Raw genomic sequence first — 144179 nt, forward strand, 5'->3', positions numbered from 1 at the left:
GCTAGGTAGAGAAACTCATTATGGAGCTGTCAACATTTGTACCACATAAGAGCACCCACATTTATACACACCCACTCGAACACCGCAGTTAGAAGACCAAGTATTTTGCCAAGGTGTGTCCATGATAAGACTTGTATGGGTGCAGTTTGATGGAATAACCATCACACACCTAAGCAAAATTACACAGGTATCTCAGCTGATTGGCAGCTCAGATTTGTTCTTTATCTTTTTTTAAAAAAGCTGGCCAATACTTTTCAGAGAGAAAACCTTAGTTTTAAAATAAAAAATGACAAGAGTTTATGTATTTTTCAGGATTTTACTGCAAACCAATGGGTTTGGTCACAAAAAAATATGATACATATAACCATGTTAATTATATTACATTACAATGATGGTATACATTACAAGTAAGTCTGTAAGTTTAAATATACATCTAGAGTTACAACTGAATGTACAGATCTTTTTTACAATACATACAATCAGGAATGAAAAAAACCCAAACCCCAAACCCATAAATAATGCCCATTTTACAGATGACATTTTTTAAACTAAAAAAGAAAAAAAAAGAAAAAAGAAAAAAAAAAGAAACCAACAGCTTTGACCGACTGCAGCTGGGGCATTTTGGTCCATAAAAACCCTTTCTAAAAATAGAAATCTTTTTTCATAGCAGCAATGCTTTCTTCAAGCATTTGGATACAAGTAATTGTGAGCCCATTTCAATAATTTTAGTTGACTGTATAGATTTACAAAAGAAATTTCAAAATTACACTTAATTTATCTTCCAAATATGGAAGAAACAAACAATGCCCCACATTGTGGTATCCTGCAAGTGTCACACTGATGCTTTAAACTAAGTCCATCTGTAGTACGCAGACCACACGCATACCATTTGTTCACATAGTAAACCCACATAAATGAACTGAGAAACACACTCTGCAACAGGGAAAGCTTTGGAGCTCACAAGATCTCATCAGAAAAAGGCACATTTCATAAAATCCTTATCACGTTCAGATAGATCTTCAGGCAAGGCTTTTCGAAGCACGATTTCAAAACAGCTTGTTCTTACTCCTACGATCTGCTGCAGGAGTCTATGGCAGCAGTCACTCTTGTTTTTCTTTCCCAAGGAGACAGCACCACTTTGGGGGAAGAACGAATGGAAATGAAAAGCCTGTAAAGCTCATTTAGAGAGTGATGTGCTCTTCAAAAAAACTTCCAGCAAACAGTGTAGTTGAAATTAAGGCTGCAAAGCTGCCATGGTGGAAATGTGCAAATTCTCTTTCAAGATGACTGGTCGACTGGCAGTTCCACCAGAAGGCCAAACAAAAAATAAAAATAATAGTTATTATTATTAAAAAAGAAAGAAAGAAAAATGTTCACAAGAAAGAGTCCACGGGTGGGGCATATGAGAAGCCCAAAAAAGCCTCAGCGGCTTCTTTGACGCTGGCAGTGATGAGGATGCTGTCTGGGGACTGGCCGATGGAGTTGGGGACTGGCTCATCTGTAAACTCCGGATCGAAGTGTCGCAGGTCACTGGGGCCACTCTGCGGAAAGGGCAAGACACAACATTTAGACCCAAATGCTTTGTGAGTGCACAGTTCAATTCAAAATGGCGACGAGCACCCTTGTGCGAAAACTCAGTGTTACCACCTCAGGCCCACTATTTAACAGCCTTCGTCAGTTTTAGTTTGACCTTTTTTTGTACCCTGCTGCAGATTGTCTCAATAAAAACAAGGTGATTCAATTTAATGCACTACCCTCCAACTAAGCTTGTGCAACAGAAGCCAAATGCAAACACGCCACTCTGCCATGCAGCAGTTTGCAGGACAGGACTTTGATCTCAGGGCTAGTTATTAAATTTAGTTTATAAAATGCTCAGAAAGTGAAAGAGAACAACGTCCACAACCATATCCCTCTCCTTAGATGTTACTATTTGACAAGCTAAATGTAACTCTGCCCTTGGGAAGCTACTTGCTTTCTACATCTTACCTTCCCCTTTGGTAAAACGGGGATGCTGGGGATTATTTTTAAATAACCATGCAAATGAAGCATGTGAGAGGCCAAAAACCCAAGCTAAATTTAGATTGTCCATCACCAAATAGTCACCTACAGCTTATTTTTAACCTTGCCTGGATAGCCAGAGGGGAACGAAACGCTGTGTTCCCCAAACACAGCCATCTGGCCAGTTCCTCCCCGCTCCTGGGCACCCCACAAAGACAAGGGGCGAAAACACACTCTCCATACATTCTATAATTAGAAGTGATACATACCACATTTGGGTTAAAAGGAGGTGTAATCTTCTTATTAATGAGATCATCCCAGTTAATTGGGGAGAAGAAGATGTGATTCTTAACCTCCATCTGTTACAGAGAGAAAAACAGATTAATTCAGACCCAAGCTAATGCAAGCAGCATGGCCTAGTCACTCCCCCTCGTGCTGCCTACAGGCACTGGCCCATTTGCACTTACAAAGTCCTCCTTGGCACCAAGCCTCTTTGTCCTATCCTTCTGCAAGAGGCCTTCCAGGAGATGTCTAGCTGAGTTGGTAATATTTGGCTTCAGCTGCAAAGGTTTGTTCAAGATGTTGTCGTACATTTCTGCTGTGTTCCTGCTGTAGAAGGGCGGCTGTGGGAAAGGAGAGACCCAGGTTAACGAGGCTCACAGGTGGGCACGGGGTTGCTTGTGGGGAAGGGACGAGGAAGCTCGTTTCATTTGTCACAAAGGATTCGTTGCTTACCAGGCCATAAAGCATCTCATACAGGACTGCTCCAAGGCACCACCAGTCCACAGTCCGGTCATAGGGCTGCTTATGAAGCACTTCAGGAGCGAGATACTGTGTAAGAGAAGGAAAAGAGCCATGTTTAGCCAAAGGGATCTTTATAATTAGGAAGGCCTCTCCATTCTTGAATGAAAGCAGCTTACTGAATCCCAGCAACATCTAAGCTACCAGAAAGCCACAAGCTCTTTATAAACAGGGAGATGGCTCGAGAGCTGTTCTCTCCTGCTCAACAAGCTCTGTGTGTCCTACATGTCCTCACTGGCAGCCTGATATTACAAGACTCGTAATACCCCCTGCTTGTCTAACCAGCCATAAATATACAGGGGAGACGTCAGCTTGCACCGACGAGGACAGCCCTTGCTGCCGCTCTGTGAGTGGCAGGCTGAGGGTTGGCCCTACCTCTGGTGTGCCACAGAAGGTGGAGGTCGTGCCATTGTGCTCTATGTTTTCTTTGCAGAGTCCAAAGTCAGTCAAGACGATGTGTCCCTGCGAATCGAGCAGGATATTCTCCGGCTTCAAGTCACTGTAGGAAGAGATGAAGGAAGACAAGTGTTCGTTAGACGAGATACAGTGAGAATATTTTAGGTGCAATTGTTTACAGAACTTCACTAAGTCACAAAAAAAATATTAAAAGCAATTCTGAGCTCATATTGAGATCAACTTTTCAATGCTTATTCAAGAAAGCATGTGGTTTTTTCATCTCACAAACTGGACAAGGTTGCTTACCGATAAACAATGTTCAGGGAGTGCAGGTAGCCCAGTGCACTGGCAATTTCAGCAGCATAAAATCGGGCTCTTGGCTCCAGGAAGCAACGCTCCCTCTGGAGATGGTAGAACAACTACAGGAGACAGAGAGAACAAAGTTGTGTGAACGGCGCCAAAGCCTGTTAACAATGCACTTAATTAGACTCAACATATATAGAGAGGGAGAACAATAGCAGGAAATGGCCTAACGATCCTTTGGTAGTTCAAAACTTGGCAGGCTGAAAACATTCAATCTAGTAACTTTTCCCCCATGACTCTTCCCCTTCCAAGACTTTTTTATTTAAAAGGAAGGGTGAAAAAGTCCACCGTGCACACGATAGGAAATACTACTTCGTTTTCTTACTGCTTACCTCTCCACCATTGATGTAGTCTAGGACAAAATACAGTTTGTCTGCGGTTTGGAAGGAAAAGTGAAGCCCGACCAGGAAGGGGTGTTTCACATTTTTCAGCAGGACATTGCGCTCTGACATGATGTGCTTCTCCTGAAAACAGAAGAAATCACCAATGTTTAGTACACTGGCTTAGTAATAGCAGTAAAAATACATTTGATGGACGTTGCAATGGCATCACGAAGAAGCAGCTTACCTCCTTCTTCTTCAGGATTGCTTTTTTCTGCAGGACTTTAACAGCATAGAACTGCTCTTCTGCCTTATGCCGTGCAAGGAGAACCTGAAAGAGGATAAAATCCCAGAACTGAGCAATACTGAAATACAGAACAACTTGTAAACACAACTGGAAAGAAGCCTTTATGTTAACTGCTGAGCACTGCCACATCCCTCTGGTTCAATGTGCAAGCCCTTTGCTGGACGTGCCTAACGCTATTACCACTCTGGCAGACTAATCTAGCCCAAAGTTTTTTACGTCTAGTTGCTTTCCCTTCCAAAAGCAAAGTATATATTCTTCCCAGCACCAATGCACCACACTCCCTGGCTCTTTTATGACTCTTTCAAACACAGCACACCACTCCCTCTCCCTGCAGCTACACAGGGAGCCAGGCACTGGGCAGCAGGACATGCTTGGGTCTGGTTTAAATGACCACCATTTAACCAAAGCCAGTACAAACCTGACCCTCGGGCATTACGTACAAGAGCTGAAGAGTAAATAAATTACAATGAAAAAGAAGTTAAGTTTACCTTCCCAAAACTGCCTTTTCCAATCACTTTTAAGAAATGAAAGTCTGATGGTTTGGCATGCGGGTTGGATGAAGGACCAAGATTGATCTGCTGTGAAGGACTGGGCTAGAAAAACAAACAGACAGAAACCACATTTATTAGAACAGTTTGGTAGTGAGAGTCTCGACAATGTCCCTTTTTAAAAAATATAAATACAAGTGACCTTGAAAATTAATATTAGCACTCTTCTTACCACTAAAAATTTAATATTGACCTCTACCAGGTAGCTTAAACTGCTAGGCACTGCCTAAGAAGAGTATAACAGCCACAGCTTACTTAAAAGTTCTTGTTGAGGTCTTAGCCACATTCCATAATGAAGGAACAGCTAATAAAGCTTTTTAAAATTCCTTCTCCATGTCAGGAAAAGAAAAAGTTTCAGTCTAACTCAATTATAGTCTTTTTCCCAGTTACAACAGTGTGCTATACGCTGAACAAAAGTAACACTCATGATGCTAATTCTGCTACACTTCCATTACCGTCTGATTCAATGTTCTAAAAATGCTTCACTGAGTAAAATCTACTTACCGGAGGAGAAGGATTAGCATTCATAAGTTCAGGCTCTTGAGGCTGGGAGATTTTCAAGATAGACTGAACTTCAGGGCTGCAAGGATAAGGACACGCATGATTAGTAGAGTTCCCAGAAGCTTCAGGCAGAGCTTTCCACCAGAGGGCAAGCACGTATCGCAGACAAAGAGGTTTGGGTTGGGCTATTACAGAAGGCAACTGAAACAATCTATTCGACTTAAGGAGTAAAATTAATCTAGAGAAAGTAAATTCCGTCATACAAAGAAGCGTATTTATACTGTAAGTACAGTTCAAAATGGGGATGAGTCACTACAAATCCCACCCGATTTATTTCTCCCAAACCCAGCTCACGAAGATTGTTGCCAAGTGAGTAATACCTCAAGAAGATCAATTAACTCTTCCGTAACAGTCATGCCAGAGGTATTACAGTAAACAAACATTTTTTTAAAATTTTTTTTTTAACTAGATCTCGCAATACGGAGTGGTATTTGTGACTGAAATCCGGCCAAAATTTCTGGTACTTACTGCTTGCACGCATAGGAGTTGGTAGCTATCTTCTGAATGAAGTCGTTTAGCCCCATTCTTCTCTGCTTCATGAAAGCTATGAAAAGGACAGGGAAAGGAGAAACCAAATCGTTAAACCAGCCTGCGGGAAAAAATCACAGCCCCCCCAAGCATCCTCGAAGAAGCCCCCTCGCCGCTCACCGATGAGGATGGTCACCATCCCCCTCATCTTCGAGTAAGTCAAGGTAGGACCAGACGCCTCGGCTGCCTTCACTGTCATTTTGGAGTGTGGGGGGGTGGTGGTTGGTGTGGCGGAGATAAAACAACGAGCGTACGATATCACCGGCTCCCAGCACCGCACTGCCTTGGCGAGGCATCCGAGGGCGTTTAAGTGGCGGCGGGGATGGGCGGGACCGGGGCGGGGCGGCGACGGTCGGTCGTCCCCCCCCCCCGACGTCCTCGGAGGCGGCCGGTGGCCGCCTCCGAGGACGTCGGGGGGGGGACGACCGACCGTCGCCGCCCTTGCTACCGCCCTACCTTGGCCGCAACCCCCGAGGGACGCCCCCTCCAGCATCCCCACCGTGCAGAGCATCCACGAGCAAACGCATCGACACTCCCCCCCCACACACACTTTTTTTTTTCCGGTTATATAAACTTGAAATCTGGTTCTGCCCTCGACAAGCATCTCTTCCTAAAGTGTGCGGTCCCCCCCCCCCCCCCTCAACCCGCAGCCCGCGTCCGCTCCCGGGCTCCGCCGCCGGCCCGCCGCCCCGGGTGAGCGGCGATAAGGGATGCTGACGTTTCCTTGAAGGAGCCGCAGTGACTCAGGAGAACAAGATTTCCTGCCCGGTTTTCAGTAAAACAAACAAATGTCCCTTCTGTGCACTGCCCTGATCCTGGCTGGGACATTACTGAAAGGGAAGAGGAAAAAAAAAAAACCAAACCCACAAACCAGCGTCTTTTTTTAATGCCAAAAAGGGAAACAAGGGGGAGAAAAAAAATCCCAGTCCCCTGAGCTTGGAGGAAAGCGCAGAGATCACCTTCTAGAAAAGCTAGGGAGATGACCGAGGACTGGACAAGTGCACTGAGGGGGGGGGGGAGGAAAACAGCCCCGCTCCGCAGTTTTTTGTTTCCACTGTACACGGTCATTTAGAACACCGTGTACCAGGACTTAATTGCCCAGTCGCTTCCTTGCGGGCTCACCGCGTGCATGCACACAAGGTGAAACGATGCTGCCGGGGCCCCCCGCCCCCCCGGGCGCAGGCAGGCACAGCGAAGGATATCAGGGCCTCCCCCTAACCCCCCCGCCTGTGGGGCGCACCCCCCCTTGCAGCCGTCGCAGGGGGCAGGCGCGCCCGGGGGGGTGCCGGGCTCCTGCGCGCTACAGGCGGGTGGAACTTTCCACCCGACGGGGCGTTCTTCATGCGCGTTTTTCGCCTTGCTCTCTGAGCGAAGGGCGCTGGGCTGCGGCCAGCGCCTCCAGCTGCAACGTGCCCCCCTCCTCCCCCCCGCCCGGAGACCTTTTCTTTTTTTTTTCTCTTTTTTTTTTTTTGACTCTGCACCCGCTGCTGCCGCCTCTCCCCGCAACCACAGGCGGCCGCTGGGCGGCATCCCTTGGCAGCTGCCTGTATCATCTGCCTCGGGGCGGGGGGGGTGGGTGATGGCAAGCACCCCAGCACAGCAGCCGTCAAAGGCTGCAGCTCACCCTGAGCAGCAAGACGGATGACCCGGAGTACAGAGATAACCCCCGCGAGGTGGGCACAGCTCTTCAAAAGCGCTGCAAAGGCTTTACAGCGAGAGAGGGAGGAGGGATGCTTGCCGGCTCCGCTCGTCTCTGCACCGAGCCGCCGGCGTCCTTCCCGGAGCGGCGGGGGGCTCTGCCCGGCCCCGCCGGCGCGGTGCGGCGGAGCGCAAGGGAGCCGGCGCCAGGGAAGAAAGGGGCGACGGAAGAAGCAAGGACAAGCTGGCTGCAGCCGGCGGGGCTTTAGCTTCTCCCACTTGTTGCTTTCCCCACTCTGTTGCAAAAACTGCCACTCATTAATGGAAGGAAAAAAAAACCCACAAAAAACTAAATGACCCCCAAACTTGATAGAATGGAATAGGCGCAGCCAGTTTCCTCAGCCCCCTCCGGACTGCTTTCAGAGTGCTGCTGTTAAAAATTGCTCGGGACCCGCAGTTTTGAGGGTACCCGGAGCTCCCGATCCCCGCTCGCTGGCTCCCCTGGCATCTCCCTCCGGGCTCATCGACGTGGCGGCCCGCAGCCCGGCCGGCGCTGCCTCCCCGCCACGCTCCCGCCAGCTGTGCGCGGGGCAAGCGGCTCCCAGCCGCCGGGCAGGCTCCGGCGCAGCCTCACACCCTCCCCCCCCCCCCCCCTTCTGCACAACCTGCCGCGGGCTGCAACCCACTCGCCTCCTCCCCCGCTCCGCCGCGGCCCCCCACGCTGCGCGCGAGTGCCCGCGGCGCAGCCCGAGCGCGGCCCCCCCGCCGCCCGCCGCTGCCCCCGCTCCGGCCGGTTACGCCACCGCCCTCGGCCGCGCTTGCATCGGCCTTTTAGCCAGGGCCCCGCTGCTCTCGCCAAGTCACCTGGCCCCTTTCCGTGCTAAACGCTGCCCCGGCCGTACCCAGCACGCCCCCCCCCCCCTCCCCGCCCCGTATCCTCCGGTGCCCCGCTGCTGGAGGGGTTATTCCCCGCCCTGGGGAGCAGTTTTCCTGCCGAGGCAGGGTGTCCCGCCGGCAGAGCGGTGAACCCACCTTTCAGCGACGACTTCTCCTCTTTGCCCCGCATCTCGCTTCCCGCCGAGAGCCCGGGCGCGGCGCGGCAGCGCTGAGGCTGCGACTGGGCTCCCGGCCGCCGCTGTATTCCCAGAGAACTCCCCTTCCTGGCCGGGCGGCCCGGAGGCAGGAGGGAGGCGGCGAGGGCGGCGAGGCCGGCCGCCGCTACCGCTGACCCGCTTATGGACGCAATCTCGAGGGCGGCTGACATGCAGGAGCGTTATAAAGTTCAGCACGGGCCGCCCCGCACACTCTGCCCCGTTGCAACATCGCCCTCAAAATTACTGTCATCAGCGCGCACACGCACGGGCAGCGGCGGGGGAGGGGACGGGACGGGGCGGGGGGGGCCGCTCCGGCCCCAACTGACCTGCCGGCAGCGGCTAACCCTGCCCCACGGAAGAAGGCGCTGCCCACGCTCCCCCCCGCCACGGCTGGGTGCGAGCTGCCGCGCCCCCCCCTCCCCCCCCCCAAAAAAAAGAAAAAAAGGGGGAAAAAAAGGCTCCGCGCCAGGAGGGGCAGAGGCGGGGCGGGGGGCTGCCGCTGCCCGCGGGGGGCGGAGGGCTGCGGCTGCCGGCCGGGCTTCCCCGCCGGCCGGATAGCGCCGGGGCGGGACCGGCGCCCCGCTCCGACCTGGCACCCAGCGCCTTCCGCCGGCAGCGCCCCGGCGGCGCCCCCCGCCCGCGCGGCTCCGCTCCCCCGCCGCCCGCCGCCCGGCCCGGCCCGGCGCCGCGCACCCCCGGCCGCGCCCCGCCGCGGGAAGCCGGTGTCCGTCCGTCCGTCCGTCCGTGCCTCCCGCCCTCCGGCGCCCTCCGGCACCCTCCGGCACCCTCCGGCACCCACCTGCCGGCTCCCGGCAGCCGGCAGGGCCCTCGCCCCCTCCCCGTGCTGGAGGTGCCGATCGTCCTCTCACAGCACGGGCGTTTTTAACGTGGAAGGGAGGAATTCCTCCCAAGGGACGAATTACCATTGCTTATAATTCACGCGGCGTTCTCAAGTCATGAACTGGAGTTCTCAGAAGCCCGGGGTTTGGCTCAAAAACCTGAGCGTCCTAAAGTTGCGTTTTAAAACTTGTCTCTGCAACGGCAGCAGCAAACGCCTTGACAGTTGAAACGGGTGAGAGCACACAAGCAAGGAAAAGGTACCCAAAGATCCCCTCTTTCGCAACCCAAGTCTTCTAGAAAAGCATCAGACGTTGTGCAAATCTCGAGAAATTGCAAGGGCTTGCATCAAGAATTTGTGTAGTCAGTGGGCTAGGGGTGTACAGCTGAAAATTAAATACAAGAGAAGAATAAAAAAAATGACAGTGACGTTTCACTGACGTTACTTCTCTCTCTCAGGCTAAAATTTTGACAAATTGTCCTGAACTTCCAAATTAATAATAAAAATTTTCAAAGCAAAATGAATAAAAATAAAGTAGAAGGTGGACAATGAAAACAAAAAGGAAAGGGAGACTCCACACAAGGAATATTAAAAGTTACTGAACTCCTTGCCCTGGGATGTGTGCACACCAAAAGTGTGGATGGGTTCAAGAATGGCTGGACAAATCAATAGAAAAAAGAAAAGATCTGACTACAAAGATGGTGCGTCTGAGCCGGAATGTTCCTGGACCACGGATTCCTGGGAGCCAAGGCTCTTTTGGGGGCAAATCACTGAAGGGTTGCCCGTTCTTGCCCTCTCCCTTAGCAGTGCACTGTTAGCTGGTGCTGGTAACCCAGACTGACCTACATGGACCTTGGGCCCACACCTTCATTCTGATAGCGTTATATTGCACTTCTGAGTGGCATGATACTGGTTTTTTATTCACAGAGTTTAACCACTCAGAAAAACCCAGGAACTGCTGCTTACTGGCAAGAAGAAAGAGAACCCATTTGATTTGTAACATAATGTAAAGCATTTGACTCTGCCGAATAGCTGTATTCCATGTAAAAGTAGCACTAGGTAAACAGATGCTCATCAAGCTCTTCACCATGGCAGCATCCAAATCAGGGCCCCACTGCTGGGCTGTGAGAAGTGCAGAAACACACAGACTCTGCTGGAACTGTGGGCGACCTACACGTAAGGGCAGAGCATGCACGACATGCTGGCTTACTGGTATGCGTGACACCACAGTCCTGCTGATGCAGAGATTGGGACATGCCCAACGTAAAGCTAGGAGGGATGTGATTCAATTTATCTTAAAGAACGAACACACACACATCACTAATGTGGGCCTGTGTTGGCCAATGCAGTTCAAAGCACCTTCAGCAGTAGCTGGACTGTGGAAATCTGTCCCTCTAGAGAAGTCTTGCTGTTTGGAGGGTTTCTTCATCTGCAGTGGACAGATAGATGTTAGTCCTGCCTGACAGTGTTCATGAGGCACAGAGAAACTTTCCCCTCTTGCCCTTCAGGAAGGTCAGAGGCTTCAGCAGCCCCCATGGTAACTGGAATTTGTAAGCTCTCTTCCTCTGATTCTGTCCTGGTTCTTACTGTCCGCTGCGGAGGAAGATTTATGAATGCAATTCAGTGCCTCCATCCTTCAGGAATTAGATTCTCTGATAGCTTCTGAACTTTGGTTTGGCAATGAATTCAGTGCTGAATGAATGAATTCCTGCTTACTTATCTTGCTGAATCAAGACCTTAGGATGTAGCAGGTTGAACTGTTCCTAGAATTACTTGGCTGACTCTGGAAGGAAGCTTACCCAAATTCTGCAACTGTTTTCAGCAGCATTTGGCTTTTGGGTTAATTAAACAAAGATGGAATTCAAGCCTTGGACTGTAGGAATGATATAGCCCCTGAATGCAAAAGGCGATGGCACTCCTAACAGCATCTGTCTGCTGAAGCAACATCTCAAAAGCTTTTATTTTCCTCCTGTAAATCCCCAGCAAACAAGTTCTTGTCTCTGACCTTGTAATTAAGTTTCATGTGCAACAGCCAAAACTTTCAGTCAAGACCTTCAGGCTGCCCCCACAAATGATGTCTACAAGTAGCAGCAAATAGATAAGGAACTGACTAACAGCTTTAATAACAACCCCAACAGAGATTTTAAATCAGGAGCTTTTGAATGCTGTCAACAGGTCTGCTAGACGTTGTTCTGACAGGAGGTTTATTGACTGAAGCCTCTATTGATCTGGAAACCTCTAATTGATTTCAGTGTCATATTTTGCCAAACACAAATTTGGAACATCTTTTATTTCCCTTTTCTGATGCTTACGGAGCAGGTTTACTGCATTGTCAATAAGAGGCTTTAGTGCCAAGGGATTACTCACAGGATCACGGAGTGATGCAGGGCTGTACTGAGAAAAAAGTAATTCCCGTCCTTGTAGAAAGCAGTGGAAAATTACAGCATCCTTTAGATGCACTGACCTCTAGTTAAAATAGCTGATAAACGATGCCCTAACTTCCGTTTTAATTCCAGCACACTGATTTGAGTCTAACGGAGTTGTTGTCACTGTGACTTTATGAGCAAATATTGCAGGTATTTCAGCCTGTAGCAGTCAAGAGAGGGGTGACTGCAGAGGGAGCACGTTTGTATGCCTTCCTCTGAGCGTGCCCCCGCCCCAGATTAGTATAAATCCTTGCAATATTGTGTAGTCTCTAGCTTAGAATCCTCATAAAGCCAGGTTGGATGACAGATACTTGAATTCATTGTTGTTGTTATAAACTTAAAATAATGTGCTGTGACTACACAGCATTTGGTCTTATCAGAACTGAATAATGCTAGTATGGTAGAAGAGTTGAAAACCTAAGATGGAAAAGTGATAAAAAAAGGCTCATGAGAAACATGAAGATCCTTAGTGAGGCTGTGACTTTGGTCTGCTGGTCCCTTTTGGTCACAAGGTAGCCTAACGTGAGAAGCTGGTACGTGCTCCAGAATGAATAGTGTAAGCATGCAGAGGTGGATTTAGGCATTTTCTATCAGGGACACCATCTGAACAAGTTTCTCTGTACCTCTCACTTGAACATATGTGCTAAAATACAAATGATAGCTGATCTAACCTAGCTATCAGGTCATCTCTCTTTCCCTTATCTTCATCTAGTGTTCCACGAGGTGTTTGCTGCCATGATATCTCAATGCCTTTCATGTGTATACAAAACCCCCGTCATCACCATTGTAGTTCATTATCTTAAACAAAAGATCTCTTTAAGCCTGTAAGCCCTCCAGCAACCTTGGAGTTAAGGCAATGAATGCTGTAAATAGTGAGCAAATTAGTCGAAGAGAGGAATTTTTGCTAGAGAGGGGTTCAGCTGGCTGCTAATGCAAAACAGCAACTTGGATTCTCGGAGATTAATTGGGTATGAAAACAGAGAGGGAGGCTCACATTGCCAGGTCTTAATGCTTTTCTTCTTTGTGATACCACCATGTCTCTTGCCATTATGTTGGCTGCTTTAATATCCCTTACTATTTCTAGGAGATTTTCTTTCAGGAGGTGTAAAAGGCTTCCTAGGCAGAAGGATGCAAAACATGCATGCTAAACAGGGCTTTATCTATAGGGATTTCTCTCTAGTGATCTATAATTTTAGGACATGTTTGCCACAGCTATCTGGGTCCATTGCTTTCAGTGGGGTTATTACAGTATTTCTGAGGGTAGACTAATTAGTCTAAGCTAGAGGGTGAGGGAAGAAGTGTTAATTTTGCCCTAGGTAACTGGTCCAAAATGGAGTCAAAGTATTTATATATTCATTCATAGTGTATTTAACATTCTTAAGTTTTGGCATTTGAGTTAGGCATATAGTCACCAAAGGTACCCCTCCTTGGTTAGAAGAGACAAACAAGCACCCTGGAGGCAGCTCAGTGCATCTGTGGCCTGAATCAGGCAGTGTCTAATGTTTAGCTGAAGGAATTTGGGCCTGAAACTCGCAGATAGGTAGAGGCTTTTTTGAATTACAGGTGGGGTTTTTTTTCTTATTTCTGCAGCTTCACATGTAAAAGACATGGAATTACTTTAGAGGATCATATTGTCAATATGGGCTGAGAGAGCTGGTCATTTTTTTCCTGATCTATATAAATTTATATAAAAAGATAAAATCTTAGGGCAAGTTTAAATATCATACGTGATAGGTAGAGATTTCTGACCTGACTCGGTTCGGTCTAGCTATGGACCTGGAAGAAGACTCGTAACATTGGTGGAATCCTACCTAGATGTCTGGTATTACTATAGCCCTGGTTCCCTTCCCATGAGGAGCTACCAATCACAGTGAAAGATGTGGGACTTGGAAACACTGACACCTAAAATGTTGTGATTCAAGAAAGGACTTGAATCCAGACTGTGGGGAAGGGAAGGAAGTATAACTGTATCCACATTGAACTGGCAACTGGTATCATCACCTGCCACCGTCCAACATGTTGGAAATTCCAGGAAAGTGCTTTTCCCACAGCACATGATCACCACAAAGAATATTACTGTAGGACAAAGAAGTCCCACAGCTGTTTCACAGGCAGACACAGAAAGAAAAAGCCACAAACATCTGCAGCATTAATTTCTTTTTTTTTTTTTCACTTCCAGATGCTATTTTCAAACCTGTTCAGTCATTCACTGCACTGTGAATCTCTAGTACTCCAATTAGTCCAAATTTTTTTAATACCTTAAGCCCTAAAGTGAATTGGCAACCTTTGATAGGGGTTTCATTTACTTTGATAGAAGGTGCCTTTACTTTCTTTGTAAATGCTTTACGTGATTCCACAAAGAAGAGATTAACTTCAGGCAGCCAAGCTCAAACGTTTTGACCGTAGGTTTACTAGACTTCAGGAACGAAAGGAGCTGCTAGAACATCTAGCCTGGCTGTCTGTGTAACACAGACTTGCCTTTGCTGCTACGTATATCAGGTCCAACAACTTTGCCTCTGAGGTTTCTTGTCTCTTCCTCTTAACTGAAGCTTGACTATCTCAAAATTTTCATCCAATTCAAGGATAAGAATCAGGAGGTTTTGACAAGCACAGACACCCACCCATGCATAATCATGCAATAGACCACAGGCTGTGTGTGTCTGACCTTTCTAGCCTTCAGCAAGGGCTTCCTCGTCCCACTGCATCTGCAGCTGCTCATCAGCACCCACATGGCGGGTGTTACCAACCCTTGGGTCAGCTGGCAGATCTCCATGTGGGAGCTCCCACTAACTCCCATTAGTCAGCCAGGTGATGAGCACCTGGGCACAGCCTCTTCAGCTGGCACAGCCGAAGCTGGAGGCTGACGTCTATCCCGGCCTGCTTAGTCAGTGTGCGAGGCAAACAGTGAGCGTAGTACCACTGATCCTACACACCTTGGCTGCATTGTCATTTTAACCTCGTAAAAAAAAGGATGCAGATTTGGAAGTGTGCCACGCTCCACATAGCTGCTGATACTTCGTAAAGCTTCTCGTCAGAACCTTATAACACTGTGCTTTTTTTCAGAAAATGCTGCGTACAGGAATGGGGAAGAGCAGGTCTAGCATATTGGATTACTGGCAAATGCAGTGTGACTGGTACATAACTCTCAGCGTGACACTAATCTCTATACCTGCAGTGAGATGAACGCAACACCTCTCTGCCTAGCTGAATATCATGCATTGGTCTTTCATACAAGACAGGCTTAATAATGCTGTAGAATATTTTCTTTTCGGGCTGGGGGAGAGAACAGGAGAAAGAGAATCAACTGTCTCCATGTACTTTTAATAGGGCATCAGAAAAATTAACTCCTGGAACTCTGGCATGTTGCAAACACGTCTCAGCCTGCCCCAATATAGGAAACATTACTAAGCAGTTTGTATTTTGTTGATAGTGGAGTTCTTTAGAAATACAGATAAGGCTCCAGGTGAAGGAAGTGAAGCATAAAGAATGAAGTAAGTACTGTCCAGTGAGACAGAGGATTGAAAACAAGACTTTTGGCCTTTGGTGTTGTACCGTTAGTGTAGACAGATGAACCACTGAGGGCAAATATACAGTTTAAATACAGAAAGGCTGTGCACAATGTAGCTGCCAATGGTAGCTTTAGTCACTTGCAGAGCATAGCACTGAGGACTTCTCTGCAGTTACAGGGAATTGTGTTACTAGTGCTGTTATTCGTGATTTTCACTTAACAATGGTTTTCACTTACGCATCTTTTTATCCAGAGCTCTTTAAACCCTCACACAGGCAAACATTAACAGTGACATTTTAAAGAATGAAGAGATGGGGAAGTTGGATGACTTGGGTCATTGTCATATGATGAGCCTGAAATAGAATAAACATTTTGTAGAGCTTGTGACTTTCAATCCCATGCTCAACTCGTTGGACATATAGCCCACCTCCTACAAGGCAAAACTTGACAACAGTTTTGCTCATTTAGTGACTGACCCAGACTGACTGACTCAAAACAGTGTTTTAAATCACAGCTGTTGGACTCTGAATCAAAATCAAATGTGGTCTTCTCCTAAGTTCCATGAGGTTTGCAAATAATACTCTAGTTTTGACCTGTTCTGCAATTTTGAGATTCTTAGCGCTTTTTTCAGAAATGATGTATAGGCAGACAAGGAGTAGAGGAAGGAAGGGAATTTCTCACTGTTTGTGCCAGTATTTGAGGTATGAAAGTATAAAATACACAAGGAGCTGCATATGCCAGATTCAGCTGAGTAGTAACCCTGTACCTGCATAATCCTTTTTTGATTTCACTATACCTGCTTCAAAATGAGTAGTACATGGTAGTAAAGTATGCTCAGCTTTGTCTCGAGATAGCACTCTGAAGTATTTGTTACAGACCACATTTTTCTCATCTTTAGTATTATATATACATATATAATTATTGCTGTGATCATGTTTTTAATTTAAAATGTATTTATTCTATTTTGTTTAACTTTTCTAATTTGAACAGCATACTCAGAACTTATAACTCTTTCATCTAGTCTCAGGTCACACTGATGAAAGATCTGTAATCACTCAAGCCCCAGATCATTCACCCTGGTTATTTCAAGTATATTTGTCTTTAGGCGCTGCAAGCACAACTAGTAAACTTCCAAGTCACTTTGGCTGTGTGAGCTGAGTCATAGAATAATACAAAAGGACTTCTATTCGTGCATTTGTGCTCACTGGAACATACTTATATGTATAGTAATGACTAATGAACTAGTGAACACATTTGTTAATGACAGCTCAATAGGAAAATGTGATTTTTTTCGGGGGGGGGTAGGCTGTTATGATGTTAGAGACTGTGAGAACCAACATTAATTCATTAATATAATGAGTGTTTTTTCTTTATACACATCTTTATTCTTAGATGTGGTATTTTAAATATTGAACAATATTATGAGCCTGAGACATCAGGTCCCACTTTGTTGTATAAGCCTGTCTGTGGCTGCCAGGATAGGAAATAAACTTCTCTGAGTGTTTCTGAGTATCTCGTGCCTTCCCCTTTAACAGTGTCTCTCAAACCCTGTTAATTCAGGGATTATTTAGGATTTTGGAAAACTATCCATGGACTACCTTATACAACACAGCTATAAGGTTTAAATTCAGCAACAACTATAATGAAGCTAAGCTTTGAGTGTTCACTCACTTACCTTTTTCAAGAATGTTTTGGGAATATCATTATTTTTATTTCTGTGTTTCTTTTGCTTGACTGATCAGTTAGAAAAAAAAATTGTGACTGTTTTGCAGGTCACCATCTGATGTTTAATGGACTACCAGGACTGCCACATGTTGAGAAACACCTCTGTGTGATATCTGACACTGACCATTACTGGAGATGAGATCCTGGGCCAAGTGGACTTTGGTTGGACCAAAGTGGCAATTCAGATGCTCTTAAAGCAATTTAAGAATGCTAAACTGATTAAAAACTACATCTTATCAACATATTACAGCTACTGACTTGTAAAAGATGGTCTTTCATCACTCACTATCATTTTTCCCGGAAGATCTTTAAATAGATTTCAAAATCACGTTTTACTTTAAATTGGCTCTGCAGGAAGAAAGACAGGCTTCCAGGCTGTATGCCATCATTCACGAGCATGGCTCAGCATCCTGATGCTTCTGCAGGGCCAGCTTACAAGAAATGTGGAACCGCTGAGATGCTGAATTCTTTTCACAACACGAAATGTTTAGACTGCTAGGAAAGAAAAAAAGGGAACTGGCGTGGGAGTGCATGGGGAACTCTATATAGAAAGAGGAAGTATCGTGTGACTGATCAGGAAATGGGTACAAAGCATCTGTTTTGGTAGTATTTTCACTTGTTTTGGGGGCATTTCCATAGGGAACTGGAATCTGGCCCTGCGTGTAGGTCTTGCTTCACTCTGGAGCGAAAGGCAGGCACTAATTTGGAGCAAAACACAGCAGCTGTCAGCATGAGCGCATAGCAACACGGCACAACAGCTGAAGGCAGGTCGCACACAACACAACATCCCGCTGAAATTGCAGAGGGTTGTAGAGCCATTGTGGGCTGCAAGAATCACAAACAACTCTCTGACTTCTATAAAAAGAGTAAGCTATTTTCTAGGCTGTCTTTTCTGACAGGAATTGGTTCTCTTTTGCCTCCAGAAAGTCTGGGATACAGTCCCATCTGCACTACAAAAACTCCAAGGAAGTATGCAAGGCAGCAAGGTGCAAACAGGATGAAAGCCCTTTCTGGTCCTGCCTGGTGAGGCACTTCTTTACCATGCACAGATTTGACACGAGAGAATTTTAGCCCTCATCTTTCCATAAACATTGGCTGGTCTGGAGTACACTGCCAATCCTCGTGATGTCAGGTCTGTTCGCTTCTTTGTTTTTGTCACATGATTTTTATTATTTTATTATTATTTTGCAGAAGCTAATTCCAAAAATATGAGTTTTTCTTGTGTAAAGTGAAGTTCTGCTTATGCTTTAGCTCTTGAGCAAGTTGTTGTTAGTCACATCTTTGCAGAGTTGTGGGGAGGGTACTGTGCTGCCCTCAATGCAGTGACGTCATTTTTGGAGGAAGTCCTTGTATAGACAACTTATTAATTGATTTGGAAGACTTCAGACAGCATTTCCAGGAGGACCAATTCAAATTCCAGATTTGGTTCTCCTTACTCAGTCATTCCTCAGTCAGCTGGGAGGCAGAGGCAAGCTTGCATATGCTGGTGCAAGTGGGCAGCAGAGAAAGCTGAGACAAAATCCCTGACAGAGGATATTTTGGATGTCCCCCTCTAAGACAGAAATGTAGCGCTCCTACAGTGTTATAAAGGGACTGAAATAAATGAAAGATATATTTCAAGGGCTGTCATGTTAAAGCTCCTGAGCAACATACTCAGCGAGATGTAGAGCGAGGCAATTATTTGGAGGACTCTTTTTGCCATTGCCTTTCCCATCTCCAGAGAATGAAACTTGTTAGCTTAAACGATTTCAAACATGACCCATCCCCCTTTGCTAAGTAGGTCGTATTAGTCTACATTTGTCCTGGATCACAGTGTAACAATAGTGACAGGGCATAATTTTCTGCACTGCTCCCTTGCTCTTTTTTTTCAGACTTGCTTTTCCTCTGTCTTCTTTCTGTCTTTTCCACTACTGCTCGGAGAGAACTTTTTTCCTTAATCTGCTCCTACATCTCACTTTCTTTTCTCCCTCAGGCTTTTTCCTTCTTCCTGGCTGCTTCGAGTTGCAGCCAGCACTCTGAAAGCAACGTCATCAGCCACAGTCACCTTCAGAGGAACATCATGAGTTCAAAGTTATCTTCAAAATTATTTCAAGTGAAAGACATCACTTTCTCACGTTTTTATTTCACAGGGTGGAGTCAAATAGAATATGGAAAACTGTGCACAGTTTTGGCCACCCAGTTCAAGAAGGATGTCAAGAAACTGGAGAGAGCCAGAATGGAGAGCTACCAGCATGGTCAGAGGTCTAGCGCACAGGACCACTGAGGAGAGACTGAAGAGCTGGGCTTGTATAATCTGATGAAGAGGAGGCCAAAGGGAGTTGAACAGCACCCTATGACTTCATGACGAGAAGCTACAATGACACCAGAGCTAAACTCTTCTCAGTGGTAACAGAAGGTACGAGAGGGGGCAATGGCAGCAAGATGAGTGTTCAGCTCGGACATGAGGAAGCAAAATGCCTACCAGGAAGGTAGTGCAGTCTGAGAACAGGCTTCCTGGAGAGTTGGGGGAAACTCTGTCCCTGGAGGTTTCCAAGCCTCAACCAGACAAAGCCATGCTGACCTGCTCCGGTGCTGGCCATGGTCTGGCCTCGGGGTGGGATGGGTGACCTACAGGTTCCCTCTAAAGAGCACTATAACACTGCAAAATCATGTACTTGTTCTCTCAAAACACTTAGTACAGAGATTGCCAGGCTGTCACTCAGTTAGCCAGTCCCTCCCGACCTGGAAGAGGAGGAATTTATTTGGTTTTTTTTTAAGGGAAGGATAATACACACCAGTCTGAACAGTTATGGTAATTCTGGCATAAGTGAAATACTTGTGAATATCTCTAACCCTTGCTTTAAACTGAATGTATTTCATGTTTTCACTGCCTTTCAAAACTCTACGTTCTTGCGGGTGTTGGAAGATGTGGAGGCAGACTGCAATGCTGAGAGCCTAGCCTAGCAAATATGCCCGGCAGAGCAAAACCTGTAGTTTCTGTGTTTAAGACTGTGTTGGAATTCTGATACATCTGTCCTGTAACAACAGATGTAAGGGGAAAAAGTTTGTGTGGACAGAGAAGATACTTCTAAAGTAGTCCTGCAGATATGTTATATTTTACCTTAAAGTATATTTATAGACTCCAGGGTATGGTAGGTCACACTGTATTAGAATGTATACTCTCAGTTCTACAAACCAGTGTATTTATTTTTAGGTAGGCAAGTAGCCTCCTTAGTTCTAGTGGGATGATTCACATCCATGTGATGATGCATACATGTGTTTATAGAATAAAACTTCTTTTTTTTTGTTGTTTCAATATTTATGACTTTTCTCTGAGTTGTTATTCTAATGAAATCTTTGTTCAATTTTTAATATTTTTTTTTTCCTGGGGCTCTCCACAGGCATCTGATGCTTTTTGTGAAGAGGTGTTTCTCTTAGAGTTTTCAATTCCTTCTTATGAATAAATTTACTTATTTTTACTGGGATGCCTGAAATACTTTGTTTAGGACATAGGTTGTAAGCCACAATTTGGCGTTTGCTACAATTACTTTTAACATACTTGCAAACTTAATTTTTTTTTGTGCAGCTATTTTAAAAGTAACAGCAATTTTCCATCTGTTTTAATCTGTGGTAAATGAGTTTATGCTGCTGTGTTTTAGGCAGACAAGAGCTTGTCTTCTTCAGTAATTATCTCCAGACAATGCTGCTTGAATGATGTGATAGGCTAAATGAAAATGATAGCGTATCTCAGGTAAACTAAGCAATTTCATTCCAACATATTAAAGTCTGATTATAATAAAAGGTTTTGAATTCATTTCCCTAAGCACTGAACTGATATTCACAAATTGCCTTCTGAGATATACAGTGACAAAGCGGATATAAGTATCTCCTTGAGACTACAGAGGGTATCAAGGAATGATATGATGGTTGACATCAGTTAAAATGAATCCTTTTTGATACCCAACTGGGATCAAACCCCTTACTTCCCTGGTTCCTGAGAAGCAGGAAGGTTTTTGAGGCTTTAATACAGTCATAGACATCAGTCATTGCTTCATTTGACCTGAAAAAGTTTAAAACATAGTTTCTTCTCCACACGAATAGAAGCCTTCATCCTCCTGTGTAGGAACTGGGAAAGCAGTAGGTTTCTTTGAGGAAGTTTTCCCCTCCTTCCTAAGGCAATCAATGTGGGGACAGCCACCTCTTTGCCTAGGGCCCTGAAAGGTAATTGGGGGATAATGCATAGCAAGCCTTAGTTAGCCCTTCTCTCTTCTAAAACACATTTACCTCAGAGTATTTGCATTGGTGTCAAAAGAATTAAATACCTTCTTGGTCAGGCTGTTCTGTTACAGAATCCATTTCTGCTGTGTGATGGTAAGGGCTGATGAACCCAGACATGTCGCTACATGGTACCCTACCTTGGTTAGGGTTCCCTCTTCCTGGACAAACCTCACCCTTTGAGAAGTGCAGTGACACAGATTTCTCTTGCAAAATATATTGCAGAAAAATATATACAGAGAGACCTCGTGCTACCATTAAGAAAAAAATATTGTCAGTTTTGTCTTTTTTCTTTGTAAGGAAGCAACATGGGCACATTCCCAATCTCAAGGTCCGTTTTAGAAACAACAGCAAAAAATACAGAAAATTATAGCAACTGAGTGTTTTCCTTTTTCTGTGGGGGCATCATTCAATATGGCCATTTTAATTAGTTTTGTTTTTTTTTATAGCTACTTGAAGTTTATTTCAATGCCTATAAAATACATGGCAATAGTTCTTCTTGGGCAGGAGCCAAGCAATCCAAATGAACAACCAGAAGACTCCTGATACTCAGCTTCTCTTCTGTGCCACATTTTGCTAGAGCTTTTCTCTATTAATCTTGCAACAACCCATGGTTCTGTGTGATTTATTGCTTAGCTGCATAACTGCACAAAAGGGTTGTGGATGATGCCCCTTGTACTGGTCTTCAAAAATATAACATTCTCCTGTAAGGCCTGGAGTTCTTTTCACAGGCAAGACTCCAAGCAAAAGGGCTTTCCATTAGGTCTTGCCCACCAAGATGTGGATCACTGCTGGGGAAACAGGAGCTCAGACAGAATAGAGCTGCAGTTTGGATACTGGCTGGAAAGTACGTGGTGGTGAAGGAAATGTTAGGGCAAGAGAAAAGGTCAGATCTGGATATCCTTCTGGCACCTGGGAGAGCAATGGATGTGGCGCCTCCTCATCACTCCGCTATTTTCTCTGGTGGCCTCTTTTCTCTCCTTTTGCCCTCCCTCACCTTCGTCCCCCACCACTGCACCAATGTAACTGTCCCTCCAGAAATCTCCTCTAGTGCCACACTCTGGAAGAAAGCCCTCCAGGGCCCTGGCTCTTTTGGTGCTGGCCTCCTTCTCCACATTCTGTGGTATGTCAGGAGCCAGATTTATAACTCAAGAGAACAAGAAGCAAATTTAAAAAAAAAAAAAAAGGATTAAAAAATACAACTACTTAGCTCTGTGTTATGTCTGCATGGGGTTTCCAAGAAAATAGGACTCTAAGGACAATAACATAATGCTTGGAACAAGGACAGAAAGGAATAGAGGGGTATTGAGGAATCCCCACCACTGAAAGTTTTTAAGAAGTTAAACCCAACTCATCTAGCCTTCCTTCATCGTCAGGGGAGAGAAAAGGACACACATAGGGACTGACTCTTCTCCTCTTCAGACAAGAATTCTCTTACAGGTCAGAAAATGGTTCCTCTCCATTCATTGTCACAAAAACCAGAGTGACAACCTGTGACACTACCCCCCACTTCGCAGAGGTCTAAAGTCAGGTGAGATTCTGGTTTTGGTTTGTATTTGAGAAAAATTCTTTGGTGCTAGAAGTACTGGGAACACAAATTTTCAGCAAAAATTGAGAAGGGGTGGTTACCACAGATCTTCCAAATTGCAGCATCCGAGCCACCATAGAGCCCTGCTTGCTGCCTGATGGCTGCAGATGGGCGTGAGGTTGTCCTGCAGGTAAATCTGGAATGGTTTCACATGCCTTCAACCCAGACTGTTACATTTCTTTTTTAGTGCAAGTTCAGTATGACACATGGAGAGACATTTATATTAACTGCAATTAAGCTCTATTACACCTTTGATCTTCTACCATGTTGTAGTGTATAAATGAATACATTAAAAGAAAAATAAAATGTGAAATAATTATCTCCTGTAAGTTGCAAAGCTGAATTTCAAGCTGTGCCTTTAGAGCGGTTTCATCACATTTTTAATTGAGCTAGCTTTTTTGTCAGGAAAAAGAGCTTTATTGGAAAAGATGAGCTGATGTTTCATTAAACTGAGAAATGCCATGGGCTTGAAACTGTAATCTTTAAAACTTGTGTATTAGGAAATCAAATTACCAAATTGTTAGGTTTTGGGAAGTAAACCCTTAGTTTTCTCAAAGAGACAAACATTGGCAAAAAGAATTCCAAGGCTGGTTTGGAGATCAATTTAAAAAAATGTTGTGTTGAAAGGACAAAATTAGCCAAGTATGATGGTCAACTGATGGGGGAAAGTGAGACAAAAATGCCCATCCTGATAATCAGTCTGAAAACCAAACTTATTTTCCACAGCCAGCTGAATCAGACTGACAGTTCCCTTGCAGAGAGGCACTGACTGACTTGATTGCTCCATACCTGAAGCACAGCTGGAGCACTGAGTGATGAGAGGGGGGACGGCAGGGCTGGGGAGAAGGGGTGGGTCAGTGGGGCGATCCTCTCTCTTGCACTCCGGTGAGCTCAGCTCAGGCAGCTTTGTACGGGAGAAACGCCGCGCTTCTGCATTTCAAACACAGGTATGCTTAGGAATTGTGTTTCTGCTTCCAGTCCTCACAGACAGCAAGGAGGCTACGTGCTCCCAAATGGGGGGCACCTGTCCAGTTTTCTTCAGTGAGAACTCTGCAAGTGCAAAGTAAAGCTTTCTGGCACCCCCTAACAAGAATACCCATAGGGAACTTCAGAGGACTGTTCTTGGGCTCAAAATTTACACTGAACTGTGAAATAGCGTTGTGCCAGTCAAGCAAGAAGCAAGTTTCATAGAGGCTTTATTTTTTACTTCTCAAGGAGGAGAAAGGAGAAAGAATTGCTTTTACTGTTCCTTCAGAATTTTGTACATACACAAAATGCTTTACATTTACAGTGGGGTTTTTGGTTTGTTTGTGGTTTTTTGTTTGGTTAGGTTTTTTTGGTTTAGTTTTTTGTTTGTTTTGTTGTTTTGTTGGGTTTTTTTTTACAGTCTGCTCTTTGTCTGTATAGGCTGTTTTCAGTTTCACTGTTTCAGTTTCATGGTTCGCAGTGCAATCTGCAGAAATGTATAAAATGGAGCTGCAAGATGAGGTGCAACACCTAGGGAAAATTTCCAGCAGATGCCAATTGTTACATTTCTGCCTCTCTGGCTGCTGTTCCCTTGAGGCACCATACATTCTCATGTAGAAGGGGACAGTCCATTAATTCCCACTGCAAAAGCAGATCTCCCCATCTCTGTAGATAAACTCTCAAACTATACCTCAGCCTCCTACACCTCTCTCCCCACTCTGTTCAAGGGGCTTTTAACTTCAAAGTGTAACTGAGAGCATTAAACTACCAATGTTATCAAGTACATTAAGCCTGGAAATACAATAGACTGATTATCTGTTGGTTTGCTTCTTGGGTAACCACTTATATCTGCCAGAGTGAATATCATGGTGGGTGCAAAATGATATCCAATCTAAGCAGAAGCATTCTGCGGAGCTTTGGGCTAAGCAGCAGAAAATCAGGCCCAGCAGGTGAAAATACATGAAAAAGATTGTCGGATCTCAGTCTCATAAAAATCTGTCTTTTCTTTCTGCCTTTCCACCTTTCCCTTCCCTTCCCTTCCCTTCCCTTCCCTTCCCTCCCCTTCCCTTCCCTTCCCTTCCCTTCCCTTCCCTTCCTTTTCTCTCTCTTTCTTTTCTTTCTTTCTCTCTTTTCCTCTCTTAGTAGTGAGTTTCTAGCCCTCATGGTGAAATATGATCCAAGCAAAGTCTAAAGCCTCAAATTAAAATAAAAAGTCCACCATTTTAAAGTTCAAGTGTGGAGAGGAAGACAGAGAGGGCAGAGGACAGGTTACCTCATGAATGTTGCATGTCTGAGATGATAGTAATACTATGTCTAATGTTGAAATGCTGGTTTGAATGAGTGCTATAGATGTAACAATGAGAAATAGTATTTGGGAAGCAGACTAGGTTTAGAAAAATACTCTGTTTTGTAGCCTGCAGACAAAATGACTGGGAAAGATCCCAAATAACTTTGGTAAAACTGGTTGAGTAAATACTGTAGGTCTCATTATCAGTGATGAAAGTCATTAATATAGACCTAATCAGTATGAAGGTCCAAAATCACACAGAGCTGAGCTCTTGAGCTGCAATATTTTGGGTCAGGGACAGCTGCTTTCCTGCTGGTATGAGCAGTGTGGCACACGTAAGTGCTTACTGCTCAGACTTGGCACTGCCAGCTTAGTTGTGAAATGCTGTAGTGAATTGAATTCAGTAGACAGGAACACAGGGTTGAAAATTAAATAGCTGCTAACGTGAACGGTGTTGCAAACCTAAAGCATTCCAAAATCACAAGTCCAGATGCTGTCCTCAAGTTATAAAATTTGTTTACACACCATTTTTAAATAAAAATAATCAATGATAAATTCGTTCTTCTTGTTCTCTTGTTTCAGAACTTCCAGGTGCTTCACAGTCTCACATTTTCTCTTCAGGCACAAATATTAAGTATCTAAACAGTCTCCTAGGGCAAGCAGGTAGGGATATGTAAAGAAAACTTGAAATATCATGAGACTCATCATAAAGTTGCAAGAACTGGCAAGACTGCTATAGGCCTGGCACTGCAAACAAGAGGCATTAAGTATCACACATTTTTGAGCTTTATTTAATAGGCACTTTGGATCCAAATTGTTAAGAACAATTTGAGATAAATGATGTAGAAAAATAAGAGCTGCTTCTTGCTAACAACATATCTTTGAGCTCAATGAATGTGTGGAAATGCAAAGCATTGTAGGGATGCTTTCCCACCTTCAGTGATTTGCCTGTTGCATTGACACTGATGCAGGGAGGGCATTTCCCCTCCATGGTTTAAGAGCTGGTGGAGGTCTGAAGAAGGTAAAGCTGCCTGTGAAGAATGGATAGCAATGTACTTTTTGCTGTGCCACTGTTTAATGTTATGCACAGTAATTCCAGATTATCCAGTGGTAGAAGCCATAGATGGCAGGCCTTTGTTTCTGTGTCCATTTACTTTTCAAGTCCAAGAGATATATTGTATGTATTTATATAAGAGAAATAATGGGAGAATTCTATAAATGTTAGCCACTGTTGAGTCTGTAGACAATTCACACACTTCTTTCAAAGGTCACAGGAGGCTTAGGACAAATACTTCTTCATTAAGACAGACAGATGTTTGATAAAGCTTTTAAAGATCACTAGGAGAAATTATCTAAAAATTGCTTTTCCTTGGTGATATCCTGCCTTTTCTTGCTCCTCATGCTCTGACCAAGGAATTGTTTTGCCTGTTGCAATCACCCCCAAGGACACCCAATTTTGTCACGTAAACACAGCACAAAATGGCTGAGTGTGGACTCCCATATTTTAGAAGAAAGTGTTTTACAGCTATAGCTAACGTTGCTTAGGAATCAGTGAACCTGCAACGTTCACATGCCACAGTGGGATCTCATAAAGGAGTGAGAGTGTTCAGTTAATTAAATGTATTTCTAAACTTGTTTCATAAAAGTTTATCATCTAGATCAGCATTTAATCTCTACGCATAAAAGCCAAGACTGGTTATAGGTCAGGGGAATTAACCAGGAGCATTAAACATTCAAAATCAAAGCGAGGAAGTGAAAGATTTCCTCCTAATGGGGACAGAGGCTTCTGGGATGTTTCCCAGGGGGACAGTTGCAAAAAACAGCAAAGAGAGCAGGAAGAAAATCCCCAAACCATTCAAGTGAAACCTGCCTTAGGATCTGACAGCCACTTGTCATGCTAGGACCAGTTTATGTTTAGTGGGACATTTGCACTGCGTAGCCACAGCATTTTGGGGGCATTTTTTTTCTTGGCTTAAATGCAGTTCTGACATGTCATCCAATCACAGCACCAACAGTCTAAATTAATCTGGTACACTTTTCATTTGTAAATAAGATCTAAGCTTATGATAAGGCAAAGAGAAGTAAAGACAAAGCACAACACCCCCCCCCCCCCACCACCACCACGTGCCCCCCAAAAGCAAAACACTAAGACAGAAAGGAGACAGACTAAGAAGAAGGTGTGTGAGCTCGACATGTTCAGTTTATACTATGTTGTCTATGCTAAAACTAATGGGGCTCCTTGTGTGCACAGCACTCATGTCCTCGGTCCTCCTGTGTACAGACCAGGGGTCACCAAGTGGCCACTTTTTTGCCCTCGAACATACTTGCAGGACTCTTGCCGGTAGCTAACAAGAGCTCTGCTCACATTGACAGGTCAATGCCGAAACGGGACTGACGGCTTATTAAACAGATCTGCTATAATGCTTTTGTTTCTCCTGATTATGCCACGGCATAATTCCTCGGGAGCCTTTGTGCAGCACGTTGTGGAGTGCGGCCATCCTGCACGCAAGTGAGTTGTTGTTGCTGTCGTTGTTGTTGTCGTCCAGCGAACACTCAGTGGGTGAGACCCTACGTCTTGTTTTGACATGAAAAACATCCTTCAGTTAAGCTTGGCTTGGGGACAAAGCACTTCAGCCCCGAATAAAGGCACATCAGAAGCAAAGAGCACTGCCCGCTCGCCCCCCCCTCCGCCCCGGGCCTGCTGCCCCCCTGCCACGCGCTGCCCGTACCTGCCTCCTCGCTGCCCCAGAGGGGCCTGGGCTCGGGCTTGGGCAGCGAGTCTCCTTTGCTGTGGGGCTCCTTCATCTGAAAAACAGAGGGAACACATCAGGTCACGAGAGCTTCCTGTTGTGCTGGGTTACTGCTTTACAATGCTTAAGAACAACACTATTTTCCCTCCAAAGAAAATGTGTCAGGTGGCAGTGCAAGGCCCCTCTCCAGCTGTTTCTATGATCAAGGGCAAACTTATGAGGTGCCGGGTACTGCGATCTTCCAGAAAAGAAAAGGGCTCTGTGCTTCACTGTACTTTGAATTGCATTTTTCTATTCAAAGTGCATGTGTTGATTTTACACCTGTGGACCAGATAGTTCACCCCGTTCTCCTGCCTTGGCCCTGCTGAGGTAGGGAAGGGAAAGGAAATGGCAGGCAGGGTCTCAGCAGGGCTGTCTTCTGACATGGGGCTGTTTGCGGAGAGCCACTTTGCCCACTCCTCCACCCAGGGCAGGGACAGCCTTAATGGGGATGGGATTTGGGGTAGGGGATGCACAGGTGTAATCACTTCATATATCCTTGGGTATTGCCAATGGGGAGGTACAGACTCCTGTTCCCCTCCCTGATTAACACTTCATCCTCATCCCCACTGTTACGGTGCATCTAACTGCTTGCCCTCTGGACCCCTCTTACTCACACAAGAGGCTTGGATCAGAGCTGTGCAAGAATTTGGGAGATCTGGGAGTGTGACTGTCCTCTGGCACCACTTTCATAAGGGTACTAGCCGCTGGCTGCAGTGGTGCTGCTTCTGGGTGATAAACTGAGCGTGGGGGTGAAGTCAATCAGCAGGATTACACATTTGCTAACCCCGTCTATCCCAAAGTACTTCCCAGGCTCTCTATCTCACTGAAATGCTGCATCCAGCATCAGGATGGGAAGCAGCAGTCAAATGGCAAATAAAGTGCTGCAGAAGAACAAGGTAAAGAATTCCCACTAGAATCACTGCACAGGCTTTTGGTAAAAAGTTCTGGTGTCCAAAGACATGAGAAATTTTCTTGCTGACATCAAAACTGAAGTGCTTCTTCATACAAATGCACTGTTCTCAAAGTCAGCAGTCCTGAAGGATTAAAGAGTTTGTCAGTATGAGTCTGGGGCTCTGATGAGTCACTCAAGCAGATTTTTCAACTCTGATGTTCTTTGTGTTTTCAGTTTATGAAATGCTTTCATTTGAAAGATTCCCAACTCAAATGACAACTTCACCCACCGTTACATACACTCCAAACAGGTGTGAAGCTGGCTGGAGGGTGCACAAGGTTGCAAAGCATTGAAAAGGTGACTCACTTTTCTGATGGCATATTTCTGGCTATCTTTATTCAGGAGATTAAGAGCATGATGAATAACAAGAAAGGAATAGGCATTCAGGACAGCCACTGTTCTAGCTACTGTAAAGCCCTGTGATTAAAGAGCCAGAGGAACTGTAGGAAAGAAGCAGCATGGGAATAGAAAGTAAGTGTGGGATGAAGGGAGGGAAGGAGAGAAAGTGCTTAGTTTGATGTATTCCAGGCAGAACTGTGATTACGCCCAGAAGAATACAAACTCAGAAAACACAGGGGAAAGCATTTAAGAAAAAGCACACACTAGACATGGATCTGTCCCTACAGAAAAGCACATCTTTATGTATGTGCTGAACAATACGTGGCAGAGCCAACGTGTCAAGGACAGTGGTGTAATGTCCACAATGTCCATGAGCAATAAAAGGCTGAACGCTAAAAGCTGCAGACCCTGAACTCTGTTCCTTAACAGAGACCACTGAAAAGGGAAACTCTTGGCCACCCTGCCACAAAACAAGAGGCATTACAGTCAAAGTTCTGCAAAGGTAAAGGTCTGGGAAGTTGTACAGATGGGCCACATGCAACAAGTCCCAAGGAAGCAAATTTATGCTAAACGGGTACTAGAGAGGAACAGAGAGGCAGGGAGGCCAGTGTTACTCAAAGCAATGACTTCCAGGAGGATCACACGCACACCCCTCCCTCACCTCATGCACACACAGTGTCCTGCATGTGCAAGTAAGGGCGATGGAGGCTTTTATCAAGGGGCCTGAAACACCAGCTTATCCATCAACCAAGAGCAGCGCTGGGTCAGAGTGAAGGCTCACATTTGTACCTGCCAACAGAAGGAGGGTTCGCAGCAGAAGCCTGGGAGTGCGCTGACACTGCAGCAGCATCACCCTTGTGTGTCTCATCCCAGGTTAGTGCCAGTAAGTCGCAGAGCCGACCACAACCTCGCTGCAATCCAGAGTGTGCCAGCCTGCAGGACCACAGCTGGTAACACTTCTGTATCTCACAGCAGTGGTTGGAAGGTAAAAGCATTAAATCTTGTGAAACGCAGAGAACCCCAGGGACAGAAGTCACACAAACAGGTAGGAAATCTAGTTTGAAATAGCTTGGGGAGCTCCTATAGCACTAAGTATGCCCACTTTAATTGTATATGATATTGCTAACAAATACCTCTATTCCGATACTTTTGCTCCTCTGCCTTTTTTCTCCTTTAATTGCTTCACAATTATCTGTATTTACAGTGGCACTTTAATCACGCCTTCCATTTTTATGTCTATGCTGCCTGTTCAACGGAAGTTCTCAAAAAGTGAGGCATCCTTAAGAAGATCCCACTTGTTATTGTATGCAGGATGTTTCTCTTGTATGTTTTCCTGGATTATTTTCACATACTACCAATTCAACTGAATAATCTGTTCTCTGAATATGGGAATGTCACATGAAGTATAGGTGTTGTTGATTCTCATGTCTTAACATGTGAGAAAAAGTACCAGGCCACCATATCCACAGAATAAAAAGTGTTTTGCAGGTGTATTTTTTGTTTTTGTTTTTTTTTTTTTTAAAGTTAATTTTCCCCTTTATAATAGTTGCACTGAAGAAGTTTTGTTTTTCATTTGTGACAGTGAATATGCTTATCATGGTGCTTGTAAAATGCTGGATTAAGTCTGTTTCCTAGCTGACATTGCTCAAGCCTAAAGTTCAATGAGGGGAAAGGAGACAAATAGTTTCATATTAGTGGCCAAGTCTTTGTGCTACCTAAGTACACTTAAGCCACAGCAGATAAGACCTCAGCAGGTCAAATATTTTAAAACAATATCCATAGAATAGTGACTTGCTGTAGAAAACAGCACATTCTTTCATCCCACGAAGCACAACTCCCTTCCCACACCTCTTGTACTCTGATAATGTGACCCCGAAAGGCCAGCCGCCCTGGTGAGTGGGACTGCTGCCACTAAGCCTTGCCCTAGGAGTCAGCTGTGGAAAACTACAGCGTCCGATTTGAAAGAGGTAAACCATGTTAGAGAATCTATCTCTGAAGAAGCAGAGTTTAAAGGCTCTAAGCTGTGTTTTGGGATTACTCCAATCTCAGTGCCATTGGGAGAAGTTACAAGCAAGTAGAAGTCAGAAGTTCATATCTCAGTGCAAGTAACACTTGACTAGAAATACTGTTTTTTTGCTAAAATTCAATGCTTTATGTATTTTTTACAAACATGACATTAATTGCATGATCCTGCTTTGTCTTGTTTTAGAAACAGTAAAAAGACAGCACTCTTTATAAACACGTAATAAAGTAGCAGCTACATAATTTCCTTCTCTACTCCTTTTGACCTAGGCACACAGTTCTCTTCAGCTGCAGCACCTCTTGGTGTGTCCTCAGCCTGGAGGCTGCCCATAAAAGAAGGACTGGAAAGGAGACAAAGTAGGCAGACTGGCTGCCTGTTCTTGCAAAGGCTGGTGTAGGCCAGGGAATGGGAAAGGCTGTTGAGATTCAAGTGTTTGATGAGTTATCTGAAAAAGCTCATCTTCCTCGTGGCATCCAGCATGGGGATGGTTGAGGGCATCCAGACATTCATACAAGTCCATTGTGGGAGACCCAGAGGAGCTGGGACCTGGGGAAATTGCTTCCTCCATTGCTGTAATGTGGGGTCCATGTTCCTCCACTGCATGCAGCAAGGTGCCATGTGGGGGGACCCACCACCAAAAAGGGAGAGCAGACACAGCACAAAGACGACCTGTTATTCTCTGAATAACAATGTTAGTAAGGCAGGTAACACTTCTGGTCTAGAAGACCTAAGACTCTAATGCATGTGCTTTTAATGGGACTACTGCTATGTTTAGCATTTAGCCAGTCCCCACCTGCTCTGCTGAATCACGAACCAGAGAAATGTGATCTGCCTCATTCATTGCAAAGACAATTTAAACTCTGAAGCCTAATTTACACATCAACATTGTTAATTATGTCATTGCTGAACATCTTAACAGAAAAAGCTCATTAATGGCTGCATATTCTGTTCACTTGAAAGGGCATCGATACCAACAGTGGAAGCAGAATACATTACCTATCTAAATACCACAGCCACTTTGTATTAAAAAGAAAAGATATGTTACTCACAGGTACCAAATGATACTCATTTATTAAAGTTATCTGCCTTCACTGCTGTTTTGTGGAGCCCTGTAGAAGATCTACCTTATTCAGCAAGACACAGCCTTGGGATCCAGCATATTTTTGCTACTGGGATGACAATGAATATCCTGTTTTCACTTGAGGTTCTCAATTATCCAAATAAGTCACTGAATTCTTTATGCCACTTAACATATTTAAATTTACAGCTTCATTCCTGTAGACAATCTCTTCCAATGAAGACAATACCAGGATGTGACAGGGCTGAGCATACATTAGCTCTGTGTATTGTGTTTGTGAAATGCTCACCCACAGCCTACAGTGAAAAGACTCATAAAGTCGGTGGCATTAAAATGTCTATAATCAGGCTCTTTAAAGCTAGTTATCCAACGAAACTAATGGGACCCATCCACATCTCTCTTGGCACGACTGCTTCAGCGCTGCTGAATTCTCAGTGGTATTATCCAAGACAAGGTCCTAAGCAAGTGCCAAAAGACTACCACCATGCCTAGTGCCCAGGAAGGGCTGCTACCACTTCTGGCGATGACAGTCATCTGCACCTTCTGAAATGAGAGTAGGCTGGACTGCCCTGTGCTGGTGTTCAAAGCAGGAATGCCAGGTGAGTCTGAAATCTGAAGTTGCCTAGAACAGGACAAGGCTATTGTAGCTTCTTACTGGTGGTTTCTCCCAGGCTGGCTGTGAAAGGATATTCAGAAGTTTACATAGGTGGAGCTCTAAAAAATGCAAGGACTCCAAGCTCTGCCTATGGGTAGAAGAAGCACTGGTGCAGATTTCCATAAACCAACCATGACTTACAGTGTGTTTTGTTATGCTGAGATCAAGTCAACTTGAAGGGCCACAATTAAGTGAGCTGTAAAGTTGAGAGATGTCTGCTTTTTGTGTGCTGCCATACTGCTCCTCTAGCCTCTGTGTTTCTCCACACAGCACTTTGCATATTTCCACAGCATCTCTGCAAGGGGCCCCAGTCCTAGGCACAATGGACTGCAGGATCCCATAGCTGCAAGCACAGCTCTCCAGGCTATTACTACCATAAACACACAATGCATATGCTATTCAAGATGCCTGTCTATATTTTTGTTCTTTTCTTGGCCTTAGAAGGATTCAGCCTACACAAAGTCCCATGTTTGTGTTATAAGGGTCTGAAACTATATGCTTGGTAGACCACCATCTCCTGGTGTCCTAGTGGAGGTCATCATAATTTCTGAAGAGATTTGCAGCCAGGATGACTCAAACCATAAGCTTCACTGGCCCCTGCACAGTTCCATGCATGAAAAGAGCATGCATTTATGTTTTCCACTTCTTTTGGTCAGTAATTTTAATCTCGTTCCCTCCCGTCACCCTTCAACTTTTCTCCTGCTGCACTGCTTTGCAGATGAGCTGATCTTCCTTTTATGGGAGGTGTAATTTTTCAAGACCCGCAGATAAGACTGCACGCACCTGTATGAAAAAGAGCTCCCTTAGTAAGATGGGAAGAAGTCTGGACTAGAGCAGCATAGGCAGGAGGTGGCTTTATTTATGTCTCAGGAGAAGAGAGTTGCCTAGTTTGCAAAATACCTTTTTTTTTCTCCAGAACAGCCACAATATAAATACCCCAGTGGGATCTGAAGGATGGTTTTCCGAGGAGAAGGACCAAGAATGACAAGAATAATGTTCTTCAACTGCATTTATTCAAATTATGTCCTATCACATCTTTGCTATATAACAAAAAAGCATTTGGTGTAGGTGCTTGTTATTGGAAAAAATGTCTTCCATTCATAAAAGCAATCTTTTATTCAGGCTGCAACTTTAATTTTCAGTATACATCATGGCTTTGCTGTGGCAACTGTCAAATTGTGGGAGACCTTATTATTTGTGAAAAAAGTTTTGTTCTACTAAGATTTTCAGGGAAGGGAGAACCAGATATTATTGCTGTCCTAAAAACTTAGTTAAAACAGAGCACAAAAGGCTGGCTTTGGATCTAACAGGAGAATTACTAACTGCATAAGATTTTGTAAAACTTGCAGCTGATCAGTACACATCCAAGCTATTTGTAAGTAGCTCCCATCTAACCTGCAAAAACATGACCTGCTTCCAGAGCTTCCTTGACCATTGCCAACAGACAGAAAATGCATCTGTCTGCAGAAGGACAGAGTGGATTAACTGTGTTTGCCACATGTTTTTGAACCAATCTGACTGTATCCCAGCTGAAGCCAAGCTCAGGTACATAACTGAACAACACTCTGTGAATCACAGCTTTTGTGATTCATTGCCTTCAACAGTGCAAACCAGAGACGTATTTAATGATGTTGGGAGACAGATCTGCTTGAATGGGACTGGCTGATGTAACATGCTGAAGGACTGTGTTGTGGCTTGCAGGACAGGCAGCCAGGGACAATGAAACTGCAAACCATTCAGTTACTGAAAGGGTCTTTCCTCTTGAATAAACAAAGTCACGGGGGAGCAGCAGTGAAAATCAGCACTTTTCTTCACTACAGTTACATGAAATTTTACCTGTGCTTTATCTACAATAGAACTGTACCAGTCCAAACAATGCATAAGGATGTTATTTGAGCAGTAAAGGCCTTTTGGATTGCTCGTTATAAAGCAGCCAACAGCTTTTGTTATGATCAAGTGGTGGAAACAAGAGAACATTGAATAGCAAATAAATAAAAAAAAAAGCCACTTCTTTCTCTGGTGAACTCTTAGTTTAAAAATTAATTAAAGCTAGAATATTAGATCCAAGGCTTCTTACTTCAGATTCTGAAAGATTTTGAATTAGGATTCAGATTCATATATGTGTTTTGCTCCATGGGGCCAAACAGGAATCTGGAGGCCAATCCACATTGAATGGAGAGGAAATTCAGGTGCATGTGTGAATTCAGAGTTACAATCACAATGACTGTAGAGCCAGAAGTAGCCAGTACAATAATCTTGTCTGATATTCTGCATTATGTAGCTAGCGAATCTTGCCAGGTTTATTGCTACATCACCCCTCTCAATTCTGGCATCAATTCATAACTGCTTTTCAGTTCAGGATTTCCAGTGATGGAAAATCCACCCTTTCTTATATGAGTTATTTGTTCAATACTTTTTTCACTTTTTTCATATTGATTGCTTTTGCTTGATCTTCCAGTCACAGGATACTTTTATGTCTTTTCTTTGAAGAACTTTGTGTTAGAAGTAGCTGCTCTACCAGGGAGATATTTGCAGGCCACGGTCAAGTTGCCTCTCAAACCCATTTTTGATGAAGTCATCATAGCCCTCTCACTGAGGGTTAAACAATCTTGTATTTGGCACAGGGAAAAAACACACACAGTTCCTACAATGTATCAAACAGAGCTATAAATTTAAGCCCTTGAAGTTGCCTCACAGTAACATGTACCTACATCCTAAATCAAGTTCAGAAAAAAAAAATCCTTTAATTAACATTAGCTGTGTTTTCCAAAACAAGGCAAAGTGTTACAGAATTGGAGCTCGTGTCTAGACTATCAAAAAATAAAATTTATTGCCATTCTTCTCTTTTAATGTAGATTTTAGCAGATCAAGGTAACGACTACAATTTAACTATCACAAATAAACTAATGCATCATATCCTATAATAAAAGTGATAAACTGTGCCTGAAATAATTTTGTGTGGGGTTTAACTCTCTTAAGTAGCACAGCGGAGTAAAAAAGCTGTATGCAGAGCTGTCACAACACTCACAATAAACAAGGTTTGTTGATTAGAGAGGACAGAGCTTCCACACATTCACAGGGTCCCTTGCAGCTGTGGATGTCTTCCAAGGCTCACAGTATACTTCCCTTTTTTCCAGGAATCATCCTGGAAGTATCATAAGACTGGATTTTCTGGTCCTTGCTGACTCTAACCAGAGCAGAGTCATTCAGTTGTACATTATCCTGCTCTCATCCACAAACGAGTGCAGGGAAATGACTGTTAAGTGAATTTACTTCAGGTTTCGTTTAAGATTTGGACAAAGGTTGGGGTCAGTTCTCACTTTGCCTGGACTAGTTCTCTGCCCTGGGTGTTAAAGCCTTAGAAATAATTGGTGCCCCTTGCATGCTCAGCTTGCTTTGAACTGCTTCTGGCCTGAGCAAGAAGCATTTTTCCGTGGATGAGCAAGTGAGATGATGTCTCAGCAACAAACACCTGCCTAAAATCATAGAATCATAGAATGGTTTGGGTTAGAAGGGACCTTAAAGATCATCTAGTTCCACCCCCCCTGCCATGGGCAGGGACACCTTCCACTAGACCAGGTTGCTCAAAGGCCCATCCAGCCTGGCCTTGAACATTTCCACCGATGGGACATCCACAGCTTCTCTGGGCAACCTGTTCCAGTGCCTGCCCACCCTCACAGTGAAGAAATTCTTCCTTACATCCAATCTAAATCTACCTTCTTTCAGTTTAAAGCCATTACCCCTTGTCCTATCACTACATGCCCTTGTAAAAAGTCCCTCCCCAGCTTTCTTGTAGGCCCCCTTTAGGTACTGGAAGGCTGCTGTAAGGTCTCCCTGGAGCCTTCTCTTCTCCAGGTTGAACAACCCCAACTCTCTCAGTCTGTCTTCATTGGAGAGGTACTCCAGCCCTCTGATCATCTTCATGGCCCTCCTCTGGACTTGCTTTAACAGGTCCACATCCTTCTTATGTTGGGGGCCCCAGAGCTGGACACAGTACTCCAGGTGGGGTCTCACGATAGCAGAGTAGAACTTACGGTGACAGTTGTTCTCTGGCTGTTCAGTCACATAGCACATATTGCCAGGGAAAAGATGCTATTGATTTTGCTTCAGATATTAAGTGCACTTACTGTGTAGGCAGTTTACTGACCCTCTAGACTATATCCTCACTTTGTCCTAGGCACTAGTATAGAAAACTAGTAGCAATATTGTATTGTTCTCTGTTTTTCTGTACACGGGAAGAAATAAAAGTGATCACCATCCAGTGATGGATGCCTTCCACAAGCCAGAGACAATTGATAATATGTGGCACCTTGAAGTACTGAGCCTAAGGGTTAACTCAGTAATCATTATCTCCATTTTACAGATGGAAAATCTAAATAACAAAGAGTTTGAAGACTTGTTCAAACTTAAATCTCAGTTCAAAGAAACTGGAATAGACTCTAGTTCCCAATCCTCCCAATTTTCATGATGAAGTGATATCCCCTAATACATTCTTACATAAGTATGACAATCAATTTACACATACAGTGGGTTTTATACAAATGGAGAAGCCCTTTTTTCTGCATATTTTCTTGATACTCATCAAGCACTTGGGGATCCTGTTTTCAAGGCTTGTGGTTCTGCCATGAAGCCATGTATTCAGATACAAAGGGACTGAACTCAGCTAAGAGAGGCAGCGGATCTCAAATCCCGCCAGCAGGACTAAGAAGATGTCAAAACTTCATGTATATGGGGCTTGCTTAGAAACAGGGGTGAATTACTCAGGAACAGGGCTAAATTTGTTTCTGAATGAGTGCTTCTGTTGTATCACAGCTCCAGGTCTTTGCAGCTTGGTGAGAGGAGGTGAAGGATAACAGCTCCAATAGTGTGCAGGGCCCATGCTGAGCCACCTGTGATATACAGCTGTTGAGAGAAACAGGAGCAAGTTATCTGAGGGGTGCTGTGAGTCCTATAGGCCTTCCTTGGACTGGTAGTGGCCAGGTTTCCAGTTCTGGCCCCAAATGCCACTGTAGCCTAACCCCTTTTACAGCTCCTAGTCCTGTGCAGTGTCTATGCTAGCAGTGGTGGGGAGCTCTTTACAGACATCTCGATCCCTGTGTACAAGGACACTGGCTGGCACATCTTTTCCTCTTCTCTGAAACACGAACCTATTTATACAGGAAGAGGAGCAGATATGCTTGACTGAAGAACACAAGATGAGGATGATGGAGGAGCAGACAAGTACCTTGACCCACCAGTAGCAAGTACATGATGCGCTCATTGGCTGTCCTACTGCATCAAGACTTCCATTTACATTGCCTGAGATGTACATATCCCAAGGAAGCCAAACAGCCTTTGCTATATGGACAGCTTCGACGTCCTACTAACTTTGAAGTGTTGATATTTTCATAATACTACAGTTCAGTGTCGTGACAGCAAGGTCAAGTACATATGTTTGTAAGAAAATATTATCTATTGTGCATGAATTAATGTGCTGTACTTAGGTTTGATCCTTTTTTTCTTAGTACCTGATTGTTCTCCCTTTCATTTTCCCTGCTAAAGAATCATTTGACCTGAAAATAAAAAGGAAATGAGGATGGTTAGAAGCAAAGAGGTTTTGGAGAGTCACTGTCTACCTGTGCTACACTTTAAATCATATTTCCATTAATTTCTGACAGCTCAATGACATAGTGAGGAACTGATCCTGTTCTCTGTTTAAGACAATGGAAAATCTCACTCTGTCTTCAGGGTTCACCTCTTGGAGAAAAGAAAAATGAAAGGACACATTCTAGCTGGCACAAACGATAGTTTCATTCACAGAGAATGAGACATTTTAGCTGCCTGACCTTTGTTACAAACATCTGCAGGGAAAGAAAGTAAATTAGCAAAATGTGTCCTTTTTTACTTAGGTTCATTTAAGGTTGCAATGTTAGTTGCATGCATGTTCAGAGGAAGAAAGGAAGCAAGCCTTTATTTCTGTCATTACAGTTGAGCTGTATAGGCAATATAAATGGCTGTCCGCATAATGCCATTGCTGTCTGGTGTGTGTGCAAAACTTGAAATGGAATTGCGTGCAACTCTTACAGATCAATGTTATTCTACACCCACATTTTGCAAGACATGGTGGAGGTGGAGTGATACTGGCCTGATAATGAGGGCAGTGATCGTTGTTTGCCATTTAGAAACAGGAACAGAAACTGAAATAACTTGAACAAATAGGCTATGGCTACATCGGGGCGTGATTAGCTCTTATCAGTGGGTTTCTTCTGGCTCTCATGACAGGAGCCAAAATCAGGTGGGTCACTCATGTAGGTTAGATGAACTCTGTATGCAACGTATGCCCACTGCATCAGAGCCAGTCAAGGAGATATCCCCCACCTGCATAACAACAGCTCAGTCCCAGCACTGGGGAGTGCAATGGAGTGGTGTGCTCAAAGCACTGTGCCAGAAAATCTCTCATGATGTGAGTATGTGGTCACAAAAGCACTTATGACATCCTTTGAGTGACTTCGGTATGGGGTCACTGAGTGTTAGTAATACTGGGATCATTTTCCAACACTTTCCTGAGTTTGGCTGGCTAGGCAGTGTAGATGTCCAGCATCCTATCCCTCCCTGCTCTTGCTGTCAGCCATCCTGGTTCCAACACAACATATATGTATGTTAGTATAAACATACACGTTGGCATTAAGACATTACTTGGGGTTTTTGTTGGTGTAGATAAACTCTAAAACTTCATTCTACCCAAGAAATAAATTGAGGGACTTAAGCTATAAAGTTCTATACAAACACAGTTTTTAGTTGGATTGATGTTGTTTACACTGATCAGCCATGCAGCAATACCCAGTTTGGCTGGAACCTTGTTTAAAACAGATTTAAATCCAGTTTCTTTGCTCCAGTTTCTACCCACAAGACAGGCTTTAAGGGAGGAATGAATAGGGCCTGTGTGGTCCTTGCAGTCTGGCTTTGCACTTGCAAAGGGTCTTATTTCTGAACATTTCACAGTTTGATATTTGATGGTGTGATTATTAACAAGACTTGATTTTGCACAAAATGGCTGGCACATGGTGTCCAAAGGTTCAACATAAATGTTCAGTACTGTTAACATGCAACTACTTGCATGTCTACTGAGCGTATATGTTGGTCCTTAGCCTCTGCTGCTGTGGACTGTCTCTAACCATGAGTCTTGAGGAATAAGGGAAGAACAAGGGACATTTCACTGTTTATTGCAAATCATAAAAGCACCAAAACAGGTCTTTTGGATGTATTTATAATTCTTCTTCCAACTCACTTTATCTCTAGTCATAGCACTAAGAAAAAGGGGACTTGTTAAATTGGAAAATGTTTAACACACTACTAAGTGTAAACAGTTATTGCAACTCTGGAAGGCAGTTGCTCCTTTTTTTCACAGTACAAGTATACGCTTGCATTCAGAGTTACCTAATCAGATATGGGAATGCTGGTTGGTTGCATGTACTTTCATAGCTATGTATGTCCCTGATGAAAGTTGCCAGTTGTGCTTAGAGAGTCAGAAATTCAGTTTTTTCATTCTTTCAAAAGATATGTACAGCGTGCAGGTGGTCTACTTTCCAGCTTTTCACAAAACTTTAAAGCAGATGTAGCATAACCAGTCTTCCATCATTATCACTGAGGCCATCAGCAGGATTCATTGATTTATGAATTGTGGCTTTGGTCCAAGACCATGTTCTCCCCCATGAAACAGCATTCTTAGTGAAATGATCGATATGATCCTAACCCACCCAAATTTGGCAACAATCAGGCTGGTGCCAAACAGATTTTGAGGTTGTGACAGAATTGAACAAGCCTGTTACTATCAGCCTCACCACAAGGCTGCTGCCAAGACACCAAAGATTCAAAACTAAGTATACACAGCAGTTTCACTGAAAGAAAAAAACTATTGACAAATGTTCTAGGAAGGCACTGGCACTTTTTTTTTTCCCCTAAAGTTCTTTGTGAAACTTAGAAAGGGTCATCTTCTAAAGATCTGCTGACAGCTGGTTAAGGAAACTGGTATAGACTTACCTATCTACGAATATTCCTATAGGCCTAATTTTCACTCTTCTCAATATTTCTGGAATGAAATGTGAGGAAGAATCGGGCTGCTAATGGGATACATGGCACTGATACAATCAGTTTTGCAGCAAAAGACTTGGAGAGTGTCCAAATTGCCTTTTTCCTGTGCTCCTCCAGTTATAGTCTGGGGTGAATGGTAGGCTCAGCATGGTCTTCATTGTGTGCTAATGTGGTAAAAACATAGATTCACACCCTACAGTAGCAATCCTGTAGCTATAAGAGGACAAAGGGGACAAAGATTGCAAACATCACCACCACTGGCAAGCCTGGGAGGACAAGGAGGAGCCAGATCTGCTGGTAGAGTATCTTCTGAATTGAGTGTGAAATGCCCCTCCAAATGCAGAGGCAAAGCCCTGGACTGAAACCATGGAAGTGGGCACAACTAGCTCAGGAAATGGCTGGTTTGCAGTTGGGTTTCATGTTCAGTTGTGCCTGTAAACAGGATCCTACAAGAGGCACGCTGTGAAGGAGGAACTACCTGAGCATAACAATCTTTTATGGTGTATCCATGTCTTCCAGGGATTAGTGTCCAGTTATTTATTTTCAAAGATTCCTCCCAAAACTGTAGAGTGTGGAAAGTATTAAATAGCACTTATTAGGGCAGAAAGTTAATCTGCAATTCATATGTGAAGTGATATCCTGAATGTGTGATGTGTCAACAGCCATATAACCTGTGATAAAAACTTTGCTTGGTGCACAGTTATGTCAGCCCCATTTCACGTGGCTTTCAGATGTTGATGTGGTAACAAAACTCTGGTCTTGCATGTGGAGCATGCATGTGGCTTGTGCTCTGCAGATAACACTGACACAGTATTGGCAGAAATTTTTCTCTTTCCTCTTCAGGAAAAAATTGCATTGATCAAAGCTGAAGAATTTGAAATTCCCCTCCCTGCCGTGCAGTTGCTATATTATCTGAAGGGAATATGAACCAAAAGAAGATGGTGAAAACTAGTTATAACTAAAAAACTTCACTGTAGAACAGATACTCCCTTTTTATAGTATTGCCTTGTGTGCTCCTAGAGAAGGGATGATACAGAGAGAATATTTCCTTTTAAAATTTGTCACTGCCAAATAGCTTCAATTCCACCTTTTAAGAAGTGGGTATTATGAGACATAATGAGCAAGAGTTCCTAGAGGCACTACCAGCTCCGAGTGCCCCAGTTTCTGAGATCCTGGCTTGAGGTCCTATGCAGTTCCTTGGCACGAGGAGTGTTTCCCACTCACCTTCTGCAATGTTTTTAAAGAATAGCTTGGTGCGTGTGTGTCCAAAAGCCGAAGTGCCTAAAATTGCTGGTCACTTCTGACAACTTAGTATCAATGTACATACTCAAACCTAATATTTTTATAAAATGTTACTTTGACACGTTAGGAATATAATGAGCATAGTTTACTGACACACTGAATTTAAAAAAGAAAGCCACTTCAGAGACAGCTGAAACTGAAAACCTTGTAGCGTTTCAGTGATGTATGGCAATATGAAAGCAAAGCTAAACAAAAAACCTCCAGACTTTCAATTCTGACAAAAACAACTGGTGATTGAAGTAAGGTACACAGATTTCTGAAATTCTTCCAGTTATAGTAATCGGATTTTAAAGATACTTTTCAGATATATGATATTTATCTTGACAGAGTCTTACTCAACAGTTTCATTGTTTCATGCAGTTCCCTTTGGTGCTTTGAAAAGAAAGCAAGTTTGTTCTTTTCATCTGTAGCCATTCCCTCAGTAGCTGTCATTTATTATGTAGAAAAAAAAATTGTGTTGTATTTCTGTATGCATTTGGCTTTGCATGCAGCTATATTTTTTTTTCAGTAGATGTATCTTGGGGCTTGGGGAATTGTTTTGATGAAAGGGCCGCTTTTTAAACCAAAATATCTTTATCTCTCAAAAAGTGTCAGTTCCTGTGGGCTAGATTAAAATAAAGAAACCCTTAAGAAGCTAAACATCATCATCTTAATAATGCTAGCTTTTAGACATCTGTTTTCTAGGGTACAACCTGTAACTCTAGGTGTATAGGTACCTCTGCAGGTACCTCTTTAGAAGTGCTAGATGCTTCATAATAAGAGTAACAACAGCCACTATACTGACAACAGAGGGGGAAATCATTAGCATTAGCTAACTCCTTCCTTTCAAGAGTGTTTTTTGAAAAGCATGCCAAGGACATCAATCCCTCTTTTTATCTAATAGCTGAGGCCTGACAAAAAATGCTCCAGTTGTGACAGGTCTTGTATTAATGCCTTTTTAACCTAGAGAAATGAAATCTGTTTCTCCTGCTTTACACGAAGCTGCCTGAAATAGAGTTGCATGCCTGATGCCTTGGCCACTCTCAAGAATCAGACCTTTGGGAAGCAGACAGGAGCTGTAGGTTTCCTTCTCAGCTACAACAGTGCTTCATCCCACAATTCCTTAACACGGAGATAAGCCTTGCAGCAGTGAATGAAGCCCAGGAATCATCTAACCTGGAAGGGTGTTCAGGCAGCCTCGCCAAGGTTTCAGCAGGCTACTGGGTTTTGTGTGTGCTCTTACAGAGAGATGCAGCTGCAAAAGGAGGCGTTCACAGTATCCTCCATTTTCACCTAACCAAGCTTATTACTGAGTAGTAGTTCGAAGACGCTTTGGGAGTGGGTACGGGTTTGTTTTCCCCACCTACCAGATTTTAAAATGTATCTAAATTGCAGTCTCTGCTTTCCTCAGACTTCCACTTCGGACTTTCAGCAATAATACATGAGAGGTACCCACTCCTAGCAGCTCTTCCTCTTATCTTTCAAGGGCAAGAGAGGATCCCATGGCATTCTCTTGAAGACCATTCTTGCACTCTAATCCTGCTTCATGGTTTAGAGAAACACATCTGGCCCCTTTTTGTGTTTTTTTACTTGCTTGCTCAGCACTATTCCATAGCACCTAATTCTGTCTCTACAATACAGAAGACAAGTAGGCAGTGGATTCTGCTCCAGAAGACAGGTGTTGTCATCAGGTGCTATCACACTCCTCTTAAAATGTTTATTTGTTTTATCACATTTGTAGTTTGTTTGTTGTTTATATTTTTTTGTTGGCTTTTGGGGTTTCTTCTTTGTTTTGTTTTGTTTAATCTGTCTGTAAATCCATTTATCTGCAAAGACAAAAAAATTCTTTGTTGCATAGGAGAGCAAACCCCACATGGTTTCACATGACAGCTCACTGCTAAGGATTTCTTAATTAGGAGGGTTTGGCTTCATTTTCAGTTCCGTAAAACTGGTCATTCCTAATTTATAGAAGTCCCATGGTCCTGACTCCCTCTTCTTCAAAACTTTATAGACGTCAGATGGGATTACTCTCCCCCCAGAGCTCTCTGTCAGGAAAATGTGATACTTCTTTTCCTCCAAAATTAATTCCCCAACTCTACGCAAAACCAGCAAGGGATGTTAAAACCTGTGCCTTCTTTGCCAGTAAGGCTCCAAAATGGTTTTGAAATAGTGTAACTGTTATGAGTCTGAGTAGGGTTTTTTTTGTTTTAATGGTAATGTCAATGTGATGTGACACAATATAGGCCATGCAAATTCTTTGTGCAGCTGCACTGCTGCTTTGGAAATAATTATCTTTCCATTAATGCAAATGGTCAAAAAAGTAGACTTATCATGCATCTTTCAAATCCATAGAGTGCATTACAGAAACTCTTTTAGAACATCCTGTGCTGACTCTTCAGAGGGTGAAAAAGATTTCACAAAATGGAAAGGGTATAATTGGATACAGAGCAAGTACACTGTATTAAGATAGGAGACACTGAGGAGTCCTGGGATCTGGGAATTGCATTAAATTACCTTAAATGAGCAGCATGCACTGTATTAACTAACATTATAATAGGATTTTCTGAATGCATGACTTTACTATGGAAGTCTTAGGCAATTATAACCTCTTCGTGCAAAGAGGAAAATTCTACATAAAAGGTTATCTGGAAGTTCTAGACAGAAAAATGCTGATACTTATTTATAAACTGCAAAGGAATGCAATAGCTGTAACACACTAAGATGAGAACAAAATTACTCACTGTGTTACTCACACTGACCAAGACACTTGGGATGTCTTGTGATATTGGTGGCTTCTTGGGATAGACAGACCAGCATATATAGGCGAGCTGGAGGAAAAAACAAACTTCTCCTTATGGAACATGTTTTTGGGTCAGAAATGCATTTCTTTAGAAAGAAATAACATACAAGACTTAGTCCTGCTGATCCTCGAAAGCACCGTCTAGACAGGCCATGAAATGACCTTTGATGGGAAGAAGGGGAATCAAATGGGCCAGGGGAGGAACTCGTTTGGAGGGTCAAGTCAAGGAGGTTTCAGCTCACCCCTCTGCTCCAAGCAGTCCTGCTGGTGACATGGCCCTGGCCCCAGCCCGGTGGCAGAAGTGGCCCTGCAGCTGCTCCTGCCCTCCGCATCCCCCTTGTCTTTGTGCAGCCCTGGACCCCCTGACTATGTTGGAACATGGCTTATTGTTCCTTTGGTGGATGGGCTTGAGTTTGGTTTTAAGTCATACTCAAGTATTTTACGGACCTAGTCTTTAGCGGTCTGCATGCGGTCTCATGCACACGTTTGTGAGAGAGTTGTTTTATCTTCAGTGCTGTTACTTTTTAAAAGAGGAGTATTAATTGCCTGTCAGATTGTTTTTATGACCTTGTCACACAATGCAACAGACTTCTTTATTTATCTATTATGAAACACTGAATTACCTTCAAAATGAGCTGAAGCAATGATTACAAGATGGACAATGAACAGATTAAAATCAAACTCCAATGGGGGAGAGCAACTCCAGTTGTCCCTGCTAAATATAACCTTTGAAGACCAAATCGATCTAACACAGTGTTAGGCTGTAAAAAATATGTTCTTTTCAAACAAAGTGCTCTTTGGCTGGTTTTGTTCACCTTCTTCTGTGGCATCAGGTACTAAATATTGCCAGAAGCAGGGTTCTGGGGAAACAGAGAATATTGTTCCATTCTAGTAAGCAAATTTATTGACCTTATGTATCTGGCCACTTGCTAATCAGAAATGAGCCTTGTCTGTCCAGCATGACAGGACAAAACTAAGCAGAAATTTGGTCTGTGGTGTCTGGCCCAAATTCCTCACACTCACTGTGCTGGGTATTTGCTGGTTGCTACCACCAATGTAGAAATTAACTTTTCTACATACTAATACATACTAATATACTTTTCTCTGATCCCTGTGACTGTCAGCAAAGTCATTTGGATCTCTGAGTAGAAAAGGTGCTAGATAAATGCCATATTAAAAATAAAAATAATTTTTTTAAAAATGAAAGAGATAGAGAGATGTAGTTTCCAGTCCAGGTATTATGGAAACCCCGTGGAAAGTACAATAAATCATCTTCCAGCTGCAGATTTCCTCAGGGAAAACCCTTGACAATTATTTTCTTTAAAATAGGAGATATTTTAATTATTTTCAGTAATGCTGCACCAGCATTCAAAAAAGAGGAAAGCATGGTTTTGGTTTTTGAAATTGACTTGTCCAATTAATTTACTAAATGTATGGCACTAGAACAGACCTGTGATGTATGTACAAATGACTGAGTGCCTCACTGCATATTTGTAAAGCAGATGATTGATGTATCGCATCATTTCTTTGAGTCATGGAACTGATTTATATGCTCCGTGCTATATAGACATTCGCTTTGTCAGTTGGGACCGTAAAAACCCCCACAGGCAATTGTCTGCTATTCAGTCTTTGCCATTCACTGAAATTACACATAATTTTAGCCTGTGCATTTGCAAACTGTGCTTTGCCATTTCCATTTGAAAACGCTTTTGTGTTAAACATTTTTGACTCGTCTAAATAAATATTATCCATAATAACCCTATATCAATCCATTACAAAACCATGAAAGTACGTACTGCATTTAGATTTAATCCCTGAAACAAAGCCTGTTCCCACCTCACTCGCATGTTGCTTTCACAGCTGATCTCACAGCTGCTGAGAAAGTTGAGCAACAGAGAAATCTAAGATTGCTTTTCATCTTGCTAAAGCTATAGGATCTGCAATAAAATCACATTTGAGTCACTAGTCTTTGGATATACACATGATCAGATTCCTAAAGTACAGACACCTATTGGCAGATACAGAAGCTTGTGCTTATGGGCGGAGATATGTATTCAAATGTTCTCAATTCAAAATTCCATCAAAAACCCATTAGTGATACATTTATATCAATAGCTAAAAGAGCTTTAGTGCAGTCAGCTAGAAACAACTATTTAGAAAATAGCTGTAAGCTATGCTGGTGAAAATGAGTTTTCCATTTGAGACTGTCAACTTGCAGGATTAAGGTAAAACTTTGACTTGTGATGATCCAGAAAATATAGACTTTCTGCAGCCACAGGTTGCTGAATGGAGTGAAGTACAAAATACCTTCTCTACTATTCTAATTGCTCATATTGAACCACTTGCTTCTCTAAAACTCTCTTTCATTTTCACAGTGCTATAATGCAGATTATCTCTCTGTATGTCACTCTTACGAATACAAGGTGCAGTTCCCAGACTCAGTGGGATAAGGCCCCGTCCTCCAGTGTTACAGGATGTAGCAAAATATACTCTGAAATCAGGAGTAACCAAGTGTAAAGGCAAGAACATCCTACACAGGAACGCATTAAACTCCAGATGTAAATGAGTTCGACTCTTCTGTTTTGACAGACAGTGCCAGATCTCTGTAACTCTTATGTTTAAAGTCTGCTTGTAATGTTCAGTCTTTTATACCATATACAAGATTTTCTCATTGTATCTATGCTATATGTTAGCTTAAATGGAAACTTTTCAATTGTTTCCCATTTTTGCTTTCTAGACCTATCCCTCCTATTTCATTGTTGCAGTGGAGCAGGCAAATAAAGGGCTACATTTTTTCTGGAATGAGTTTAAGAATATGGTTATTTTCTTACTAGCAGCTTTTCCTGGTTGCAAGAAGGGACAAAAGGGAAACAAAAACTCATGGAGATGATCTTCTTAAGTGTTTCCCGGATCCCTGTGTGGGGAGATTCCAGCATGCACAAGAGTGACAAGGTTTCTTACACCAAGTCAGCCTGAGCTGTAGGCTCATTTGACCACTGGCCTTTTTGTCTGTCCTTTCCTCGTTGGCAATCTCTTTCTAAAGGGTCCTACTTACTAGAGCCTCTACCAGCGATTTCAAAGTGGATCTCATTATATAGATGAAGGGAAAGAATGATACAGCTTGGCCTGCAAGGCCTTTCCCAGGCATTTGTTGCCCTGGTACCGCTGGTCTGTCCTCAATCATACTAGGCATATTTATTTCCCTTCCCTCCCTGTATGTCTCCATAAAGGCAGAAGTAAATTCAGTGAATGGAGGGCTGCACTCTTCAACAAATGGGTAGAGGGTCTTCTTCGCTGAGCATTGGATTGACCTTCTGAGCTACCCTGAGCTGAGGTCTTCAGTAAGCTACTCTCTGTGGCACCCAGGGCTGCCTTCTGGAATAATCACAGTTAATTTAAGACCCTGCAGGGTGTACTGAGTATTTCTAATTGTTCCATCAAAGTGCATTACCGTGTTTCTCTCTTTATCAAGTGTAATCTGCAATCAGGTTGTTAATTTGCCTAGGTTTATTAAAGGCTCTCACAGTCCTCTCCAGATTTGATTTCTCTGAACAATTATATTACCTGAACTTCTTTTTTTCCCACCTACTATTATTTTCCAAATTATGTTTTTTTTGCAGCACTTTTCACATATATTGGTTGCAGAATTAATTGTCCCGTACTGGGCGTTCAGGATTTCCATTTCCTCTATTGTGTAGGTGCATATGTTTGTGTATCAACTAGCACTTATCAGGGTGTAAATCACAGGTGCCTCATTGCCAATGCAGATCATTAAATGTAGGAGAGCTTTTTATCCAGAATGGGTGAGAAAACCACCCTTTCCTAAAAAGCCCAATCAGATCTGTCACCAAACTCTTTCTTTACAGAGAGCTAGTCAGATATTTCTTTTTCTTATCTCCACATTTTCCTAGTCCATTAAAAGGCTTTTATTTCTTTTTATGATGCCCCTTTACACAATGTATTTCACCTGAAACATACTCTTAGCCCATTTCAAATGCAGGTTTCTAGAAGCTGTATGTTATTTATAGGAGAGATTCATAAGTAGAACTATCTCAAATAATTGCCCAAACTTTGGCTTGGGTACATTTTTTTCAGCATTCCTCATCTCTGAAGCAAGACTTGAAATATAGTAAAGTGCTAAAATCTGAGTGAAATCAGGAGCTTTCCTATACACAGGAGCTTTGAATGGATTTTAATAGTAAAATAAATTCCTGCTATTGAACTAATCACATGATCCGAAAGTGTTTTTGAGAATAACTATCTTCCAATAAGCTGCAAAGGATTTGTCCAAAAAGGTGGCAGCACTGAATTCCCTGCAGCCCTAAGCAAGACTTTCCCAATGCTCCTTCACAAAAGACGCCAGACAGGGATGTACTGCGGTGGGTGGAGGAAGACGGGGCAATTCCTGCAGCAGCCTTCATCTCTTTTCCACCACCAGCCCCACAGCAGTGACAAGAGAGGGTGAAGAGACCAAAACCCTTTGCCAGACCCACCATATCGCATCTGATGTGGGGACAGATACCTTCTGGGGCTGGTGGGGCTCAGTGCCCCCCGCTCAGCATCCATGAGCACCCAGTCACGGAGCGGTGGCCGTGCCCAACACACAGAGATGCTCCCAGCAATTTAAAATCACGTTGCTGTATGGAGTAAACACATTAGTTTGCTCTTTCCCTCCTCTTTTCCCTTAGCTACAGGCAGCGTGGGGTTTTTGTTTAGCTTTGGAAAGAAAAGATAGCTCTAAACATTCAGGGCTTTGGTCTACTAGATAGGGATGTGTCCGTGGCACTTCAGGACAAATGCCAGCTGATAGATAGGGCAATAGGAGCTTTTTACACAAAGAAGAAAGAACAGAACAAGCCTTGAACATAGCTGTTGGCTCTGTTTGAGAAAAAAAGAAGATATTTTGAGCTCACTAACAAGGTCCCTTATCTTTTGCTTATTTACAGAAAGGTCTGAAACAAGGGCATAACAATACAGTGTAAGTGGCATATACAGATCACGGAGAGTATGAAGGATTTTTGTGTGTGTGTACGTGAGTATGATTTACCTCTAATAACCCAGCTTGGTAAACCCTCACCTGAGAGATTTAAATCACCCCCGATTTTCACCATGTTCCCCTCTCCCCATTTAGTAGACTGCTAAGCAGGTCTAAATGGTGGTTTGCACACCCTTTCAAAACCAGCTTATTTACATGTAGTATTCATTGTACAGTGCAGCAATTTGTTTTGAAAGGGAATTTACCCTTCTCATCAAGCCAGTGAGTTTTATGCAACCTGAGGTATGTAGATAGACATGGAAAAGCAAGGAATGGTTATTGTAAATCATTACCCTGGCAGTGGTCCAAAGCCCTTAGGGCGTCAGCTGTTACACTGGTAGAGCAGATATAAGCTTCCATAGAACTAATCCATGTTGGTTACAAAACCCAATAATACACCTATGTAAGTTAGTCTTGTGAAAATGAGCATGGTTTTCTGGCAGTGCTTGAAAATTATCTAGTCCACTGTATACAATGCAGACAAAAATGTCATAAGAATGTAGTGATAATACACTACCATACAAATAATAGAGGAGACTTAGTAGAGGTTATATCAGTAATCATTTATAAACTCCAGCTGACACATGCCTGAATAGAAAAGCCTGGGAGGTGGAAATGGAAGCATATCATAAGAAAAAATCTCATTATTTAAAATACTTTCATTTTCAATATAATCTTATTTACGTTAAGACAATTTTTAAAGACTCCACTACATAATTACCATCACAGTAAACAAGCCATAGTGATTTTTTTCCCTGGTTTTGTGTTGGAAATAAGAATAGAAGTACAGACAAGTGTTCCCGTGGGTGATGTGGTTTAATCAGATTGTTTTTTATAAGGCCTTTTTCAAACTGATCAGAATAGCCTGAAACATGTCAGAGAAAGCTTATTGCCTAGAACAAGCCTTTAATGATATTTCACAGCTGATTTCTTCATGAATTAATTTGCCCTTGAGCAAAAGGACAGGGTCAGTAGGAACCTTGTACGTGTTGGTGTGGTGCCTAGCACAAAGGAACTATAATCACTGAACCAGCACCTGGCTGCAGTATTGAAATCAACAGAGAAGGAAGACTAATGGGGAGAAAGGGACAAGAATTAGCCAGGAGAGACAACTGGCACACCCCAAGCTCCCTGCTGGCTTAACAGAGATGACATTCCCTTCTCCTTGAAATACGGACTGTCTCTGTTCAAGTTCATTGCTTTAAAGTGAAGGGAGTTATCTCACATTTATGCAGCTCGTGCCATTTGTAACCCCTGAACAGAATCTCACCCAGCAACTCTCTTTAAGCCTGGAAAAGATCAGACATGGAGCTCCTTCAGCCTTTATTATTAAAAGCTTCCTGCCTGGTTTTACTGTAGAGAAAGAGGCAGTGACCTTACATTTAATCACATCAAAGACTCTGTGCTTTAACTTGCTTAAAAGACTCCTTATGCAGGATAGCTTTATCCAAGGCGTCTTTCGCCAGATGATGTTATTTTTAAAGCAGCATGCAAAATACCCCTCTTGCTGCAGACTCCAGCTGCTGAGTAAGCAGCCTCTCCACTGCCTGCAGTAAGGAGACTGAGGGAGAGGTCTGGGGGAATCTGTGTTCAGCCAAATCTATCCCATATGCATGTAAAACCGAATGGAAATCAGTCGTGAGGCCCTGCAGCTGTATAGGAGTACATGTGATTTACGGCAAGGCAACGGATTTGCAGAATCCTCCGTTCTTTGGTGCTTTCATTTTTTAATGCTTCAGCCTGAGCAAAGATAATCTTCTTAATGAAGTAAAATGGAGGAGTAATTAGCCTCTCTGCTCATGCATATGTTTCACCAAAATGTCTTTGCTGGGTTTCTGAATTGCACAGGACTTCCATTTTTACCTGCTGTTTGACTTTCCCTGTTTAAAAATGCAGCAGATGTAGCATGAAAAAATGTTTCTGCTGTGAGCTGTGTGCTAAGGCTCTGATAAATGCCTTGTCACATTTGCTCTGCTTTGTACTTGGAAAGATTCTTATTTGTTTGCTTTTATGTTTCTACAACTCTCTCCTTTCTTTTGTGCACTGTTTCCAGGCAGGCATGGTTCTGCCAGGGAAGATGGGCTCTGAGCAAAACCTGCTGTTCTGCATTTGGCTTTTCTCCACAGGGATTAGGTGGAGCTGAACGATGAAGGAAAGGTCTGAAGTCTGCCTCAGACCATTTCATCTCAGACCCTTACAGCTTTGCCACCTTCACATCTGCGTGCAACTGCCCAGCACTATATGCAGAATGATGTTGTCATTTATAACCTACCAGCACGACTCCAGGCAAACCAGGGTTTCCCTTCTGCTTAAAAGACCCACTGAATTGTTCACCTCCAGCTCAGGAAACTCCCTGAGCCAAATTCTTATTTGTAAAGAGAAAGCTAGATGTGGTTTGTGGGGGGAAGAAGGTGGTCTTGTAATTGTGGGACAGAAGGGAAAAAATTAACAAGTCCTGGTCCTTCTCATTATCTTGGAGGGATAACATCTCCTCTTTGCACCTTAGTTTCTGTAAAACAGGGAAATACTCCTTAGTGTTACTACTGATCTGTTCAAATACTGAGAGACTACATCACAGCACTTTTGTGAAGAACCCTTTGCTCCTCATGCTGTCCATGGGTATCAAAGTTCAAGGTAGAAAGCAGAGCCCAGATGCGCACAACAGCCTTGGTCAGCAGAGTTTCAGATTTTGGAGAATGCCCTGTCTCCAAGGGAAGCACAATCTTGTAAGTACAGACCCGTTATCAGTGTGAAACATGTAAACAAAGCATGGGGGAGGAAAGAGCGGCTTACTTTGCTGCTTCTCTGGCTCTCCCAGGAGCAGGACTCGGCCTCCTGAGGAGCGATCCCTCGTTGGAAAGGGTGGTCGCTCAGGCAGGTCTGGCACAGCGGAGTCTCGAGCTCCGAATCCCCTGGAGGTAAATGCATCACAGTGGACGCCGGGTATTTGAGGCTGGCATGTGGGTGCTTTTCAACGCTGACCATCGGGCTCTTAATCCACCTTCGTACCTGCTGACACAGAAAGAGGTTATGGACTCTCTTTGCTTTATGACAGCGGCTGGGATGGTGCAGCAGGGTTTCTGATGCAGATAAAGACACAGATTAGGGAAAATAATCAGATACCATATAGGGTCAGGATCAGTTTTCTACAGGAGAAGGTACTAGGCCATGTGAGGGTGTATGTGTGAACACACACCATAGCCAGGCTGTTTATGCTGAGAATCATTTGCTGCTTTGTGCAAGTCTGCTATAAGTTTATCCACAATACAAAGTTTTCAGGCTTTACAAAGATATTAAAATATACAGTACTGCTAAGAAGAGAAAGACAACTACCCAAAGCAAGTACTCCCAGCCTAGACAGCTCAATTTCCCCCTGTGGAGAGAAAGCAGGCTGTTTTTGCACGTATACAATCGTAACACTATCAGCTTTCTGCAGTCCTTTTTCAACAGCAATAACTCTTGTTTCATCTCTGACTTCATATACTATCTCGGCAGTTTCTGTGCCTCCTGTCACTGGATTCAAGAGTCACTTTCTCATGTTGACCTGCCCCGAATTTTGACCCTGACTCCTCTAATCTGCCTTTCCCTGACTCCTTGCCTCTGCAGCTCCCCGGCTAGGAGCTGGTATGGTACACTACAGCAGGAAGGACACTATTTATGAGCATGATACACTATGCTGGCAGGGCATGATGTCAGCCTTGTGTGCTTTGTTTGCTCTTCCCTTCACTTCTCTGACTGTCTGTTTTCTGCCATGTGAATCAAAAGTATTGGATTTTCCAACATGGTAAGTGAGGAGTCAGAGACCTTTCTGAGCTCTTTTTCCAAGTCATTTCGTACTCTGAAAGCAAAGAGCCCACTATGTGAGTTGTGCTATATTTGCACTCAATCTGATCAAAACTGTTTCACTTGAATGCGAAGGATAGATAGGAACATATCAGGATACGTTTTACCAGCCCGGAGGGGGAAGGCTGAGACAGCCAGAGCTGACCGCCCAACCACCCTCCTATTGACACGAGGCAATCTCTTTGCTCTGGGAGCTGAATCTCCCGTCCGGGCAGGGGAGTGGGGCAGGGCTGCAAGGACTCACTCTGGGGTGCACAGCCCTCATCTCCCTCTGCTTCTGCAGGGGTAAGCCAGAAAAAGCACTTGGCCTCAGCATTGCCATGCTTCATTAGGAGATGATATTTGCCATTAGAGGATACTTTACATCAGGAAAATAAACATTTTACGTTACATTAGTCATAAGCATGATGCCAAGTGTTTGATTAACAGTGGAAGTCTATTTCGAAGCAACTGGTTACCAGGATGACAAATGATAAACAAACAGAATGAAATATATCTAACCAGCCTTCTGCTGGTGACTCCTCCGTGAACGATACACCCGCAATTGCCCTGCTGTGCTGACCCGCCGGAAATCTCAAGGTTAGGAAAATTTCTCTTCCCTCTCTATGGAAACCAAGCAAATAGATGTTCTTCTGTGGACAAATGACCCACTTCCCACTGCATTCCCCATTTGAATTTTTTCACAACATCAGTTCATGTGGATGACATTAGCTCCTACTTCCATGCTCTGGAGCATCTCTGAAACGTCAGCCCCCCTTTTGCTCACTATAGTTCTTGGATGTTGTAGCTGGCAGGTGCCATGTCTGCGTGCTTTTGTACAAATTTTGCAGAATTGAAACTCAAGTGCTTAAAGTACTGCAGAATCATTTTTCCAGGACGTTGAAACCATATATGTTTTTTATTGAACTTCTCTGCTTTTATAATTCCTAAATTCCCTACTAGTGCAGAGAGATTGTTGGCTCACCATTTTCCTTATCCAGACTTTTTTAGCGTCAGGTTGGTGGGTTGAAGTTGTAGGGGGAGGGGTTATTTTTTTCAGATTTCATTTCAATAAACATATTTTGAAACTGATCTTTTGACTTTGGCAGATTTTAAACACATTTATTTTTGCCAAGCATAATGGATTCTATGATTATTAAGCACATCATTAAATATATTACTCTCCCCAAGTAAATTCATGGTTGTGTGTCTTGATCTAATTCCAGAACTTGGCATGTTGAAAAGAATAATTATATTTCTGGTCAAAAAACCATGCTTGATTTTCCAGTGTAGCTTTATTATGGGAAGCATACAATGTATTTATTGTGACTCTGAGAGGAGTAAATGACTGTTGATTTTGTCCTTTTTAAGTTAGGCCTGGTTATCAGTTAAGTCTCTTCTGACCTGGTTCTGCCTTTCTTCCTTGATGTCCTGCATCTTCAGTCATATCATTATGGGTGCACACAGTGCAGAACTGTGCATGAAAGAAGAACCAAACTGACAGCATAGAGGGGCCTGGGCTGCAATGACCTGCAGGTTCAGTTTTTCTTAAAAATTCAAGGGACGTGTCCCAGCCTTTTGCTCGAGACTGCTCTATTGCATACAGAATCAACTCGAGCAGGAATTTAAATGCAAATCTGGGTTTGAGGTTTCATTAAGACTGAATGATGTGTGGTTTTATGATTTCAAATTCAGGGCATTTGCAGTGACACAGTTGAACAATGATTTATAGTGTAGCTTCACCTGTTGTTTCACTCTCTTGTGTTTCCATTTACAGATCTCTAGCCTGCCTGTGTATTAAGAAACATTCAAAATGTGAACTGAGTACTCCTGATACAGCAAAATCTGTCTGTATCAGATGATATTGTGGCTGTACGTTTCAATGGCAATGAAATATACATTCAGCAGAATAATGATCATAAAAATTATCCACTAGTGCTTTACCTTGTGTGAAAGAAAGTAACAGGGTGTGCATTTTATGAAGTTGCACACACCCAAGTGTAGGTGGCATCTTCTGGCTCTAGCATTAGCAAGTGGTTCTTGAGTTCAGGGTGAATCCTAAATAATTTTTTGTACTATTGTTTATTCCAGGCTGACTCCTGGTTTTACCTCAGGTACACACAGGTACATTTTCTCTGACTGACATTTTGTTGCTTAAAAAATGTTGGATTAAACTGATGTTTTCACATGATAGGTCCATATTATTTATACGTTGCAGCCTGTACTGAGAGATGAAGAAGTAGTATGATTACGAACACTGGTCTGGCCATGTTGTTGTTCTGTTTAATGCAACAGGGTTTTGGGGAAACTAAGCTGGGAAAATTTCAGGAGCATCCAGCTTTGAGATTGAATGGACTAGCAGGATATTTCTTTTAAAAAGGTTGGAACCAGTTCAAATAGGTTAGCACACCCACAGTTCAAATGCACTGGCAGCGAAAAGGTTTGAAACAATTCTAGCTTTCCTTCATTGGATCGGGCAAAGTTCAGGTTCATATATGTCCAGCCACGTCTGCCTCAGACCAGGATGCTGTGCTGACTCAGCGAAATACACATAACATTTCAATAAACTTAACTGAGTCACTCTGAAAAGTAATATATAATCTACAAACGTCAATAGAAACCCGAGACCTGCATAGCTAAGCCCAGGGAAGTTGTTTTTCTTCTTTCTGAAGTCTTTGCCTCCAACCGAGGCGCCAAGCCGGAGCTCTGTGCCGCCTGCCCGCGCGCCCAGACCTGCCCGGCGGCCGCTCGAGGGGAGCAAAGCAGGGGCTGCCACTTCAGCGGGTGCCAACGCACTACCTCAAGAGCCGGCGTGTTTGTTATGTTTAGAACTTGCCTACATGGATGTGTTAATGTCCGCTGGCCCAAGCACGAATTAGGCAAATACACACTCAACCCTTGTGTGGATGGCTTGGTTCAGAATTAAGATGGGCTTAATTCATTCTGTAGCTATTTGCTTCATTTATCCAAGGTAAAATTTCAGGTTTTATTCTGAATTGAAAAGTTCATCAGGACTTTAATGATATTTAACTAATCTCCTCTAATTTAATATCTTCGGCTGATTCAGACTAATGTCCTTCAGCATCCCTCTGTAGCCAAACCCTATGTTTGCCTTTTGAAATTCATAGATAACGCAGAGTAACATGCACAGAAGAGTCTGGTAATTGGTAAGAATACTCTGAGTGGAAAATGAAATGATTCACCACTGACTTTCAACATGTATTCCTATCCAAAACCATTGGAAATATTGATTTGAAACTGGAAGTATGAATTGGCAGCCCCTCCGTAGCAGCAAGGCCAAGAGCAGACTTCTGAAGAAAAACAACTTCCCTGGGCTTAGCTATGCAGGTCTTGGGTTTCTATTGACGTTTGTAGATTATATATTACTTTTCAGAGTGACTCAGTTAAGTTTATTGAAATGTTATGTGTATATATTAGTCATTGAATTGTAAGTCTACACTATAGGTTTTTGCCTAGCTTTAACCGACTTCAAAGATTTTTGCGTATTTAATATTTACATTTACACTAGGCAAGTGCCTTAGATCTATAGCTCTGTTTGACTTGGGCTATCTTAAATGTCACTAAAGATTTCAAAGTGCAAAGCTTCATTTCTTTTGAATTCACTTCCACTAAAAGAACTCCCACAGTGAATTGCACAAAAAAAGGAAAAAAATTTTGAAGAAATTTCTCACAGTTTCTTCCCTGACTGACGAAGACAGATTACCAAGGAGGAGATGATAGTTTGTTATTTAGGGCATTGTATGATTCTCAAATACCACAGGGCTACGAGCATCATTCTTCATGGTGGTGTAAGATGTATTTGATTATTCAACTACATTATTTTTTTATTCTTACCATGATATCCATCTACCAGTAAATAAACTAGACCCTACTCCTAGCTGCAGGAAGCAATTCTGTTCTGAACTGCTTCTGAAGATTTCCGTACTTTCATTTCCAAAGCAAGGTTCTTTAAACTCCCCAGACAACTTCATTCACTGTTACAGAGTATAAGCAGCTGACTCTTTAAGTGTGTCTGAAATAATCCGCATAGGACTGAGCAGAACAAAAAGAGCTCCCCATTTCTCTTGCCCCATCCTGACTATAGTTTCCTTATGTCTTTTTTCTCATCAGCAACACATACCTTCTAGAAATTGCTCCTACTACATGCCTGTTTTGGGGTGCCCAACAGTTTCTGGCTAAGCTATAACTGCATTTATGAGATTCACTCATTCTTTGAAGGTATGGCCTCATAGGCCTGTGCAGATGGACACGAGTCTGCTTTGCTGGTGGTGTGAGCTGAGCAGCTGCCAGGCAGCCGTAGTGCAGTAGCTGCACGTCAGCATCCCGTCATGCTCAGGGCTAGTGTCTCTTGCTGCTCTCGAAGGCTGAGCAAGGGACCATCTGTACTCATCCATGCAGACAGGCTTGAGGTTTGTCAAATGTTGCCTTACTGCTATTAGCTAGAATTTGATTCAAAATGTTTCAGGGAACCCTTGCCTTGCCTTGTTTGGGTAGAAAAAATTCAAATTTTCAAGTCAAATGACGTTTTATTTTTTTAGCCTTGAGATAGAACAATTTGTTTGGAACAAATGCAGTCAGCTTCACACTCACCGACCTGTATGGCTGGGAATAAACTGAAGTATACCTCTCCACCCTGTCACGTTTTAGGATTTTTTTGTACTTCTGATTTTGTCGGACCACCAAAGGACCTTTGCAGCTAGTCAAAGTTGTTAGGTATTTCTCATATTTCTTGCAATGACCACAGAAAAAATTGACAAATGTTTTCCCCATTCTTTAAGATAAGTGAGTTCAAAGGAGTGTTGCACACCCTTCTAGTACATAGCCATCTGTCACTAATCCTAAACTAAACTGAAATGCGACTGTTCCTAGAGAATAGCTTTAAATACCCTTTTCCCAAGCATGGCCTATAACATTGCTGAAAGGTGCACAAGTATTATTTTTTTTAAAGGCCTTTTATTTTCTGACTCTTGTTTGCTCTAGTTCCTTTGTTTGCTTTACTTTCTAAAAACATGATATCCAACAGTGATAATCACTCAGACTAGAAAATTGCCAGATGTGATTAAATGAGATTTGCCAAGTTCCAGGGTTTTTTTTCCACTCCTGGCTTTTCCTCTTATGTAATAGCAAACAGATACGGCTTTTAATTTCATATGGCTCAGTTGTCAATGGCATCAGTAGACTCAGCACATTTTATACTTTAGTCAGGTATTCATAAGCCAGTCCCCATCACTGTAATCATAAGCAATACTTTCCATGAGAGAAACACCAGCCTGTTCTGCAGGGCCACTACTGATGCAGATGTGGCTTTTGCTGGAGGGGAGCAGGTGCCAATGGCACCAGGGGCCATCCTGGGATGTCGTCCCCGGCTTTGGAGACTCTGGAAAGCCCAGTGCTTCTCAGGGCACCGACAAGCTTGTTTCCTGGCTTCCTAGCTTAAGGTTTGACTCTAAAGAGTGCTGAATACACTGGAGAGGAAAAGGTGCCTTATGCAGGGACCTGATGTCTTGCAGGATTAGGCCCTTTGTGGCTGTGAGAGTCACTTTACAGCACTAAGTCCCAGTGCCTGCTGCAGACTACTGATTTTAGTAGCATTTAGCAGTATAGCATGAAGATGCATATTCTGGAGCCATAAATATTAATGTGAAAGAAGGAGGGCATAAGTTTGTAGACAAATTTGATAGGCCATTAGATATCTAAAGTTGCAAACATTTCCTGAGGGCTGAGGGTAAACTGGATGCTGGAATGGCTTAAGGGAAACTGTGGAAAACTGCTTGGAGGTCCAATATTATCAGCCAGTCCTCAGTGAAACATCACACCCATCAGCACAACAATATCAAATTTAATCTGATGGCCTGTGCAACCATATGCTCTGTACGGCAGCATTTTCTTCCTCTGAAACTTTGGACAGGCTTTTTTCTGGTTTTGTGCGAGATTGGATTAAACCACACTGCGCTTGAACTCTACTGTACTTAAATTTCCTTTCTTTCTGACTGTTCCTGTTCGCATCAGTTTACGGGTTTTCATGGCTCTCAGTCAGCTCCTATTTACTCTACATGTTGCATTGCAAAGTCTCTGGATATTCATTTCCCTACTAGACAGTATCAAATACCTCGACTGTGATCTAGGTCAGTGCATGTGTGCGTGTCTCTGTGTGTGTGTGTGTGTGTGTGTGTGTTGCTTCTGCCTCCCAGTGATACAAAATGTACTTTTCTCCTTCTCTTATTGCAGTTCATCCGATCTGTTCTTTCCTTTTCCTGGCGTTATCTAATTGCACCTCGACCAGGATTTGAATTTTCATCCATTATGTAAACCCTAGGTGGACACGGAGCTCTTGGAATCATCTCCCCTGCAGCCTTGAGGGCAACTGTCAGGAAACCTATTTAAATTACAATTAGGGAGATTACAGAATGAAAAGCTCCATTGTTCAAACTGTATACAGTCATCTACTTAAATGAAAAGTGGTAAATGAGAGGCAGGCTGATTAATGCCCAGACTGAGATATATCACTACTCTCTAGCTGGCTTCGACATTTAATTTGTCATGTCCCATGGGAAATGCAGCACAGCAAAAGAATCAGTTTGTCAAATCACCTCAAGCTATTTTTTCCCCTCCAGAGCCCTGAGACACATCACTTTGTTGATTAATAATCACATTTTATTTTAAAAATGAAAGTGAAGGGCAACTCACTGCGTAGTCATCATTTGCCGCTTTCTCTGCAAGCCGAGAAGCTGCTTGCTAAAAAGCAGGCTGAGGCCAAATAACAGAGCACATTGTTTCGACCCAGGCCTGGATGAACATTGCCTGGATTCACGGAGTTCAGCCCTCCAAGTGTGCCAGGAGAAAGGTTGCCTGCATGTGAGGGAGATCCGGGGAAGGATGAATCGGCCACAGCTCGGGATGGAGGGGTGCAGGGAATGACGACGTTCTTTACAGGAGCCCCAGCACACTTCGGTCACGGGCACTGGGGATTGCAAGATAGGGGAGCGCAATGCTGGCTGCGACAGGACTCCTGCAAGCCCTAGGGAAATACGTGCCAGTTGTCTGGGGTTCAGTTTCTCCCCCCATCCTTCTCTTCCTTTGCTGTTTCATCAGAAATTCTTTAATCTTTGTGGAGAGCCTCCACCTTTGAGTCTGCCTGCAAGTGTGACTCTAATAAATGGCACAAAGAAGAGCACATGAACATTTATGTGATGGTCTTAACTTGATGCCTTTCACAATCTTCCTGGCATCCCAGCAATTGCATGAACCATAAGGGTTGGATTAAAGGATTGATCTATCCTAGATGGCGGGGGGGGGAGGGGGCGGATTATTTGGAATGTGTAATAATCCACCTTCTCCATCTGCCTCCAGCGAGATGGATTTATGCTGTACAGCCATTGGGCAAACTGGTCTGGTCCATCACTCCACCAAACTCAATGCATAGTTCCCCTTCTTCTCATGTCTCCAGGTTTCCTCCCATAGAAACCAGTGCACAGGTAGGAGGACACAGTTGTCCCAGCATGACAAGGGACTGGGGCAATACCTGAGTCTGAGGGCTGGGAAGTGTTTGTGGGTCCCCCAGAGCCAGGTACACTTCTGGTTCATGCTGAGAATTTGACGATTCCTGTGCCACATCTCTGGTCAGGTCCATTGTGTTGTGGTGAGCATCTCAGGGCTTTTGTCATGGTTTTTAATCAGTACTTTATCGCTATTTACACACACACACACACACACTCTCTCTCTCTCTCTCTCACTTTCCTACACCAAAGTATTTCACTTGCTGTAACGGCATCTGGCAGAAATCAAATGTATCTAAGAGGAAGCATAGTAAATGTTTCTATATTTGTTGTTGTCATCAGTTGCAGTGTTAACACTTGAAGTAAATAAGGCAGATTTTTATGATCTTAAGCGTGAATGACAGGTCTCCAGGCCACAGCAGCAAGTCAGCAAAGGCGAGATTCTTAAAAAAAATACCTCAGCATGTGACTGCAGTCAGGCACCAATCCCAAAAGATGATGGGTATCAAAATGACTTGAGGAATTTGGGATCCTCTAAGTACAGATTTAAATATTGCTGCTGAACAAGTCTCATCCATGTAAGTCAAGGCATGAAGAGCAGCAGAAAATTTAGGCACACCAGTAATGCCAATAACGAGTGTTAATGAGCACACAGACAACTGCCTGGCTGATTTTCCTGTTCCAGTTGATGGGAAAGCTCTTGCCAACTCCAGTGGTGCAGGAGAAAGTCTGTAAATCCCACATCTCACATTGATAGCTAAATTAGCTTTTGCTGTGCTGATTTGTTTGAAATGTGGCACAAAAAAAATCTAAACAACTGAACAGGCACCACTTAGGGTTTTCCTCTCTTCCTTCCTCCCATGTTGTCCTTGATAACAGTTGTTAGTCTCATGGGATTCTTTTCTCTGTGAATAAATAAATAACTCATGTGATGGAATCAGGTAAGAGCTCTTGGATCAATTGTAAGCACTGATGGCACTTGTTTCTACAGGAGATGAGACAATAGATTCATTGTCCACACTGGTGTATAAACACCCTCTCTTTGACTATTATGTCAAAGAGGAAAACAAAACAAAATGGGGTTTATTGTGTATATGCAAGTCTAATCTTTTCAGGCTACCAAGTTAAAAGTGCTTTTCATCTAGATCAAATAAAAACAACATGAACAATACAACCCCAAATCCTATCCAAATAGTCCGAGGCTGCTCGCTCCTGCCTTCTCTTCTCTATTCTCTTACATTATGTGAGCAAAGCTAATTGCCAGTAAACCTAGGCAACGTTTATTTTAACTCCTGCTATGATAAACACCACATCCCACATCTATTCGTCAAAGCCTCAAAGCAGTCTGCAGGGTACTGTGAGCATGTGAGCCAGACACAGGAGCCAGGGAATTCATGTTCAGATGTGGATGGGTTGCAAAGGTAGCTGAATGAAAAAAGCCCAAGCAAAACAAAGGTATCTCACTGTACTTTTTCTCCCTTCCAGTTTTCTGACGCAATAATTATTTTGCTATTTTGCGTCCTTCGGTAGTGTGGGCTAAAACATCACAGCATTATAAAGCTTATCTGCAGTAGAAGAATAATGGCTGCAGTGGCAGAACACAAAGGATGACTGGATACAGCACCAAGTCCCATTCAGTAGTCATCCTTAGCTATTCAGTCAAAAGCTTCATACTGTTCAGAGCAGTGAAGCACACTTTGTGCGGTCTGAAATTAATAACTTTCCTTATTCCTAACTTGAGCCTGATACTGCGCTTCACTAATCTCCTTTTGATTTGGCAGAAGGTGACCCTTGTAATCTTTTATATAGTATTGCATACTAGCCTAATTTTTTATTGATCTTTAAGGCAGCCAGGAACATTAGAGGAGCTGATTTAGGGTGCCCAGTCCTTCTGGCCCTGTGAGACAGACATGCCAAAACATTCACAGAGCTGCGAGACAGACTATATACCTCCGAAATCTGCAATCTTCCTGGAGCGGCTCCAGGTGAGAGATGGCAGTGGTTTTTCACAGGTCAGCTCCTTTGCAAGGCAAGGCTGGGCTGGGACCTGGCAGCAGGGACCTGGCAGCCCGTGCAGGCTCACCTCACCTGCAGTGTGGCATGGCAGTGCCGTGGGGGAGGCTGGCACAGCCCTGGCCAGGAGCCCCACTTGAGCACTCAGGAGCTCTGGGGTGGTCCTCTCATCCAGCAGACCTCTGGGTAACACAGGCAAGAGAAATGCCGTTGTTCTGCAGCTCCTGAGTCAAAGGAGACATGTTTGCACAAAGGCATGTCTTCCAGGAAAATATTCACCATTTCTCTTCCTAGCTTCTTCCAGCGGCCAATTTGCCTTTGCTGTTGAGTTGCTAAGAATACTGTCCGAGGAGAAACAGAAAGCCCTGATCACTCAAATTAGCCATTTTTAAATGGTAACCCAGCTGAGATGCTGCATGTGGCAGTGTGTGAGGCACCGATACATTTCAACCAGGATTTAAAAGGTTATTTTATTCTGAGCCACACAAGAACTTATGTCTTAAACCACCATCTTCAGTGGGGATTAAAGCTAGGAGAAGGTTTTATAATTTGAGTGCTTTGACAAATTAATCCAGTGCCAAATGTGACCAATTCTTTTAAGATCTTTCATTGATTTTTCATCTTATTTTTTCCCAGCAAGGATGATAAAAATGAACTTATGGGGAGCGGCATCACTTGATACATACCCTGTCACTATAGGAAAACATATGGTCCTGAATAATTTGAAAAGAAAACATACATCTTCCTGTAGCAATTGCACAGAGTGAAAGTAAAACTCCTTAATACAAGAGACTCTTGTGAGGTTAACATTTGCTGGTTAATGATTCAAAACTTTCTGTGCATGACATTCTTTTAAGATATGTAATGCAATCTAGCTCAGTCTGTCTGGAAGGTGGACCTAACGTTTATAACATTTTCGGCTCCCAAAGCTTCGAGCAACATTTATTTCAAGTGCCATGAGGAGAAAACTCTTATTTTCTAGTTACATTTCAGTCTACTTTTAAATTTGTTTGAATTTTTACCAAGCTTCCCCTTGCTCTGTGGAGACTAGATGCCTCATCCACTTGAGGAATAGGCCTTAGAGTCCTCCTTGGAGAGTGGGAAATGACTCAATGCTTCAAAAACAAAACAGCAAACACAAGATGAACTAACAAATGTGAAACCCCATCCCGTTGCAATTTCATCACCTATAAAACTGCAGCTGTTTCAATTTGTGAAACCAAGCAATTTCTCCTGCACCTGTCAAACCTGCCTGGCATTTCAATAAATTGTTCCATGTGTTGGTTTTGCTCATGTTTTAACATAGCTTGAGAAATATGGTCTTTAAAAGGGCTAAGTACAGACAAAAAGTAGAGTTAATCAGAGTAAAGCCACATTTTCAAACTGCCAGCCATAAACAGTCATTCATATGTATAAAAGAAATAAAAGTTCTTCAGTGAAAAATGTAGTAACAGATGCAAACCAGACACACTCAAGAAGTACGAGACAAGGGAGGCTTTCTTTCTGCCGTTTTACATTATTTCCCTTCTTAGCTTAGTATTTTTCCAGGGGCACGCTCACACACAGGAAACATACTGCCCAGCACTTTTATTCCTCGTGGTCTTCACTTTATTACAAGACGACAGCAATAAAGATCTTTGTTTTAGAAGCACAAGCTGAAGTGTAAGTCACCAATACTGACTTACCAGCTTGAGGGCTGGAGGGTCCCATATGTGAAAGTTGTTGGTTTTTGGGAAGTCTGTGACTGAAACAGCTTGTTTTGAGTCTCTTATTCCACATACTTGGTTGTGTGTGGGTTTTCTTTTGCCTAATTCTTGCAGAAAAATATATTCTGAAGTCATTTCGGGTAAAAGCTCTTGGAAGCTAATGCATTTTTCCTCTGAGCGAGCCAAAATTTTTTGAGGGTTCGAGGCTGATCCGGTTAAACAATGACTATGACGTCAGAGAAAAGTATCTGCTGTTGAAAATACCCTGCAGGTAGGAGGATTTACCTGGTTTCAGTTTGGTGTGTAAATCCTTTTGCAGGGCTCCTACTCACCCATGTAAATTACTGTGTCAATGAATAAGTGAAATAGAGGAAGAGGTACTGCTTTGCTTAAAGAATTCCCTTCATTTAAAGCAAAAAAGAAATTGAAGAAGGGAAGTAGAAGGAGGAAATGCCTGAGACAGACAACTTAGCCAGGTTTTTAAATGGGCTGAATAATTTTTCTAGTAATGTGACCATGAAATAAGGGAAATCAGACCACAGTCTAATGTTGTGGACTTAGCCAGTGACTCCTTTGCTAAAAGCAACAATTTCAAAAGCAGCAAATGCACCAAACTCTTGGCTCCTTGGAGTCCCTGCAACTCGCTCCACTCACTGGCAGTGTGGAGAGCTGGGGCGCGTGGCACACCTGTCTTCCATTAACCTGCTAGGGCAAGGGGACTGATTTTTAGGTGGTATACCTCGACCGGAGAAACCCAACATGGGTGTCTGGATCCCATATTAATGCACAGATCTGCAGAGATATTTGGGTGCAGAAGCTGCTGGGGTTTTCCAAAGCTTACGTAAGTTCCTCCAAGAGCTTCATAAAGCGCAGTGCTAGGCTGGACTGTCTAGCAGCTTGCGATGGAGAAGCAGCATTCTCTCCCTTAATCTCTGTAGAGGCCTATTCAGTGCACAGGCTACTAAATGGGGAAGGTCCAGGTAGGTTAAGCCTTGGAGAGAAAAAAGGGAGAAGTATGATGAACAGAAGAAATTTGGTGAAAAGAAGAAGATTTATTTATATATTTAACTTCTGGATAACTGCCAGCGTGCCTGGAACTATACAGAAAGAGAACCTCATCAGGCTTTTCTCATATCTAATTACAGCTCTTTCAGGCTTAGTAAATACTGAATAATTGGGGGGTGGAATGAACAATCTCAGAGTAGCTCAGCTCTTTTTTCCCTTCAGCATTTCTTAATTAATCTTAAATAGAGAAGGAAAGAATTTATTTAGTCCAGGCAAGATATCCCAGAGCAGTCACCTTTGCTCCCTCAGCACTGTACTCAGAAGTGCAGCACAAAAGAAGAGCCATAAAAAATAAAGAGACTTTTGAATCTGAAATGAGACCTGTTCCTCTCACAGGGGGCTGCTGGAGGGTGTATGCATGGAAACTGCAGGCTTAGGAAGGAATGGGCACTAATGGACACTTTTGACAACGTGAATCAAATCTCACAGTCTCCTTATCAAAAGCAGATCTCCCGTCTCCTTCAAGTGCATCGTAACTCCTGATATTATGCACTGGGGAGACACTGTCAAACTGAAATGCAGGAGCTAAAACAGAAGTGTCAGGGCCAGGATAATGAATGAAGACTCTAAGTCCCCTCCTGACGACTGCGTTGCTTCTTGCCTGTCCCTCTCTCCAAGGGGCTTGGTGGTGTCAGAGGCCTTGAGCTAAGACATGATTCTGTCTGACATGCTGCATGAAATATTATACCTAAAACAACCATTAAAAAAAAATAAAATTAAGAGAGGCTTATGCATCCTTTTTTCTTTTAGTCAGGCAGTGACGTAGCACAGAACTTGTCTGTCCACATCATCTTGTGTGGGAATATGGGCTTGTTCAAATAAAAATAGAGACCTGGTATAGAAATGCTTATGTTGTGGCATCAAAACTCACCCTGTTTCATGGGGCAGGAAGAGAAGTGATGATAAAACAACATATACCTGTATATACACACACACACACATATAAATGTATGTATGGTGTATGTTAACATCCATGTACATATACCATTATGCATATATCTTGCGGCCTTTGGAAAAATTCAGTGAGCTGTTTTTTTTGTCTGGAAATATTTTGGGAAGTGCAGAAAAAAATCTTCAAGACTAACTGCAGAACTTCAGTAGAAAACACTGAGGATGCTACTCGGTTGCCTTGATGGGACCCAAAAGATGGGCCTACCCTAAATCTGGCAGATCTGTTCCCAGTCTTCTCATATAGTTTGACTGAACTGTAAGTCAGTGCATGAGGATTTATAATGGGGTCTGTTCTTTTTTTAAAAATGACACATGCACAAATTCCACTTTCACTGCATGATTGTTCTAAAGTGGAGAAAACCCTTGGCCGAGGATGGATGGAGGAGCAGGTACCTCACATTCTCTGTACACACTTAGGCAAGTGATGGCCAGAGATTCTGCACCTAAGATCACCTCAATGCAGCCAAGGATTTGGTTGCAGTGATAACAAGCAGAGGAGACAACCAGGTATTGCCCTGGTGTCAGGATAGCAGGAAGGCCTTTTCCGCTCTACCACACAGAGATGTGTTCTGCAAAATCTATTTATTTGAGGAACCTGGTTGTTTCATTTGAAGCAGACCCAGGAAGAATGAACCAGAAAAGGAATAATGAACTTGACAGAGAAGTGACAGTGGAAATGTGAGATATGGATGAATCAAAAGCCCTGCTTTTAGAGATGCAATGGGAATACTGGCATTGTTTGGTTCTCTGAAAGTGCCAGGCTTTTAAAGCAGTATAGACAATGCTGGTCCAACCACATGCTCACCATGCTTTACTGAATGTGGAAGGGAGTACAGTTACTCGGTGTCAGATTTTGTGAGCCTGGTGACCAATAAACACTTCTGGTTGAAGGCTGCGTCTTTAGGATAAACATCCACAGGGCTGCTGAGCATTGAGCAGCATTTACGTTCATCTATTTTTGAGAGTTCAAGATTAGCCCTGACAAGTAGTCCTAAATAAAAAGGCTTGCTTATTAATTAGCTTTGTCTACTGGTTTCCCCGACAAACAAGAAATCAGGCTGCAGTCAGTGATATCACTGTAGAAAGGGACAGGGTGTCCATGGAGCAAGAGAGGTGGCAATGTGGAGGAGGGATGCAAACTGAACTCACAGCTTGGGGGCACAGCGGATGTGCTTTTCATCACACAACCAGTCTGTTGGCATAAGAGGAAAAGGCCATGCTGCTGAGCTAAAGATTGTTTGGGGTTTGGGCCCTGGGGTTGAATATGAGCTGAAATACCTGAACAGATCTCTGAAGGTACTTCTGGCAGAGGAATTAGGTAAAGCCTATTGCTTTCCTCTGCTCTACGTGTGCTCTGAACTAGTTGGTACTTTGGAATAATTAGTTCTGTATCACAGATGAGCTTGCTCACCAAAGCCAGTTCAGACCAAGATAATTGTAGCTGGGTATTTTAGGCACGTAAATAGACATGTCTTGCTCCTTTCCCAGTTGCCGTGCAATGGGGTGAGATCCTGGTTACATGGACAGGCAGCAAGTTTGATGTAACATGTAACAGAATGAAGGATTGTGAGTTTAAAAAAACAGTTGGGAAAACGTTTCAGCATTTCTTCTTGATCACAGTCTGTGGGTGATAATCCTAAGCATCTGATGAGAAGGTAAAAATCCTGAGAATCTCGATACATTTTTTTTTTTATTTCACGGACCTTTTTTCCAATAAGAGATCAGGCCTCGGTTGAGTGAACATTTAACTTTCCAGATCACGGAGATATCACTTTATTTGAGGGGTAGAGATGACAGTTTGAGCACTGTGCTCTGAATTATTATCACCATAATTGTGTTTATTATTAAAATAGTCTCCATAACCTTTAATTTCAAGGATTCTTACAGGGGAACAATAGAAGGCAATTTTACAAGAGTTCAAACAACAAATGAATCACAGTTTGTAATCGTTAGCTGCAGGTTGTAAGTTCCTAATACTGGGCATTCTCCCAGCTACATAGCTTCAGCAGCAGCATAGCCGTTAACTTTATTATAGGTTTTTATATCACAGACTGTCCTCCTCCAACATCACTTTCCATTGTCTTCTCTTCACATGCCTTTTCTTTTAGCTCTTCTTTGCATCATAGCCTAGCAGTTAGTCAGAAAGGTTTTACATAGAGGATTCCCACAGTGATTTTGTTCTCATAGCATAGAGGTTGAGACCAACACTCCAACCAGAAAAGTGGATGTTGCAATGGCTGTTCTTGTAAGGAGCACTCCTTTAAGTTGACCTTTTCGGAATGAGGAGTCCAAAGTTTTGCATGAACCAGAGTGTGTCAAACAATGACAAAATGCTTCAAAATGTCATTAATTTTAAAGCAAGAAATAAATTATTATTAATCAAATTCCAACCTACTTACAGTTAAGCTATTAAAGTTTAACAGCCTTTCATTAGATAAATGCAGGGATCTTTCAGGAAAACCAAGGATACTGAAAGAACTATATATTTTTTCACTAATCTGTGATTACTTAAAAATTTCAAGCCATTTTATTGACCTATTCTTGGGTGAAATTTTTTTGCAATACATCTACAAATTTTGTTGCTGACCTGCAGTTCAAGCATTTGGCTTAATAACCTTTTTTACTTACTTCTGCTATACACTTGAAGACCTTTAAATGCCTCAGTAAAAAGCTTACATAGGAATTGACTGAAGCAAGATGGTCTAGAAATCTCTAATAAAAACAGAGCAGGAAATAAAATAAAAGATACCTTTCCCATCTGTAGCTGCAAAAAACCCCAACTCTCTCCCAATCAGCCATACAAAAAATAATTTTGATCGCAACAACAGCCAGTGGTTTTCACTATATTATTTGTGTTCATGAAGCCTCAACTGAGATTTGAACCTGACTTGTTTAGGCAGTGTAGAAATTCAGTCTCTTTTTCTCTACCCTGAAGAGCCTGGAGTCTAGACAGTTGGCCAAAGGATTCCTGTGAAGATAGCTGAGGTGGCTTCCCAGGGTCAAACACTACACCAGAGTCAGAGTTGCAATTGGAAGTCTGTTCTCCTGAGTACTCCTTTAGCACCCAGGATTGGTGAAATGTGGCCCCTTAAAATTCTGCCTGAAAAGGTCCCAGCCCACTAGGATGCTGTAAGAGTGCTGCTGTGGGTGGGTGAGAGTGGAACTCAGGGTCATGTTCCAGCCCCATACCACATCTGTAAGCTGCTGGCAGTGGGGCAGCAGATGCAGGGTATCCCCTCCTCCTTTTAGGGTAGACTTTGAATGTTTTGAGGAAAGCCCCAATGTGTACTACCTAACTGGCAGGCACTTTCACCATGAGTAGTCCTCCAGATCTTTTCAGAAGACAACTGAACCCCCACTGCATGCTTTGTACAGTGTACAAAAATATATGGCACTGAAAAGTACAAGGAAGTAGGTTGTTGGCATCCGAACAAGTGGCCCCTTGGCAACTGAGCTGCAGCATCTGACCGCGTGCATGGCTCCTCCTCCACTGGAGCTGGGAAGTAAAATAGGTTACCGCTGGTGGTGGTGCACGTCAAATGAATGTCTGCCTACATCTACAGTAAAAAGAGGCAGCCCCTGCCCCGTGCACAGCTCACCATCTGTGCTTCTGATGTTATGCAGAAGTTTGCATGTTCAGGGTGTTGCTGGTGGGAGGCACAAGAGCAGTGAAATAAGCAGTGGGTAATGGAGCACAGTGGGCTCAGCTCAGGCTGTCACCTCTTCAGCCGTTTCCTGATGCGTCGCAGTATGGGAACAGGCTTTGGCCATGCTGGAAGACGCTTATAATACAAACATGCCCCTTGGCACTCTTGACTTTGTAGGGAAGGCAGGATCTCTATTTGTCATGCTTTTTTCTTCAGCAATTTCTTAACGAGCTGAGTAGACTGGAAATAATAGCTTTTCAAGCTTAATACAGTATCTAGAATCTTCTGGTGCCACTGCCATGTGAACGAAACTGGATCAGGCACTTCTGACCATTTGAAAAAAATTAAAAATTATTTTGGTGCCTGCATCATTAAGCTGCTTAAAACTCCTGCATAACTTCCAGCCACAGCAAACCCTACCAGATGTTTGCTGCTGCTGTTTCAAGAAAAGCAAATTTGTTTTTTTTGTTTTGTTTTGTTTTGTTTTAGTGAGGAAAAGTTACAGTAAGGGTCAGGAAAAAAAGAGTAACTTCTGTCTTGTATAATAACTTGTCTAACTGACTTAGCTACCTATTTTCTCTTTGTCCACTTATCTGTGAAATGGGAATGCTTTTTCTACCTCATCAGGATATTTTGAGACTTGGTTAATTGCTTGTAAGCTGATTTGGAAATTTGTCAGCGCAGATTCTTCAATAAACATTAAAATTTATTGCTCTCAGAGCTATTCATTGTTTTCTTACTCTCAGTATTTATTCGTCTTGCTGTAAAAGCAACTGTTGTAAATAACAACCACTAACAAATATTTTGTGATAACGTGCTATTTAGAAAAAAACTTCTGTGTTATTGATTTGATTCTGCAAGCTTCTTTTGTGGTTTTAGATCTTGCTTGTTTTTCCATTGCTTTAGCATCTCCATTTACATGTTTTTCTGCAGAGATGGTTGCTGTCCTTCCATTTTCTCCTTCTCTACACCAGCCAATTTGCTAGAAGGATATAAGCTTTCCCCTTGCTTTCAATTCTCTGATTCCTTTCTGCATGGACACGACCCTTGACCTCCCCTGAGCTTGTAACCCTCATCAAAACCATGTCTTTAATTAGTAGATAAGGTAACATATACACCAAGTTGCTCCAAATTCTTAGTCCTTCCCAGCCCCTGCAGATCATATTTATCATTCTCGCCATTTGGCAGAGGAATCACATTGAGTTTTCAGCAGACACAGCTGTCTGCTTTCTCAGTATCTCAGTTTGCATCACCTCTTCCCACATAACCAAGTCCAAATAGTCCCACATAGTCCAAAATTCTTTGTGCTGCTCTTCTTCCTGGCAGTTTCTTGCATCATGATGTTTTTCAGACAATTTGGATGTTCAGACTGAGGGTAAATGATACTGAGGCTGCTGAGCTGAGTTATGATAGCAGTGACAACGTTGCGTTTGGGGCAGGATTGCTCTAAGAATTTAACTCCAGACTCTGTAGCCTTTAAAACAGTGTTGATATTCACTTGGCAGAAGACTCAGAGATCTCATGGCTGGCCCTTCCCCAAACAGAAGCCATGCTCAACTCTGAAGGCATGTAATGAAGAAAGACGGAAGCACTTTTCAGGCTCAAGCAATATCTAATCTGATCTTGAAAGGAATGAGCCAGAGCAGGCTCTCAAAAGAACCTCCCCCCCCCCCCCCACCCCACCCTTGCTATTTCATTAGTGATGGTGGATAACAAGGACCTGAAAGTGGTACAAGAGCTGTGAGTGGGTCTGGAAAGATCCAGTCAGATTCTGAAATTTAAAAAAAAGGAGGAAAAAAGAAATCTGTTTCTCAGAAGGATTGAGATGAGATGAAAGGTAAATCTTAAGATGAATTCCGTGGTCTGCATTTTCCAGGAGGAGAGTGATGTACAGCATGGGAGAAAAAGCCTTATGGGACTATGTGTACAGAAACAAAACTTACCACATCTGAAGAGAGAGTAAATTTTAAAGGGTTCAATAGAAAATGAGATAGATAACATGCAACATGCATTTACCAGTATGCCAAACTTGCCTGGTGTCTTCCTTTGATGAGGCAAATGTGGATAATCTAATTCATATGGTCTTCAGTAACCCAGTAAGACGGCGATAATACATGGGAATTAACTAGTTAAAATGGAAAATATGAGTACTCTTACAAAAATAGTTATGAGAGAAAGGAGCTAGCTAAAAGTGTATTGACAAGAGGAAGGTTAGTACTAGAGTTGGGTTTGATACAGAACCTAGGCTTGTGCTCATAATATTTGCCAGTGACACACAGGAGACCTGCTCAGCAAAAGAGGACCAGAGTGGGAGGAGAGGAGTGGGATGGAGGTTAGAAGTGTGAGGTGGACTCCATGAGAAAGAACAGAGAAAGAGGAATATATGGATGCTTTGGCAACACCACAGAGATCTCCAGGCTAGCAAATGTGACAGCTGCCTTTGTCTGCTAGTGTTATAGGGGAAAGGAAAGTCTCTCCTAAAAGAAGAGTCTAAAAGAAGTTGTCTTATTTAGCCTAGCCAAATACAGCTGAGAGAAGAAATGACTGCTCTCTATAAACACGCCAGTGGTTATACATATGAGGGGAGGGCAAGAGCTATTTAAGTTGTTGCTTTATGTTGGTACAAGAGCAAATGGGAATAAATTGGTCAGGTATAAAATTGGGCTGAAAACGAGAGGAGAATTTCTAAATTTTCAAGCAGGGTGGTCTTCCCAAAAGTGAAAGAGACCTGTGCAATTTCAAGCAGCAGCTTCACAAATTTGTGGTAGGAATTATGAGGCATATTTAGGAAAAGAGATCAAGCTTAAAGAGTCTGGATGTGCCTTCTAGTCTTACATGTTGATGAAAGAGGAAGAAAGACGTTAGAGAAGGGAGAAAGGAATAAGAAGACTTTTCTCTCTCTTGTTCTTTTTTTTTTCTTTCCTGTTCTCTCATTCTGCTGTCATTCCTCCATCCTTCCTTATTTCTTTTCTTTTTTATTCCTTTTATTCCAAGCTTTTATACTTAAGTTTTAACAACACTCTCATGTTTTAGGTTTGAACAAGGGACTCCAAGTTGTTTTCTTGTCTAGGCATTACCAGTTTTACCCCATGAATTTTTTTCTATGTGGTAGCTGAGGAGCAAAATAGTAGCAGTGATCCTAACACAAAGCATATCTTGGCTGAATGGGAAGACAGAGGAAAACAAAGTTCTTTATGCAAAACCAGTACGTGGGCCTTAGATGCTTTCTCATCAGCTCTCATATTTTGTCCCTTGTGTTTAATTAATAGGCTTTTTCAGAAAGAGATAGACAGAAGGTGAGAAAATTATTGTTCAGTTCAATGAATGTCTGTAGCATGTTTGAAGCCTGACTGAGATATTGGGCCACCTTCATCTTAGTTACATTAAAGCCCTGTGGCAATTGTGGTCTGCAAAACTCAAGTTAAAGTCTGATAAAGGCATTTGGGATTGTGCTGGGCAAGGTTGAGTGCTTACAGCTTTGGCTGATGCCAAGAGCAGCCACAGATGCTTAGCACCTCTCCACACAGAAGAAGCGGGATGGGAAAGAAGTCTCTATTGTGGCAGAACTCTGTCTCACTTGCAGTCAGCCAGGATCCCTGTCTCTGGAAATCAACTTTAAAATTTATGTAGTTTTGTGACATTGGTCCAAGCAGCTAAGAAAAGCAGCAGTCATCCCGTATAAAGATGGCATTTTCCTAAGGTACAATCAGCTTTGGCTCTCAATTAGTTTCTTCTTGGTAAGCTCCCGATTACCCTAAAGAAAGGTAACTCCTGTCCTGAAATGGACTTCTAGATCTGTAAAAGTGGCAGAGCAGAGAGCAGCCCCCCAGCAGCAGAATCTACCAGAGGGAACATAATCTCTAGGAGGTCAGCTGGAAATACTGATTTCAAGGGCTTTCTGTATCACTAAATTACTGTAATCCTAAAAATGGTATTCAGGTAATTCTGCACTTCCCTCACCCACTCATTGCCTTGAGCTCTAATGCTGGCTCAGCTGTCATCTTCATGCATGATGATGTTTATGAGTTAGCCTCTTCGGTTTGTATATGGAGAAAGCTGCTGGTGTGTAGTGCCATAAAATATCAACCTAGAAAGGGGAAGGTCATGGTTTCCACAAGCTGCATATTTGGAAAAACTGCATATAAATAAAGATAGGGATTTTCTCTTCCTTCTTGCGCATTCACTTTAGCTTGACCTAAATTGCTAATTAATGTAAATTTTCTCAGTGAAAAAGGATTATGTATATTCTTTCCCTTATCAGGTTTCAGACTAGCAAATCCTTAATCCCTGCAATAAACTTCCTCTCTAAGACATGCCCTGTTTCTTTTTTTTTTTTTTTTCTTTTATGGGAGACAGCTATTTCTTTTCCCATTTATCAGTCATTTATCTTCTTCACATTCTGAATAATTTTGTGTTTGGTCTCGGTCCAGACCTAAGAAGGTAATGAATTTCCATGTTCACTGAGGTTACTATATCATCACCCAGTGGCACAGGCAGTCCATCATTCATCCTGCTTTAACTATGTTGGTTGTGTTGTGTTGTGTTATATGACATGGTATGTTATTTCAAGATGAGTGAGGTCATATATTGCAAAATGTTATCCAAAACTCTTTATAAGGGAGGCAAATGCAGCAGAAGAAGGCAGTGCAAATACCACAAATGCCCACTTCCCAAAACCAACTGGCGGGGATGGCAGTAGGTGGCAATGAAAGGACCCTCTGCCCTGGGTTATCATGTTGGCTGAACAGCAATAGCATATTTGCTGGTTTACCACATTCAGCAATCTTTTAAATCGGTACAGTCCAGTTCTGTGGGTAATCCTGCACAGCTCTGAAGGATGAGACCTGTGAGCCCCCCACAACAGAGGGATGTGACTTCTGCTAATTAACAAAACCTTTTAACTGAACTTTTGGAAGGTCAAAATGCTGCTAGTATATGAAAAAGAGAGATTTCCCAGCCATTTGTAGCCAAAGCAAGTCAATGGGCTATTTATATAGGTATCCAATACGCAACATCAGTGGACAGGGAAAGGGATGGTAACAAAAATGAAAGTAACTATGTGCTATGAGACGATGTCTTTTAATCTCCCAGCCTTGTCAGAAGGTGATCCTTTTACACCATGACCTAAGATTATATGAACAATGTTTTTTATAATTTATCTTCATTAGAGTAACTTCAGATTCCCTCTTTGTGCCCATATATGCCCCATCTTCTTCTGTCCCCTTCTCTTTTTAGATTTGTGTCATCATTAATTAAAAACCAATATTTAATTATTAAAATATCATCCTGATCCTGTTACGTCTCTTGCAATGAAAAAAGACAGGCATTGTAAATAATTTGGTTTTCTTCCAAACTGCGCAGGTTTTAAGCGGATGGAGTCCCTATCTGTTTGTTCCAACCCTGCCAGCAGTGAGTGCTACAGGGTATTCTGCAAAACCAATAGTTTCTATTTTCCCTTTTATTTCAATTAAGTGTGCTGCCTTTTAGTTTCAGCCATTCCTTCCTGTTCTCTGACCTCTGGACGTGATTAGCCCATACCCTGAATCATCTGACACAGCAGGCAGCATCCCAGAGGGTCAGTGCTTTGTCATCAGAGAATAAGCCAGGCTTAAAAAAAACCTGGTCCTCAAATTCAAGTCAATGTTTGAATGGACTTTCAGCCTAGTTTAAATCCACAGAGCTCTACCAGTCCTTTCTGCACTCTTGGCCAGAGCAACAAAGAGGATTGCAATTTAATGAAAACATAAGGCTCAATGGAAAATGAAAACAATGAAGGTACATCTGGTACTTTCTTCCAAAAAAATCTAACAACTGAGTTGAAAAAATAGTAGTGTTTCCTGAAATTTGGGGTGTTCTAATCTAGATTGATATGGATTTTTTTAGAATTAGACTTGAAAAGCACCTGTGCTAGAAATGTGAGCTTTTGGAGGAGACAGACACAGTGATTTTAAACTGGAGAGATTGGAGTCCCATCCCTTTTTTCATCATAGACCCTGTTGGGAATCTGGGAGCAGTACCCAGACAACAAATCTCCTTCTCTGGGTTTCAGTCACCTGTCAGTAAAGTGGGGATAGCAACACCTCACCCTGTAGCCAGGTCTGCTAGGCTCTGCAGACAAGACCTGACTCTCACTATGAATGTAGGATGCATCCAGTAGGTTGCTGGTGCTCATTATGGTGTGCTGGTGCTGTGGTGATGCAAACTGCCAAACAACATCATACGCTAGACTCAAATCAAGAAATCTAGCAGCTGTGCTTCTGTACACACAGGATTTTGGTGGTTGTTCAGCCAGAGTGTCCAGAGCATTGGTAGGGAACCAAATTGACTGTCTTTAACCATCTTTCCCCATCCTCCCAGCAGTTAAATGCAGCATGTCACCAGTCCAACAAATGCAAGATATATTGCTGGGAGCCAGCAACACATTATGAACATGTAGCTTTTCTTGTTTGTACATGTTTCAAGCACTGGCATAGGAACGGTGTGGTTAATGTTTGAATGCAGAAGATTTTCTTGGAGGAAGATAATGGGGATAAGAGAAACATCAATGAACATATATATCTATTGACAGAAATGTATAGGGAGGGAATTTCCTTCCTTTGTGTCTCTAAATTGGTTTTACTGATTTCATCTATCTTCATCACAATAGCAAAAAGGCAAAATCTGATAAAATGAAAACCCTCAGAAACTAAAAATGGCTATTTGTCCTGATCCACTGTCCAGGACTGTATCACTATGCCAATTTCTTCAAATATGACTACAATTGACAATCTTTTCCAATGACAAATTCATTGATCATCAGTATAGCTCTGAAAAAAACCCAATTTTCCCTGCTTCTAGAACAGAATGATGTAGAGGCTTCCAGTGATAACTTGCCTTAGCTCTAAACAGAGATAGGAGACAATTGCCAATAATTAACGTCATACAGGAACTGCAAGCTATTTTGTTTCCTCTTTAAGAATACATTTGTATTAAAACCTTCAAGCAATTTTGAAAAACAGATAAACCTTTCTGGTGAGCTGAATATCAAACATATATGTGCCAATAGCAATATACTTAAATGAGAAGCAGCTTGGGCTGAGAACCATTTTTATGGGCTGAGTTTACATGGTGTTTGGGCTATCTATCTGCGGCTTCCACAAACCACCTTAGAAACAACAAATGTCAGCAAACACTGCACTTTTTTCCTCCAAGTGACGCTGTTAGTATTTTCCAGGTCTGCCCTTAAATCTGGCATCTCGGTGCCTAAAAGAGTTTGACCTTGGCTTTCAAATTAGTATCTAGTGTAGACTTCATTGTCTTTGCTTGAAGGGTTAAATGGACTGACCATATTCTTGGCATAATGAAGAGAGAGAATGAATGGGGATGAATGAATGAATGAACTAACGAGTGAATGGAGCAGCTTATCTGCTCTTACTCCAGTCTGTTTAAAGAGAGGGTTGTCGTTTTAATCATTCAGGAAATCCTTTCCATAGGGGAGTCCCTGCTACCAATCTCTTTCTGATGCTTTGCTTCTCCCGTCTGGGTCTACTCAGACATACTCAGAATACCTGTCCTTTAAGCCACATGGAAATGACTTTGTTGCTCAAGTTAAACACAGAGTGTGCCACACTGTCACTATAAAAGAGTCAAAGAAACAGAAAGGACTTAACTGAAGTGATGAGGTAGAGTGTTACACTTACTTAAGGAAATCAGCAGTCAAATATAATACATAGCAGATCTTCTCTGAAACCTGACATATCTGCCTAAGTTAAAGAATGTAAAAGAAAACCAAGCCCAGGCGTACCTCAGTCTTATTCTTTTCTCCTGCATTAATTGTGATTACAGGCAAATTACAAGCTGTGAAATATTTTGCTGAGCTCACAAATGCCTCTTTGTTCTCTTTTTCCCCCCCTTTGAGATGATGAATGGAGGTGGGTAATGCCGCACTTCAGGCAAGTGAATGAAAGGTGTGGAGGGAGTCATACCCCTAGGTGGATGTGGAGGAGGGAGTCAGAGACAAGCTGCAACAACCCTGCACTCTGCTTTGGAGCGTATTATCCCCGTCTGAATTGCCGGTTGTATTGCGTCAAGCCCTGTGGTCAGCTGTGATTGAGATATACATTCCACAGCAAAGACTGCTGATGTAATGCCTTCCAGTCCCCCCATCCTCGTCCCCTCTCCCCAGCTCCCCTTCACCTACGGTGTTATTACCCTTGGTGTTCAATAGAACTGCCCGTGCCACGGGCTTGTTACAGTAGGAGACCGGTATTAAAACACCTTCCTTCTTCAGTGACTTTCTGTCTGCTCTAGCACATTAACAAATACAGCAACAACAACAAAAAGAAAGTGAAAAGAAAGAATTAAAGGAAAACCTTACCCTCTTTTTAAAAAACTGAAAGGCTGAGCACTTCTTGACTGGAAATCCATTCATGTCTTTGTTGACCATTTTCCACAGTGAAGGGTACACAGTGGTAGATCCAGTGTGACACTTGCTTAGTGCATCTGTTTTCTTCTGTATCCCTTCAGTAAATGAAGACAGAGCAGGACGGGAGACTCACCGGCACGGCTCAGGCAGCTGTCTGTCCTTTACACGTTCATCCTGCTGCACCAGCTACTGCAGCAGCAGCAGCAAGCAGCAGCCTTTTCCAGCTTTCAGAGGCAGCACACTATTAGCTTCTTAAAAACATCCCCTAAATACACACACTCCTGTAAAACCCTGCGACAGCTTTCAGATCACAGGCAGCAGATCTCAGGCTAAGTGGGTCTCACATAAACCCAGGTCCTTCCATCCTGTGGGTGCTACTGGTACCTCACGCTATATAAGCAGCGAGGCTACTGTGCTCAATTTGCTATTCTTCTTCTTCAGGTGGTGTGATTCACTGCTGTTTGAGATGAGAGCTGGTTTTGATTGTGCAAATTCCAGTGGGAGCTGCAGTTCAGCAACAGCACACACAGAGAGAGAGAGAGAGAGAGAGAGAGATGCACAGGCAGAGCAGCCAAACACAAATAACCATACAAAGGATAGGAGGAAGGCTCAGGGAAAGAAGTGCTGAAAGGCGATATGTTTCCCTTGGGAGAGTGACAGGGATAGCTCTCGTATTATACATGGACAACCTTTAAGTAAAAAGAAAAGAGACACAGGTCAATTAAAAAAATATTTTTCTTATGTTGCTCTCCTTGCAGTGATTTAGACAGTGGTACTTTGGAAAAAAGCCCATCCGATGATCAATGTAACACTGGGTTATGTGGCAGGACATGTAGACAGAAGCACTAGAGCTTCGTCGTGAAGTTCAATGAGCTTAAAGGAAACCAGCAGTTCCTAATAAAGTATATTTACCACATGTGATGCAGATAAATGTAAAGCAAGCAGCCACAGACAAATTTGTTCAGATATTTCCGTAGAAACATAGATATATAGCTTTTAAAACCAGAAGGGCTATTTCATTACAGAAAAACAGGGCTGAAAGTGATCTTGAAAGGACACATCGTTTAACCTCATTTTTATTAAATTTAATTGAGTTAAATTTCACCAAGTCCAGTGAATCCAATAACATGTATTTAACTAAACTGTAAAATATCTTTTAATTAAGCTATATTTTCCAGCAAGGTCTGGAAAATAAAATAGAGACTTCATCACTTCACTCATCCTATGTCCCAGGTTAATAAACCCCAGTTTCAAGAAAGGATCTTATTTCTTATATTGATCTGGCTTCTGGTTCTAGCCATAGCTTCCTGTCCAGCCTTTCTCTATGAGAGTGGTCAGCCCTGTGGTACAAAGTACATTTGAGGATACTGGTCTACTGTAAATCAGTTACTTCTCAAGCATCTCCATGGTTAGGTAAATAGACTGAGCATTTCACATTTTTCAGTGGAAGTCATTTTTACTAGTCCTTGAAGAAATTCTGTCACTCTTCCTTGTTCCCTTCATCCCCTTTTTTGAAGATCCTTGAAAAATAAGAGCACCTACCTTGTATACCTTTCCCCAGCACAGGTTTCTCCTTATTGCATGTAGGGGTGAGACTATGAACTTACACCTACCACTATGGCTGTTCCCCAAAGAATCCCACTGGTCTTTTGACCCATGCACCTCACTGAGACCCCATGTCAAGGCGCTTGTAAGCTATCACCTTTTTTCCAGTCAGTTACATGTATTTCCCCACTTTGTACCTCTAGCCTTTATTAACTGTTTGTAAGCAATTTAATTTGGCTGCACTCATATTAGACTTGGAATTTCTTAAGGAAACAATTCTCTTAGTAAGTGTCATGTCATTCATTCAAAACCTCCTTTCCCCTTTCCTTTCCTTTCCTTTCCTTTCCTTTCCTTTCCTTTCCTTTCCTTTCCTTTCCTTTCCTTTCCTTTCCTTTCCTTTCCTTTCCTTTCCTTTTTCCTTTCCTTTTCTTTCTTTTCCTGTCCTGTCCTGTCCCGTCCTTTTCCTGTCTTTCTCCTTTGTCTTTAATTGCAGCAGTTGCAGTGATTACAATATCACTTTGATAGAGAAGTATTTTTTGGGCCCAGGATGAAAATTCTGGTCAATACTGCAGGGGGAAGATACAGCCCCATCCCAGGGCAGAAATCAGAATACTCCCTCAGGAAGCTACAAGTTCAAGGGCCAAGCAGCACAAAAGACATAATTTTGAGTTTGGGTGTTCTTACAGGACTGTCTGAAGCAGTGGGCTGAAGAGCTAGTATCTCATCAGAATCGTTCCACTTTCTATAATTAATTGTCACTGGAGCAAGGAGAGAGGGAAATTTCCACTCTGCTCCTCTGTCTGAGGCTAATGGATTTCACCAAAGAGCAATTCAGCCCAGCAACTGAAAACTGACCAGCGATTCAGGGTGCCCAGCTAGAGACACATTGAAGGGTTTTTCAGAAAAACTGGAATTCTCAAAATGCCTCAGCCAGGCCTCCCTGAAATGAACAACCCTCCTCCATCCTGCAGCCCATCCCTCAGTCTCTAGCCATTTAGGAAAAATCTCTCATTAATCCTCTCCTGCACTTTAGAGCTGTCAGACCTATCTTCTGGTGCTTACAGATAGAGAAGTAGATAATAGTGAATGCCCAGTTTTTACTGGTGGCATCTCCCAGTACTCGATTCTGAGCACCATGTGATTTGTCAGCTAATTTGATATGCAAGGTAACTATTGTTGAAAAATGGCTTTCACTCAGGCAAACTAGGCAGCTTGCTGTGCACGTACGTTTATTTTTGAGATCTTTGATCTATTCAGCCACAGCTTTGATCTGTCTCTCAGCCTCAGATATTTTTCCTGAGGGTTCAGCACTATCTTCTCTTTCAGAAGAGCATTTGTGTTGCCTCTACCTCCTCCATAAGATTTCCAGACTGCTGGCTGAAATGCCGTTCTCCTTCCAGCCTTCTAAACCTGGCACCCTGTGTGCTGGTGGTGGTGGTGTCTGCCCCTGGGAATATATCTCATGGGTCCTGGTGCCTGGGCCTTGGCCTCCGGATGTTTTTTGCCATTTATTTTATTTGGGTGTTGGCCTCTTTTCAGCTGGACAAACTATGCACTTAAGCATATTTCTAACAGAAAGAAAAAACTTCAACTGTTTTTAAAGTAGCTTGACAGTTTTAAGTACTGTAGGAGTTGTTTTTTGAGGCAGGTGTATTACTGCGAAAGCAATGAGCTAGGATACTATCCTTGCATCATGTAGAGCCCTCCTGGCCTCTCCAGAATATCCATCTTTTGACAAGAATCCTTCTCAGATGAAATCCTGTTGGCTGTGTTGCCTCAAAGGATTTTATTTGCAAACTTTTTTACCACAGATATCAGAAGTGTGACTCAACGGCTGCAGAGCTTATATCTAGCACAGGAGATCAAAAGTCTTAAAGAGGAGCAAAAAGGGGAACGCCACATATCTGTTTTCACACCAGTAGACAAAGATTTAAAGCCAGAGAGATTTTCCTAAGAAAAAGTGTTCCACTTTATTATGGTGCCAAAAGCATGGCTTCATAATTAAACCTGAAATAAGCGTAAAACTCCATGTTCATTGCATTTAACTGCAATCAAAAGGCATAAAAATTGAGTAGGAAAATAAGAACTTGAGCCAAGCCAAGCCTCTCAGCAGTGCTTTATTGTGACTGTCATGAAACACCAAGGGCTTTCATCAACTTGGTGGCCTGCCAGATGTACCAAGCACTTTAAACAAGTCCTACAGGTACTTCATGCTTTAACGGCCTTTAGCTGTTTCCATTAAACTGTCATATACTCACCCAATGATAAAATAAGTTTTTTTATTACAGCAGTCAGGAAAGAAATGCACAGATATTCTAGCTGCAAAATTTCAGAGGGCTACAAAACACACAGTAGTATTTGAACCCCTGTGAGGCAGCCCCATAGGAGAGCATGGAGGTTTTTTTCATTGCAGATCTTCTTGAAGGAGTAGTATAAACTTAGATTAACATAGTATGTAGAGGGGACTAAGCATGGACCAGAACTCTCATTCTGTCGTGCCTTTTACAAACACAGCATCCCAATAATTGGCCTTGCCTTTAACCACTTACGAGTGCAATGTAACAGGCAACTGGTAGTAAATCAGTCTAGAGTATATCAGGGAACAAGTAAATTATACTGATGAGTTTGATGAGCTACAGCCTTAACAGCCTAAATCTTCTTCTTCTCCCCCTGCCTAAGAAGAATGTTCAATGTGAAATCTCAGGGTTTAGTATCATAGCCCTTTGTGTGGTTCCCTTTTGCTGTGGTTCCAAAGTTGCCTGCATCTCTGGCATGGGCCAAAACCATATGTTGCAGATCATTTCTAGTATCTTGCCAGTTACAGGTTCTTATGTGGTTGCTCAGTCAGTGAGTGCTCCTCCCCTCCCTTCCTTTGTGGGCAGGGAAAGGTGGATAGCTTCCAGCAACTATGGCTCTGATATTTTACCCTGGTATCCAACAATGAAGAACATAACTCATTTCACAGAGTACAACAAGAACAGCTCTGAGAGTAAGAATGAAAACTGAAGAGAGAAGAATGAGCATTTGAGCCTTCCAGTCCTTATTCTACCTCCAGAAATGAGACTAGTTGAATCTTCATAGAGCTTTCATCTCAGCTCTGCCTTAGGGCAGTTCTTGACACTTCCTTGGTTGATCCTCTAGCTACCAGCCTTGCCAGCTCCTACCTTGTAACCCCACTGTGTGGACACCCCTCTTATGCCAGCTCTCATGTCTTCTGCATCTTGTATCACTACAAGCAGCACTTGTCCCCCAGCTCCTATTTGTTTGCCACTGTGCTCCACTGCCACCCCTGCTCCTGCCCATATGCAACTCACAACAATACGGACTGCATGGTGCTGCTTGTTGGCCAGGTTGTCCTGCAGTTCTTCATCTGTGCTTGCTCCTTGCCCTCCCAGTCCCTGTGAGGAATGGGGGAGTGACACAGTAACAGCTCCAACATACAATCACCATGTTCACATACCAGGAATTAAAGCTGGTGATATAATGCCTAGCAATAAAAGACTAACATCAATAAAGCTGTTGTGAAGAAAGAAAAGCACGATTAGCACTTTGGAAGCTTGCTCAAAACTAGTACTGCGTCCGCTCTTGGTATTTCAGCCCTCTCCTTTGAGAGGTATTTTAAGGGGTTCTTCACAGTGCTGACAAAGACTTGTGATTGTCAAACTTGGTTTTATTTAGGGGAAAACTAAAACATAATGGGACCCTAGGAAAGTTATGGTACTTTCCTGCAGTAAGATAACACCCACGTTATTGTAGGAAGGCGGAAAGAAGAGGGTAGGGGGAATTCCTCAGCTGTGAGAGGTGAAGAAAGAAGATCCTTCTCAAGAGTGCTGCCCAAAAATACGGCACAGCCAGGGGCACTGGGCTGGCCTCCAGCAGAGCACACCAGCCCTTCCTTCGCCTGGCCCAGTTGACTATGCTGGCCTTTTGCAGCTTGTGCTGGCTGACTAGAAAAGGAGACCTAGCTGCTCTCCAGCAGTTCAAACTTCTTAAAATGGCTTTTATTCATACACAGTTTTTATTCATACACAATATCAGAAGCAATTTAAAGGTCTGATAGTCTGAAATCCTTCCAGGCCTGGAAGCAATTGTTCCATATTTCATAGGTGAGCTGAAATCTCCTTCTGTGCAGCTGCATGTAGCTCCCATTCCTAACCTACAGAGAGCTGGAGATATAAAACCTATTTCACAGGAAGAAAACATCCATCTATATCCTATAGGCCACAAAACAATCACCAGAAAATAATGAGCTTTGCTTGCTGCTGACCTGAGCAGAATTCAAACTGTGAAAATTTCCATGACCAAGATCAGTCAGTTTAGTTAAAGAGCCTAAGTGGGTAGCTGGTTTTAATTTTTGCATGCTTGACTTTTGCTTTTTGATTATTTTAGGTATCTTATTTCCTCGCGTATTACTTACAGGAGGGATGAAAATAAAATGATACATGAAACGATGAAATAAAATAAAACTGACGTTCACAAAGGAGAGAGAAAGAGGAGATCTGGTTCTAAAGCAAGCAAAATTTCACTGGAATAGACAGACATGCTTTGTTTGTGCCAGGAGTCTGTTTTACGCAGAAAAGTCCGATCTAGAAAAAAACAGGCTAGACGAAGGTCATCATTATTACTGCAGGCACTTAATTAGATTTCCTAACTGTATCTTGATAGACCTGTAAGGGTTTTAGAGGTAGGGAGCCAAAAAACATTAGGGGAAAAAACCTGAATTTTATGGAAACCTTATCGAGTCCAAAATTTTCCCTGGCTTCTTTTTTCATTCCTTGAATCCATTCATAAAGCGAAACCTCCCTTCAGCCCCAGCAGCGCCTTCAGAGTCAGCGCCGGGGCTGAATGAGCTCTCTGTGCCCACTCCCTCTGCGGCTCTCCCCCGTTCCCCCGCAGCGCACGGGCCGGCGCAGGCGCCTGGCTCTGCACGGCGCTGGTGTGGCATGGCTCAGCAGCGGTGGGATTTTCCCAGCTGCAAGCAAAGTGCTGCTGGGTGTGCGACCCCAGCCAACAGACAGAGCTTGTCAGGTGGAAGGAGGCCTGCAGGGGAGTAAAACCCCTACCAAATACCTTTGCAAATGATAAATACAAAAGAATTAACATTGAAGTAAAGGCCTTATCATGACTATATTTCACTCACACTTACTTGCCCTGCTATCCACCAGGATAGGGCCATGTGATAACATTTGCAGGGATGGGGGTTTAGGAGCCATACAGCTCCTGAGCACACAGACATTGATAAAGGTCCAAGCTGGGACAGATTCAAACAGATCCATGGTGTTTTGGGGGTGGGGGAGGGTTCACAGCTGTCCTGTTTATTTGAGAGGACAGGGCTGAAATCATTAATAATACCTAGTTGCGACAGAAGACTTGGTCCCCATTTCCACCACTGGTACCTCGAGCATGGAATCATTACTGGTTTTAGATGACATTGACAGTAAGCATGCTCTGTGGAGGACACTGTCATTTTGCATGGGTTTGGTAGTCTAAGCCTTTTACTGCACATTTATTTAAATGTGTACATTTTGTTAAAAAAAAAAAAACAATCACAGCTAGGACATAAAATTCTCTAGGACATTTGCCAGTGCTGTCAAGGGCAGCTTTATGGACAGGTATACACAGGTCCTATGTGGAGATGCTGTTCATTTTCCTCAGCAGGCTCAGCATGCATGCTTGAGTTCTCATGCTGTGGAAATCTGCTCACTCTGACTAGCAGGTGGAGAAACGAATTATAGCAACCATCCCTCTAGGCCAAAAAAATTCTACTGATTGTCACAGCAGTTTGGTGTGAGCTCCCATTGTCCTTCACTTTTGGGGGGATTTTTTTTGTCTGCAGATCAGCTAGTATTATCATCTGCTCACTTCCCAGGGTGTTGTTCCGGCTCTGTCGCCTTTATCACTCATACCAAAGAGCCATGAGGCACGAACTGTACTGGATTGCCCTAATGAAATGCAGTGACTGCCACGCTCAGCTCCTGCTGCCCCTTCTGCCTAGCAGCCAGCCCTTGGGGCAGTACCTCTTGACATCTCCCTCTTGATTCCTCTTCATGGTGTATTCTAGGTCAGTGCCTCCACGCTCCCTGTACTGTAGCAAAATTTCTCCAGTTTATTTAAAAAAAGCAATTAACTAGAATGGAAGTTTTCCAGCTACTCCAGTCAAGTAAATAACTGCATTTAATTTGGGACCTTAAATTCCTTTGTTTCACTCCGCCTTGCCATGTAGAAACAAGACAAATACCCCAAAGGTACAAAGTCAATGGCATGTAGTCCATCTAAAATGGACTTGCTTATGACTCTTTGGCATAGAGATGACAAAAAGACTCTGATGGGACCAACACCAAGTTAGAAATATTCCCAAGAAACCTGATCCCTCAGAAGTATCAGATGAGTCACAATTACTCATTCGCTCCTTCAGTTGGTTGGGGAAGGGGACATAGAGAAATAGCTTAATATGGTCTCAGAACATCTAAAAACTACAACAACCCACATGAGGTTCAGTTACAGTGGCTGCCGTGTAGGGGAGACAGAGCCAGGATCCACCCAGCCTCCAGCACTTCTCTCCCAAACTCGTAGCTTCGCTGATTCTCATTGCAGTCAGACCCAAGGTATGAGCTGTCTATGTAGGAGTGTTTGCCAGTGGTATTTCTCCAAGGCACAGTGTAACACTAACACGCACACTCTGATAATTCAAATCATCATCTAGCCCTGCAAAAGGACAAACTTAGTGGCAATGCTTGCTGATTTTTGCATTATATCTCCAGGTCTGCCAATCACCCTTTGTCTGCTTTGAAGACCCGGGCTGGGCAGCAATGGGGTCCACATGAACATTCGACATAGTCTCAGCAAGAAAGGGAGATAAATTGCCTCTCCAGAAGCCCATGCTTTTGGTGATTTAAAGACAAAAGAGGTTTGTATCAGAAAATATTTGTGTACAGGCAATTTGAAAACATTCAGGTAATGTTATGACTGAATTACCTGACTCTATTTTCACAGTAAACTCAGCTATAGCAAACCTCCATTTATAGCAAAGCAAATTAAAGTCACTAATTGTTTCATATGTGCAATGTGGGAATTGCAGTTTCATTTATAATGAAACTTTGATTACACCATAATTGTTCTGGCAGAAAAATGACTCCATTTTCAGAGGCTTCTGCTGTGTTTTCAGACTGTGTCCGTGTCTGCAGTAGTTTTTATATTACTTGACTAGCATCGTGCAATGACATTTCTTTAGCCTTTCCCGGAATTGTGATTCATACTGCCTGATTCTCAAAATCCAGACAAACGCAATGGAAACTCTCTGCTTTAGGTGGAAAAGCAAACAGAAGTGCAATGTTTTGGATAGCCTGGTAAGTCCTGACTGTTCTGTGCAGAATCCCAGGGGAAATACCAACTCATGCTTTTTACTTTGCTCAGCAGATTTCTGCACTTGACATGTCCTCTAATGCTTTTCCTCTTACAGAAAGCCACTGTTCCCTTGCAGAAGGTGCTTCTGCCACTTCCTACCAGAGTTTATCTATCTAGTAATTGCCTACAAAGTATGAACATGTCTGCACTGCACATCAGGAATAAAAAACCATCATTGGAAAGACCTTCATGAACTTGTTCCTAAGGTAATTAAATGCATAAACCACATTCCTCATGACCTTCTCCCTCCTGTAACATGTTTTGCTTCACACTTATCCATGAAGATCACCACCAAGGTGGTTAGTGGTATAACTTTAAATGTTACAGTTGTTGGTATTTCTCCTACATGTTTGCACTGGTGAGACAGCAGTTTAGGACTCTGAACTGTTTGTAGCAGGGATCTCATTTTCTTGGATTTCTATGTATGTCCAACGTCTACAGGCCTGAGAGCTTTATAGAATAACACATAATAATAATAACTTGAAGTTCATCAGCTGTGCTTCCTTGACAACATTTCCAATGCCCTCTCCTATTACAAAGGAATACTGTAGCTAGCGGGTGGAGTAGGAGGGGAGCAACTCTAAACCTCTAGTTCCATAGAAACCCTAGGGTAGTTACACATAGTACAGTGAAGGAAGAAGTATTTGTAACTAATGTCAATAGGTACAGGCATGAAGTGACTGACAACACTGTGTAATTGTGGCCCAAAGCAGGGAGAGTTGCAGCTGAGACCAAGGGTGTTGTTTCCATGTCACTGGTACCAGGATTGAACCGCGAAGTGAATATTCACATCACTGGAGTAAGAAGCACTCAATTTCCTCAAGATCAACTCTCTGTAGTCTGAAAGTGTGAGGAAAATGTGTTGGGCCATTTTCTGGGCATCCTTTTGTGAAAATGAAACAGATTTCCAAGATGTGAGAAAATTAACACCCTAAATGAAGTTGTTTTGCCAGATGACTTCAGCCTTTTCATATTAAGAACTCTTCCACAATAAGATTTGCATTTTTCTGACTAACAGTTGTAGGCATCAGCAGTAATATGCTTTAGCATTTAGCTGACATTACTAATTAAATTTTTATGTGTGATACAACTCTAGATGGAAAAACTACCGTATTAACATTGAAAAGTGGAACAATTTTAACCTGGACTATTTAGAAGTTTTCCTATGCTTATGCTTATGCGTATTTTATAAATACTAACGACATTGTCCCTGTGACAAAGGCATTCACCTCTTCTATCTATTTGAGCACAACACTGAACAACATGTGTCACTATTTTAGAGGATCTCAGTGTTCTCAACTGGAGAAACTGGTACTTCTAAAAGTCTGTTAATCCCTACACAGGACTTACTTGCAATCCTCTGAAAATCTCAATGATGGGATTCTGGCACCATCAAGAAATCTGTCTTAAATTTTTTTCTTGTGATTTGTGTTTTTCTCTGAAAGTTTTTCAGCAATCTTACATTTATCTCCTTGAAATTTCAATAATTTTGCATTAATGGAGGCTGAATTTATGGTAAATACATCTGCATTTCTCAGTATGTCATGGAGTTCCAGGTAAGCTAAAAAACTCCTTTGATCAGTTATAATAAATGTCTTGGTTCAGATAATGTCAAAAATATCCATTGACAATTAACATTAGTGCTGAGGTACAGCCCATAATTGATTATGTCAAATTGCATTCTTGACCAAACATACAGAGACTGATGATGCTGGAAAAATATAATTAGCAAATTTGATTGTAATCTATCATAAACCAAGTTAACATATAGAAAATGATTCAGATAATGCTTTAGGAATCTAAAGAGGATTCTTATTACGTTAGAATGTCATAATCCAGAGATTGCCATGAAAGGAAAGAAAAGTAAAACTAATTAAAGCATTTCCAGTAAAAAGCACTTTTCATTATGAAGTTCCATATGTCAAAACTGAAGCTATTCACAGAAAATGCTTGGTTTTAGTAAGTCTCAGGAGAATTTACATTCCAAATTGTCAAAATACCTCTTTTTAGTTATTTAAAGCAAAAGTCTTCTTTTCTGCCATAAAATTCCTTTTTTCTTCAGCAATTTTCATTAATATATCATAAAAAATGTTTATAAAATAAAAATTAGTTAGCAGAAAAAAAATCATGTTTTGATTAAAAGAATATTTTCTATTATTATGACACCCTACAGAATTTCTTTTTTTTCTCTCTTTGTTCTGAGTGAGCTTTGAAATCTCAAAAATTCCTGCAGATCAGAAACCTGCTTTGCATTCAGTTCTTCCACACATGCCAGCATTTGATTATCTCAGCATACTGTACCATTGGTTTTAGTTAGGAGTCATGAGACAATGTCAGCATTGTGAAACCTATCCAAACTTCTGAATTCTTTATTTGGGGGCATAATTTTTTTCAGTGTGTCTTTTCAGACAGATGTAAGTTTTAAATGTTTAACATTTTGCACTCTTTTTCCCTAGACCTTATTACATTATATAAATAGCTATTGTGTGATGTTAGGCTTTCTCTATCATCCAGTGATAGACAGTTGATCCACCAGTGTGTATTTCATGTGCAAATCCTTTTATTTTCTGTTATACAGTTCCAGTGCTGGTTCCGTGACTTTTTTATACACAGTTCCTTTAATGTTAAATAAATTAATTTGGAACCACAAATAATTGACGGAGTTTCCTACATAAAAGCATTTAATATACTACTTTTTGTCCTCTGCTCTCCCACGTGCTAAGAGGAATGTTAAAATTCATATCATGTTTAGCAGGACAGCAAATCTCGGCTTGGGCACATTCAAACAGTTTTAAAAATAATATCCATGCAGGTAGCTTCTCAACTACTCACTGCTTACTTGGATGTCTTTAGTTAAGACTATGGTGTCATCATGGCCAAAGAGAAACTGCCCCTCCAATAACAGCTCTGAAATGAGTGCAGGGACTACACAATAAAAGCAAAACTTTAACCTTCACACAGTTCCTTATCATCAACCAAACCTAAGCATCAAAGCATTAGTTCAATGTACTAAGACTCGAGTCAGAGGCAGCTATCTGCTGTATCAGCTTCAATTTCGCAGAGAATTACACGACAGGTTTTTGTCGTGAGTATGAGAGCAGCCTGTTCCCAAAGTGACTAAGACTTTTGGTGAGTTAGGCAACACCTGTGCTGTGTGTTGAGGCAAGACACAACCATGTTCAGGGTTACTGGCTGGCAGATGCCTGGAGGCTCTGGACTGGCACTGTTATCTGGTGCAACATCTTGGCTCCATGAGTCCATGTTTGTTTTTTACAAAGTGCAGACAAAGCAATCTCCCTGTATGCCATGTAGACCCATCCAAAGTGACTGCAAGGAGGGCTTGCACCCCCTTCACCAGCAGCAGCTGCAAAGGTCCTCATAAGTATAAGAGAATCAGACGCTAAACGCAAATGGCTAGTGTCTCTGGACCAGCAAACACCCTGGAACTACTGACAATTGTCCCACCAACCCTGTAATGTTACTCATGCTTTATCTAGAGGGGGACTCAGCCAGCTACTGCTCACAGGGCAGATGCTAAATCTCTGCAGGCACCATGTCATTCGTTTTGGCTGCGGCATGAGTCAGAGAAGATGAACATGCGGAGCCAGGAACTGTTGACGTATTGATATATATCTATCACTTATTAATGGAACAAAACTCATATGCATGTTCAACAGGACAGTTGAGAGGACACAGTGCTGCATGATAGTGCTTTTAGGGCAAACTCTGGCCCTGTCAGATGTCTAACAAGGAAAGGAACAAAGGCTTCCAATCACCAGTCTTTCACCCCGCTGAGAACCAATAAGGGTCACCTTGTCACTTGCTGACAGATCCTACCAATGGCTACACTTAGCTGAATTAACCTAACTCTGACTTTGACCAAGGTCTCTGTTTCTATCACCCATATTGGAAACCTCTGACTTAATCTGAAAATATTCAGATCTGATTGAGTTTTCTGCAGCATCTGGGCAGGCTTGAATTGGGGCTGCATAGAATTTAGGCTAAAATACTCCCACTCACTAAACAACTTTCCAAATCTTTCTGCAAGTCACTCCTGAGGGAGAGAAATGCTTTTCTGGCACTGTAACAGCTGATGAGAATTATTAGCAAAATCAGTAACAGGTGACCTCCATCTCTTCTGAGTCCAGATGGACAAGTACAGGGCAGGGAGGACACAGGATGATGCGTAGTTGTGTGGGATGTTCATGTCTGAGTTAATGCAAGTGCTCAGACTCTGGCTGCCAGCATTCAGGATAAACTGAAACCCAGAAAAGTCCCGATCTTGCTTCACCTTTCTGAGACATACATAAGAAATAACTCAACTACAATCAATAGATTGTGTAGTATATGCAAGAAGGAAATGAAATAGTTTCCTAATCTGTCATTAGAAGACCAACTATCCAGTTCATCATCTGAGACATTTTTCTGATGGCCTGTAAAGGGACCCTGAACTGTCCTGAAGGCCACATGAATTCCTAACGCAATGTATTCTCAACTCAGTTTCTCAGAAAAGGAATGGCTTTATCTAAAAAGACACACTTTCAGTATACTGTTTCCTAGAAAGAGGCACCCCAACAGCCACCTTCAGATTACAAGCATCCAGTTTCCACATCTCCACAATTGCTGTTTTTAATATTCCCTGTCCCACCATCTAGGAAATCAGGCAAAAAATAAAATCAAAATACATTGACATTTATCTTAATGGGATGAAACTGCAAGTAAGGAGAATGTGTAGCTACAGTGGCAGCTTCATGACAGAGTTAAAGATGACAATAATTTAGCAGCTCAGACAGCAGCAACACATTAACACATTAAATCCAAAGGCAGATGTCTTCAGCTTTGTGGTGTTACTGTAAGTAGTACAGAGGCTGATGTCTGGCCAGCAGGCTTGCTATTACGGGAGGTGTGATTTTGTATCCTTACATGCAAGCTGCAATCAGCACAGATACCTCTTTTACACAAGTTTTGCTGGGGTTTGAGGTTATGTTAAACATAAGAAAATGATTTCAAGCCTGTAGCTGAACAGGAGCTGTTAGATGCTTAGTGTGCACTTCAATACATCAGTACTCAAGAGTGTCCATCTGAAAGATATCCAAAGCAAAGAGGGTTCTGACTGAAAGTTGCTATCCACCTCCTAGCCCTGAATTTTGTTATGGATTGATCTGGCCTTTGCTCAGTACTGTCTCCTCTGAGATACAAGGTCAAGTGTTAAGAAGGTTTGGTATATATCAGGTTAATGCTAGATCACCATCTAGCATTAGATGGTGCTCAGTGTTAAAGGTTAAACCTTATCACACCAACCTCAGGACCATGTATCCAGAATTTGTATTGCAGAAGGCAAGATCAACCTCATAATGAAAAAGAAGTTTGCTGCCTGATACAGATCCAGACATGAGGGCAAGCAGGAGCCATAAGGATCACAAAAGCAATAGCAGAAAATATCAGCAACTGCTCAGGCTTCATCCAGAACAGACATTATATTATGCCATGTTACGTTTAATAGAATCCAAATTCTATATGTGATTGGGTGAAATATGCTGAAGATTGGCTGCTTCCTGTCATTATGCATGAAAATTCCACCTAGTGATGATAAATATTGAGCCACAAACCTCTACAGAGGTCAGGAAATATTTCTTGTTTTCAGAATGTTCTTCTGATGTTACAACAATGTGACTCGGGACTTATTACGTACAGCTGTTTCTTTTAATCTAGTGTACTTAGCTTCAATGTCAATTTTAGACACTCCCCCTGGAGCTACATGAAAAATGAAGTCTTGATCATTGCCCAGCTTTATGGAAATTCAATGCAAGCAATTATGAGCTGAACCCTGAGAAGGTCACGTTTGTAAGTAAGAGCGAATAAGTGAGCTTAGTCAGAGTGACTACTCTGTGAGCGGCAGAGACAAAATGAAGTGCAGATGTGCTCAGCTGCTCGCTGCCTCCATGGTGCTTGCCAACCTGATGCCAACCATCACCTGAACTCCAGGATCCCCTCCCCATGCCATTTGGCCAGCAAGCACTGATTGAAGCGATAGCGCTTCTGCAAGTGAAGCAGGATGCAGACGTAGGAAGGAGCAGGGAGTGGGATCACCCTGCAACCCAGGTGCCACTCCAGCCAGCAGAGAGTCCTACACTCTCCCAGCGGCCTCTCTGTCTTTGATCTCCTTGGGCTTTTGAAAATTTTGGGGTAGGGTTACCTTTTCGGCGGGGGTCTTTGGTTGCAAATTAAAAAAATTCTCATTTTAGTTCTTATGCTGTATTGAATTATTTTGGCAGGAAAGGACTTAATACTTCTCCTCCTCCATTTTAGGTTATCTTTCTTTACCACTGGGTGAAGTAAAAAAATACAGGTAAAAAAAAGCCTGCTTGTATTTCACTTCTTTTATTGCATTTTCTTTTTGCCTTTCTACAGCATACCTTTAAAATGCTCTCCTGTTTTTGGAAAAGCTACCAAAAGGTAACAAGTGAAAGAAGACATTACTGTCTTGCAGAAACTCACTCATTCCAAATGAAACTACCTTTGATATGGTATGTTTTTCAAAATAATCCTCTTTTATTCTGCCAGCCCTGCTATTCAATTTTGCAGGCTGGAAATGAAATAGGTGTATAGTTTCCTATGAGTTCTGTATGACTTCAGAAGAATTCAGATGATTTACATTTTGTTATTTTAATTTTATTTCATCAGTCTTTAAGGAATATTTTAGTAACTGTCTATAATTTATCACAATAAAGGACTGGTGAATGGATGGAGGTATCATTTCCCTCTTCTAGTTTAAATCAGAATTTCTAAATTAATATACTGTAAACATGCTGATAGTGAGTCATAGATTTAAGTGGCAGAATCCTCAACAGTATGCCTATGGACAAGCTAACTCCCGGCATGACTCACACTGAGGAGTTCTCAGGTACCACAGTGAACTGAAAGAAAATGTTGTTTATGGATTTACAACATGAAGTTGTACAGTCATACGAACTGAAAAGCAAATGCAGTAAGGGTCTGCTTAAGTAACAGTTAGTGTGCCCAGTTCACAGGGGTTTTTTTGCTTTGGCTAGTCTTTATAGCTTTGCGTTTGGACTAAACCAGATACAAGCGATTGACAAAAGTGCTGCAAAAGGTGGGGCAGTGTAGATTAGGAGTGACAGCATGTTTACAAGACACATGGCTTTGTAAAAATTATGTCATATATTTTCTTGTTATATTTCATAAAAATTCATTCCACACATCTGCTAGCTTACTACAGGCAGTAAATCAGACTGTCCTTCCTCATTTTGTTCCTGCACATAATGTTTCTAAAGTTCATATATATTTTGGCAATCACAGGGATGATATTGAAAAACAGGGAAAAGTATCTTTCCATATTGACACAGCTTTATGCCAGGAGACTTGGCATCTAATATTAGGCAGCTGATTTCATATTTGACACAGATCAGGAGTGCCTTAGACCTAGCACCTCTCAACCCATATTTGTCCATTAAATAACTTTGACTCTTTTATAATGCAAACTAGCCAAATGATAGTTTCCCAAGCCTACAGAATTGCTCATTATGTCAGCATCAGTGTCTGATTTGTGCTTTTGGCTGTGGCATTAAAGGACCTGCAACTTCCCTTTGTGCTAGCTGAGTCTTCCTTGAAGGGGGAGAAGAAAATAGAGTACTGGGGTTGTTTTTTTTTTTCCTTTAGTCTTTATTTTTATTGTCACAAATAGTAGCTTCTAATAACATGGAAATGCATCTAATTAAATCCAAGGCTTGTAAAATATTCATTGCTGGAAAGGAAGCTGCCACAAAATCCATTTACACAGCATATTAAAAGGAAAAAAGCAAGTGCAACTGGGGAAATTAATAAAACTTGACCAATGGAATCTCTTAGATAAGATTCTTGAGAAGTGGTCAAGAAGTGGGCCCGTGTGAACTTCATGAGGTTCAACAAGGCCAAGTGCAGGGTCCTACACCTGGGTTGGGGCAACCCCTGCTATCAATACAGGCTGGGGGATGAAGGGATCGAGAGCAGCCCTGCTGAGTCCTGCTGAGAAGGATTTAGGGGTACTGGTGGATGAAAAGCTGGACATGAGGCAACAATGTGTGTTTGCAGCCCAGAAAGCCAACCAGATGCTGGGCTGAATCAAAAGCAGCATGGCCAGCAGGTCAAGGAAGGTGATTCTGCCCCTCTACTCCATTCTGGTGAGATCCCACCTGCAGAACCGCGTTCAGCTCTGGGGCCCTCAGCACAGGAAAGACGTGGACCTGTTGGAGCAGGTTGAGGAGGGCTACAATAACGATCAGAGGGATGGTTATCCTCTCCTATAAGGAAAGGCTGAGAGAGTTGGGGTTGTTCAGCCTGGAGTAGAGAAGGGTCCAGGGAGACATTATTGTGGCCTTTCAGTACTGAAAAGGGGCTTATAAGAAAGATGGGTACAGACATTTTAATAGGGCCTGTTGTGATAGGACAAGGGGTGATGGTATTAAACTAAAAGAGGGTAGATATAGACTAAATATAAGGGAGAAATTTTTTACAATGAGGGTGGTGGAACACTGGAACAGGTTGCCCAGAGAGGTGGTAGATGCCCCACAAACATCGAAGGTCAGGTTGGACAGGGCTTTGAGCAACCTGATCTAGTTGAAGATGTCCCTGCTCATTGCAGGGGGATTGGACTAGATGACCTTTAAAGGTCCCCTCCAGCCCAAATTATTCTATAATTCTATGATTCAAGAGGCTATGGAAATTGCCTAGGCTCTGATGTATTGAACAAAGTGAACCTCTTAGGTTATGACTTGGCCCTAAATGAGTAGGATAATTAAAATCATGGTAATATTTATTCAACATGGATTAATTTAATTTGGAATAAGTCTCAATCATTCATAAGCTCTGTAGAAGTGAGAGCTGCTGGATGTGATTTTATAAGCTGGGTTGGGGAGCTCAGTGTTTTTTGTGTTTCTCTTCAATTGCTCAGATGTGCATCTTCCTCACTACACACTGAGGGTGCAGGATGGATTCAACCCAGATCACACGCATAAGCAGTGGGCAGCAGTGAGCTCTGCCTCGGTGCACACCTGCAACTGTGGACAGCGTGCCAATGCTGCAGGCATGTTCAGCAGATGGCTGGGAGCATGTGGGGCATGACGGAGCACATGGAGCCATCGTCAACATCTAGACACAGGCAGGTAAGAGAGATTTTTCTCTCTTACACACAAAGCGAGTCTATCTGGGGAATTAAAGTGCAGATTTAAGAAAAAAAGCCAACGAAAAAACATTGGGTAGAGAAAACAGAACACTGACGCCAGAAATGAAAGTACCACAGGATTCTTATACTAAAGGTTACCCCCAAATAGTCAGCAGTATCTCTGAGTTGCATTAATATTTGCACGTCTGTGTTCATAGTCCTCTAAAAGCCTTGCTGCTTCTTTTTCTTCTTTAACTTCAGACAGTCACATGCCTGTGAAATGTTTTGTCTGACTTGGGAGGGAAATACACTCCTCTGCTTTTCTATGCTAGATTATCAATTATATTAAAGACTTCTCTGCGTACTAATGAGAGAAGGAGAGGATGAGCTTTCACTGAGAACTTTTCTTTGAAGTGAAAATCTTTAGTAGAGCCCTCTTATTTCTAAGGACACTATAATCACCTTGATGGGAGAAAAAAAGGATTCTGGCTCTGTACCTATCTTCTTCCCACTCTCTCCCTCATTTTCCCTCTCCCTCTCCTGTAAGCACGTGTGCACGTGCGCACATTCACACACACTCTCTCTCTATGGGCTATGGAAGTAACAACCTAAAATGCATGTATTTTCTGAACTGCACATTGACATCCACACAGGTACAGTTATTTTTTCAAAATGGCCCATACCTATAATACGCGCACACCAACACTCCCAGACCATACTTCAAGGACTTTACTTTTATTCTTTTCAGAACACTTTTATGGTTTTGACCTTTATTTTCCACACACATCCTGTCAAATCTTTTGCAAATGAATTTTATAGACACAAATATTTGCTCTAAAGGAATTTGGAATTATAAACACCCACACTCACAGAGACTTTACTTTAAACATGAGTGCTTTGCTATGGAAATACTTGCATTCTTCACTCAGGGAATAAAATCTGCATCTTGTCTGACCGCTTCCAACCAGGCAGCACAGCTTGAGTTACAATTATGCACCATAATTCCCTGTGACAGAAGTATACTGACAATAATCAATTCAAATGCATTCAGATAAATGATTTTAAAGTAAATCCATATTGCTGGAGGATGCTTAGCAAGCAGAAAAAAGAAAAGCCCAGTAGCCTAGTATGTTTCTTCTTGGGAATAGCTTGGTCTGCCCTTGTGCTGATACATTCTTTGGGAACACTTTAATGCAATTCCTATAATTAGCGAGTACTTCATAATCACCTTCTAGAGAATGAAATCTCTCTGTAACACTCGGGTTGATCTTGCAGGCACCGTAGTGTACATGGTTCTTGTACCAGAAGGAAGGTTGCAGGGTGTGTGGGGGCTCGAAAACATTCCCAGGAGGCATCAAGAGTCAGTTCCCTATGGCAGACTACATTTCTCTTCTTCGAGAAATACTAGCGAAATCCTGTTATCGCTGAAGCCCGTGGGCATTTTGACAGCTGCTCCCCCGGCAATCCCCACTTAGGGGAATGGCTTCATTTACATTGTGCAGGGGTAGGGGGGAGCAGTGAGGTGTGTGGGGACAGTCAGGTGCTCCTTTCCTTGCCGGGATGAGGAGGTCACCTGTGGGCTGTGTCCCTGCCTGGGGAGGCAGCAGGCAGCTCTCTCCCAGGCATTTCCCTGGTGCCCTGCACTAGCAAAGCCCCTCCAGCCACTCCTGTTCTGTTCCGCACAGCCCTCTCCCAGTCAGTCACACCCCGAAGCTATGATGTCTACAGGCAAAATGTGTTCCTTTAAATAAGATTAACTGCCTGTGATAGTATGGAGAGCTTACCGTGTGGGTTTTAACCCTTTGAGGGTCCTGGGACAAACTCTGTCTTATGGGAGCTCCCCGGCACGCAGAGTGCTGCCACTGTTGCTTGCCAGTGCATTTTCTATCGAGCCAGCACGCCGAGAGATGTAAAATGATGACTGAGTATCAATCTGATATATTGTCATGGTTGGTAATTATTCTGTCAAGTGTCTTGTGAGAGGAGAGAGCGGTAGAAAGAGCCGTGGAAAACTGGGCAAGGACTGTTCTTGCAAATATCTTTGAGCTTAATGTTCGGTAATTGCATAGCTATAAGAAGGACCAGAGTTTGTAAGCCTTATTTCATTTGATTGTAAAATTTGCCTAGCAAAGGAAATGTCTAGAAAAGAAATTTTGTGAAAATTTTACTTCTGGTACTGCTTGGCAGGTGTTTGAGAACTTAAAAAGAAGAGATGACTAAAAAAAAACCCCAAAACAGTTTTAATTTGAATGCATTTTTTCCATCTCTTTTCTTTCTCTACAAACTTGAATTCGATAAGAGAGGGTTGCACATTTACAAAATACATTAGTTGATTACGGCTTACTCCCTGGACCTCATGGACCCCTGCACCTCCTCCTGTTAGTAAGTATCCCCAATAAGTTCCCTATTTGTCATTTTGAACCAAAGAAGGATTTTATGACATTTTGTGCTAAAAAGTATTTACCTGAAATAATCACTCAGAAATTATCTATGGGATTTAGACTGCTCAGAAGTATTCCATAGGATTTAGGCACTGACAGCCAAAGGATTTAGACTGTGATAGTGCTCTATGTCTCAAAAAAACAGAGCAAAGAATTTATAACCATATGGCTTTGTGGTAATCTTATTAGACCAAGCTTGCACCTTATGTTTAATATAATGCATAATAATATAGCTCTTTGATTTCCTGTAGAATTTCTAATGCACTCATGTTATAGTGTTGTTCCTCAATTACTAGAATACTTGGACTAAAAAGTTGAAGACAACTTTACAAAAACTAGGCAACATTTTTGAGCAGTTCAACCAAAATTGGAAGGAGACTATGTTTTTCAAGTACCCAAAAGCAGCTAGTTAATAGGGTGATTTGTTCATTGTTGGAAAGGTAAGGGGAAGAGCATTTGTAAGACTAACCTTTCATGCAAGGATAAGTCAGATTAATGGTTTACAAAATGTTCTGGGTAAAGTAACTCTTTTACCTGCAGGGTTTTACGTAGGCAGGCATGTGAGAAGTCTGTTTGCAGTACTGCAGGGTTGGCATGCACTGCTTATTTAGATTCATACCTGCAAAGCCAGTAGTGAATTCATGCCATCAGAATGAATTTGGAACAGAGTTCTTTGCTCTTTCCAAGAGAAGGCCTCCTGGGGCGGGTTAGACTTGTTCTTTCTTTACCTTCACACCTTTTGAACCATATGCTTTCGAGGAGGATGTTAAAAGGGTATTGAAGGATGTTGGCCAAAGCATAAGACCAGATTCCTATGCCCTACATTCTTTGTCTATATCTAGCACAGAGATCCTGTATGGTCTGGAGCTTGCCATCTAACTTTTTATGTGCCTCAGATTCGTTTGCTCTTGAACTGTAAAATTTGTCCATGTCCTGAGTGGGTAGCTGATATTAAAACTTATTTTTACTCTAGGACAGGACATGCAGTATGGACAAGAGGGGACTGGGAGCTTCAGTTCATCACTGCTTGTATCACACTTTCAAATTATCAATTCCTAAGGTGTAAGTTGGGATGAACATGGTTCTGGAAGATGACAAGCAGCCACATCTTCTGCTAACCAAGGTGGCAGCAGAGGGAACTCATCATCTCCTGGGAGACCCCAGAGAATCAAAACATACTATAGAGCAGAGTCAGTGTAGATACACATACACAAATACATATATACACATCTACGCACGCATATCAGCCAATTAGCCTGATAAAACGAAATAATTCTATGATTCTATAAACTAGCTAACATTCAGGCAGACTTGCTTTAGCTATGGCTGTAAAATGACTATATAAAACAGACTTTTCCCTTCCTTGCAATCCCAGTCATTGTTAGAGAACGTATATGGAGCTTATCCCCTTAAATACAGAAGGAACAAAAACCAGCCATCCCTGCCCCTGCCCTCCATTTCTGGGATTGCTTTTCCAGAGTTCTTGCCATAAGAAGCTCTGACTTTCTACCTGAGATGAAGGTGACTACGCTTTTCTTACCATCTGTTTTCTTCTTTTGCAGTCTTTGGTGCTACAGCTTTCAAGAGGTGCAGGGAGACCTCCCAGACCATGTGCCTTGGCTGTGGCCATGGTTTGCCATGTGGCCAATTGCCCGGGGCAGCAACTTCTAGAAACTCCCATTCTCCCTTACTACAAAGGGCTTTAATTGTCTCTTCCGCTCAGTCATAAATGTGTCTTGCACATGTGGTGGGTTGAATACAGTCTCTGGTTGTATGGCAATGAAATTGTCTTTATATGGGAACTGCCCATACATAATAAGCTATAATATTTTCTCACATTCTGTAACAACAAGCTTGACAAAAAGTGTCAAAGAATCATTAAAATGTACCCTAAAATACTTTATACATTATAATTTTCTCCGGCACAGGGCCTGGCCTGGCCTGGCTGTCATTCAAGTTGATGCAAAATAACTCGCTGCCCTTACGTGATCTTATTTTTGTTAAATAATAACAGGAGTAAGAAATTCAGAGACACACATTCAGACTATCTCAGTAATGAGTGTTAGACCCTACACGGAGACTTTTCTGTAAGTGTCATGGAAAAGGACCTCAAAAATGTTCAGTTACGTTTAAACATACCGTGATAGGATGCTTTCTAAAGCAATCACTTCCCGCATGCTGTTTTCAAGCCAGGCACCCAGGGATGAGTCTTAAGTGGTGAAAAAACTACTGAAGATTGGGATAGTAATCCCAGCTGTCTCAGATGTCACATCTGCACAGCAAGACAACTTGTCTTGAGCACCTATTGGAGATAAGTACCAAAAAGAGGTTCACTGCTTTTTCTCAGTAACCCTTTTGAAAATAAGAATCAAAAACAATCTGTGGTTGTCAAAGGGGAAGCCATGCAACACTATAGGATCAGCCCCTGAATACATATGGTCTGAGTTCATTAAACTCCACACAACTCTGTAAACTCTGCCCTTCTAACTGAAGGAAGAACATGCCCCCTGTTTCTTGTCCTACTAGAATAATTACAGTATATTAAGACACACCAGGCAGGTCAGAGCAAAGCTTGTTTGGGAGTTTGCATTTCAACTGCACATTATGCACTTGCATTGTAATATATTCAAACTGACAGCATCGTTATGGTGAATTAATCTAAATTATGTCTAGACATACATTTACAACAACAAGCATCATAGAGACTGTTTGGTGGCTGATTGCTCAGAAGAGTTAAACAAGAATATCCCAGGCTTAAACCTTACAAATACATGATTGATAAATGAAGGAATAAATGAGTTTAGGCCATGCTTGAGGAACAATACCAAAATCTTCTCCCTAGAATTTTACTAGTTTACATGTTCCTTCACCAGTTTACCATTTTAATTATCATCCCCTCTGCTGTAGGGTCATAACCCTGCTGTAATGCTATCACAGGCTCAGAAGCCCACACAGGGAGAGTGCAGGGAAGTCACAGCAAGTCATAGGAAGCATTACATGACTTCTGCTTCTGTTCAATAAAAGTGCCTGGATATACCCACACTTTGAAAGATTATCATGAATCTCCTATGGCTATTTTAAATCAGGTGAGTCAGGAAGCTTAGCTATCATTTTAACATTAGTAAAGTTAAAGACATAAATTTAAGCATTGTTCCACCACTAGTGGTGATGGGGGGGAGAAGGAGGCTTGTAGTCCACACTGTTATTATTTATTATTTGTAAGAACAGGGCTTTAGGAACAAGGCTGATTGCTTTTAGCACTTTCCACCTACAGATAATCATTTTATTACCCAGCTATAATAAATCCACAACACTGCCAGTGGATCATGTAATTAATTGTAATTTTATAGGCTGACTATATACAGTACTTCATCCTAAACTCACTGCAAGGTAAAAGGTTGCAACTGCAGGGTGAGGGACAGTGTATCAGAGGTTTGGTGTTTTGCATTAGCTGTGACTCTCAGGAGAGCTCTCGGGGCACAGTGAATACCTGACCCAGCAGCTGCATCACTCTGGGAATCTTCCAGTCATCAGAAAGGACGATGCTGCTGTATCATGACAGCATTCCCCTGCGGTGATACGGGGACAGCATGTTCCCATCTCCTGGGGAAATGAAATGCTTTGTCTCTCAGCGTAGGTTTAGTGACAGGGGAGGGACTGTCTCTGCTAGCCTGTTTGGTTTTGAGATCCCGATATGTCTGCAGTAACACAACCTTAGTGTGGCCATCCAGGAGGCCGAGGGAGGAAAGCAGGCTGAGCCCAAGCAGGGGGGAATCAGATGCTGGACAAGAGAAATGTTAGACCAGACTGCTTCAGTACCAGGGCCCTGTGACTCCCAATGTACTGGAAAGCACTAGTGATTTTTACACTTGAGGAGACCCACAACAGTAAATTCAACTCCTCGACATGCCTTTTTATTCTGTGAGGAGGCAGGAAAAATTAGCATGGGCACAGCCTTCAGTAACGCGTCTAAACAGCTTCCAGCCTGGAGAAGGCTTTCACTTGGCTGACTCAGAGTGCAGGCAGAGCTAGTGTCTGTGCAGATGTGCCTGCAGATAAACCAGGTGGAAACAGAGCAGTACAAGTATTGTACATGTCCTACAGAAATGGGGATGAGGTAAGAGTGATGGCAACACAGAAAGGTCAAATTCATTTCTTAAGATTGCCCAAGAGGCCGGTGCCAAATGCAGCATTTGAGCCCCGGCACCTCCTGAATCCCAGGCGAGTAACTGAGTGCAGTGGAGGCTCACCTTCAGGAACACTATTGCTGCTACCTTTAATAAGTGCTTTAAGCACTCTGTCAAAAGTGTTTAGTAGTAATTTAGAAAGCAGAAATAGAGATGTGAGCGTATGGCGTTAGTTAGCCACTGCTAGAAGCTGGCTTGCATTTCTGGTCCGTGCTGGTTAAGGGAGGCTGAGGAAATACTACAGAGGTTTCAAAGGGGAATCACAAAGCTAGCTTGTGGGCTGCCAAACAGACTGTAGGAGGGGAGACATAGGGAACATAATTTACTCAGTTTACTGAAAAAAAAAGAAGCCTGAGGTGATTTGGGTGTTTTGTACAAGTGTTAGCACAGGGGATGGATATCTGAGAGTAGAGAGCTTTTAAACTTTTACTGGCAAAGGCGTGACAAGATCCAATCACTGATAAATGTCTTTTGGTGGGAGAAGCTCTAAATCACAGCCTGCAATCAGTGGTGAGGACCTCACATGATTGCCTTCAGGCTATGAAAGAATTCCTTCTCTCTGCCTCCAAGATATATTTTGATTACTTCCCTAACCACCTACCACTTTCTGAAGTATCAGACCTTGGTCACCAGTTGGAAAGGGGACAGTGGTGGGCTTAGACCACTGACAGAAGGCACTACATAGTCTCAGTTTGCTGCTTTGCATATCTTCTTCTGATTCTCAGGGTCATGACAATGGCCAGATTTGGAGTAGGAAAAGCATTTTACTCCAAAACATAGGCAGGCGGTAATCTTGAGTGTTTTTTCCTTTATCTTCAGCAAGGAGTGCAGTTTGCAGGCTGGAATTCCTCATTGTCCCAGGGACCTTCAGGGTGCAGATGCTCGCTTGTCTCTTCTTTGCACCTGGTACAGATCTTTTTCTCCAAAGAGCTGAAACCCTTAGTATAACTGTAGTCTTTAGGACATGCAGGAATTCATATAATTCTCTCAGACCAATAAAAGGACATCATTACCCAAGTTAAACATTTAAAACAAAGTCCCAGAAAATCTTTCTCAGCCACTCACCCAAACAATGCCCAAACTCCTCATGCAAGTCCCCCAGGCTAGCAGCAATGAGCAGCTTGAAGCCTGTCTCATTTCTGTTCCCCATCAGGATCAATAAACTGGAACTCCTACTGCTCGTCCCCCCTTAATAACTTAATCTAGTAGGTGTTCTGAGAACATCCCAAACTGAGCACACTGCATTCAAAATGCAATGACAGTTGCTTCTAAAACATAGCCAGAAAATAAGAAGGTCTTTATGTACCTGGTAAAGGGTGAAAATGCCGAGTTATGGTCAGTTGGCACAGGTTTAATTGTCCTTTTTCTGCCTGGGGGAATTTAAACCCTAGATTTCCAGGGGAAGAAATCTTTGCTTCTGGCACTCCCTTGAGTACTCCAGTTAAAAGGACATTTTACAAGCAGGTAAACACCACCATCAGTCATGGTTTTGAAGAAAAGTGCAATGACCATTCAGTGTATTTGAAGGAGGAGCACTGACAAATCCTTTCTAATGTAAATTAAGGCCTGGGAATACTAAGTGAAAGTACTCAGATACCTACCTCCCTGCAAGGAGAAGTGGAATACAGGAGTTTTAGCCCCATTGTCAGAGTGCCCCATCAGCTTGGCTTCCCTCTCGTTTTTTTCCACTCCGTGGCATGCAGTGCTCCCCTGCACCGTATGAGGAGCCTATCCCAGGACAGGCAAATAACTGTGAGCTTGTGCATGGTAGTCCTTCTGTGAACCTGAAGCTTAAAGATTTCTGAAATTTCCGGCCAGCTAAGAGAGAAACAGAAAAGGGCTACACCAGAAGAAGAAACCTAAAACTATTTTCAGTATATTGTCACTTCTGTAAACTGCCCATGAGAAATACCTAGGTTTTTACAAAACCTTTTGTCACAAATGAAGTTATTCTGTGAGCAGAAGAAAAAAAATATCTTTGGTGTAAAACAAGACATTGGCATGGTTCTTTCATTCACATTTTTAGCCTTTTTTAAAATGGAAACACACTTAAGTGAGCTGTCTGTATATGTATCTCTGTTTCCCCTTAGCTTTTGAACTTATTCGTGGATTTGAATCAAATATGAGATAAGATTAGAATCCTCAAAGGTTTTTACTACCAGAACATTATTCTGGAGGGAAGTTGGAAGGTGAAAAAGTGCAGGGGAACCTGGAGAGGGGACAGAAAATCTTAATATTGGTCTGTTAAATCAGCCAAGAGACACAGCCCTGTGAGAAATCCAACTTCATGTTTTGTACTCATTGCTTTTCTCTGACTTTCTCTTTCTTTCTGCAGATAATATCCATAGTTTCTGAAGGTCTGAGCCTCACTTATAAACCCCTCCAGCAGCTGCCTGTTCTTGTGACCCTTGCAGAAACTTTGCAGGAACAATATATTTGAGGGTTGTCAAATTTGGTTCAAATCAGCCAATAAGTTCTGTGACTACTGAAGAGGAAAATGTATGCAGGGTGCAGTCCTGATAAAAATGAGAAAGCTTGTCAGCCCTGCAGCCATGAACAAACCACCTGATACCAGCCAGAGCTAATGAAAGGAGAAGGGCTCAAGCTACTTTACCCACTCCAACATATCCCCCTTAAAACAGCAGGTTGGAACGCAGGCTAGTAGAAACTAGTTTATTGCTTTTAAATGCTTCAGTTGCTGCTTGTGATTCATCAATAGAAGAGCGGGCTACAGCATGCAGGGAGGTTTGTTTGGCCAGCTGTGAGCCTGAGCAAGTCCAGACTCATGTAACCAGTCATCACTTTCTCACTGTTAATATACCCATGCAGAGCTCTCTGTTGTTGTTCTTGGGAAGAGTGGGTGAGGATGGAGGGAACATGTGGATGAAATATAGTTCCAGGACAGCAAGCGTCATTTGATCAGCATGTGGAGAAGCATGGGAGAGGAACATCTGCAATGTGCTATCATACATAGAGATCGCTATATCCTGACTGTCTGAATATTACAGACATATTTAAGAGGTTACAAAGTGATAATTAACTTTTGTGTCCAACATTCTGGGGTGAGAATCTTATTACTGAGCTTATTCATTCATGATGGCCAATGTGCTTTCATTAAAAAAGGCACATTTGTTCTTTTTATCCACTTTTTCTGTGCCCTTATGTATTTCAAAAACTCTTGACATCTTACAGAAATTAAAAATCTCATTTTCTAGGCAACACAATCAGAATAATTATAGTAATTTTATTTTTGCAAAAATTATGTTTGGTATCTGCTTCTGTGGTGTAAATATAACCCATCCTACCATGTAATAGAAATTAATTTTAAACAGTGTACAGTTACACAGCTCATGATGTCTGATTCTATTTTCAGTTATTAGCCATGAAAGCTACTACTGTAAAGCTATCGCTTCAATGATAACCATTTGGTGGGTAATTGCATAACTTGCATTAGCTCGGTGCCACATGTCAGCTAAAGCATGAAGCGTTTGCTCAGGAGTAGCTGTGTGTCTGATTGCAGTGTGCTATTAGACTTCTGCTGAGGAAATTTCTGCAGGCCCTATTTGCATTTACGTTAATGTCTTTCTACACTGTTAAAGCAGGGAAAAGGAGCCTTAAACCGAGTACAGTTTTCTCATATTCTCTCCTCTGGGTCCCTTCACACTTCCTGAGCTATGTGATTTTAATCCACATATCTGGATATTGGTCAAGAATATCTGTATGTTTTCATACAGATGTTTATATCACTGCAAGTGCACACATGCAGCACAGATAATCTCTGCATGTACAGTAGTCATACATATGCTGGCATGTCGGATTTACTGTTTAAGTCTGACTCACAGTAGAGCAAGTACACAGAGCAAGTACGCAAACGTAGCAGATGGATCAGACTCTGCACAGATGCTTTGCGATGCTGTATTCCTGTCTGGGAAATCCCTGACCCCAGCAGACATCCTCGCTGCTGCAGCAGTAGGTGAGGACTGGGACCCAGTATGAAGAAAGGTGAGTGTACACGGCAGTACAGCAGTTCCACAGTGACTAACTCAAATTTAATTTAAATCAATTTAACATCTCGCTCCGAACGGCTGGAATATTACTTTTGGCACAATGTAACTGCACTTCCCTCTGTCTTTGCAGCCAGCCTGTGGCTCCCTGTGACGTTGAATTGCTTGCGTGTTTGACAGCCATGTCACCTTCCCTGATGTCTAAGCAGGCATTTCCTTCTCTCCTTGACCAGCAACTTGACAAGCAGCACAGCAAAAAGATGAGAAGGCCATCTTTTTATGAGTCAAGGACAGACAACTGCAATAAAAGCTGCCCCTTTTACTGATCACGAGCCTCTCTGGTAGACTCATGTTGCAACGCTGAAAAGCTGGAACTTATCACAAGTGAGGAGCCATGCTGCCGACAGGCTGCGGGCAGCTCCGGAGGTAAATTAGTAGCTGCCGGGGCTGGCAGGTGGGGCTACCGGGGCTGCTGTGCCGCCTGGGTGAGGTGCAGCAGGGAGGGATGGACGTGAGGATGAGGGAGGGGGGAGGGAAGACAAGCCCCCCCAGAAATATCAGCACGCTCCAATAAAACCCAAAGCCGCGACCCCTGTGCAGAGGTTTGTTTTTTGGAGAGCGCAGCACACGGCGGCGTGGCCGTGGCACGGCGGGGTTGCTGACGGTGCTGCCTGGCAGAGTACAATGAGCTCCTTGTTGGGCTGCTGGTGACTTGTCCTGAAGTGCTGCAGGCCCGGCTTTGTTTTCTGGTCTTAATCACTTGATAGCTAGCCCATGGGTTTATCCCTGCCTCTGGTCACACTGATTTGAGCTAGAATTCAACTACATCAGCTATCAAAAAGAAGCGTTTGGGTGAGGGGAGTGAGCAGCGGCTCAAGGCCCATCAGGGCTGCCTCCTCCTCTGCAGAGCTTTGGAGGGCCTGGGAGACGCTGCCAGGTGCTCAGCGAGGCCGCACAGCTACATTCCACACTGGCATGCCAGGGGGAAGGCCAGCAGCGGGTCTGGCCTGCTCCATGTGGCTTTTCCAACCCCTTTCGGCAATGACCCCCCTCCTCGCTGCCCCAGCGGGGAAGGCCTCCTCCCAGGCTGGCCCCACACCTCTGCCAGAGGGCCTGGCTCCCACCTCGGCCTGCCCAAACCACTTACACCCCGCAGGGCTGCAGCTTGTGCCACGGCCCATGCCGTGGCTGCCAAGGCCTGCGCGGCGCAGCGTGAGTGCAAGCTGCCCTCGTAAGGGGCACCTGCTTCCCTCAGCATCCCCATGGTGAGGACAGGGGGAGCATGGGGGCTGCCAGTGGTGGGTGATGGTGGTAGGGGAGAGGGGAGGTGGCTGACTACTGCCCTGATGAGCCAGCTTCGGAGCCGGTCGTCATCTTAACAACCTGGCCTCTGCAATCGGATAAAAGCGCTGCTGCTGCAATCCAGTGCGAGGTAACGGCGAGCATTAGTCAAGGGGCTGAGCTCGCATGCCCCTGCCACTTTGCCGGGGTCTCTGCAGGGATGGGATGGGGACAGCCGAGTGACTGATGGCACCTCCTCACCCCATTGCAGACATCTGCTTGGGGCCAAGGGGAGTCATGACCCGGGAACACTCATTCCTCTCCCTTGTGGACAAGGCGAGTCTGAAGGACGATCTCAGATGCAGAGGTGTGCAGCACCAGTTTGCAAAGCTGCAGGAGGGATCCCAGCCCCAATTTGCATCTTCTATTAGGTTGTCTGAATCTTCCCAGCAAAATGATTTATGGAACCAGCAGCCACATCTTATGGATGTCTCTGAGCAGAGTTTCTTTTCTGAGGCAGACATTTACATTCATACAAAAGCGGACAGATTTGCATTAGTACTGAGCACTCCCAGTTCCCGGTGAGCTTATCAAGACTTGACCAAGGGCAACAACACTACTGGAAACAGGCAACTTGTATAAAATTGCCCAGCTGTCAGCATCATGTCAGGAAATGCTGTCCTGCGTGTAGGTAACCTGTGCAGGCATGGCTGCTCTCGATAGGCATGACAGCCACAGCCCTTGGCCAGGCCTTACACTACATAGCACCATACCGTTGTGTATGGTTAATATGTGAAGCTGCGATCAGGGATGTTGGGCAAGGCAAACAGAAGACTGAAGTGTGTGCAGCAGGCTGTTTCTCTGTCCTGCCAAACTCTTTTTCCTTGACCTCTCTGCCCCTGAATGCACAAGCTGTCCTGGTTTGTACACCCCCTGCATACCAAATTTGAAGGAAGTCACACTAGTTTTCTACTTTAAACCCACTTGCACCTGTTTATCTTTCCCAGTGAGTGTATCAGCACTAAACGTAGCTTCATGCCTCTCGCCTCCGCCACCTCAACAGGCCACTGCTGCTGCCACTCACATCTCAGCTGAACATAGGCTATTGTCTCTCAGATAGCTCTAGAAACCCATTTAAGAAAACACACTTTTAAAAATAGTTCCTCTTCTTTTTAAAGTTCTTTTTTTTTAGTTTTGGTTTCAGCTTTTTCTGTAGGGTCTTAAGGCAGGTATGTCAAAATGCTTACAATTTTAGTACCACTGAATCTCACTGGAAGCACAAGCTGGGTTGCTAAATTCCTAGGCACATTTAGTACATGGGGTTCATTTGTTTCTATTTAGTTCATTCTGCATAGGAATGAATACAGACAGGATAAATGTATACGGCACAGGCAAAGACAATAGCTTTGACTGCAGCTTGCTTCTCTTGGTTTTATGCTCTGCTGGCCAGTGGGATGACACTCATATGAAAGGGGAATCAGGGCAATATCACTGCCCCAAGAAGCCTAAGACTGCTCCATCCTCAAGCACCCTGAAGGGGAAAGCAGCCGGCCCCATGGATCGCCCCAGGATGGTGAAGACATGTCACATCAGGCACAGGCCGTGGCTGGCAGATGCCACCTCCTGCAAGGTCCCAGGGGCACGTGGTCTCTCAGATGGCAAATCCAAGGATGCCAAGGCCTCTCCTACACATCCCAGCTCCCCACACTGTAAGCAGCTGGTCAACCTGATCTGTGACCCACTGACCAGCTGCACCCCGTGGGTGGTATCGCAGCAGCAGGGTGTTGCTCTGCAGGTGTTTGTGACACAGGGCATTTGGGAGAAGGGAAGGGAGGGGAAAGGGGAGAAAAGGCAAAGCAATGAATGTCAACTTTCCCAGTCTCATGTTCAGCATGTGAGACCTGACAGTTAGCAGCATGATTATATAGGGACCGATTGTGACAATACAGGTACTGCAGGAAGGCTCAAGAGAGTCATGCATCTCCTTTCACCCTGAGCATGTGACTTGTTTCACTGGGAGCTGCTCTGGCTTTTAATAAAATCAGGCGGTCAAAGCAGACTAAGGAGATTTGAGAACATGTAGTTTAATTGAGCAATTTTTCCCTCTTACGTTAAAAATAATTTTGCTATGCTGACCTAAAAGCTAGGTTTTGTTCATCAGACCATTTATTCAGATCTATAGTCCACAGGATAATTAAAATTTAAGAGTTAATTAAACCAGCAATGATCTAAGCATAAGTCTATAAAGAAGGCAAGGAATCCGATACCTTGTATCTCCTCTTAGAAGTCATGACTTCTATCACATATAATTACTTTCCCCTGTGGTGTGCATGGGAAAGACCTGTTTTTAAATGAGGACATTTTCTATTAAAAACAGCAGGAGAAAGGTTCAGACACTAAGGGCTTCATCTGTAAGGCTGATTTTCAAATGAAATCAGCCCCAGTCTGGCAAAGCAGTGGCACAAATGTTTATTTATAAGTGTGTGAATAGTTCTGTTGCCTTTAACGCCATCACTTCTGCTCCTGAAGTTAGGCATGCCTTTAAATGCTTTGTTTGAGCAGCCCCAGAGCACTCGCTGGAGCCTCATCCCATTGGCAACACACAACCAAGCATCTAGGAATCATGGACTTCAAAAAAGTGCCAGCAATACACAACTCCCAAGATCCTGGCACCTAGCTGTTGCTCTGGCAATGGTATGACTGGAAAACAGACTTGCTGGAGGTAGGACTTGGGGAGATAGGGTGGAGAGCTTTGTAGAGAGTTGTGCCTGCACTGAAGGGGAAATATGCTAAGGATGCATTCCAGGGTTGGGAGAGTTGAGCTGTAGGGTTGTTCATGGGACTGGGACAAAGTGGATTGTAGGGCTGTGTGGAAAGTTGGTGGACTCATCAGAGGTAGGTGGTAGACTCATCAAAGGTAGACTGTGGACCACAGCTGGGGTTGGGAGAGACGTGCTCTAATGTTTGGTGGAAGTCTGTGGCACTGCACATGGGGCAAGCTGCAGAGCTGGCTGTGGGGAAGTAAACTGAGGACTGTATGAAAAACTCCCTGGCTAGTAGTGGCAGGTGTAGAGCAACATCTAGGGGTTATTTGTCTTACCATAAACACTGTCAATTTTTCTTTCTGTTCTTTGCAAGGTGAGATTCTGCACAGATTGCAAGCTGACTTAGGTCATCTCAGTAGCATGGATTATCATGCAGGATCCAGCTGTACATGCGGGCAGTTTCTACAGCCACTTGAGTTCTGTAAATGTAGCTGACATGGTGATCAGAGAACGAGATTGCTGTGGAAACTGCTTCAAGAAGCTCTTGCGCTTCAGATGAGGCAATGACCTAAAAGCTGTTTAAGGGTACAGGGAGTGGCTTATGCTGTAACCGAGTCCATCAACGAAACTGCACTTGAAAACAGACCTGAGGAAACAATGCAAATTTTTTCTTCAGTAGTCAGTGTTTGATTTTTTGAAATGAATAGATGGCATAAATAGACCTCTTTCTTACAATGGTCAGCTTCTTACACTCACGAAGTTTTCCCCCAGCCCACCTGGCAACAAAGAATGAGAGCCACTGTTTGGCTGATTCCTCATGTCTCAAGGTAGAGCATATCTTCCCTGTCTGATTCTGGATTTGAGAAAGCTAGTAAGTAGGGGGTTGAATAGGAAGATGGCTTCAGCTGAGCATCAGTTTACTACTGCTCTCTGGTCTCGCTGTTGAAGAAATGTCTCCTTCTGCAGACAACCTTACTGTCTGGAGTCCTGGTGATTTGCCTGGCTCCTTCTTGTTTGGTTCAGAGGATGAATGGGTAGCTTGTCCAAGCAGCTCCAAGGAAGTAGCACTATTTAAGTGTTGACTAGGCATCATTTGCGCAAATACTGAAGAATCTGGGAAACATAAGGCAAAAGCATTAATGGGTAAGCAGTGAACAGAAGATAAGAATAATACTCATTGAAAAACACTTAGTGCAAATGATTTGTTGAGCTCTGTTTGCAGTAAATATAAAGTTTAGATAGATGTATATATACACGTGTGTATATGGACAACAATGTCTGCTCTTTCAAGGTGCCTGCCTATTCACATAGTGTATCAGCCTATCCAGCAGGGTAGCAACAAGAATGTTGCATGAATTTTATATCACTGAATGAATATTTTTTGGCACATGTGATCTCTTGCTAATTCCTACCTGTAGCAGAAATACATTTCAGAGTTCTCATTACTTCAAATGCCAAGCAGAGACATGGGCTGTTAGAATAAGTTCTTTCTGGTTTTCTTTGGTGACTTAGAAGGTCAGGACACCCTGCTTGGGATCACTAAGCTGAAAGCGATCAGCCAGCATCATCTGAGCTTTTTCAGCCCTGCTGTTTGCATGCAGGTGTACTTTGTTTTCAGCCTTTGGGGAGTAGTACACGTAAGGTAGACCTTCACAGTGATGTTGGTATCTTCCCCTGGAAGGAACTGCCTGCCCATCGACTGTGGCTGGAGTTATCAGAAATCAGCTAAACTCCAGGCTTGAATGAAAATGCTCCAAAGGTGACAATGAAGTGAACCCAGGTGGTCCCCATCATGACTCTTCCTTTGGGATTCATGAGACGGAATGGACTAGAGCTCTGCAGGGCTCCCATTTTACGTTAGTTTATAAGTAAGCTGGTTTGGGACTACCATTGTAGCTGAACTTGCATTTTTTTCACCTTTTGCGAACTGTTAGAGATGGAGATTACAGAGCTGGGTGAAACCTCAGTGTGGATGTGGGGGAGAAGAAAGGCTGTGCAGTCACAAGACTGCTGCATGGTATGACAGGGAATATGTGTGCAAAGCAGGGAGAGGCTGGTGGCAGAAAAGGGCAAGAGCCCTCATGTTTGTGTTATAGATCTGCATCACTGTACCATCTGATATCACAACCCCAGCTTTACTAAGGAAAGCAATGACTTTCAAAGTGGTTAGCAATGCTCCTTATATGCCAGCAATGGCTAGTTAATCTCTCAAACAACCCTGCTGAGAAACTGGAATGAACTTCTCACCAGGTAGGGGTCACAAATATTCACCTTTTTATTGAAATAATGGGTCTCCTACACACATGCGTTTCCACACATAGGCATATACACACAGCTACATGAGGAAACCAAGCAGTATTTTAGCTTTGTAAGAAACAGAATTGCAGACGTCTGGCAGAGCAGGAAAAGAGGTCCCCCAGTGTGGGGGTTGTGCCTGGACCCTCCCTGGGTACTGCCATAGGTAGATATGTAGGCAGACAGCTTGAAGAATCATTATCCCCTGTTTATCCTTCTCTGCCTTTTGATTGCCCATTACTACCTCTCATTCTGTGCTACCAAAATCACTATGGAGCTATGCATAATGAGATTGGGAGGATGGAGTGAGGAGGGAGAGATTGCCACCCTTTCTTTTTCTGTGAGTTCGTTTTAGTCCATAACATTCATGGGACCTGGTTTAGTGCATGCTGCACAGGTGCAGATGCAGTAGAAGGGAAAGAAAGTGGTAACAAGAAATTGAATGTGAGGGTGGACAGGGTTGCATCTTTCTGGTGCATTTATGGCTTAAATGACCATGAAACCTATGGCCTTTCTATAATATATTATCTCAGGAAAATGTATCCAGTTCTACTCTTCAGGCTAAATTTATGGGAGGAGAGTGAAAAATAAAGTTTCATATTGGAAACTAAACTCTATGCAGAAGTCACTTCCATACATCCATGCATCTATCCATTCCTATCATTACTGTACTATCTGAATACATCTTACTACTGTCTAACTCACATATCTCAGTGGACTTTAATATTACTCTTTTTTTCCCCTCATGCAAATGGAAAGTAGTCAGATTCTCTGATGAGCTCCAGATAAGTATACAGAGAATGGCATGGGTCTATGAATTCTTTTTCTCAGCTGCTATTATGTTCTTAACATAGAAGAACAAAGGTGGTGATATAAGGGGAGGAGTAAGTGTTGCTGAGCCCAGCATTTCAGCAATGCCCTTGAATTCTTGTTTTACCTGTTCACCTGTAATTGTAGCTTATCAGAAGCACATCAGAAGCCTCAGGTGGAAATACAGACAGATCACTGGGCTTGAAAAAATGAAGCCATAGGCACCCAAAGCACACAAGGCCAGAACAAAGACTATGCTTCGCTGAGAACATAGTGAATTGCATTAGGCTCTCTATAAGAGAGAGATAAATCCTTAACGTGTGCAGAGGAATGTCTTGTTAACTTTCAGTGTGCTTCTCTCCTCAGCTCAAATGCTTATTTCTAAAAGTGGAAAAGAAACTCATTCTCTGTCTGCTGGCTTGTGGTTAGAAATGCCTGCCAGGTTAAACAGCTAGACTCTAATCCTCAGTTTCGTGAAGTTGGGCACATCCGTGCACTTGAGGATCTGGGCTACAGCATGAACTCGGAAGATGTGCTTTCAAACAGAGTATTTGCTCAACACAACATGGTGTTTCACAGGTGTGCCTTCAAATGGCTTCAGTGATTCCTGATTAGAGAGGTGTATTGAGATGAGCACATACACCTCTGCAAATGCTTGAGAAATCCAGTCATATAGTAAAAATGAGCACTAGTAATTTAATAATTTATTTAATCTAGAAAAATCATGAAAGTTGTGAGTATTAGGAATTCAGGAAAATTCCCACAAAGCATTCAATATCTCCTCTGAGAGCTCTGGAAAAGAAAGCGCATGAAAAAAGACTGCATTTGCTACAGATGGCCTTTCAAACCTGCTGCAAACCTGACATGATGTAGAACAGCAGATCTGTGTCTTCTGAGTGGGGAAAATCTGCAGGAAATGTGAACATTTCTGGAACTCTCTCAAACAATTCTCACTTTTCCATCAAGTGTTTATTTACAGAGGTATAGCTCCAGGGATAGACTATTCAGGGAAACAAACAAACAAACAAAAGAAGTAATTCGTACCATGTGATGAGAAGGTAGCCTTATGACCTCTCACACTTCCTTGATTATCTTGCAGAGTTTTAAAGGAATAATCAGTATGTGAAAGACAGAACCTTCACGTTTTGTGTGCTGTAGATTTCAACGTGCCAGGACAATGGTGTGCAGCAATATAAGTCATCAAGACACTAAGAGCTTGTCCCTGTGTCTTTAGTGACAGGTATTATTCAAACCATGAAAGGTACATGACTTCAGCTGGTTAATCTGAACACAAGATCTCATAAGACTACTTGTCTTATCAGACCAGAAATAAGAATGAATGATCCATACAAATACCACAAAACCATATAAAACACTATACAAAATTAATCCTGATTCAGTCTGAACTGAAATGAAATTCTGAACCATATCCTGAAAGCGATTCAGTTAAGAATGGTGATCTAAGTACCTGCTCTTCCCATACACATTCTCTCTCTCTATCAAACTATAATACTCAGGTTGGAAGCAGAGACTGTGTTTGAATAACTGGAAGCAGATGTCCTTTTGGAAAGGCCTGCAACCATGGAGTAGAACACTCCCTTCCAAAATCTTGAAATTCACACACAAAATGAGAGCTTTACAGGAATATTACTACATTCATTAATGTTTAGAATATTTCACATTACCACGACACTGTAACAACCCTGCTTGCAGATTATTAGGCTGTACTTCAGTGCATCCCAGTGATGCACTTCCAGATTTAAAGATTTTGTGTGTTCATCCCCATCATTTCCAATCTTTAAAGAAGTGCTGAGATAACCTGAAAAAATGCACATTGCCATGATACTGCACAACCTATTTGGCTGCAAACTGTGAGTTTTACCAAAATTCTGGTTGTCACAGGGTGACAAAGCTCAGCGTTGAGAAAAGCAGCTTGGAGCTTCATTTTCTATCCTGCCTAGAATGACAAAATGCATAGATTTACCAGGAAGGTTTAGAGACCTTTCAGAATTTGTAGGTCCCTTGCAAGTGGCACTGCCTGGGGTGGCAAACAGGGCTTTCACGGGATCACAGGACAAGTCCTGCAGCTGCCTACGCCTTCCTTCAGATCAGTGTCCAGCCTGGCTCAAAGCTCTGATAAGCAACAGATTATTTTCAGACTTTTACATGCCAGAGATATCATCTGGGTGTGGTACCATAGCCCTTCATATTTAATACTGTCATGACCTTGTATATAATAACTGCATTAAGATAGTTGGTAAGTACGCACAAAGTCCAATACGTACATGCTGAAAGAAATGTTTCCTCTGATTCCTGATAAATGAACAGAGGTTTGTCATTCACTCAGGTTATCTGCTTTTCCCCCTCTTCTGTCCTTTGAGACTTTTATTTAGTGGCCAATGCTTGCAACATGGTAGTTGCCTGGAGAATTATAATTGCTTGTAGGTAACATTATTTAAAAGGAAGACCCTGAGGCTGAAACCAAAGGGAAAAGGTCTTTCAGTTGTACCAAATGTACATATGTTCCCATCGTGTTTCTTTTTTTTTTGCTAGCTGATATTCTAATAAATTGGATGTTTTTGTTATGAGCACCAAGAATCGCATCCAATTTTCACAAAAGACTATGGAAAAAAATCCTTTTGTTTTTCAGGGGGCTCAGATTCTGCACCAATTGTTTTTTCTCTGCCTAGCAGATACATGAATAAAATAAAAGCTGCAGATGTGGATTTGATTGTCATTAGATGTTCTTCAGATTATATTATTCCTCTGCTGAGCCCAATTATATCATTAGAACATCTGCTTAGTCCAGATTTTTTCCTTTTTGATACCTTTTCATGTCCATTTTGAAATCCTAAAAGTTGTCCCTGAGAAAAAGGAAAAAGTCTAATTCTTAATGCTGTGGAGTTACAACAGGAAAAAAAAAAAAAAAGAATAGCAACATGGTGTCAGGGACAAAATATTTCTGCTTCTGAAACATGGAAGAAAATTGTTTTTTCAAGACACTGTGCCTCTGTCTTGTCCCTACAATTTAAATCTATGTCTTAACTATTATCTTCTCTCTTGTCTCTTAGCTAGTCTCCCTGCCCTTGCCTTTTCAGACAGCAGCAAGCAAGGAGCCCTTTCCTTTCCTGCTCTTGAGGTCACAATGCATCAGGCCTCTACGTATGGATGAAGGGAATGAGGTTCTGGAATTGCCTGTTCCTCACCATTAACTCCGAGGTGAGTTAAAACAACTGAATTGGATGCAGATGACAGCATTTGTAGATAACTTTTGAGGACCGGCAAATGAAAAAGCAGAAGACGCTTGTTCACTTGGAAAAGACTTCTCAGTCGCTTACTCTTCATGGTGAATCTTAAACATTTATGAGCATATGTAAACCCCACCAAATTTTTTTGTGAGTGTAATTCACTGCTCTCTTGCCAGAAAACTAGTTTTCTTTTTGGAATAATTAGACACTCCTTTCCTTACTGTGTATGATAGAAAGATGAGTACAGCTACATCACTGTGCACTACCTGAAGACGTAATCCATGGTTTGTTTAGGTTTTTTTCTTCTTCTTTTTTTTTTTTTTTTTTTTTTTTTTAATTCTAATGGAACCCTGCATGTTATATGGTAGAAGACCTATCTTAAAAAATTTTATTTCTGCCAGTAGGTGGTATGTATTTGGTAGTGTGTATTTGGTTTGTATGTTGGACTTATGTTTCCCATAATTTTAATTTTAATAATTGACTTCATTCTCAGCTGCCATTTTGAACACTAGCCTGCTGTGAAGTAGCTAAGCTAACATTTTTATGTAAGTTGAGCTTCTGAAGCTGGAAAACATGCACAGAATCATAACGAATGAATCTATACAAAATTTGTTCATTTTCTCCAACCATTTTTCACCTTCATCTGCATCTTTACACTGATCTAAATATTTCTGTGTTTTGAAAATGGGTGGGCAGAAGTGTGTGCATACATCTGATAAGTAAGAAAGTTATATATACACCTCAAGCAGCAACTATGAAAAGTCATGAGGGAAGTATGTTTGGAGCTTGAGTAGCATCAGACATTCTCTTTTTGTCACTTTGTTGGACTCCTCTAATGCAGAGAAAATCAGAAAAATCTGTTAAAATTCTCGCAGCAAGGCAAAGCAAAATGACTTTTTCTTTTGTTCTGTTTGCTGTCTCTGTGTGGCAAGCACAGCAAGAGCCAAGTTCCTGCCCCAGGTCCATGTTTGGAAAGGGATGTTTGCCATGGAGCCTCCCTGATTAGACTTTGCAAGGAACCCATGCTGGATACGGAGCAGGAATGCACCGGTGGTTGGCTGATTACTGCAGTGGTTTCCTCTATGGTCTTCTTCATTGTTCCTTCTCGGTTTGCCAAAAAAAAAAAAAAAAAAGGGTGTTTTTCATCCAAGCCTCTCTTCCCTTTAAATCTTTCACTGGTTTCCTAACGACCTACATATCACGTTCAGGCTCCTTGTACTGGCTTGAAGGACTTTCTGTAACTCTCCAGACTGCAACTCTAAGTGCCTCTTGTGCTTCTTCACAGCTACGTCACAATGACTGCATCCTTGATCCGAGCGTGAGTGACCTCTTCCTCCCGTCCCTAACCTGTTTGTAGTGGAAGGGCTCTTGAAGTCTTACTCACAGAGGTATTGTCCCCCTCTCTTTCCAACGCCCACTAAAGCTTGCTTCTATTGTGATGATGCCCAATTTTATTCAATGGTATCTTTAAAATGAATAGTAGCATCAACAAAATATTACTTGCGCCAGACCCAAGCAGTTACCTTTTGAGGTGAAGGCTGTGGTTCTCATACTCCCTTAGTCCATAATGACCATATTGGTTGTCCTCATTGTAGCAGCACATCTAAATTTAGATTGTAAATTCTTTGCCCATTAGATTGCCTATTTGCTGTGCCAAGTGCAGAGCACAGTTTAGGCCCTGCATATTTTGGCTACGGCTTAGGATTAATTACAGCTGGGGTGGCATGCTGTTGCTGGCTTGCTGACCGGGCTTTCTTGAAGGATGCAGTCTGTGCTACGCTCTGTTTCAACTTCATTCTTGGGTGCAAATTAGGGTATTTCTTTGACTGTTAAACTTAAACCAAATCTGGAAATGGCTTCTTAAAGGCTGCCCCTTTGCTTGTGTGAAACCACGGAAACAGAGGACTGCTGAGATGCTTCATAGGAACCCTTCATTTTTTACGCAAAACTATTTCTGGAAAGATAATTTCCACAGAAAAAGCCCAACTCCAGAGCTCCCTTTCCTCTCACCTTGAACCAGTCAACCTGCAGAACAACAGTTACTCAGTTCTGTTTCCTCCAGTGTTTGAGGGAAAAGGTCCAGTGTCTGAAAAGCTGAAAGTAAGTTAAGTGTGTGTTTTGAAGGCGGGGTAAGTAAGTCTAGCTGGTGATGAACAAGGAGAATTTTCTGGATCAACTGATCATGTGTACGTTTGTCTAGATCACTTAAAAAAAAAAAGCAGAAGAGCAATGTATTATGTAAAATACATGTTAAAAGGTAGCACTAAAGATAAATCCTGACTGCTATGCTTAGCACAACCGCAAACTTTTCATTGCATTCCTCCATTTGCTGGCAAATAGCATTAGGCTCATATTGCATCCAGGACACTATATAATGACTTTTCAGGGTTAGTCAATATTTAAAAAATTCATTTGAGGCCCGATGAAATGAAGGTACAGTTTAATCTAATTAATTTAAAAAATAAATCCAGGTAATTTTTTGTTTAAAAATGTCAAAGTAAAATATTTGCACTTAAATAAGCACATTCCTTTATTTTTTTCCCTAGCTGAAACAATTTCATGAATTTACTAGGGATTTCCATGCAATTTTGCCTGCTCCAACCCCCTTTTTTTGGAGAATAAGATACACAGACAAAAATGTTTCAAATTCTTTCCATATTTAGAAACATGTAAGTGAAAAATCATATCTGTCTGTAGGACTGAGACCTCTTGTCTTTCCAAATGTGCGGCCTTTGGGGGAGTAATTGGGCATTTGTGCCAAGAGCCACAGAAAATGTGAGATGAGCCTCATGGACACTGACAATATTTTTCAACAGTTTTGACTAGCTGGTGCCAAGCAGATGTTTGCTATGATGCCCGCCTTGTCCAAGGCTCTTCATCGCCGGTCCCCCCTGGACTTGCCCCTGATGATTCCACTCTCCTCCCTCCTCCCTGTCCTCCTTCTTTCTCTCCCTCCTTTGCTTTGTCTTTCCATTTCACTTATCACATTCCTGTCCCTGCTCCCAGTGAAACCAGGGCTGTGAAAGTACCATAGTGTTTGCTGCTGTGGATTTCTGTGTTTTATTTCCTTTCCCTAGTTTTTGGCCGTCTTGTCTGTTTTGACTGTAAGCAATTCAGGGTGTGGACTGTCTCCTCTTCATCCACACAGTGCCTAGGACAGTAGATCTCCGCTCCTGGTTGATCCTTAACAACATGAATAATAAAGATGTAAATAGAACGAGAGTTTTATCACTCATCTAGATATGAAATGGTAAAGCAGCACAATTCTTGCCCGCAAAACTCTCCCTATATGAAGCAAATTTATATAGTGGGATCTTTCCGTGCCTATTTTACTTTGAGCATGTTTTGTATTTTTATCTTCCACTGGCAACCTTATGTGGCTCTACATAGCAACCTTTCTAGCACAATAATTCCTCACTCCTGTTTTTCTTTCCTTTCTCCTGCAGACCAAATTCAAATTTCTCAATCTCCATATCCACAGCCTTATATAAATTCTCTCTTCTATCCTATTCCGCAAACCTAATTAACAGCAGAGTCCTGAAAGAAGTCAGCACATGTAAAAGCTGGGGTAGGCTCCTGCACTGCAATTTCTTTTTAAGCAGTGATGAAACCAAGTTAATAGAGGTACTCAGTGTATCTTATGGTGTTTCATTATCTGCTGTGAGGGTAGTCTCTCACACAGCTGTTTGCCAGCATTTCTCTGACTCACCCAGCAAAGCTGAGATTGGAACAAATCGAAATGAACAGTTTCCAAGCTTTAATCCTAATGTCCTACACCTAGTTCCAAACCTGCGCTAAAAGGGCTTGCTTACATTCTTCCCCCTCAATCTGCAAAGTCTCTTATATAAAATGCTTTCCTAGGCCACTCAAAATCATTTCATGATGATTCAGTTGTCCATAATCTTTAATGAGCTTTTGGCACTGTTTGGTGACTGCTTGGAAATTTGAGGAGTGCAAGTATAAAGTGCACTGTATAAGTGTATGAGGGAAAATACTTTTTGGGGACTCATCATTTATAGCTCAGCAAAGATCAAGCATGAAAATAGTACAGTCTCAATTAGCTGCTGGTCTGGATGATACTGGCAAGCTGTAAATAAAAACAGTTTATGTTTTGCTGGACTGTAAATAGGCTGCTTTGAGCAGCTGAGAAATGGCTTGAGCCAGCTGTCAGAGGCTCGGAAAAGCCCCAGCCTGCATGACAGGCTGCTGCCCTGCTCAGCTGTTGGCAGTTACCTAATAGTTTGGGGGTTGGTTTTCTTTTTCTTTTAAATTAACTTGTAATAAACTTCAAGTTAACCTTAAACTGAGGTCAGTCTGAGGCTAGGTGAGTGATATATGTGCGCGATACTAAAAACATCTAAAGGATTCTGATTACTTTAACTCCTGTCAATCTAGTTACAGACCTTAATATAAAATAGAAACTATTCTGGTCCTACAAATCTCTAGTCTTCCTAGCAATAGGATAAGAAAAGGCCTCTCAGCTATTTTTTTAGATCCTGTTTTTTTGGTTGGTTATTTTTTTTTTTTTTAGTATCAGTGATCCACACATGGTGTTCATTTCCCTCCCAAAGTGGAACCACCAGAGCTGAATGCAAACACAAATGAAGCATGTTTTCTGTAGACTAAAAGCTCCTGGGCAAGGAAACTTGCTGTCCTAAGGAAAAAAAAAAAAAAAAAAAAAAAAAAGAGAGAGAGAGAGAAACAAGAGAGAGAGAAAAAAAGGCGATTGTCTCACTTTCCTACATGTTTCTAAGGGCCACTTCCAAATTTAGTCTTCCAAAGAAGAGCCAAATACCACCTGCAAGATCTTGGCGTGGTATAATCTGCTGCACCAAGGTCTCCAGGCACTGTAACTGATTTTCTCAGAACTTTGTCAAAACTTCTTCTCCTAGACTCTTTTGGAGCAGAGTTGGTCTGATGAGAAGTCTTTTACCGAACATTTTAAAAAAAGTTGATATCGAAATTACTCACAAGCATCAGTTTATTCAATTAAATTTCTACTTTGGAAAACATTCGGAGAAGTTTTTAAACTACTAAAATACCCACTTGTGTCAAAATATTTTTCTAGTTAAAAAATTAGCTTGGTTTACAGCAAAAATACTTGGTGTTTTTAAATGGTTAGAAGCAAAGGTTGTTTAAAAATTACATTCACAGAATATTTAGATTTACCAAATCAAAACTTTTTTTCTAACCTCACAAAAATAGTCACATATTCCACTTTTGGCTGAGGAAAGCTATTCAAATCTAGAATGTTCTTGTAGAATCATTGAGTGTGAAATGGCTTTTTAGGTGACATACTTTCATTTTGCAAATCTGCCCAATCTATTATTCTCTCCCTGTGAAGTGGTCAGGTGTTAATCAACATTACCCTATTAGCTATGGAGTTCTCTGTTTTAACTTCCTGGGGATGGTATTGTTTGCACAGGTGTCCTAGCTGGGGAACTGAATTAATATCCATTTTCCTTGGCTAAAAGGCTTGTTTTTCATGCCTTGCCTGTCTTTTTGCAAACATAAATGCAGAATCTCTTTTGGACTTGCATTTACAATTAGCTGTTTTCACACAACAGGCTTTGTCTCCTGCTGATGCTGGTTCATTAATATCTAAATACATTTTCATGCCTTCACCTAAGGGCCTGATCCTTTTCTTACTGTAATAATGAAATGTCTTGCCATTAATATCAGTGGAAGCAGTGTCTGGCCTTACACCAGTACTCTTCTTTTCCTGAAGAAGTTGCAGGCTTTCCCAAAATCAGTGATCAAACAGCAGGTTGCTCTCCATTAAACACAACATTAAGGTGTGCAGATTTTCCTAGTCCGTAGTTCTCAGTGTTCTCAGTCACACTGAGTGTGCTCTCTCTGTTGACAGTACTCAGTCTGTCATAGTCCCCAGGCTTGTACTGTCCTTTTCACTGGAATATGGATAGGCAGATCTGAACTGGAAATGTTTTCTGTCAGATTACCTGCATAACTAGCAGCCAGCCACTGCTTAATACACTAGTTCATTTATCTTTCCTATGAGCTAAGAGCTTTCAAAACCAAATATTTTTTCCTCCTTAGGAGTCTTTGTTTCTAGTTCGTATTTCTATAACTCTTTATGGAAGAACAAATCCGAGAGATCAGCTTTGTATTTAGCTCTGAAGGTGGAAAGGCTGATTTGCTCTATAGGACACACCCAGACTCTATGGCACATCCTTTCCCTAGTAAACTTAGGAGAGATTTCTAAGTCAATTAGGTCTTTTATTAGAAAATTATACCAATTTGCCCTGACACAGAGCCCAGTTAAACCTAATGTGAAGGTACCTGGTGTTTCAGTGAGATTTGGCTCAAACTGTGAAAGGAGCCCTGTTCCACAAAGCAAATACCTGCTGCCTTTTCCAGGGTATTTGGTCTTGCTTCTAAAAAAAAAAAAAAAAGATGCTTACTTAAGCCTACTACCCAGGAATGGACACATACCCTATCCAGGTCTGTGCAGGATAAAATAGGCTAAAATTTTTGGTATTTATTTTTGATTCCTAGCAGACTTTCAGATTATTTAAAGCACTGAAGTGAAAATAATGTTATGGCAATAAAGTGACCCACTACTCTGTTCAAGCATACCTTTCCCAAAGCCACAAGAAATGGCTGTTATCTTCTGTAGCAGAAAAAGACTCCATCCAAGAACACCATGCAAATGCAGGAAGCCTTAGATACATGAGCATATGGCATATAAATGACTCTTCTGCCTGTGCCTACTTAATTTTACCTACATTCAGTTTTGACTAGCTCCCTTCTGTGAAGGTGAGAATGAAAGAGCATCTGAGAATGGAAGAAGCTGGTAGTTTCTTATTTTATAGCATCAAGAACATCAGCCCAGAAGGACAGACTTTGTCTATAGCTTGTCTAGAAATCCACTTTATAATGGCAGCTGGGACACTAGGTATTACTTGTGGGAAAACTGGGTAGGATATATGTAAAGATGACCTTGGTCTACCCTAACCAGGCTACATATCCATGAGTGGTGAAGTCTACAAAGGTAAAGGCAGAGTTATGATCTTATGTTTTTCACCACCTTGTTGGAGAACATTTGTCACAATTTGCTGGGGATGCTGAGTTTCGAGAGTGGGAGAAGGAGAAGCAGGGATAGAGGGACAGCAGCAAGGGGGATGCTTGGAGCACAACATCCAGCCTCCGTCTGTCTCCAGTCTTGCTGATCGCATGGATACCCTTGGATGCTTTTGACACAGGTGAAAATTTCCTGCTTTAGATGTGAAGGGAACAAAATGGCTGTTCCACCTCTTTCCTATCCCTTGGCTAAAATGAATATGAAAATGGGGTAGGACAGTTGGCAGATTGGACAGATGTGCGGTGGCTGGAGAAGCTGATTTCTGGAGGCAGAAATGAAATGAAGACAACCAGTGTTTCCTTATTTCTGATTTTGGAAAGATTTTTGACCGTCTGCTAACTCCTTTATAAGTTCGTATTTGCAATTGCTTTAAGATACTGCGTTCAAGTGCTGTGTTTTTTGAAATTGCTTCCAAGGGGAGAGTTTTATGAGATGCTACCAGATACAAAGTAAATGACGCAAAGCTCAATTCCTTACCTGCTTCTTTGCTGCGCCATTCCAGTGACACAAGAAACCACAGGCACGCACAGCTCACAGGTCCTGCACCCCAGCTGCCACTCCCTTGGCACTCACCTGCTTCTCCCTCCTTCTACCCTGTCCTCCAGCAGCTCTGTCCCTCCTTCCTCATTTTACTCCACAAACTCTTACCTCTCAGTCGTCAGACAAAGTGGTTCTTACCTCTCACCTGAACACCATAATCATAAATCATTAATTACAAGACTTCTTCTACACAAATAGAAGTCTGGTGAGGATGCTTATTATTTAAATGACAGAGAGTGTTTCCTGTTTATCTGGTTCTGTTCTTACGAAGTATCCTGCTACAAATAAGTGCTTTGGTTCAAGCCTCAGCTTTCATAGGATCAGCCTGATTTTACCAAGGTGAGTCTACATCCTGGAACCTGCAATTGCACTTTAATACCCTGGAAACTATTTTCTTGCTCACAAAAACGTTATATTGCAATGTTATGGTATAGGAATGCAATGCCATCACTACATGCTGTTCTGTTGTGATGTCACTGTGTTGCAAAGTGACACACTGGTATTTGCAAAGGAAGAATTACAACCCAAAATAAGAGATTTGGGAGGATTTTGTTTGTTTTTAACCAGGGCAGGTGAGTCAAAAATAAATCAGCAGTTTAAAACATATCACAAAAGTCTTTAAACAGAATTTCAACAAAATGTTGGCCATTAGTCATTCTATTACTAAGCTGCTTCATAATTATTGCTTATACATAGGAAGCTTGCTAATTGCTTTTCTATTGAAATCTTTAATCAAATATTTGGCTTAACTAAATAATAGATTAAAAATGGCATGAAAGGACATGACGTGAATAAGCTGACTTCTCTGGTTATTGGGAAGATGCCTTGGGAGAGAGTTGTGTGATAGCAAACAGCCTCTCTGCAGCAAGTATGCAAGTGTTCAAGGAACTGTTTTATTTCAGTATAATTTCCCCCCTCCCCCCAGTGCTGCACAGAAGAAATCTTCTATCATTGATGCAATTTTTATTCTTAAAAGCTAGTTCTTATTCTTACATTGCTTGTTTCTCAGTAGGCAAGCTGGACAACATAGTCATTTTCACTCTGTGTGTAGGGAATCCCCCTGTCATGCCAGGCACAGACTGCGTTCGATGCCTCAGAGTGGTTCCCCCTTTCCTAGTGATAACTTGATTTGTCTGCTATCAATGCAAACGGCTCTATTTTTAAGCACTAGTTACATCAGGTCTGGGCTATTTCTAGAGCCTCACAAGCAAAGATGAGCAATTTCCTCTCTGGTAATCTAATGGGGCTACTAAATCTAAGATTAACAGTCTTCCTGCCTTAAATGGTCTTAGTGTCTCTGTCTACAAAGTCTTCTATCTTAAAAGAACAATCTAGCAACAGCATTACTTTCGAGAATACACATCCAAATGATTGAGCTTAAATTATTGGGTTAATCATCTTAAGGAAAACACTGTATGAACTGTTATGATTTCTTCATTTGTTCACTGTTATCCATCATAAAGATATAGCAATTCCTTCTAGTTATACACAATTGTTTTAATTTAAAGGTGAATATATTACAAGGTGAATTTAATTGCATATGGGCTGGCACATTAAAAGGGTTTCCAGTTAAAACATCTGAAATATATCAGAAGCTGAAGCCAGAGCTTCACAGCTCAGTGACCAAGCTGCTCCAAACAAATCAATTGGATCATTTCACTGATTCAGATACAGGGCACCAAGATAACATGTTTTCAGGTTGCTATTTTCAGCATTGTCATGGACTGTGTCAGAGACCAAAATACTGTATGAGCCATCCAGCTATTGAATTAATTTTCATAAATATCACCTTGCAATGACAGTGCTTGGAAGGCTTCAGCCAATGTGCACAGATGTATGGGAAGACACTGCTGTATTGGAAACAGCTTTGAAGATTATGTAAGATATATCTCCAGGCCATTCATGGTTTTTGAAAGAATATTTGTGACACAATCACCTTGGTGTTTGCCATTGTCATCTGCAGTTTGTGCGCATCCCTGTACAGAAGCATTCAAGCAGACGCTTTACACAGAATAATAAAGGAAGAGGAACCTCAGGACCCAACATCGCAATGGTGTCATCAAAGTTGGTTTTGCCATTGCATCAAGTGGAAGTGGGACTGATCTTGAGACAAGTAGGCACAGCCACAACAGAAACAGATACTTCAGGGAAATTTTTTTGCATTTTATTTTGCCCTGTGTTGAACAGTCCTTTCAAATGCCAACTTCCCTGCTTGATAAGGGCATATCATGACAATTAAAACCAGACAGCATCTTGTAAGCCACTAGATTTTAATCTATTGTAGGAAAAGTTAGAAGAAGACAATATAATTTGTAGGAGAGTGAGTCAGCCTCATTTCCCGGCCAAGTTCTATTTAGGTTTATTAGCTTCCTTTTGTCAGCATTCCCCCACATTTTCAGAGGCACTGTAGTTCACATTGAAACTCACAGTACTCTGATGTGCTGTTAAAGGTCTGCTTTGTTCCACTGCACAGGTGACTATGCTGACGTTGTTGGAAAAGTGATTTTTGCTTGTAAAATCTTAGCATTCTGCAGTCTTAGGTTACTCTTTACATAAAAGGTGCTGTATAAATACAGATTTCAAAGGAAATGTATTATTCTTTATCACCTTTATTATTTTATGTTTCTTTACTCCTGTTGGGAATGAATACTCTGAAATATTTTGTAATGTTAAATATTTCTAATTCTGCTTCTTTAAGAAAATGAACTAAACTCAGTGATCTCCAGTAGGATGTGAGCTGGCATGTGAGCTTTGATCTATATCTAGGTATTTTAGATCTTTCAAGCAGTGTTGACATGACTACTGGATAGAGTTTCTGAAGAACCTCCGAGTTGCAAGCACTATAAAGTCATATTGACTTGGCTAAGTAATAGCATTTATCAAGGCAATGTCATATTAGTGGTGGTAGTGTGACTTTTTATAAACACACCCTAGAACTCCAATGAAAAGTCTGACAAACAGGAACAGGCTAATCCTACAGTAATAAAAATAATTATATTTAAAAAGAAAAACCTCAACCTCTCTTTACGTATAAAGCATAAGAAGATTGTCTTCATGATCTGATGACAGACTGTCCTTGAATTCTTACATCATAAACTAAAAATGGCAACGGAGGAACCTCCAAAGGAATGACCCTCTTCTCTGAGATGCACTGAATATACATGAGCTATGTTTGAGTGACTCAGTGCAGTACTTGTGGAGTCTTAACACATTGCTATAGTATGCTACAAGTCTGGTGTCACATGCACTAATAGCAGGGCAGACAGCTGGAGCTAACCTCACCTTCAGGCACTCAAGGCATAGTCATTGCTCACAGAAGTAGTACCATGGTGCTGTTAGACCTTTGCTGAGATTTCTGCCCTGCGGCAGCCCCACCGACAGGCAGGAAAGGGCTGAGGGGTGACCCTGGATCAGTCCTGGAGGATGCCTCCCCCCCTGTGGGGTGCTGCCGGGGAAGATGGTGCCTGCCACCCTGCTGGGTTCCTCCAGGCAGGCTCTCCTGTCCCAGTGGTTCCTTCCAGACTCCCCTTTGGCAGAAGTCAGCATGAACCCTACGTAAATTTGTTTTCAGATGTTTACAGGCTGCAGATTGCTTTGGTAACGTGGTTAAATCCCAGCCTGGGTCTGTTTGATTTCATCTGTACAGTCATCTTTATTAGATGACCAGGATCTCTTTTCCCAGCATGCTCGTTCTGCTGTTTATGTGGGATCGTGGTCAGGCGACTCAGGCAGACTAGGACTCTTTGAGCATTGTCATTCACAGGACCTATGCCATTGCTTCGTCTGTTTTATTTTCCTCAGCAACACAGCCAAACTAGCAAGTCCCAGAGCATGTTCCCATTCTCTGTCTCCCACAGTGAGTGGATGCTAGCCATGCACCCCCTGCATGGGATGGGGAAACAATGCTGCATTTCCATAGGGCATAACTCAGCTCTGACTATGCCCCGCAGAGCCCAGCCCAGCTCCTCTGCAAACTTTGTTGTCAGATTTTCCATGTGTGGTAGAAGCCTGACTTTACTCCAGCTGCCTCAGCTGATCAATACACCGACACTAGTTATTACAGATGCAAGATCATGTGGTGAGAGGTAGACTTTCATCAGACACATCTGGAACAAATTAAATAGTTTCTATTCCTTGCTTTGCTTCTCCACAAACACCATCTTATTCAGAATACAAGAAAAAACAGCAACAAAGGCGATGGGGAGCAGACAAGAAGGACTCATCCCTTTCATTTCAAAAAAGGATCATGTCATTGTCATTTAGACTTGAGCCTCATTATGAACGGAAGTATTAAAGGATTAGTGAGTCATTTATACCCAGTTATACCTCCAAACATCAGAGTGGCTTTCATTGCATCTTAGGGTCATTGCTCCCATGTGTGTGCAGAAGAGGATAGGATTGCCCAGTGTGACTGCCACACCGAGAAAGGGGTTAGCTAACGATTTATTTCCAATGAATTAACAGGCTCAGGGAATCCCGTGTCTGAACAGCTTCCTAAAATAACATTGCTTACTTGTTGTGACAGTAAATCCTAGATTATGTGTTGTTGTCCCTTCCACCTTTCCTTCTATTTCTTACTCTTACAGAAAGAACAATAGCCTACTCCTGCTCAAGTAGGATATTGAACATGACTGTTTAGAAACCTGTGTTTCATCTGGGAACACATGACATGCAAGAGAAAGCCAAAATCCTAAAGCTCATGGAAGCTGACAGGAGCAGTGCCTGAATAAGAGCCATATAAGGCTTTCAAGAATTGCTCTAAAGCTAGACATGGTGTATTTGTTTTACAACATCAGAAGCTGAGATGGACTAACATCACAAACTCAGTTCTGTTTTATTCTACGTTCTTGAATGCAGTCTAGTGTCAGACAGCTTAAGCTCAGTCTTTAATCTCCATTAAAAACTACAGCTACAAAAAAAAAAAAAGATTTTTGTAAGCGCTTTTGGGGCGGGGGAGGTTTTATGTACTATTTTGATTGCCGAGCATTGAGGCATGGCAGACTTCCATTCCAATCCACCAGTTTCAAAAGCAGCAGCAATGCAGGCCACATCACACAGCTTGTTAGCGTATAAGGCATTAACTCACTTCAGACGTAGTAGGAGCTGGATGGCATTTAGTGGCTGTGAGTCCCTGTTAAGATCTGATAAGGTAAAAGCGCTGCTTTTGGCAAGAATCTGACATAAATGATCTCATTGCATCCCTAAGTAATTAGCTGTGTACCAAAACCCTACCCTACAGCGTGCATCACTGTTTTATATGTACGCAAGGTTACAGCATGATATGCACACTAGGGGAAACTGAGCAGCCCATGAAGTGGGAGAGGACTCAACCACTTCTCCTTCCTTACCCTCCCCAGTCCACCTGTGAATAAGCTGTGACTCCCTAATTGCCTGCCTCCTGAAGCTGCTGAGGAGCGTAGCAGGGACGTCTCACCCCATGAGCCTGCTGTGCCTGGTGGGTGCGTCTAGGTGCGTGACGGAGGGTCTGTGCCCCAGTGCATGCCCCACTGTGGCCAGGTCACTGCAGCAAAGGGACAGCTGGGGAAAATGTGTCACTGTGAGCTTTGCTGGGGGAGGCTGAGCATCTTGGAGGAGCCCACCCAGGAGAAGAAGGTAAGGCTGAAAATGGAATTAATGGGATATAGCACTTGTGGCTGGTATAGAGAGTCCTTGATCTTTCAACAGTGTCTCTTAAAAGAGGAATTCAGGTTGCACATGCAGGTCTGCAAGTTATCTGCTATTACCTAGCAGTGTCTTTCCTTTCAGCTGTATAATATGGCAATAAAGATTTATTTGGGGTCTGAAGGCCAGAATCCTTTGGAAACCCAATAAGCCTCTGTTTCAGTTGTGGCTGGAAAAAATTCTTCTCTTTATTTCTCCCACTGAGTTTCATACTTCTCTACTTCCAGGTTGTATTCACTGCAGTATCATAAGCAAACACTGCTTCTGGCTGCACTACACAGCAGGAAGAAATAAAAAGCAATGAGACTTCCATCACAGTTTGAAGATCTGACCAGTGCAAGAGTTTAAGAAAATTCTGAAATTATTGCTGGGGTAGGGAGGTATCCAAGGACACTCAAGCACGTGGAGGTCTTACTGTCCAGGGTGAATTTTGCACTTCATACTTCTGCCAACGGAGAGCATGGTAACGTGCCCACCTTGTGCAGGAGCCCGTTTATAGCTGTCATTAGCAGGAAAGTATGCTGAAACTGATGCCTAGATGCTCAACAGGAGTTTTGGGCCACAAGCCTTGTGCTTTTAGCAGGGTTCAAAGTCCTACTTTAGGTACCCAGACTCCCCCTGCCCTGTATGGAGAAGGTCAAGTAATTCAGAAAAAGATGCAGAAAGGAAGCGATAAAGGCTAGGGATTTGGTGGTATGAAAGTCAGGGTATGCCTCAGTGTTCTCACCTTCTTTCCCTGGCTGCCCTCCCACCTTGCTCCCTCACAGCCTGACCAGTGGGTGTTGAAGAAGGGCATTTTGCTGACCCTCTGGCTAGGAATTGGAGTGGAGCCTGTGTCCCACCGGCGGGGAGACCTCACCCCATGCCTCTTGGAGAGGCAGCTGGGGAATGAAAGCAGCTGCCTCCAGCATGCTCCAGCTGCTCACCATGCTGCTTTCAATAGGCATGGCAGGACTATCCTCTGAGCTTCTTTTTTAAAGGAGTTGACTCAAGAAAATTAAAAATTATATGGTCCAGTTCAGAGAGGATTAATCTCCACCCAGGCAGAGGTTAGGAGCTGGTCGGATTTGTGCTGTACTAAATATGCTGTAAGCAAGCAGGTCAGGGTGACTCCCTCAGGTGACAGAGGTGCCAAGGAAGAAAGCCGAGTACATGCAAATCCCTTGAATTCCCAGTACAGAAGTCTCACCTGCTGGACACAGGGCAGGAATGAGTGTGCAGGTCCACCTGGTCAGAGGTCAGGTGAATCCCAGGCACAACAAATCATCTGGCGTGATTGAGAAGTGCCTTCAACGTTATATTGCAGCAGGGGAAAACCCCTCTCCCGTTGTGTGACCCCAGATACCAAGTGTGTCAGAAGCTGGATGCACAACAGTGAGGCCGGGGTGGCAGATGAAGGGCAGAGAATAATCAGCACTGCTGTGCATGGGTGTCCAACTAGGAATTAAGTCCAAATTGCTTCATTGGTAGCATCAGGGCTTTTAGTGGATTTTCCTTTCAAGAAATGGAACTTCTGATGCTTCAAGAGCTTTAATGTTATAACACCTAAAGTGCCTTTGGATACCTTTGAGATCAAGTCACAGCCATGCAGAGGTTACATCTCCCAAACTGGAATTAGGAGAGATTCAGGAACCCACATCCCTCTGTAGCCATTTTATACTATTCTGAAGTTTTCACACCCCATGGGAGTAATTGAAGGTGATGCAAGAATCAGACTTGAATTGCCTGACTTCAGCGTCCTTATCATCGCTGAAACATCAGGGGAAGCTAGAGAAAGATTTCATATGAACACTTCAGGGATGAAGTGCAATACTTAAAATTTGTGGCATATAAAGTCACACTGCCATTCACATTTGCTTGAGCTTGACAGGTCTCATTATTATTTTATTTCTTTTCTATTACTTTCTTTTACTTTCTTTTATATTTATTTTTGTGTTATCTCATTTCATTTTTTGTATTGCTGCTGTAGCAAGTTTTGCATTCAGCATATTATATATGGCAAGAGGATGTGAATGAACTCTGTGATTCAGCAAGTCAGCAGCGCTGCAAGAAGGACTTCAGGGTCAAAGCAATCGGCTGCTATAGACATAAAAGCATTACACTAAAATAGCACTGCAGCATCCACAGGAGGCACAAAAAATCAATTTCTCTTTAGAGACCGCAGAAATAATGATGATGTATTTTTACGGGAGAAGGTAGAATGCAATTTTGTGATGATGTCAGGTCTTTTAGGTACTTGGTGATGTCATTCGTATAGGTGCTCTGGATGGAATAGGAACCACCTGCATCACAGTTCTCATCAGTGATGGCTGGATTTGCAGTTTCATTTCAAATAGATGCCAGTCTATTAGTGAAATGTCACTTAACCACAAGGAACACACTGACCTGAAAAATTGAAGAAAATAATCTCTCATGGGAACTCGGTTTCTTGTGCAATCTGCATTTTTTTGCTCTGCTCTTCCTTAAAATGCAACAAGAGAAACCCAAAAGCAATTTGCCATTTTGGCTCAGAATCAGAAAACACTGAGGCAGAGGAAACTGCTCAGCATGAGATTTTGGGTTTTTTTTCAAAGTGACGTATTTTGGACATGGAAAATATTTCCCAACAGGTTTGGCTCGACCTTGGGAAGAAGGCTCTGATTGTTTCGTCATACATCTGACCTCATATGTTCACCTCTGTTCGTCAGGCGATTACTGCTCAGCCCCATGCAGTCCACCCCCATGGTGCAGGACAGAAGTGTTCACTGGTGGCCTGTGGTTCAGAGCCTGCAGGAGATGCTGGGTTTGACTTTTCCCAGTGACAGCTCTGAGGATAGGGATGCAGGGGACTGTGAAAAGAGATGACTCCTTTTCTCAAGAGCCTGTGCCTCTCTTCCATCTTTCTGCAGGACAAGTAGGCCAGGATGGGCCCATGGGCTTCAGATAAGCTCTCCTTTGAGAGACAGCGTATCATTCCTGACAGCCTGTGAGCAGCAAAGTCAGTGCAGGGGTACTGCACATTTAGAAAGCTAAGCCTGGCAAGGTGTTCGGTTCAGGGACTGGGCAGGTTGCATGTCCTGCCATGTTTACTTGTTTGCAGGTGAAATAAAACACAGCCAATGGGTAGGGAATATAATGCTCTAATGCACATTATCACTTCCCTTCTGAGTTTACATCATCAACATCATTTGGTCAGCCCCTTATTACATGCAGCCAGGTGCATGCTCTTTCTTTAAATCTATTTAATCATAAGACTACGTCCATAAAGTTTAGGATACAAAAGGCATTTCACCATGAAGAGAATAGAAAAGAACATTTGCATCCCAAGGTGGTATTTTTAGAGTGATTACCGTAAACACGTAAAAATCAGTCCCACTAGAGGTGTAATAAAAACTGGAAATGAAATGGAAAAAATTAAAAAACCCAAAGCTTTTCCACTTTAAAACTGCCAAAGCAGATTTAGGTAACTAAAAAAAAAGCTCTTGTTAGGACAAAAAAAAAAAACACAACAAATTTGGGTGTTTTTTTCTACTTTTCCATTTTGAGGGTATTCTCAATGACTTCATAAGATGTGAATTTTCTGAATTATGAAACTTCTTAAAAATAATAGTCAAAAGCTGATGAAAATTTTCATAAAAACATGTATTTATTTTTACACTATTCTAAGCTTTATGATAAATCACTGCAAAAAGTAACAGGGAAGTCCCAATTTCTTTTATAAACAAGCCAAAAGTCCATTGTTGTCCATTGTCTTCCACTCAAAGCTCCACAGAAATAGCAATTTAGTCTGTTAACCAATGTCTCTGTGACTTTTAATGATGGAGTGAAATAATATATGCATCAGTTTGTATTTTCAGTTTATGTAAGCACTTGGTCCCAATGTTGCATATTTGCTTATGCAAGAAAAACCTCCACTAGTACAGAACAGATTATTAAAGCCTTGTTGAAAAATACAAGCAGATGCTCTTCACTTTCCAATCAGAAGATTGTTTCATATCCTAGGTCACCATTTTAGCACCTTTTCCCCAAGTGATCAGTTACCATTAAAGATGTTTTCCAAAGATGATGGCCCTGTTGGGGAAGTGGCTCCTGCCTCAGCCTCTCCCCATCCAGAAGTGCCCACCGCTTGGACTGGCCTCCATGGCTCCTGCTGACCAAAGCTGAGCTCTCCAAAGGGGATGGAAAGTCACCTCTGGCAGTGGGATGGTGATAGGAAAGTGGGAGGTGCCCTGGGAGAGGTTTCAGAGCTGTTTTCAGGCAGCTAGAACCTGCAGCTAGAAGAGATACGTGAAAAAAACTCAAAGCAACAGCAGAAAGTAGAGTGCAAGGCAGGTGTTGCATTAAGACCTTTGAGGACTCTGACTAGGTCTCCTGCACAAGGAAGTACTGCACAAGAGATATTTTCTCTTCCACAACTTTTGTGGGCATAGATTATTATATTTCTAGATATTCCTCAGGATGTTGCACATGCACAAGCTCCTATTTGTGTCTAGTTACTCCTTAGGTCATAGATACCTGCACGCACAGACATTTCTGGTAGTCTTCTCAGCTTAAAGTGTCTAGCAGACAGTCGGTGTCAATGAGCTGTGTGAGTGTGGTTGCGTGTTTTGGGCAAGAATATTTCCTTCTATTGGTTTAGAAATCAGATAGATTGAATTTGTATGGGGACGCCCAGGAATTCTTGTCACGAGTGATATTTCAGGGATGGTCCTCAGGGGATCAGGTCTGCTTGAGGGTCTGCTTCTTTTCTTCCTCCCGCATCTGAGGCAGTTTCATGCTCAAGATTTTAAACCTTGCATTTAAAAACTTACCCACCATAAAATGAAGACATCAACTGAGGAAGAATCCTTCCTGTTTCTAATTTGATTTTGCTCCCAGTAGCCTATGTCCAAGGAAAGCAAGTAACTTTCAGAGACCTCTCTCGCTCCAGATCTAGTTATGGAAAGGTAGAGAGCAGCTGAACTTCGTTGTGTGAATATAACAGAGGCACTTATGGGAAGACAGAGTCCCTGTAGCAGCTCATTTGAAGAATAGCTTGAGCTTTACTTGGGAGTTGGCCAGCTGGTGGCCAGGACTCTGGAGCTCATGAGTTCTTGGTGGAAAACACAGCTGGGAGACTGGGTCCTGCTGTGTTGCCTCAGCTATAATTTCCCAGTGGCTTGAAGGTACAGTTCCACGGTACAGTTCCACATAGCTGTAATTTGACCTCAGGGTGACAAACTAAGATCAGTAAACACACTAAGGTCCCTAGCAGGAGACAAGGACAAAAACTGCCTGCCAAACACAGAGTACAAAGAGCTTGGCAAGTCTCTCAAGTTCATTATATTTAGTAACTCACTTACTACATTGGATTTGCTGTACATGGTGCAAACAAGGATTTGGAACTATTGGGAGTATCTTTCATGACGGTCCTCTAATGCTTTCAAGGACATGATGTTTAGGGATCAAATTAGTATATTCCAGGGTTTCCTGCTGCACACCATAAAGAAACAAATAGAAAAAGCCAAATCAAATGTCTTAATTTTCTCCCAGAATGTTGCATGACTATTCAGAAGTATGAATTTGTCTATTGTTTCTCCATGTCTAAAATGTTCAGAATTATAAACCTTAGAAAAATAGCTAACATATGAGTAATTTTTTTCAAAATCATTACAGTTGTCTTTCTTTTTGGTATAAGAAAAAGTTTTTTTGTACTATGAAGGATCCAGAGAAGAGTAATCTGTTGACAGATTTTTAGTTCTGTCACTTAAAAAAAGCCAAAGGGGGTTTTATTTTGTAAATGTCCTTCTGTCCTGAGAATATATGCCATACTTCTGCTAACAGCATTAGTTTTAGGCCAAGATATAAATTCTCTGGCAGACCTGCCTACCCAGCACAGCTGTGATTAGTTTGGTTCCAGCCTTGGACTGATTCTCCAGCTCCGTTTGCATCTGTAATAACTGACGGAGTTAATACCGCCTTTCCAATTACACAGCAACAAAAGGGAAAGTGGTTTAGAAGACACTGCTGCCTCATTTAGAAGCAACACAGTCAGTCTGCAGCCTGACGGTCTGTAATGGAGCTGGTCACTGGCAGCTCCTTTTTTGCTTGACAAAAGAGATGGCACTGCTGCATGGAGCCAAGCCATGTAGGCTGGGGAAAGGTCTGGTTCAACCAGGCAGCTGTAGCAACCGGGAGCCCCACAGGAAGAGGTAAGGGATAATTGGAGGTGGCAAGCTTCTAGGAAAGGGAGGATACAGAAGTTCAAGGTGTATGCATATCTGAAATTTATGTAAAAGACTGATAATCTTATGGTCTTGCCGCATTGGGACATTGTGTCTTTTCCAAAATCACTTTGATAGAACAAAATATTTCTGTCAGGTTATTACGTAAAAATCTTGGCTCCAAATCAATGAAGGAATAAATACAGTACCATCTGAGGCTTGGGGATATTTGAGAGGGGCAGGAGGAGGTTTCCCTTTTGTGCGAGCTCTTGGCTGTTTATTTTCTATTAATACAAGTAGCTACCCAGCTGTCAGTTAAAAGCAAAAGCCCTAACAACCCATTGCATGGATTATTTTTAAGATGTTCTGCTAGATAAATAACTGCTCTGGACTAAGCATGAATGCTTTTGCTTCTTTTGTGATATTTAACCCTTTCTGTTAGAGTTCTTCCACTTAACATGAAACACTCAAGTGTTCGTAAGGACAGAGATAGCAAGAGAGAGTCTGCTTCAGGCATCCAGTGGATGAAGCAGGGAGTGCAGGAATCCAGCTGCTGCATTAATGGATATTGCATTACTTCATACAAAATATTTGCAGGTAAAGAGACTGGATTGCAGGCCTCCCCCCTATTTATGTGTTTCCTATTCATGTTTCTGATTCATCAGACACCAAAGTGATTCCAGTAAGACATTTCTTCTAATGTAGAGCATGGAAGTGTTGTATGGTAGCCTCATGCAGGCCCTTGACATGAAGTTTAGCTTATTCTGTGCCAGTATGCCCTTAATAAATGTGCTTCATTCCCTGCCTCCATAGGAATTTATACTGCTCTCAGGAAGAGGAATGCTTATGCTCAGGGAAGTGGTCAGCATGCTGTACTTTCAATATTCCTGCTAGGTGTCATAAGCATGGGGCATGAGATGACATCTGCCCAAAGGCTTAGGTTATCTTTCAGACTATAAAATGAACATTATCCACAATTCAGTAGATTCTTTATGGGTAATTTGCCACCTACACATACATTATTAAAGCTCTTGATGCACCCGAGTGCTCATCTCTAAGTTACAACAGTAATATGAAATCGCACAAAGTTATTATTACACAATTTTTCTTGCAAAGATGATATTTTACTGCTGTAATCACTTCCCTCTAGGAGACTCCAGAAGATTTCATCTCCATTACTAATGATTTATAGAGTCAACTTTGTGCACATATCTTGAGTTTTCCTGTGACCTGCTGAAGCACAATTAATGGAAGCTGTAATAAGGAAAGTTGACTCCCCTCTTCCTACTAAAGAGGAACCTTTGCAAATAGGGTATATTTGGAAGTTTCATACAAAGTAAAATGCCAGCATGTCCCTGCTCTGTTAGGGAAGGAAACAGGAAGGGGGAAAAATCAATTAAAATAAGAGGAAAAAGGAGAAGAACAAGAACATATTAAAATAAGAACAGTTACAGGGAACCTGACTACAATGGAGTAGAGAGGTGGAGAGGGAAGCATTATAATGAAATAATAATAATGCATGTGCTACTCTGTAAACCCATTCTGGCAAGGGTTTTTTTTTTTACACAGAGAAACCTTCTGGGTTTGTTTTTAAAATCTCACTGCCACAGGGATCAAACAGGCTAAAATGTTAATGGGAGAAAAAGCCTCAGACTGTTCTTACATTGGAAACCACATGAGCCAAAGCCCAGAACAAAGGCAATGCCTTCCACGCAGGAGCAAAGAGAGAGCTCTCTGCACCATTGCTCAGAGGGCCAGGGTCTAAACCTGCTTGCGTTGAGGAGTTCCTTGGCCGAAGTCCCTCCTGATGAGATTAGGTCTGGAAATAGCACCGTGTTCTTTAAGGACAAGGAATATAGAGTGGAATTCAATAAAAATTCCACCAAGCGTGGTATTCTTCATTTCCTCTTCCAGTTTGCTTTAGTGCAGTAGCGCTCCTCCTGGCTACTAACTGCAACAAAACTTGTCTGGGGAGAGTAAGGTTTATGTACAATACCTGCTTGCAATACGGCTGGCTGCACTAATGCAGAAAGTGTCATGTAAAGCTGTTCATTTACTTTAAAGACTTGTCTTTGTTGCTTCAACCCTGCTGCACCAAAAGGGTTTGTATTGCTCTGATTCTGTAACATTAGAAAGTTACTAAGCTCACATGCGATGCATGATGAGATCTATAACTTTTCATGTGGTACATCTCTCATTCTCTAGCATTACTACTTTTTAGGTGAAGTCTAGTATTATAATTATTCCCAATAAGAATTATGTTCTTGACTACTGTCAAACCCTTCCTCGAGTGGATTCCCTCCATGACAGTATGCTTACCAGTTATGGAAAAGGAATACTTTCCTTTAAAACCTTCATAGCATCCTTGCTTTTCTCTTGCTTAGCAAAGACAACATTTAAGGAGAATTTTCTGACTTATTTTTGTAGCATGTCCCAGGAGCTCAGAATTTACGGTCTTGCTTTTGTCCTTGGAAATGTATATATATGTTCACACCTTCAGATTGAAGTATAAATATTTTGGCTGCTCTGCTAAAGCCCTAACTTAGGTTTTCTGCTGGGATTTTACAGCCAGAAAAGATATACCTCTGTTGTCTTTTTACTTTTGAAATATTTTGTGTAGTTGAGTTGTAATGTCTTTTGTTTAGAATTTAGTTTTGTGTTGTTTTGTCTTGAAGTAGTTCAGGGACTGAGTAGGGAGGGTCAGAGTGTTAGACTTTAAAGAATACATGAAACAAGCACTTGGAGAAGTAAAATCCAAGGGCAAGATAGCTTGGAGATTTGGAGAGAATGTATGATTGCTTTTTGTGAGGATGCTGAATTGCAATTACTAAAACAGAGTGCTAATGATTAAGTAGTTGATAAATCTATATTCTGGAAAAAGAGTCATCAGTTTGCAGCTGAGGTTATCATACTATCTGTAGGTGTGAGCCTGCATAGTCTCATTTGTACGTGTGCTAAGTCCGTGTGTGCATCCCTATGTGGATTTGTGCTCCCACACAGCAGGCTTTATTTAGATCCCTTGTGCACATGGGATGTGTCATTTGTTTGTGTGTACCACCTTTCCTTTTTAATTTTGACTTGCTTCTTACACTACTCTTAACTTCCAAACTTCGTGTAAGGTTATAAGCTTGTGTGAGAAGTTACATGCTTTGGGCAGTCATGTGCTATGATTTATACCAAGAAATAGTTCACATGGCTTCAACTTCTACAATTTTCTGTGGAACAGATTGCCTACCTTTGTATGAGCACATGAATAGATGTAAAGAGAGAGTTGTAAAGCTGTCATCTGGTACGGTATTACTTAGGTTGCTAATACATATTCACATATATATATATGTGTATATATATATATATTGATTGCTTGGCAACAGTTGGATATGTATACATGTATGTGTTCTGACATCAGCACTTATACAAATATTTATCTATGCAAACATAGATGCTTATGTGTTGCTTGTGTAATTGTTGCGAAAGAACCAAAGAAAAATAACTGAAGCATGAGCATGTACTGTTGACACACTGAATATTTTAAATAACACACTAATATATGTACATGTAATGTATTAGGATATAGTTCCTTAAAAACTACTAGTTTGCCTACCAGTAGGCAAAACTACAGGTCATATCTGTGTAAAATAAATGCAGATAACATTACAGTAGTAATGACTGACAACTTAATATACTGAAAGCATAAAACTTACTGAAAGACTATTTAAATGAAAACCTTTGTCCTTTTAGAGATAGAGATTAAGTTCTGCTCCAGGTCACAAGTTGTATCTCTTTCCCAAGAACACCCCTTCCTGCCTATTACATGATTATAGTTGAGCATCCAAACACTAAATAAAAGAGAGAGGGGAAGAGAATTCAGGAAGGGAAGACGTTTACGAGGGAATAAATTACTTACTGACTAAACACTTTCAGCATTTTGATAAGATGTTTCTTGCATGCCAAGAGACATTGCTGAGTAGGTGTCAAAAGTCCAAGCAGATTCAGTCTAAAGATAACCTCAAAGAACATTCCCTGCCAGCATTTTGTTGATTTTAGCAGTTCAATATGTTTCACAACATGAGATGAATTTTTGTTATGTATTGCTGGTAGTGTATCATACTGCAAGAACCTGCAATGACCTGACTTGAATTTTTCACCCACTCAGGAGCAATTTTGCCATTAGCCAGGCTGCATGGGGGCTGGGGGTGCAAAGTTCCCACTGCTCTGAGGCTGAAGAACATAGCAAGCATGTTTGGAAGGTGAAAAATCTAAACACAGTTCTAGGAAAAACAAAGCTTCAGAATTAGAGAAGAGGTAAACAGCTAGGGTCTGGTGAAGCCTGACTGCTGGGGAGTGCTGGGGATGCACCTTCTCAGAGCATATGACAGGATAATGGGTCTTGCTCCCTGTAGTGTGGCAACTCTTATTTTGCCCCCACAACATAAAGGAGAATACAGGTCCCTGGGTAGCACGACTTCTGATGGAGAGTGGTACATTAATCTCTCTTTATAATGGCCTTTACTGTGTTCCGGAAAGCACTCTGATCAAAGTGGCTCATACCTTTGGGGATTTTTCGGATTCCCAGCACTCCAGCCCCCCTGGTAGATCTACCTTTGAAAGGGCACACACGTCCAATGTGGCTGCGAGCCTGTCTGCCCAGCCAGATGGCATGCCCAGGCACCAGTCGGTGTCAGGTGTGCTTCCAGCCACTCGTACCCACATGGTCACATCTGGAAGGTCCACTCATGACTTACCAAGGTAACTTCAGATTGAAGAAACAAATGCCATTAAGCCTCCCATGCTACAGCAAAGCCTCCTGACTACAAACTTGCAGTGGATGCATCCCCAGAGCTCCTCAGTCCTCAGGAATGAGGTGAGTAAAAATGACTTTTCTCAGGCCAATGCTAGAGCTCACCAGGTAAAGATGCATATGACTGAAATAATAAGATAATACGTGGCAACTGTGTTTAAGGCATTATGAGGGGCGCACCAAGGGGAAACAAGCAGTTGGCTCAGAATAGTCTTTTTTTGTGGCTGAATTGTACCCACAAGTGTTTTATAACTAAGGGCATTATTGTATATGCTACCACAATATGTTATGTTATATTATTTAAAAGCAATCAGACTAAGAAAATTCAATGCTTTAATCTAATTCTCACCTATCTAAGGACTACCTGTTAAAGCATGAACACCCTTCAAAATCAATGACAATGTTTGCTGGATCTTCATTGAAACACTACTTTTTTTTCCAAATAGGACAAATTATCTGACACTGACATACTAAAATATTTCAAATATTGTTTATATTTTGACTTTATGCCTATCAGTCTTTGTTTTAATCCAGACTTACCAACAGAAGCACATCAAATTTACAGATGAAAGCACACTAACCCCTATCTTTTAGACCACAGGGCAAAAAAAGTAAAAGGAGAGCTGAGGACATGTTCTAATCAAAAAAATTCAAAATGATGGCAGATAATTTTTTGTCCACACAAGCACAACATGATTCAGCAGTTTTTAATAGTGTGAAGCCTGAAATGGCCAGAAAGCAGGGAAAAGAATCCCCAAAATATCAGCATGCTTTCAATGAGTGTGTACAATCAACATAAGGAATAATACACCAAAGAACTGTGCAGACCACAGGCAATCCTTGTGCATAACTACTAAGGAAATGAACTTCTTTATTGTATAGGACTATATCTGAAGTGACTGTTGTTCCCCACTTGTATTTTGTCATTTGGTTGGTCAAGAGCATCTCTTTTACTAAGTTTATATAGTGTCCAACAGAACAGAGCCCTCAACCAGACATGGGGTCTCTGGGCACTACTGGAATAATATGTAAAAGGATACTTTAACATTGCTCTTTGGAGACCTGGAATTAAGTCTTCTGTTTAGCTGCGATCATTACATTGACAACACAGTTTGAGGTTATGAATGTTGGTCTTGTGGTTAATGGGGCTCTAGAGATCTGGGTTCAGCTCTTGGCTCAAGCACAAGCTTCAGCTGTTCAATTAGTCTCCACGTGCCTCAGTCCCTAATCTGTAAAAGTCAGATAATAACATATTTTTTCCCTATCCTGTGTCTGTTTCATCTAGTTAGCATATAAACTCCCCAGGGCAGTGATAGTGTCTTTCTTCAGGTCTTTCTTCTAGTACAATTAGGCTCTGATCTTGCCGCGCTTCTGCAAGATCTGCTGTATCAGAACAATGAATAATTGCAAAATATTTCTCAGTCATGCTAGTTTTTAA

At 42.4% G+C, this 144179-nt stretch overlaps 1 protein-coding gene across 3 annotated transcripts; it reads right to left on the reverse strand.

The window, feature by feature from the left end:
• Positions 1–297: 297 nt before the first annotated feature.
• On the reverse strand, positions 298–79333 carry SGK1 (serum/glucocorticoid regulated kinase 1). 3 transcript variants are annotated; one of them, XM_049800204.1, is made up of 14 exons: positions 79250–79333; positions 52966–53181; positions 27877–27952; positions 5763–5838; positions 5238–5313; positions 4674–4778; positions 4126–4209; positions 3891–4022; positions 3502–3614; positions 3175–3298; positions 2734–2829; positions 2466–2621; positions 2268–2357; positions 298–1541 (listed from the first exon to the last, which is right to left on the reverse strand). In XM_049800204.1, the coding sequence occupies exons 1-14, from the start codon at positions 79316–79318 to the stop codon at positions 1374–1376; spliced, it is 1581 nt and encodes a 526-aa protein (XP_049656161.1). In that variant the 5' UTR covers positions 79319–79333; the 3' UTR covers positions 298–1373. The 3 variants fall into 3 exon arrangements, with proteins under 3 accessions (XP_049656161.1, XP_049656162.1, XP_049656160.1); XM_049800205.1 differs by lacking the exons at positions 27877–27952; positions 52966–53181; positions 79250–79333 and adding an exon at positions 8493–8783; XM_049800203.1 differs by lacking the exons at positions 27877–27952; positions 52966–53181; positions 79250–79333 and adding an exon at positions 5943–6181.
• Between the last annotated feature and the right edge of the window lie 64846 nt (positions 79334–144179).

The sequence above is a fragment of the Accipiter gentilis genome, chromosome 5 (genome assembly GCF_929443795.1).
Source record: "Accipiter gentilis chromosome 5, bAccGen1.1, whole genome shotgun sequence".
Classification (NCBI taxonomy): domain Eukaryota; kingdom Metazoa; phylum Chordata; class Aves; order Accipitriformes; family Accipitridae; genus Astur; species Astur gentilis.

Coding starts and splice junctions, on each gene's coding strand:
- SGK1 (XM_049800204.1), bottom strand. CDS start 79,318: ATGGTCAACAAAGACATGAATGGATTTCCAGTCAAGAAGTGCTCAGCC. Junction 2,622..2,733: donor ATGAGATGCTTTATGGCCTG/GTAAGCAACGAA, acceptor CCTTTCCCACAG/CCGCCCTTCTACAGCAGGAA. Junction 1,542..2,267: donor CTCCTTTTAACCCAAATGTG/GTATGTATCACT, acceptor CCCTTTCCGCAG/AGTGGCCCCAGTGACCTGCG.